At 39.3% G+C, this 122,021-nt stretch overlaps 7 protein-coding genes across 13 annotated transcripts in view; 3 read left to right on the top strand and 4 right to left on the bottom strand.

Moving 5' to 3' along the window:
- Positions 1-2,858: 2,858 nt before the first annotated feature.
- Positions 2,859-18,127, bottom strand: LOC111341897 (lethal(3)malignant brain tumor-like protein 4). Of its 2 annotated transcripts, XM_022948943.2 has the most exons (18): positions 18,052-18,126; positions 14,959-15,138; positions 13,378-13,704; positions 10,694-10,870; positions 10,061-10,344; positions 9,739-9,874; positions 9,508-9,596; positions 9,023-9,275; positions 8,652-8,734; positions 8,273-8,504; positions 7,801-7,883; positions 6,770-6,995; positions 5,988-6,224; positions 5,811-5,907; positions 4,925-5,107; positions 4,570-4,616; positions 3,964-4,190; positions 2,859-3,754 (listed from the first exon to the last, which is right to left on the bottom strand). In XM_022948943.2, exons 2-18 carry the CDS (start codon positions 15,101-15,103, stop codon positions 3,644-3,646), a joined length of 2,937 nt encoding a protein of 978 aa, XP_022804678.2. In that variant the 5' UTR covers positions 15,104-15,138; positions 18,052-18,126; the 3' UTR covers positions 2,859-3,643. The 2 variants fall into 2 exon arrangements, with proteins under 2 accessions (XP_022804678.2, XP_022804679.1); XM_022948944.2 differs by lacking the exons at positions 2,859-3,754; positions 3,964-4,190; positions 4,570-4,616 and having other exon boundaries at positions 4,968-5,107; positions 5,761-5,907; positions 18,052-18,127.
- Positions 18,128-25,964: 7,837 nt separating this feature from the next.
- Positions 25,965-44,882, bottom strand: LOC111341900 (ribosomal protein S6 kinase-related protein). The gene is made up of 15 exons (XM_022948947.2): positions 44,616-44,882; positions 41,180-41,215; positions 40,382-40,429; positions 40,122-40,190; positions 33,578-33,650; positions 33,181-33,288; positions 32,286-32,326; positions 31,554-31,581; positions 31,192-31,281; positions 30,966-31,054; positions 28,861-28,971; positions 28,680-28,781; positions 28,077-28,138; positions 27,940-27,982; positions 25,965-27,551 (listed from the first exon to the last, which is right to left on the bottom strand). The coding sequence occupies exons 1-15, from the start codon at positions 44,880-44,882 to the stop codon at positions 27,396-27,398; spliced, it is 1,323 nt and encodes a 440-aa protein (XP_022804682.2). The 3' UTR covers positions 25,965-27,395.
- A 286-nt stretch (positions 44,883-45,168) lies between these two features.
- On the top strand, positions 45,169-68,842 carry LOC111341891 (uncharacterized). Of its 6 annotated transcripts, XM_022948937.2 has the most exons (9): positions 45,229-45,344; positions 45,954-46,063; positions 46,684-46,721; positions 46,835-47,123; positions 50,129-50,223; positions 64,078-64,432; positions 64,716-64,928; positions 65,539-65,795; positions 66,697-68,842. In XM_022948937.2, the coding sequence occupies exons 4-9, from the start codon at positions 46,883-46,885 to the stop codon at positions 66,970-66,972; spliced, it is 1,437 nt and encodes a 478-aa protein (XP_022804672.1). In that variant the 5' UTR covers positions 45,229-45,344; positions 45,954-46,063; positions 46,684-46,721; positions 46,835-46,882; the 3' UTR covers positions 66,973-68,842. The 6 variants fall into 6 exon arrangements, with proteins under 6 accessions (XP_022804674.2, XP_022804671.1, XP_022804669.1 ...); XM_022948936.2 differs by lacking the exon at positions 45,954-46,063 and having other exon boundaries at positions 45,211-45,344; XM_088742262.1 differs by lacking the exons at positions 45,229-45,344; positions 45,954-46,063 and adding an exon at positions 46,076-46,358.
- Positions 68,843-68,962: 120 nt separating this feature from the next.
- LOC148717724 (uncharacterized protein CXorf65 homolog) lies at positions 68,963-74,128 on the bottom strand. The gene is made up of 5 exons (XM_088742405.1): positions 74,101-74,128; positions 73,845-73,931; positions 72,715-72,831; positions 69,853-69,927; positions 68,963-68,991 (listed from the first exon to the last, which is right to left on the bottom strand). The coding sequence occupies exons 1-5, from the start codon at positions 74,126-74,128 to the stop codon at positions 68,963-68,965; spliced, it is 336 nt and encodes a 111-aa protein (XP_088598531.1).
- An 837-nt stretch (positions 74,129-74,965) lies between these two features.
- On the bottom strand, positions 74,966-89,326 carry LOC111341901 (uncharacterized). Its single transcript, XM_022948948.2, has 3 exons — positions 89,163-89,326; positions 78,658-80,353; positions 74,966-76,903 (listed from the first exon to the last, which is right to left on the bottom strand). Exons 1-3 carry the CDS (start codon positions 89,184-89,186, stop codon positions 75,321-75,323), a joined length of 3,303 nt encoding a protein of 1,100 aa, XP_022804683.2. The 5' UTR covers positions 89,187-89,326; the 3' UTR covers positions 74,966-75,320.
- Positions 89,327-113,666: 24,340 nt separating this feature from the next.
- Positions 113,667-117,093, top strand: LOC148717723 (uncharacterized). Its single transcript, XM_088742403.1, has 3 exons — positions 113,667-115,310; positions 115,977-116,165; positions 116,920-117,093. The coding sequence occupies exons 1-3, from the start codon at positions 114,444-114,446 to the stop codon at positions 117,091-117,093; spliced, it is 1,230 nt and encodes a 409-aa protein (XP_088598529.1). The 5' UTR covers positions 113,667-114,443.
- Positions 117,094-118,767: 1,674 nt separating this feature from the next.
- LOC148717722 (cyclic nucleotide-binding domain-containing protein 2-like) overlaps positions 118,768-122,021 on the top strand; it is a 12,900-nt gene continuing 9,646 nt past the window's right edge. The window contains exons 1-2 of the mRNA XM_088742402.1: positions 118,768-118,984; positions 120,232-120,380. Coding sequence (XP_088598528.1) covers positions 118,940-118,984; positions 120,232-120,380 — 194 coding nt within the window. The 5' untranslated portion in view covers positions 118,768-118,939. The remainder of the gene's footprint in view (positions 118,985-120,231; positions 120,381-122,021) is intronic.

The following is a 122,021-nucleotide window of genomic DNA, read 5'->3' as shown; positions in this document are numbered from 1 at the left end:
GTATGGCCGTGAGCCCCGCTTGCCTGTGGATGTCAAGTATTTACCGTCAGTCGATGATGACGTTACTGCTTCAGTTTTTGAACATCGTAAACGAATTGTTGAGAACATTGAATTAGCACAAAATATGGCTAGAGAAAATTTGCAGCGTGCTCAAGGGTTTATCTAGGAAGCTTTTACACAATTGGTTAGGACCGTACAGAATAGTCGAGCAATCATCTCCTGTTCATTTTCGTTTGCGTACTGATACTAATAAGAAAGTTACCTTTGCCGTGCATGCGAATCGATTGAAGCCATTTATCGATCCATCTTTACGACCAATTGAACCTCCACTAGTGGACGACCCGAGTGAGCCTTACCTGGATGAGTCCGATACTCCAGATGATAATTTTGAGTCAGAGCTTCCTGTCGATAAAAAGGTCAACTCTAGACCGCCAGTTTCAGATACTACTGATTCAAGTTCACAATCAGACAATCAGGTCCGGCCTTGTTCGGATTCCTCAGAGAAAGACGACGATAGAATTTTTCAAGCTGATCGAATTCTTAAATCTCGTAAAAAGAAAGGCAAAATTGAATATCTCGTCAAGTGGCATAACCTTCCGAGAAGTCAGTCAACTTGGGAACCTGAACAAAACATCTTAGATAAACGACTTATTGATAACTTTAACAACTCAAGGAAGTAACGAACTCTCGTATAGTCAATTCATTTCCGCAAGCGACGTTCGAATTGGCTGTGTCCGTCAATTTGCCACTTTTGTGGAGATTAGTTAAGAATCAAGTTAGAAACTGGGTTCAAAAGCTTTATTAATATCTTTAAAGCAAGTCAGAGAGAAGAATTACAATATGTTATCGCGGACCGCCTTCGAGATCTTGGATTTTACCTCGCAAAACAGCCAAATCCCTCCCAAATTGTTTGCCTTACCTGTGCCCAAAAAGTGAACACTTTTTGCAAGTTTTATGAACTCTTGGAAAAGGCTTCATGTCCATCTTCGGTTGAGAACTCGAGCTCTAATTCAATATATTGGTCATAAGTGTTATTATGTAAACAGAACACAAAAGTTGCTTCGCGAGCGGCTCGGAATTCCGCTCGTATTGATCATATCATGCACATCAAGTATTCGAATTTTACTTTTTCTTACCTCAGGCCAGTCCAAGTTTGAATCGTGTGTGATTCATCAACTATCAGAGCAACTGTTCTGGATACAAATCCCTTATCCTTATCTTTAAAGGAGCACTCTTACGAAACCGCCCTATAATTTGAAAACCCGAAAAATTCAGTTATTACATTATAATATGAATTTTTAGCAATTAATAAAATCTTTTTAATAATAATTTTAGTTGAAAGTCAATTCTAGGGCGAGAAATTACGGTTTGAAAACCGTTCCGCCATTAATTTGCGTAATCACGGTCAGCGGTCACTCCCATTTTGACGTAATTACTCAAAACACTGTTGGCGTCATTTTATATTTATACGGAAACCTCATATAAATTTAGTGAAATAGTCTTAAAGGTAAAAGGTAAAGACTGTTTACGAGCCTAGTGGCCATCAGGTTGGTGCTTAACTCCGGTTTCTGTAGCATGAAGCGACCAGGAGTACTTCTACTCCCCTTGGATGGGATGCCAGTCCATCGCAGGGTTACCCCCAGCATTAAATTGACTGTACCCATTTAAACACCTGGGTGGAGAGAGTCACTGTGAGAGTAAAGTGTCTTGCCTAAGAACACAACACAATGTTCCGGCCGAGGCTCGAACCCGGACCACTCGATCCGGAGTCGAGCGCACCAAAAGCCTCGTGAAATTCAGTGAAATAGTCTTAGTCTTATAAAAGCAATATATATGATCAAAATACTGTTTTTGAAAATTAGCCACGGGCACGGCGCGTCAAATGAGTAATCTACGTCACGCTCCAAACTCGCGCCAGTCTTCTTGAGCCTGGCAAGTGATCACGAAAATTAGTGGCGGAACGGTTTTCAAATCGTAATTTCTCGCCCTAGAATTGACTTTCAACTAAAATTATTATTGAAAAGGCTTTATTAATCGCTAAAAATTCATATTATAATGAAATAACTGAATTTTTCGGGTTTTCAAATTATAGGGCGGTTTCGTAAGAGTGCTCCTTTAAGGAAGTTTGTGAAACGTTCATCGATTGCACTCTCGGCCGAAGTGTATACCAGATCAACTTGTCATAATGAATCCAAATTATCGAGAACTTCGGTTAGATTACACCCAGTTAAACCAAGAGATTCAAGCTCGAGTATTTGATCCTGTATGATGCTTGTAAGTGGAGTTATAACAAACACAACGTGCCGTTTATCGTCGTTGGCCTCGAAGCGTGCAAGCAACACTAGAGCTTGGAAAATTAAACTTTTTCCAAACCCAGTCGGCAAAATAGCTACAAGATCCTTCTTTTTGACGTAGAGCTGTTCCAAAGCTTGGCGCTGTTCGTTTTTCAGATTGATTCCGCGTTGTTCTAGGATGCCTGTTTTTTATCACTTTCACGGCTGAGTGACAGTTATTTGATCTCGACCAATGAGAATTCTTCGTCCATGAGAGATGGGATATTTCGAAGAATCCACGGGGTCGCTTGCAGGCCCTTCTATCCTCTCCCCAAGCCTCGCTCCGCTCGCCCTCCTATCCCTTCTCCAAGCCTCCCTCCGCTCGGCTTCCCACCCCCTTCCCCCCTCCCTCTAGGGCTGCTACGCAGGCTACTGCTAATTATATCTGTCGCCCCCATCAACCCATAAGTATATTATCAAATTCAAATTATAACAAATGTGTTCTCGAAAGGAAAAATAAACAAGCGACGAGATTAATGTAGTGAACAAGATTGACGAACTTCAGTGTAGTCGGTAAAGCAGATCTCGGTCAATAATCTTTTTTATTTATATTAAAATTGGTTTATATAAAAAATAAATTTACATACTCATTGTAGCGATACAATTAGGTTACTCTTTCTATGTGTGACTACTATTGAATAAAAACCTTACAATGAATAATGGAAGTTACCCAATCCATTAGATAAATTAACTGCAGTGCAGTCAAACTTCCTTGTTTTTTGTTTTAGTGCGTTAGTAATCGGTGTGCAAAGCTGACAAATCTGGTAATAGGAATCCGAATAATCTAAAACTACTTCCAAGCAATGAAATTAAACCACGAACTTCCGTGAAGTGGGAGCTTCGTTTCTTACATGCTGCCGGATTATCTTAGTAGAACACAGTTCTAGTTAACATTACTTGTACCTCAGTAGTAAATTTGGAGCACGTCAAAATGAAAACTGAATGTGGCGTTAGTATTTCTTGCTCCAATTTCGTTAGAGAAAAATGTAAAATCGGTTCTCTGAGGTGTTTCATGCCAAAAATGGCGTCAGAATATGAGGTTCACCCGAGCAATTACTCTTCAGCAACACAAACTCTGTGGGAAGTGTCCTCGTAATGGCTCTAAGGTCCTCGGTGCCTTGAACCCTTTTGCTTTCCGTTGTTATTTATTCGCGGGCTACCTGGAAAACATTTCTATTTTTTCATAGACCTGTCTCTCTTCTCCATGGATGACGATGGATATACCTTTTCAACCTTTTGCGTACGTACGGCGTTTAGCAAGGATAAAAAAATGTTTGATAATTTTTTATGGAGAGGAACTAGAAACGTTATCAATGCTTTGGTATGGTGTTAAAAATTTTGAGCGCTGGTCCAAGCTTGATCTTGAGAATATTGACGATATCGTTCTGGGTCATTAACAAGAACGCCTCTCCGTCAATTAGCTGGAAGATAACAAATTAAGGTACTCGTTTAGGTAAGAAAAGACGTTTAAAAAAAATAACACCTGCCGTGTACTTCATCGTTATAAAGTCCCTAGCTCGTAAGACTACATCCAACCACCTCACTAAATTCTGTGAGGGACCCAGAATAAAGGCCACAAAAAAACACTAAAAATGCACGCTTACTGGGTGATGACTACATATATCTTTACCTCGTCTCCAAATATCTTAGCCTGTTCCAAGCAGCCGAGCGAGCGCACGTGACTCATAACGTCATCCACAGTCCATTTAATGATACGTTGCCTTTCGTTGGAAGCCACCGATTCATTTTCTAAACTGATGGCGGCCTTCAGCTCGCTAAGACCCATCATGGAGAACTGGCTTCCCAAAGGCCACGGAAACGAAAACGGTGTGACATGTTGAACAGCCTTGTCTGCATCTAAGAAGACAAAAGAAAAAAAAATTAAAGTCATTAGCGATTTTTAAAGTCATTGGGCAATCTTCTTCCATTGTGTGACGGACCAGAGAAACAGAATGGTAGAGGCTACATTAAGGACTGAATAAAACAATTTCTATGAAAGCGAGAGTACACTGAGGCAGCAGATAAATTCTTGATGCATTTGAAAAATTTGGTTCAACCGTTCGATGATTCGTTTATCAACTATGCCAGTTATCACCTGGAGCTCATTCCATTTACCGACTATGAAAAGGATTTAATTAGCTGGCGTCTCTCCACCTACAGCGCTATACACTCTTGAATACAAATAACAGCAGTGCTTCAAGAAGAGACTAACTAGTAAGCAATAAGAGCGACTTACACTTCTGGCGAATTCCTTGATGTTTCTCTTCTTTGACAAAAACTTTCCTGTGTTAACAAAGGACGCATTTAAACTTTGATTTGAACTTGTAATCATTCACTGGCGACTCGAAACAATTTGTTTGTCTGACTCAATATCACATGTCTTCGAGATCTCTGTTTCATAACAGTTTCACGAGAGAACACTTCCGTCGACCATTTAAGTACACCTTATCACCAAAAGAAGTGCCAGTGATTCACCGGTTAACATACAGTAAGACAGGTTCTACTCCTAATGAAACAGTGCTATTCCACTAAATCCTTATCTAGACGGCTCCTGGTCACACAGGAGATTTTAAAATGACACAAAGCAATACCTGGCAGAGCTTCGGGTAGATATGATACTTCCACCAACCGGTGCTTTGGTACCTGAGATGACAGGGGGAGGACTGTTGGACGTGGGAGAGAGGTGTGGATTTTTCTTGTTGACTGGAGACTTGCTGGTATGCTTCGAAAAGATCTTGCCTTGGTTTGCTTCATTGTTTGGGCAGCCTGACAGACTACGAAAACAAAATAGGATACTACCAACAGCTTACAAAACAGAACAAGTGTACTCTGAATGGTTAAAAATTAAAAAAGAATTGTCGGGAGACTTGGAAAGAGTCACCTGATCGGCTCTAGGCGAAGCAAATTATTGTACTATTCTATTTGATAGATATGGATATTAGTAACAAGTTTAAACACTGTGTTTTCTATTATATCAATCCTAGCAAAAGTTCGAGATGAACTGTCCATGTCTATAACGAAATTCACAACAAATTTACCATTGCTTTAGTTTGAGAGGAAATTGAGAGCAAAGGAAGCGAAAAAATTTTGACAGAACACAAGATTTAAGTATGTTATGCAAACCGAAACTGTATGACGACAATGCTCTCGATTTGAGAGAGAACACCACCACTTGTTAACTTAACGACCTGGACTGGCCTCATATTCAGAGGAAGCGGTGAATTGTTTACCGTATGCCATTCTACAAAGCTATTCATAAGAATCAGTTAAGTCACAAGGCCCAGTTGTCAGGCAAGACTAAGAATAAATAGTTTTAACCAGCTTATCGTTTCATCTATTAATTAAGAATGTCTTCAGAAGGTTTAAACACATAAGTAACGGTTAGAATCACCCGTCTCCTATTTCTAAGTTTGTCAGTAATACGTACTACATTTTGCAATACTTCCTCCACCCCTCCTTCATACAGATGTAGCTTACGTGTAATGAGTCTTCCAATGTCCGGTGACGTGACCCAGGCCATCGCATCCTGGTGTGGGGCACACCCCTTCTACGATTGGACTTGAAGGAATCTCAGCTGAGAATTAATGGACAAAACAATTCCTCATTGGATAAATTAACCTTGTCATGACTTGTCAGTTATTGCTTCAGCCTTACGTTTTACTTCTTTGAATCCAGTAGTTTTCTGTTTAGAAGCGTACGACCAGTCGGATTCTTCAGTCATGGAGTTGTTGGAGAGCCGATCCACCAAGCACGAGTCTTTGTTCAGGTTCTGCAATGAATACGGGCAGCCAAATGTGCTGTGATGAGTGGAATACTTAGCGCCCTTTACATGACCAATGCCCTTACATCCTGGAGTCGGACAGGCAGCACTTGAGATCTTCTCCCGGGTAGCTGTAAAGAAAAAACAATTATTGTAATGAGATTGGCGGTAGGACTGATCTGAGATAAAGGTCTCTACTCGAGATCTGTAAATTCTTCTATGGAATAACAGCTGAATATTGCGTTATGTAGGGCTGATTAAAAAACGGGTAATGATAATTCAAGCATACGCCGCTGACTACAACTGAAGTCTACAAAGAAAAAGGGGTACACGACTACCGACCTGGATGCGAGCTTGGTTTAATTTTGGTACCGTCTGTTAACCCTTTCTACCTATCATTTGGTAGAGTCATTGACGCTTATTTTTGCATCTTTTTTCGGCTACCTTTAAGTGACTACAGGAAAAGGGGTTACAATGTGCAGCCTTCTCTCCCCCCTTAATGATGGTAATGTAATATTGTACCTGGTGAATTTTTTTACCGTGTATAAATAAAATAAAATGATAAAAATTAAAATAAATGAATAAAATCAAAGAGTGGATACTATCGTCTTAATATATACAGGAGAATTTAATAAAGCATTATTATTATCATTATTATTATTATCATTATCATTACTTAGGGGTGTTTCCAGAGGATGTCCCGTTTTTTCGCACCACCCCACTGGGTGTAGGTCGGTGGAATCAGCATCAAACCAGTCATCATAGATATCATCCCAGCCATCAAAATGCACCTTTACTCTGTACTCTTCCAATGCAGCTACTCTGGCTGCACGAACTAACGATGGATTCCGTTTATCAACCGCTTCCATTCTCTCCCCGGGCTTAAAACTTGGCTTCGGGCGCTACAGAGAAAACAGTGTATCAAGATGAAGCTCGATGGAACAGTACTTCATTGCATACACTTTTAAATCACGGTAATCCCAGAATTTGATAGGCTCTTAGCAGAACGATTTGTATAGGTGATCACACGAATTCGAGTACAATTTGGGATAAATCAGGAGAAGTATATTTTTCGAAGGCTAACCACACTACACAAGCAAGTAGGGCGAATGGAATTTGTAGTCTATGAAACATTTGCGAGCGCAAAGCTATCCCAAGTTGCTCGAGAAAAAAACCTTGTGATTACTTGTTAATAAACTACATGTAAATACTCGACTCTGATTTTTATTGCGCGTTATGACTAACTGGTTGGTCCATTTGCCTTTGTGTTGTTGCCGGAGTAGTCGGGGAAAGAACTTGGTTCTAGCTTTTAAACTTTCTTTCACTAACAATCAAGTGTTTGGACTCTTTCTCAGTGAGGTATCGCTTAATAGCAACCAGTTCACGAAAGCTATCACGTACGTTGATTCAAATACACAAGTTTTCAGAGAAAAAAAAACTGAAAAACTTTTTATGTAGTGGTTATAAAAAGACACGAAGCAGATACTATAACCCCCCCCCCCCCTTTTATCCCAAAACTAAAGGCCTCCAAGGGTGTGTATTTGAATCATCTTTAACGATGATTTTAATACACACGTCTTCAGAAAAATAAAAACTCTGAAAAACTTTTTATCTAGTGGTTATAAAAAGAAACCAAGCAGATAATATAATACGCCCCCTTTGATCCCAAATGTGAAGGCCCTCAAGGATTTAAGTATCAAATCTAACCTTTTTGAAGAGATCTGGAGGCGCAGCAACAGTACGAGTCTCCCTCAGGTACTCCTCCCACTGGAATGTGTACACTTCGTCATCTGAAATGCACGATATTTTGAGACATGTTAGCTTTAAAGATAGTTGCCTTGAAATTTAGTAAAAAATTTGAGACAGCAGACACCAAAGGGGTAAGAATGGAACAAAAATGCTGGAGGATCATAGACTACAAATGATAAACTTGAAACGAAAACTACGGTATTAATATTATTTAATCAAGCCTGAAAACGAACGCTCCGACATTCCCAACTTTTTCTAGGCTGAATGGGTTTCCAAATTTGAAGGCAGTAAGAAATGCAGTCGGTCAGCTTCCAAGTCAATATTGAATAAACGATTAGTCCATTCACCCTTGTTGAATAAGAGATTGGCTGTCGGGGGTACTTTAACGAAAATCGTACAACGTCTTGTGTCTTACTTTACTGCTACTCACCATTGGGAGGGTTAAGTTTCTTGCCATTCTCTGCACACCACCCTACAGGATGAATATATGGACAATCGTCTTGACACCAGTAGTCATAGGAGTCGTCCCACTCGTCGAAATGAACCAAGAAATAGTTGCCGATCACGTTGGTTACCGTGGCAACACAGATCAGATCCGGGTTCTTGCGATCAACAGCTTCTAGTTTCATGCCGATTTTAAATCCGTGTAATGTTGGTTGGACCTGACGTGTTAGGATGAGAAATTACCTTTTTAGAAGCTAATATGCCGTTTTTCATTAATTTTAGTTTTATCAACATCCATAGTAAACTCAACTATCCATTACGCTAACAATGTTTCGGTAGTTTAAAGTGCTTTTGTTTAAACTTGCCTCTCTGAACAGATTTTCTGGAGCCGCCCTAGCTCCACACTTCTTCAAGTACTTTTCCCACTTGAACTCCTGTTTTGTGAAACCTGAAATGGAAAACGAATTAAGGGAGAACATTCATCATATGCCACGCACGCGTGACCATGGCATAGCAGTTTATGTGATGTTATCTTAGTTCTACCTGCCTTTTATCTTTTTATAACTTTCCACTATTCTATTCGATGTCCATGGGCTGAATCTAAGTAAATAAGCCACTATTTTCCGGAAGCTTCAGTTGAAGTGCTCGAATTCTCTCGATTGGACAAAATGAAATCGGAAAATATTCGTGTTCTTCAATGAAGACCTCGATAACTGAGTTTATTTCAGTGACTCACTTCTTGGTGGGTGCAGAACCTGGCCGATCCTCTCACACCAGTGCATGGGATAGATAAACGGTGAATCCACGTTAGTCCAGAAGTCGTAACTCTCGGACCAGCCGTCGAAATGGAGCCTGAGGCGTGCTCCTTTGACTTTGACAATGGTACACACACAGACGTAAGACGGGTGTTTAGGGTCAATACACTCCAACTTGTAATCCTTCTTGAAAGAATGATTTGGCTTTGGAAACACATCCAGAGAGGGGTTCTCCTGTAATGTACCGTTGTGAGGTACTAGTCAAAATTGTACTTCGTACGAAGAAGTGTATTTGCTTTTTATTCATATACTAGGAGTTGTTTTACATTCCTATCAAAAACTATGGGAAAACACAGGGCTCCAAATCCGATCACTAGGGATAAACGAAAAAAAAAACTCAACAAAGTACAAAAACGTGAAGAAAAAATATACTAGTAACTGAAGAAAACATTTACCGACAACATACCTGTTTAAAAACAATATTAGGAACTGCTTTGGCACCACAAGCTGCTAAGTACTCTGACCATACGAACGGTTTGGTGGAGTCATATGGAACTAACAAAAATAACCATGCTTTAAAAGATAAATTAACTGAATCTCGGAGGGTAAGACATCCAGGCCGTGGTATGAAAGGTAATCAGCTTTAGACGTTCAAGAGAAAACGAAGTGAGGATCTTGCAATATCATATGTATTTACCGTCTTCTCCGTTCGTCAGATTAGAGGGTTCCAACGAGATTGGCTGTTTGGCCGCTTTCATTTTGTGTTTTTCTCCTTTACCTTTTAGTTTAAACTTGCCCATGAGCGGAGCATCCTGAACTGACGTTATAGAGTCCTGTAAAAAGAGAACATAAGTGAACCATAACAGACAAACGGAGCGTATCTCTGACTGACCAAGCTAAGAAATCTCCTTCACACGTCAGACTTTGAGAAGGAGTGACCATATTGGCAGTGTGGTTCTAATTCCTCAAAAAATCCCACACAGGCTGAGAACAGAATATCGTTGAAGTTTTCTACATACATGCGCACCAGCTGCCACCGGTGGTTTCTCCGCAGTTCCAATTTTCTTTCCTTTTCCCTTCTTTTTTTTCTTCACAATCTTTCCGTCTGCAGTTTTGACTTTGCGCACAAACTCCCTGCCCTTGTTTCTTCTGCCAGTGTATACTCCCACACAAGACAAACCACAAAACCTTCCTGATGCTGAGAATTCCTGAAGCAATCCATGCTTTCCGCACACTTCACAGCACAGGACGTCAGTAGCATTAGGAGAACTGTTTTTTGCCGTTTTAGCTTTTTTCGGAATACCTGAGAGAATGCCGAAATGTTTGATAAACGGATTTAAAAACAAAAAACTCCAAATAATCCTCTAAGGAAGATTAACAAGAATGGAATGTTATTCAGAGCAGTCATCAATTGATAGAAGATAGTAATCTGGAACTGCGTGAGCAGCTTAACTGCTACAGATCTGAAGTTTTTTTCATGTGTTAACTTGGTAACGTCATCCAACATTACGAATATCAAATGGAGAGTTCTATCATTCCGGTTGTTTCACACTGAGAAAATAGAGATATTGTTAACAGTCTTAACTTAAAATAAGTACATAATTACATGGTGGCAGTATCATTTAAAAAGCCATTTGTCTTAAAACGCCTACCGCTGTCTTTCTCGTCATCTGGTCTAGTTCCGTCTCTTAATTTTTCATTTGTTTTCTCACTCCCTGTCTTTCGAAGTTCTGTTGGTGTGCTCCATTGTATTTCACCCTTCTCTGTTTCCACTGTACTTATTATCTCTAGAGTCCCAAACTCAGTCAGTTTAAACTTAAGATTGCTCCCTATTGAAAAACACACACAAAATGAAACAAATTAAAAGTAATAACTACGTGCTACTTGTGGATACGTCACGTTCGTTTTCCCCTCGGCTGGAAAATTGACACTTACTAAAATGTAATTGATAATCATCTCTTTTTTCCTCTTTATTGAAATAATTTTAATGCTTTTTATCCGCTAATCCACTGCTAACGATTTCATATGATTGTGCATCAGTACACTTCTAACAATAAAAGTAAACTAAGTCATGTCAGTTGCAGATCCATTCATATGCTCTTGATAAGAGTGGGAATTAAAGAATAAACGTTAGAGTTCCAGGGAATCTCTCACGTGGCATGAGAGTTAAAGAGTAGATGCGAAGTGTTAGTACCTTAAAGTGATTCAGACATCTTTCTAATTTTTGGCAGAACACCTACCCAAGCAAGGTTTATCAATGTTTTAAAAAAAAAGGTAACATGTTGCTCTGTAAGACTCAACAGACACTAGGTGATTATTACTTGGAGCCAACTTTATGACCAAAGCACATGTTCAAAAAGAAAATTCAAGCATTACTATTTGAAACTCTAGAAACTCTGGACTGAGTTATGCTGACACTAGCACTCTTATTTCTGACATAAAAAGGCATCTTAATTACAATTCAGTCATAAATTATAATATTTTTCTTCATGTTTTTTTTCCTCTTTTGACAAATAATGACTTTGTATTCAAAATCGACTTTTTTAATGCCTTCAGTTGGTAATTCGTGTTTGTTTGTCCTTAACATCGCCCGCCTCGATTAGCTCGCTATTTGCAGGCGGTTTTTATCATTAGTAATTGTTTTGGAAGACCATTAAACTTGAAAACTTAAAAAAAAAAAAGGTATTATTGTGAAAGAGGTTTTACACGGTTATTATTCAAACAACAATTATATATGAAATACATATATATGAACTGCGGTTATGAAAGGTATATGTGCACGATCCTTCGCAGTAAAGCACTATTTAAGCAATAGTGAAAATCAGACCTGAAAAAAATTCAGGCCTGTACGGGATTCGAACCACTGACCTCTGCGATACTAGTGCAGCGCTCTACCAATTGAGCTAACAAGCCAACTGGGAGCAGGCCATCAAATTAATTCGACATAAACCCGTAGATGATAAATCAAACAACAATTATATATGAAATACATATATATGAACTGCGGTTATGAAAGGTATATGAAAATCAGACCTGAAAAAAATTCAGGCCTGTACGGGATTCGAACCACTGACCTCTGCGATACTAGTGCAGCGCTCTACCAATTGAGCTAACAAGCCAACTGGGAGCAGGCCATCAAATATACCTTTCATAACCGCAGTTCATATATATGTATTTCATATATAATTGTTGTTTGATTTATCATCTACGGGTTTATGTCGAATTAATTTGATGGCCTGCTCCCAGTTGGCTTGTTAGCTCAATTGGTAGAGCGCTGCACTAGTATCGCAGAGGTCAGTGGTTCGAATCCCGTACAGGCCTGAATTTTTTTCAGGTCTGATTTTCACTATTGCTTAAATAGTGCTTTACTGCGAAGGATCGTGCACATATACGGTTATTATTCATTGTGAATACACTAGAAATGGAGTATTATTTTGTGCCTCATGGTTTAGCTACTTTTAGAATGGATGGTGACATCTCAACTGTATATTGCTGATCTTCACCAGGTGATGAAGTCAGTAGAATACATACAACCTAAATCAGGATCTTCCACTGTGGTAAGCTGGTTTTCCATAGTTATAACTGGAACAATTCAGAGATGTGGTCTCTCAGTCATCTGAGGTAATGTTCTCCTGCCATTGTGCTTCTTGATCATGGGCATCCATGCTTCTGGGATATGTATTCCACAGTCCCTGTTGATGTTGCTGGGGTAAATAACCTAGCTCTTTTACCATGTTTTTGCAAGAAAAAATTGCTATTCACATAAGCTCAAACAAACACACCAGCTTCTTTGGAATACATATCCCAGAGGCATGGATACTCGCAGTCATGAAACACAATAACAAGAGAGTCTATTGGAAGGACAATCTTCAAAATGCACAGATTGCAGCCATGGAAAACCAGCCAATCATAGCAAGAGCATACTGCTTTGTTAGGCATACATATATAGTTGACCTCATCTCATGAAAAAGACTGACAGTTTGTGGTGGAAATGTCCCATTCCACATGGGAATTGACTTCATGGTGAGACAAACAACAATATAATGACAGCAAGTGCCTCAAAGGCTTTCAGCCATTTCACATCAGGTGAGCACTGTTAAATGTTTTACAATCTAAGCTAGTGTTTTTGAAAATGATTTACAATGCTTTCTCGTTCTGAGCAAAATGACTGTAATTCCATCACTTTCAAAGGTAAATTTAAAAAATGTTGTGATGTATCCTTTCTGCCAAATCCCTGCTCTTTCCCTAAAATAGCAATAGGAAACTTAAGTTTCCACACTATGGCAAATGATTTGAGTGATACAAGTAAATATCATTATGATGTGTATAACAATACCTGGAAGGGTAGCAATTCCATCTTTCCAGTCCAGTGCTGAAAATGGATCATCTTCCTCAAAACTTGGTTTTTCCTTTTTCATGGTGGGCATATCTTTTGAATCACTAAAAACTTGAGTCTTTCTGTCTCCCATGTTGTTACTTAGCTGTTGCTTGCCATTGACAATACTTTTATTTCCCTCTGAAATCGACTCCTCCATAATTTTTATTAGACTTTTCTTCTCACTGCCTGCAATTGCTGTGCTTTCATTGCTGGGTTCAATCTGGTCATGAGTGACAGCTGTGACTTGCTCTTTTCCATCACAGAGGTTTGAGATTTCATTTTGGTCTGTTAAGTGGACAAGATATAAAATGGGAGACTTTGGCTTTTCAATACTAGTCATAATAAATTCAGAGTAAGTATTGGGGGGTATATTTTTTCTTCAAGATCTGATTTCCTTTGGATTTGATCCTATTTTTCTAGTCATTTATTATCAGGTGACTTGAACTTGGTTACCTTAAACTTCACATAAACTCAACCAAATTTTACTCCCTCTGTTAAAATTTACACTAAAAACAAAAAACAAAAAATCAAAATAGACTTAAAAGGCTATCACAATTACTGGAGGACCCAGTGGTTTATCTTGTGCACCAGAATTAATATAAATGAACAAATATTTCAAATTAACACAGTGTTTGAAAATCTCAACTGACAGAAGGCAGACAAATTGGCTCTTTACACAACGTAGCCAAAGAGTTAAACTGGGGGCGACCAAGAACAAAATCCAGTGAGTAGTGGGGAGGAGGGCTTGAACCCAGGAACATCAGATTACAAGTTCTGTGCCCCAACCACTTGGCCACGTTGCCTCCAAAGCAAAGCAAATACTGAATTTGATGTACACATTTTAATTAAAAACATTGGTTCATAAATATCAGTATCAAAACATAGCTGACTGACACCTCCCAACCTGTAATCACCACTAATGTGAACGTAATAACATTTATAAAAACCTCACACATTTAGCCTAATTTCCAAAATTAAAAGTTCTTATAAGGGAGCTCTTATAAAATAAGCTAAATGTATAAAAATGACTGTTTATTGTGCAAGAATGTTGAAAACATGATTCCTCTATCAATTTTTAACAGGATAAGTGAAATTCAACACCAATCCAGGAATCCCATTATAAACTTGAACCACTTATAATTAATAACAAGTTAAAGGCAGTTATTATTTTTATCAGAGGTGGACCAGCTTTCATAATTGCTATACCCTTACTTAAGATCAGCTTACTAGTAATTACAAGATGAAAGACTAGCAACAAAATGCAGACCCTTTGAAATGTGTTCAAGACATTCTTGCTTTTGTTAGGCTCAGTTACATTACAAATAATTAAAAACACCCTTTTTTTAAATGTGAACACGATTTTTCATTTCCCTTGTTTTTTTTTTCCTTGAAATGGTATTTTCCAATTACCATTTCAAGAAAAAAAAAACAAGGGAAATGAAAAATCGTGTTCACATTTAAAACAAACAAACAACACAATATGCCAAAGTTTTACCATTTTAGACAAACAACTTCACTCCACTAATGACTGTTGATTACCTCTCAGGCTTTTGGAAGCCAGTGAAGTTTCAAAATCTATTTCCTGTTCTCCATCATTATCCAGTCTCTGTTTTTTTGCTTGTGGCTCAAAGTTTTCACTTTTTGCATAAGTGACTCCAACTGCAACTGCCTCTGGCCCATTCATGCTGATTACCTAGTACTGTAACACATTGCTCCTTTCTGTCAAAAAGGAAACTTATTTTGTCAACCTCTTTTCATAGTAAAATATCACAACTGAAGATATTTCGCCATGAGCCAACTGAATGAAAATGGTGAATGTAGTTTACTACAGGTATTTTTACTGGGTGACACAACAAGCTGAGAATGTAACAGATTAACACAAGTCTAATGAACAGTATATGTTGAAGTTATTGGGCCAAATATTGAGAATATTTTGTAGCATGCAGGCATGTATCCAAAGGTTATTTAACTATTTATTCATTTATTTATTTCTTTTTTGTCATCATAATTATTTTTTCACATATAATTACATGTTTAGTAAAAAAGAGACATCAGATTAGGATTAATTATTGACTTAAATAAAAGAAATGATAAAAAAAAAAATGTTACAAAATGATAAAACATATGACTTAGACTGCAATTGGTTTGAGCGTTGCTTCCTTGACTGGTGCCCTACTAAAAAAGCATTGATGTAGAACTGGCTTTGATTTTTTTTTTGAACACTTTCAGTCTTTTGATTGAAATTCAAACCTAAAATATTTGTTAGTAGGAGTAGCAATCATCACCTTTGTACATTTAAAGAGTTTCAATTCCCTGTAAATACCATAAATCATGAAATTACACAAATATTCAAAGAGGACATCCAACCAAAGATGAATGATTTGTAAGCTATAAATAATAACTCCCTGGCTGTCATTATAAAATACAACATGTCTTCTAAAATGTCTCTGAAAAACTGACAGAGATTGATAGAGAATGAAGGCTCCCTTCAAACGTCAGATTTCATGAAAAGTTTATCAGATCCATGACATAGTTAAAGCCCAAAAAGATACTTAACAACTGAAAAGGAGACATGACTGCTGATATCGATAACATCAAGTTGCTAAACGAAAAAAATGTAACCAAACCCTGCTGTTGAAAGCTTATTATAATTACCATGCACTTCTATGTTTCAAAAGTTTGGAAACAACTCTTTTTCCTCAATGGGAACGTCAGATTGGTTTGAGGAAGTATCTATTTGCACACTGTAGTGGTCCATCGCCACTATCACTAATCTGAAGTAAACACCCACAGCCAGGTGCCACTGATAGTCTTTTGTTTGAACCTCACGTGACTTGAAGCATGTGTGTATTTCTTGTTTTCTTAAAAAAATTAAACAGTCTTCGACTTATTTCCAAAGGAAGCGCTTGAAAAAGAAACCTTATTGAAAACCATCACTGAAAAAAAGAAAAAAAGGAAAACAACAACAAATTTAAAGCAAAGTAAAAAAAAAATATGCGAGGCCGTTAATTGCGAATTCCATGTGATATCTCTGGTGTAAGAGAGCGAAACAGCCATTCAGTATTTAGAAAAGGGTTTGATGTTCGTGAGTTCCAGAAGACACGAGGTTTTTGAGTGTGAGTTATGTCATTAAACACGCGGCCTCGGTATTTTAAACAAATCGCCGGCCACATTAAAGACTTAAAAAACACGGCTTCCGAACAACAATCATGCTTCTTCGAAGACAATTAATTTGCTTGGTGTTATGAGATCACCCAGGTAGTCAGGGAAACTCGAGAAAAAAGTGTTCTCCTTTTTTTCCTTTCGTTCTTCACAGTGAAAAAGTGTTTAAGGTCGCGTGAAACATGCGTCAGCGTGTTTCAAATTTGCTCGCAGGCAGACCATTCATGAATTTAAAGAAGGCAACTCTGGAATTTTAAAAATAACACTTGAAAACATAACCTTGGATAGTATGCTTCCGAACAAACGTCATTCTTTTAAAATGATTGCAAGACATTGGCAAACTCTATCCGAAAGCCGGCCTTTCGCGATCTGACACTTTTTTTTCGACACGGCTGATGGCGAAAACAAGCTGGCCACCCGATATGAAAGAGAAAGTTTTTTTAATACAATCGAAAACGGCCCTTATAGCGTATGTGCTCCGGCAAGTCCCATCCTGTAGACCAACACAACACTTAAGAGTCACATTTAAAAATGGGAAACGTTAGTTCGTGAGCATCGCTTAATGCAATCTGCCAAATAAGAGTAGACAAACTGCGAGTCAACGTGGAGAAATCAATTTACACTCTATTTTTGTAACAACCCGCGCGCGGTACCAAAAAGCGCCTAGTGTTAATTCTAATTCGTAAAAGAAACGCGATGCTTTAACACTATTTCTTCGAATTGAGGACAGAAAATTATTTTCATATGAAGAATTGTTCTCCCCACATAAGCTGAGAGCGCGATGTGTTAACTAGTTCACTGTAAAGCCTATAGGTTTAACAGCAATCGTAAACCCTCCACGCTTGAACTGTTTTCGGTTCTTTGAATATTCAATAACCTTTTATTTTCAGTCGTGTTTCTCACTCGAAATATTCTTTCTCTCTGTTTTGTTCGAACAGAACACTTTCAAAAGTAAAATATAAACTCTTTGTCTTAGTCTGACTGAGCTTTTTATCGCTTTTGGCGTGTTATTCGCGGAGACAAAAACTGAAACCGTACTCTTCCCGTGTGTAAAATACTTGACCTCGCTTCCATGTAAATTCTTGTTTTGTTGGCTTCCTTGTACTCCATCTTGGTTTACATCAAGTTTTAAACGCTTTCTCTCGCTGTTGTTACCTTAAAAATAATCTTCAACGACGCCAAAAATCCTGGAGAAGCTATTTCTGTAGTTTTTAAAAAGACGTAGTTCTAAACAAGGTCGTTTTAACAGGATTAACTTGTGACACCCTACAACCAGAAATGGCTTTACCTGAGAAGAGTTATAACATATAACTGCCACTGAACTTACTATTAAAATCATCTAAAAATCCCAAAAAGACCACAAAATTCGTTTGAAAACAGTAGGAAAATCCATTAACCTTCAACCAATGTTATTTTGATCCCTTTTTAAGAACAAAAACGGGCAATAAAGAACAGCTTTTATAACCTTACCACTTGGCCAGACTGATCTCCCTGCAGTAGTGAAATGACGGCGAACAATAGTATATCTCGCCTTTCGCTTGAGCTGCCAATCAAATGACAGGGAACAATCGAAACACGTGATTGAAGTTTTTATTATGCAAAACCACCGGAACTTTCCGCAGTGCCAGAATTTCAATTTCGTGCGAAAAACAAGGAAAATAATTTTTTTTGGCGATTCAGGAAAGCAAACAAAACACGAGCTGTTAAGCATGCCCTGTGAACTGTTTCAGGGGAATTGTGCGTTCATTTCATTTGAGATGTTTATTTCTAAAAGTATGCAGGATTTGAAGACACCCTTCAATTACTCCGTTTACGTCACAAAGAACAAATAATAGTTCTGATTAGAATAGACAACCACAGCATTTCTTCAATACACGCTCTGCTCCGTTTTCGTGGAACTATTCCAACACTGCATAATCTATCTCACTTAAATAACGCTTTCAACCGGCAAGACAAATCAGACAACATCTAATGGTGACTGTATTTTTCGTTCAGCGCCAAACGCGTTTTGTGAAAGATACCCCCGGCGGTGACTATTGAGTTGACTCAGAAAAGGTAGACTTGTTAATGGATATAAACCAAAGAAAAATAAACTGAAAACAGTCGCTTGATCCAGTTATCAGTACAGCGCTGAATTTACTGAAGTTTTCGACACTTTCGTGAGGAATATTTGAGTTATCAATATATAAAACTTCTTCGAGTTGTTTATGATATTCTGTTTAACGTAGTTAAAAAACGCATCGCTTAGTTACGAGTCATGATGTTATGAAAAAATCTCGCAGGACTTTCAATCTGTGTACCATTTTCCGGCTTGAGGTTTTCCGACTTCCGTCGGTCATTTTCGATTTCGGAGACATTCCCCATAGCCGCTGATATTCAAGCCAGAGTGTTTACCTAAGTGCTCAAGGTTAACCAGCTGTAAAGGAAATATTCAATTTGAGATCGTTTCAGTGATCACCGATATCCCATTTTTTAACATTTGAGAGCGAAGACAATTAAAAATTGACGGAATTTCCCACGTTATGTTTCATGCATTTACACAACAGGCCATAAATGCGATAAGACTCGCCGTCGAAATTCGAGCGCTGTTACATAGAAAATGAAGGCATTTCGCAATATACTTTTCTGGGCCGTCTACAGAGGAAGTAAATATATGAAAAATTTCAAACATTCCACTCTAAACCAGATAGGAGTGACCTGATTATTACACAGCATAGTTGATGAAGCGGTTGTTTTTGTTGTTGGTTTGGTTGTTTCAGTTGCTTTCGTCTTTTCCTTATAGGAACAATCATAGTGCTCAAAAGTAAAACAAAACACAACAAAACAAAAAAAAAAAAAAAACGGTATTCACTTTTGAATGCTGTAAAGTGGCTGTGTCATGTCACGTTACCATAAGTTAAAATATATTGTTGATGGGAATTTCTATATTAATGACTCGATATTGTTATATGTTATGTCCTTTTCATGACTCATAAATAATTCGACCCTAATTACGCGAGTCCGACAAGAACCAACGTTAGAAGTTTACGTTGACTTTCTCTTCTGCCAACACCACAACAAGAGCAACAAAACGTTTATAAATCCTCATTTTCAAAATGGAACACGTCTTCATCAAGAGTTTTAAATTTTCTGGTTTATTCATTTGATTATTTGTTTCTTTTTACTGGATTATTCTGGCACTCTCAGAATATAACAATGAAAAGAATACTTACATAAATGTATAGAAGTTAGCAGTGAAGTATCCACGGTAATGTTTTTGTTCAACTGAGTTTCTAGATTGATTTCTGATGTTTGCAGAATGTGTTAAATTGGTGAAACCGGAGGAAGCCCCTCAAGTTTCAGTAATTTTGTTCACCGCATTTTCCAAGATGGATCCGATAGAATGAATAGAGTTGCCTGCAGATAGTGCCTGTATGATAGGGACGTTTTATCAGGGTTTTATCTTTTTGTCGCCGAGGCGCTTCGTTTTACGGAGCCCAACATCAAAAGATCCAAAGAGAGCTCTCTCGCCCAATTTTATTTGAACACCACAAAAAGAACTCTACTTACACACAATACACGATCACGGGTAGCCAGTAAAAAAAATTACCTGCTTTAGACTTTCCTCCACCCAAGTAAATTAAAAAAGAATTCAGATAATGTCGAAGTAGTAATTGGTCCTAATGTAGAAAGGAAGGAGGAAAAAATGAAGACGACGAGACAGAAACTGGGCGAGGGAAGTTTGAACCCCCCTATCCGCGATCTGAACTAGGGTCTAAACAAGGGTTTACAGGCAAGAGTGGATGATCTGACATTTGACCGCTAAAGGATTACCACGGTCTTACTACGCGATGATTCAGCCCAGGTGGAAAATTAAACGTAACCGGGGTCGCATGAAGAGTCCTCAAGAGGTCTAAACATATATATAACGCACATTGAAATATTTCTTCGTTCTGATTGGCTAAGAAAAATGCATTTTTTGGCAACAAAAGGCAGAAGGGAAGTGCTAAATCAGAGCAAAAGAAGGTAATAGTAGCCAGGCAATGAACTCTTTTGCGGCTAAAAAGTCGCAAGAAAAGAAAAGAAAAAGAATAAAATAAGAGAATGTTGGTTTGATTGAACCCGGTTGTTTTGACCGAACACGCACTGGACATTGCAGGGTTAGCAAACATTAATTTTGCACGCCATTCACGCGCTTTATTTCTACATGATTATTAAAAGCTATCTCAAATTGTGTCTTTAGACATACCATCAATAAGTTACCACATGATTTTTCTCGCACAGTTTGGAATTACGAAACACTCGTAAATTTTTTCATAGACAACAAATTGCACTTACCCTACGGGCTTGTGTAATTTTGTAGGTCTTTTAGAAAGAAATCACTCCTGCCTGTTTCTTCCAAATAGTACCGGAAATCGTATCATTACCTGTACGTATCTTACGAAGATGATAAAACATCCTCTTTCTACTCTAAAACATATAAGAATGGGAACAAGAGAAAAAAAGGAGAATTTCCGTCAACAACTTTTCCTTTCTGAGTAACCTCTCCAGTGAGATCTTGAACATTCAACTGAACCAAACACATACTGGCCATAAGTTCGATGCAGGTGGGCATGTTAAAGATATCACCAATTGTTATTGAGACTTTATGACATCTTATTTAAACCAAAATATCGAAACAAGCACCTTGGCCAGGGGGAATTTTTTGACTTTCCTGTAGGCAGATTTGGGTGACGTGAATTTAACTAACTCCGAGGCGGCTGTATACACTAGCTAGAGTTTAACACAAGAGACAAGAGTCATGCCTGCGTGTAACTGAATTCATACAGCACGAGTTGACATAAGCAAACAATTCACTTAGTCGAAAAACTTATCAGTTAAATGGAGGAGAAAGACTTGTAGGGGAAAAAGGTGATAAAAGACGCTTACACTGTTGTTTCATTTTCAGTAAAATTATTCCGGCGACAATTCTTTTTCCTGGCACTAGCCCGACTCTTGGAAGTGGCTTGCCAAGCTCGTATTTTACTAGACTTTCTGGTTCCGCTGTAGAGTGATTCTCTTTGGGGGTGGCAGATGTCAGATGCTAGGTGAGGTGCTCTGAGCCACACAACCCATGACCATTTCAAGGCACTGCCGTTCGTGCTTAAATCCGGGGGGCCTGGAAAATTTCAGAAGATGTCGCACCAATCGGAATACCACGATAAAGCGTCATAAAGTTCAGTCAGAGAGTTCACAAACAGATGACAATACAAAAAATATAATTTTTTCCATCATCATTTGCATCATTAAAGCTTTACTTTGCTTAAGATTCAAACCTAAAAATTACAATCACGTCGAATTTTTTTGCTTGCCTCAACTCACATACAAATCTACATTAATTTCTTTGGCCACGTGACTAATTTATCATTTTTTTTCGTATAGGCTCCTTCACTTGTTTGTCGTATTCACTTGTATGTCGACGTAAGAAAATATTTACTAAATTGAAAATCAATTGAGTTGAATTCATTTTCTTTCATTTAATCACTGGTTTTCGGCTACTCAGGCAATCCAAAGGTGCACTGTGTAACAAAAATAACATTATCAGTCATGTTGTACGCTTACAACGAAAGGGAATGAAATTTGCATGACCACCACAACAAGATTTCGTACAACCCCACACTTCATTATGCAGACAATAATTTGATAGACGAAAACAAGCTCTGCATACCGTTGGACCGATGGATAGTGCTTCTCCCGCCATGGCGGCAGAAAGTTTCTTATCTTTTTTTCATCCTTTGCCTTTTCTTTTTCCCTTTTTATTTGCCTTCTTCTTCAAAAGCTTAAGCTTTCTCATTTCGCTAGGTACGTCTTTATTTATTGTGCTAGATAGGCATCTCAATAAGAAGCACAGCGCAACGTTTGTCTTTCATTTTCCTCCTTTTACAAAAATTAGGGGGTTTAATCACTCCAGCATTCAGTTCATCAGTTTTGTTTCACGGTGAACGATTATTCGAATTTGGGATCAAAAAGGGCTATACAGAGGGCCTATGAAAAATACAATTTAAAAAGGTGCATCACCCTCAAAACAGTATATTTATCCAAGCGCCTCATGCGAGTAATTCGTGCGCAAACTTTATGCACGCAGTCTTAATGTCAGCTCATTTTTTCATCCATAAACAAACTTTGCAGACCTCAGATCTCTTCTTTCACATGACTACAGTCGAACCTGTCGCAAGCGTAACCCACGCGGATGGTGGGTCACTGCTTGATGCAGGTTGACCACTTAACACTTAAATTTCTTGTTGTTTTTGTAGTCTTTTGCCTTGACGTTATGTTTCTAGAATGTACTTAAACTGTTCTTAGTCCACAGATTTTTCTTGTTGCCTTGTTAGACTTGATAATCGCTTGTTATGGTTGTAAATGGCTAGTTTCATAGGTGGTCATGTTTGGGTTGATAAAACTGACGTTGAGTTTTACCCACGCTGAAGATTCTGTTTGTGTGCGTGATTTTCGTGCGCAGCTCGATCATTGGCGTTTAATTGGTTCCTTGGTGCTCGCCAAGTGCTTCAGAGTGAGCCACCCAATTTCCCCCTTTGCAAAACAACGAATGCACTATGGAAACTCACATGGTCAGCTAACTCAAACACGTCTGTGATTTTTTCATTTAATGCGTGGGCACTCCTTGCTAAAAGTAGAAGAAAAGTAGTAGCAGCAGTAGAGATAGAAGAGACTCGAAACGTTGTAGTAGGAAGGAATTAAAAAGAGAGAAGAGTCCAGAGTCTCAGTACTTCTCGTTAAAAGCCAAGCGAGTGGTATAGAACCCAGCAGTATTATAAAAAAGATAGAAAACCCCTGCCATTTTATGCCATAATTGATCACTCAATGTACAAAACCACAACTAAGATTGATTTCGAGAGAGAAACATGGATTAAAAGTTAGTTGAAATATTTCTTTTTTAGTTTTATTTGAGTGGTTCCGCTTTATGTGACCGTTCCATACAGAATGAAGCCGTTGGGACTTGATAAAGGGTGACAACGACCGCTACATAAAGGTTACCGCTTCAGTAATAGAGGTGAAAATTACATTGATTACGGGGAAACAAATTCGGGACTTTGACATCACGAGTGATCATCACAAAAGTGATGCTGGAGCAAGACCGAAACACTCTTCACAGCAAACTCTCACGACTCAATACACCCATGAATTACCGAATGAAAAGTTGCCCTAATACGAAAAAAAGGTGTCCATCTTACTGATACAAAAATAATATCTTGCATCTCCCAACGTCCCCCCACCCCACCAATCACGGTCATGACCTGTGACAGAAAGCCTCCAATGCTGGAGTTGCCTTCAAACTGACGAAAACGTTAGAAAGGTAAACAATACCTCTTTCGTTAGAAGGGAAACTTCAGATAAATAGTGGCAACTGTGAACGTTACGCCATCTCACATAGCGGCGCGCAGAAAATTTCAGTTTCAAGATAGCTCACATCACCTTCAAGTTTCTCATACACAAAGATTTAATTTCCGCTAGTACCACCAAAATCATATTTTACAATTTGGATCAACAGTTGATGTTTATGTCCAGATTTCCTTTCTATCTAAGCAAAAGAACACATTTTCCGGGCTCTGACGTGATAAAGCCACGCGGGATGTTGGGAGAAACTTGCAAACAAAGCTTATAAATCACGAGCTGGGGGAGAGTGATTTTTAAGTTTTCCGAGCGTTCTCGCAACATCCCAAGCGGCTCATCACGTCATAGAGCCCGGAAAATGCGTTCTATTACTTTTATGACATAAACAGTTACATGCGGGCTCCATAACCTGATAAAGCATCCGTTTGGAAACTGTATTGCCAATCAGGCAAAGTATATTATGTTCATTATGTTATAATTAACGCTGATAATTTTCGCAATATGTCATTTGAATGCCACCGTAATCGATTTTAGGGTGAAATCTTGAAACTGAAAGAAACATGTCACTCTCAGAATTAGAAGTGGGACGCTCATTTCAACTGAAGTACAAATATCATAAAGATTTAATTGAAAGAAAAACAAGTCGCGTTGCGCGCTCATCTGGTTTCGAAATCACATGAAAAGGATTTTAGACCAAACTGCATTCCATTCACATTAAAAACCGATAGAACAATAAAAAGAGGCAAACTTTCATAAACATGTGGCTTTCGTTATATTTTAACTAACACTACTGGTGTCTGGAAACAACTCTTCGCAGGGCGCTAGTTGAATACTGGCTACTATCTTCGCATTCTCGGGTAGACTATCTATGACATTTGGTATCATTTTCAACATGGCTTTGATGACCAGTAGTTAGCAGTTTTTTTTTTATTCAGCGATTTGTATTCGTGGCTTACCGATTACATGTCTGCACGTAAACAATTTGTCCAAATATCAGGATATCAGTCCGAGCCCAAAACCATCACACATGGAGTTCCCCAAGGCTCAATACTAGGGCCAAAATTATTTTCAATATTTGTAAACGATCTTCCAGAATCAATAACTAGTGGTGAATTACTTATGTTTGCCGATGATACCACTATTTCTACAATTGGAAACAACATCGACGATATCATCTTAACACTCCAGTCTGTACTAGACCAGCTGTAAACCTGGTGTCAATCAAACAGATTAATCGCCAACGAATCGAAATCTGAAGCCCTGATAATTTCTAGTCAGAACTTTATTGGCCCCCTGCCACGCTTGGCCTTTGGTAATAGCTTTATTGAGTACAAATCATCATCTAAATGTCTTGGGGTGACAATTGACAGCAAGCTATCATGGCAGGAGCACATAAAGAACGTTTGTAAGTCATTCAGCAACAAAGTCGCAGTACTGAATCGGATAAAGTTTTTACCGATACCAACCTTAGAAGACATTTATTATAAAACTATTATCCCTAGCGTTTTGTATGGCATTGTAGTCTGGGGGTCTTGTTCTTCAACCTTGACGGATGATATTGATCGAATTCATTTAAGAGCTACTAGAATTATTTACAACCTACCCCATAGCATCCACAGTGATGACATCATGAACGCTCCACACTGGAACTCTATTGTTTCCTTTTACATCAGGAGACTTTTAGTTATTACGTACAATATCTATCATGGAAATAGCATCGAGCCTCTAAATGACTTAATAGTGAAATCCGAGACTCCTTATGACTTAAGAAAATCCCTAAAAGTTAAGGTTCATAGACCAAGAACAGAAATGGGAAGATCTTCGTTTAAGCACAGAGCTCCACTATCCTGGAACCTCCTTCCCGAAGACATGAAGAACAGTTCAAACTTAACTTCCTTCAAGAGAAAACTCAGGGAAAATAAGAGAATTCTGAAATCTATCCGTTTTGCTAAAGCTTCCTGCAGCATTTCCTACAAATCTGTTGACTTTAAATACTTTTAACATTTACTCCGTATTGTTATTAATATTTATTTCTTTTAATTGTCATTATTTACATACCATTTTCGGTCTATTCACTAATTAGGTATTTATTGATTGATAGTTTAATTGATGCAGGTCCAAATCAGGACGTAATGTCTTGCCTATCCCTCAACCTGCTTTATTAAATAAACTATGATGATGATGATGATGATGATGACTATCTTCGCATTCTCGGGTAGACTATCTATGACATTTGGTATCATTTTCAACATGGCTTTGATGACCAGTAGTTAGCAGTTTTTTTTTTCTTCACGTGCAGTGTATTCATTAGGCCCTTAGGGTTGACAGTATCACCAACCATTGGCGTGCCACTTATGCGACAGTTTTTTTTATACTTTTTATTAATTTGCTATTAGGTCAAAGGTACAGTCTACTATCGATAATTAAACCCTTCCGCTAATTCAAAGCAATTTTCGTTTCCCGTCGCGACATTTCCAACATAACTTAACCCCAGATCACTTTAACCAGGAAACAACACCCAGTTCTCGAGTCCAGCCATTGAATTATCTCGAGACAGTCGAGTTTTTTTGCTATCTACCTTTTTGCAAATAACAAAAACAGTCCAGTCACGCTTTGCCCCTTGGGTACACTTCATTTCAGTGTAATATATCTTGCCAACACTGATTTAGGCCTTTTTTTTCAAAATGGTCCATTTTAACTTCACGAGTCTACGTTGTGATTTAAATTTGATCAGAATTTACACTATAAGAACAGAGGGATAGTTAACATCCTTTAGCTACTATTTTCTTTAGTTTGTTATAGACGCCCGATAACTTGTACTTTTTTGCAGTTTCCCTGGAGGTTCCAGTCATCAAGAGTCAACAGTATTTGCATCAGTTGAACATCACAATCGTCGCGAAGGAATAGGTTTCACAATTTGACAGTCTACTGTTACAGCATAACTTTATAACGTAATGTAAGAACGTCTAGGATCTCTCTTGTAAGCGCTTAATGTGTACATTAGTATGGAACATTTGCCAAAGTTATACATTATAATAACATAAAACAATTATAACAAAAATTTCGAATTTTTCTTATACACTGTATATATTAATTGAACTCTTCTCAGAAATGCATGCAGAAACGTGAATCAGCTCGATATGTTAAGAATAAATAATGTGCGGGGAGGAATGGTGGGTGAAAGAGATCACATGTGCAAGGGAAAATTGTTCACAACTCAAATCTTATGGGGCTCAAATCACTTTAAGCTACGGCTGTCCTGACCTGCATGTCACAAAGCGGCTTAATTCACGCCATTATTTGCGCCACTATAATGGGGCGGCCCCGACCAGCATCCTCACCCCACGCACATAAGGTCTCCTAGGGAAGATATTATTGCTGCCCCGGTCGCCAGAATGTGGTCCACGGCTTTTCAGCTTTTTCAAACTTAACCTTCACCATTTTCACGAAGCCAGTAGGCACTCAGTTCTGGCGCCCTCCTGTGCGTTACTGCTGAGCGTTATTGTGCGTGAACTTCTCAAGTCAGCTACAAGCCAGTCCATATGGGTTTTATCTTGAACGATGAATTGTCCTGGATTCGCCCACGACAACGGGCGAGGCTACAAGCGTAAAACAAGAAAAGAGATTTCTTTGAGAATAACGAGTTTCATGAAAAACTCAGGGGGGAGGGGGAGTGCCTGAGTAACTGTTGCTTGGTATGTGTGTAGATTGGCAGTCTACTCTACTCGGTGACCAGTTATGAGGCCTCTGCCTCCGTCCAAGAGTAGATGTCGCTGCAATCAGAGGTCACTTGATGATTGATAAATCAACTACAAAAACTGCTGGGTGTTTTACTACGGGGAACAAGCATCCAATCAAAGGAATGGGAGTAATACTGGTAGTCGCTTCATATGAATGAAACTTCAGATGTGCGACCAGTCATCGCATGCAGACCCGTCGGCAGTATGGGTGTTGCTGCCTGCAGCATTATTCATCTTTAAGACCCACCTCCTTCTCTCGACGATCCCTTTCAACTCTTCTGGGGAACAACCTTTTAAAGAAAACAAATACATGTTAGGTTTCTTCACAGACGTCTGACACTGCAACTAACCATAGCATCAACAACACGAACACTGACTACTCACGTTCTAGATCCAATACTTCTCCGCCTTAATGTCTTGAGCGTTTCCATGGTAATGGGTTCTCGCTACAAGCAATAAGCAGATTGAATGTACTCGTAAACGGCGTAACAAATGTCGACACACAGGGGAGGATGATGTGAGAATATGTAACGAAGAAAAGGCCTTTTTCGCGTTTGATGCAAAGAACACAAGTCACAAGAACAGTGTACAAACTGTTGTGTACGCAACTGGGAGCAGATAAGCAAAAGAAACAAACAGATATAGAAAAACAACCGAGGCACCTAAAAGTAAGCTTCACAAACGATTTTTCAACAACTCTGTTTAAGTCATAGAAGGAACACTTTTTCAAAAGAAGTGCGTTTGATTCGAGTGGTACTATAGTGGTAACCAAGTATGCTTAACGTTACACCGAGACACACGTAAGAAATACTGGGCCGTCACATTTCCTTTAGTGACCCCAGGGCTTTTACCGGCTTGATGTGCCATTATGTAGGGTGTGAGATCCTTTAGAAACAATCTTTAATGTTCAATGTCAAGAGTTTCTTCTATATGTGCTAATGTACTCCCTCATTACCGCGAGGAGTTGAAACCAGTCTATAAACTCACCTTTTTTTCCAGTACTTCTTTGAAAGACAGATCACTAAAATACGCGTGTGTCTTCAACGATTCAACACCAGACATCCTATAAGCGGGGTTCTTTTGCAAGAGCTATAAAAGATTACGTAAAGAATTCATCCGTTGAAAACACTTCTTCTCAAACTGGAGATGTAACGAAAAAAGTCCATACCCCCTGAAGAACGCTGACTGCATTAGATGAAAGGTCTGGTGGAAATTCAACCTCGACACCGCTGACCACTTTGAGTTGGGTGGCATGCTCTTGTGTGACTGGGTATGGATACTGTGGGATAATATCGACGGGAAGATGTAAATTCTTTACAAAGTAACTACTGATTTACTGAGATGACTTCACTGTCGTTGGCAATCGTTTTGGCTAACATCTTTTCGACATCGTTACAACTAAGGAATTTGAAAATATGAAAACTCGCAGTAATGAACACTACTTAAGTAGTAGTGAAAATAAGGCCTTACAAAAAAAGTACAGACCTATTTCGACATGCAGGTTTTGTATGGGTATTCAGGGTTACCTGGCAGAGAATAGTTCTGCAAACATAAGCTAAAGGTACCATCACATTAGAGAATTGAAGCTTCCATAAATTTCGGGCTTGGCAATTGTCAGTGGGAAGAAATAAAAAAAAAAAATTCCCACTCCGGCGATGCGTTTTAAGGCTCCAACGAGTCCTTGACAAGCAACCACGGGACGAAAACGGTTCATGAGAACCTGTTTTCCAATATTTTTACTCCATATGTTAGCGTGCTTATTAAGGAAGGAGATATCGTTAACATCTTAGGCTGCAAATCCTCAATACTTGAATTCAATTTTCTGCCCGATCTACTGCGGCACCGGAACTGGCACCTAAGGCCATAACAGATAACCTGATCTTTTTTTGATCCCAAAAAATTACACATGGAACTTTAGCCACCTTAACTGATAGGTGATCCTGATCCCCTGCACGCCACCGTCAAAATGCGTGTGTTGGAGTACTTACCCCGACATAATTTTAAAAGCAATATAGATGCGTTATTGACCGTGCGTAAGGTCAATATGGCTGGATATTGACCGAGTTCTTTTTCTTTTTTTTTTTTTTACGTTTTTGTGGAACGAGACGAAGTCGAGGTCCATAAAAACGCAAACGAAAAAAAAAATATGAGTAAAGAACGATGCTAATAACTAGCCATCTTTACCGAACAGGCCTGGTCAATGATTGAATTATAAAATAGCAAAAAAAAATTTTTCCATATAAAAGAAGTTTTTTTTAGCGCCTTTTAATGTTTTGTTTGTTCGCTTTTATGTGACTCCATCGCCGTCAGTCCAAGATTACGAACTTTGTAAGTCCACTCTGCACACATTTTTGCCTGCGCGGGATCAAGGCGATTCCGAGCGGGCAAGACGGGCCCATCTTGCCCGCTCGGGTAGCCAATCAAAACACAGGATTCGCTTATTACTGCCCAAACGCTCTACGAGCTGTATAATAAAAATAATTTTAAGGAGAACTAGTAGAAGAACTTGCAAACTACTTGTAAACTAAACACTCCTCCATAAGTGTATAAGCACCACACAGGTCACTAGAACTTTTCTGTTCAGTGATCGCTTCAAGTTTATGAACAGTATTTTCTCGACTAATCGCCAGAGCCCTATTAAACGCATACCTCGTCGAATTAACGCCTGGAGAATGCTTTCTTTTAACAGTAAAGGCCTGGCGTATTGCGCACTGCTCTCCAATGTTTCTTTAGAGTTCTCTCAATCTTGACAGACCATTGGCATGAGTTGTTTTTTTTTGGTCCAAAATCGTAAATTTGAAAATAAAAAGACTTTAAGAACGCCTTATTGCAAAGTGGTTGCCCCATTCCAGATCTAACTATGACGTGAAGATGGAATGAGGGCTTCGTATGGATGTGCCCTACGTTGGCTTTATTGGCCGTGACCTCAAAATATCTCATATTTTAAGCTCTATAGTTTCTTACTAATCCGGGTTAAGTAACATACGATTCGCATGCCCCTTGTAATAGCTGTATTGTTGCCGATAAAGAAGACCCAGCGGTTGTTTGTTACGACTGAACGAGGGGAAAAGTGGCACCCTCTTGACCAAACACCATAGGCTGTTAGGGTGTTTATTCGAGAAAATACGGTAACTGCTTTCATCATAAGACGCACTGCCTTGGATACCAAGGTATCAGGTTCAGGTATCTATCGCGTAACAATAAAAACGGGGTAAAATTCGTAGTACCTACAACACTGACAACTCTGTGTTAACAAAGCATGTACTTACACACCTTCCCGGCGAGAAGAATGTACATGACCACGCCTAAACTCCACCAGTCTACAACATGGCAGTATTCATCACCGTTCAAGATTTCAGGGGCTGCGGAATACGCAAAAATCAACGCTGCAGTTAGATCACTTGTGTTTCACCTAAGTGTTTCTTATTGTTGTAATTCGTGACCAACTTTTAATATTTAGATTTCTTTTGATTTGAGGGGAAGCCTTTGACCATCTCACCCATGTATTGCAGGGTCCCACAAATAGTCGCAGCGCGCTCTCCAAGTTTCACTAATTTTGACAGACCAAAGTCGATGAGTTTGATGTGACCTATATTAACAGGAAAAGCAACAGGATTAAACCTCCACTCATCCTGAACTCGCACAGCAGCTAAAGATTCGTGGAGAAAGTGGTATAACTGTTATGGAATCAACTATGGGGCGAATTGAGAGACGATGACGACACGTATTTGCTCGCATAATGAGTGAAGTATCGGAAACAGAAGTCTTCACGAAGGTTTGTATGCATGGTAAATACAACCATAAAAAGTAGTGTTTCCCTGAGATAACATATATAGAGAAAAGAGTGACCAAATTCCCTACCTTCATTGTCTATGAGGATATTCTCAAGCTACATTTTCAATCAAAAAAAAAAAAATTACACGCGTATAAGTAAAAAAGTAAAGGCAATGTTCCCTGACTTGATTAACATGGAGTGCAGATTTGCAAGCCGAGAAATAATTTTTTCTTAAAATGGCAAGGTGGTCCTGAGGTCAATGCGAGCGTTCTGACTGGTTTTACTCGGTTCGGATATTGCCCTACAGACCGTTTCCACGGAAACGGTTGTAAGCTGTGTATTTTGGGTCGCGAAAGCCGGCAAATTGAAAAAAATATATAGTCAAAGACTGCATGTGGTTGCTGGTAAAGCACAATTTTTATGGCATTAAAAAGAACTGGAGGTTGTTTAATAACGCTAGAGGGAAGTGTTACAAATATATGTCTCACATGCAAAACAAAAACCTGCCGCATCCCACTTATTTAAGAATACCTTGTTTTAAAAGAGAAAGATGATTCGAGAATATTGTCCAATTAACATTCAATAACCAATAGTTTAATGGTAAGAACACACTCACTCGCACACGTCGACCACACATGTGGCTTCGCCTCCTATAGGAGGCAGTAGGCGGAACAAACAAGACTGGTTCGAAAGCCATGAAACAAACTACTTACTAATATCGCTTGCTCGAGCCGTACCGGGAATATTGGCCCTCGACAGGGGCCCAGTAATGGGCTCCTGCCCTCAGTCCAATATTCCCCACTGCGGCCGTAAGTTACCTTTAAATCCCTGTAGATGATCCCTGATTTGTGCAGATAATCTGCAACACATGAAACACTAGAACTGTACAAACGACAACACAACTGTATAAAGGGTGAAAGTTTCTAAGAAACCGAATGATTCGCTCTGCTGAAGAGCTAACGCTCGAAACGTCAGCTTTTAAACTCGTTATGGTGGCCAATTTACAATTTCAACTTAGTTGATATAACCAAATTACCAAACTACAACTGTACTTTGCCAGCACCATCTCTCTATTCTTCAGTAGTACAAAAGAGCATGCCAGAAATAAATAATTATTAAGGGTTACGTCAGATTTTAGCCATGTAGCAACTAGAATTGGCATTTTTACTTATTGTCAAGCAAATGTGAAATAATATCATATTATGTTGTTTGTCTTCTACTTTACTACTATTGTGATATTCTGTGTTCGCGTTTTTACGTGAGGTTACGTAAGAATGACGTAACGCCGGTAGCTACATGTATTTATTTACGCCAGTATGCACGTTGTTTTCGTAGGATACTTTTCATTCCTAGTCGATTCCGATCGATTTCAATTAGTCAGTTGTCGCGTTAGCTTTTGCTGGCGCGGTATTGCTTTATTCAAGAGTTTACGGCTGCCGAACCTGGTTGCGCCACAAATTTCGAATCACGCACATGCATCATGTATCTACGTGACTACCAAAACAGTGGGTGGGGAATATAGGTAGAGTCATGCTACTAGAAACAACTGCAAGATAGCTTCTACCTAGGGTATGCTCAATTTAACAAATGCTTCTTGCCATGGTTAAGTATTGAGGGGCGACAGATCTTAAATACAAGACTGGGTGCACATCTGTTTAGTTGAGGCTATTGGCAAAGTGACATTTTAAAGAACTCTCAGCTTTGAGCTCTTACCTAATGTAATGGCTAGTTCAGCAGAATACAACTTGACAGTTGTCTCATTCAACCTCTTTTCTTGACGCCACAACGTGTACAGATCACTGCCATCAACAAAATCTGAAACTAAATTGATTAAAGTTCACTTAATAGTTATCATGCATAACATTTGTTACCATGCATAACATTTGTTAACAAGCTACACTGTACATTGTTTATTAATGTCTGTTTGTAAAGGGAAATGCAAAATACTGTGGTTCAAGTTTTTCTTTGATTTTAAAGTTGCATGCCAGTTCAATTAATGCTTTCCTTTATCCCAATTTATTGGGTTTGAAAACTTAAAAAAAATGCCAACAGACATGTACACTAGCTAACTGCTTCTTGCTGTAAAAGAAAAAAAGTAGGAAACACATACCAATGAAAAGATTGTGTTTTGTTTGCCATGTATACCAAGTTTTCACGAGAAAAGGAAACTCACCAAGTTGTACCTGAAAGGTAAGATAAGATAGCTTAATAAATATAATGCTTAAAAAAATTAATGAGCTATGACAGTATGTTTCCCAGTTTCTAACAGGTACCAGTTTCTAGCAAAAACAATTCATCTTGCATTTCCTTCTGTCTTTCTAATATCAGTCAATCAAGGTATTTTCACTAAAAAATATGCATATCTCTGCTATTGACTGATACTTTCCACAAGCCTTTTGGTCAAGAAATTGGAGAGTAGCGAGTGGTTTAAGTGAGGTGTATAAAAGTTTACTTGATTAATTTCAATGCCTTTCACTGCACACCAAAGCTACCACATCTGAAAAAAAAATTGCTCATTCAGATTCCAAGGATTTTACTGCGCAAGGCAAGATTAGTTTAAAGTGATTAGCAAATCTGTCATCATTAATTAAAAGTTGTGTTGTTATCCAATCTTAGAAGTAAATACTTTGCTATTTATAACAGTTTACTCTCCAAAAGGTACAATTGCTCAAAACCCAACTGATTTAAAGATTTCAAAGAACTGAATGAGATAACTTGGGAATAAACATTATCTGAACTGATAAGCAAAATGATGTGGTTAACAAGAGAAATAATGCAAAAATACTGCTATCTAAAATGGGATACCTACTGGCTGAATAATTTTACTGAAAATCAGAACTACTTCCACCAACAAACAAGGTTTCACAATGTTTTCCATAATTAACATTTACAATGAATTTCATAAATACTTAATTTCTTTTGCAGCAAGATGACTAATTTATCTGTAAAGAGTGAAGGAGAAATTAAGAACCTGAGTCTTCTGTGAGGACAAAAATGTCAGCTTGTTGTTATTAGAAAAGGGGAAGTTTGATGTGCTGGGTATTACAGAAAGCAAGCTGACGAGCAAAATTCGGGATCAAGATATTATGATTCCGGGGTATAAATTCTTTTGAAAGGACAGACCAGTAGAGGATGGAGGAGGAGGCCGTATGCTATACTATGCCGAAAGTTTAGACATTGTTGAGATTCAGAACTGTTTCCCTGCAAATCTAGATACACTTGAGGTAATTTGGGCTGAGCTAAAATTCCGTTCACAAAACCTGGCATTGTCAATTATGTACACACCTCTGAAAGACACAAACTTCTTCAGTATGCTGGAAAGGCAACTTGACTGTGTTTGCAAGAAAAAGAAAAACATTCTTATTATGAGTGACTTTAATTCAAATGTTATGTAACACGAGACATGATGCGGTCACTAATGTAAATGACTCTGATCAAGGAAGAAAGCTCACAAATATGCTGAGGAAGTTTGCATTGATAAATGTCATCAAAGAACCTACAAGGATTACGGAAAATACAAAGACACTGATTGACCTCTCAATCATAAGCAACAGAACCAAAGTTGCTAAGGCAGGGGTATTTAACACTTGCATTGCAAATTGATATACACAGTATTGAAACTATCTACAACAAGAGTTCTGCTGGTAATCAGGATAGTGATTGACTGGAAAAACTGCTATCAAGGTATCTACATGGCATGCCTGTAGTATTTTCGACAACATCAATGACAATTACTGGATGGCAAATGCACTGTATCAGGACATCAAATTAGAGTTTTTACCCAAAAGAAAGGTAAAGATCCGCTCCAAGTTTCTACCTTGGATGAATGGCAGCATAAGAAAACTTATAAACCAAAGGTATTGACAACTTTTGAAAGCACAAAGGACAGGAAACCCGGAGGATAAGTTGAAGTACAAAGAACTGAAGAATAAGTAAAACAAAGCTCTCAGAAGTGCTGAGGCTGAGTACTGGAAAAAATATGCCAATCACCACCAGTAAAGGATTGAGGGACTTTTGGAAGATTATAAACCAGCTAACAAGAACAGGAAAAGGTAGCAAGAGAATTGGCCCAGTCAGGGACAACAAGGATGTCTTAGTTTATAATGATCATGAAAAATCAGCCACCATGAATTCCCTTTTTGCAACAGTGGGTGGCGAGAAATTAGCTTCTAATTTTCCAACCACCACTGTGGATGGTTTATCACTCATCTCAAGAATAACACCAACAATTTCTGATATCTCATTTGGTCATGAGGTTTTTTTGCAGTAAACTGGCAAAACTTAACATTTGGAAATCCCATGGGAGTGATGGCACGGGCAACCTTAAAAGGAGGAACGATGGAATGCCAGAATGATGGAATGACGGAATATGACCCCAAATCCTAAAACCCGGAACAGATGTCAGGACATGTTGACAAAGGCGATAATGCACGTGACTAAAACTAAGTGTTGATTTTTTTTCCTTCTTTCGTTCTGCTAAATTTGCGATGAGTTTTAGTCGTGGCATAGGTAGTCGCACAGTTTGTGAAAACTAACTTGACCTACCACATTGCAATAAACAATTGGAACATACTTTTCGTGGTCACGTCTGCATGTATTTAATGAAACATATGCTTGTAAGTGTGAGAAAATCATGGGAACCTTTCCACACTTCTCAAAATAAAACGTTCAGCCTCAGCTCCAAACTTAGACTAGCGTAATAGTAAGCCCTAGTTGCGAGCCCTTTAATAAGAGCTTTCTTTCGTCCACGAATACATTTTAGACCTCGAATAACACTAGCCGAAAAGAGGTTGCATGGGGTCATCACGTGGGAATTTCTCGTGGCATAAAAGATAAAAGAAAAAATTTCCCCTGGAAGGCCAATTTTTAAAATGCCAGAGAGTTGAAGACTTTCAATTTGCTGAAGAAAAGAATAAACCCACTAAACGAATTGGTGACATGGACTCTTTTTGTTCGCAAAGTCTATTTCGCTGATCTGTGAGCCATGCATTTCATAGGAGAATGGTGGTGTTTTGGACACCAGGTCAAAAAAAAATTATTGAAATTCTTCTGGACGGCTTCCTTCTGCCAACTTCCTTTTGTTTTTTAACGCCACGAATAAATTCCCATGCGATGACCCCATGCAACCTCTCTTCAGCTTGCAACTAGGGCTTGCTGTTATGCTATTCTAAGTTTGGAGCTGTGGCTGAATGTCGTTATATTTTGAGAAGCATGGAAAGGTTCCCATGATTTTCTCATGCTTACAAGCATATGTTTCATTAAATACATGCAGACGTGACCAGAAAAAGTATGTTCCAATTGTTTATTGCAATGTGGTAGGTCAAGTTAGTTTTCACAAGCTGACTGTGGCTTCCTATGCCGCGACTAAAACTCATCACAAATTTAGCAGAGCAAAAGATAAATGAACAGGTTTACAACACAGCTACCTTTCATGTGTAATGGTTCATAATTATTCATAATACTCAGTAAAGGAAAAAATATCAACACTTAGTTTTAGTCACATGCGTTATCGTATTTGTCAACATGTTCTGACATCCGGCCGTTCCGGGTTTTAGGATTTGGGATCATATTCCGTCATTCCGGGTTTTAGGATTTGGGGTCATATTCCGTCATTCCATCATTCCGGCTTTTAGGGTCACCCGATGGCATAACATCAAAAGAAATGAAAATTGTTTCTAAGGAAATTGCTTATGGCATCTCAAACTTAAGCAAAATGAGCTACGAGCAAGCAAATATCCAAGTCAGTGGAAGACTGGTAAAGTTAAAGTACTTAGACAAAAGTGGAAACAGCGCAGACTGTGGGAATTATAGGCCCTTGATTATGTTGAGTATACCCAGTAAAGTAGCAGAATCAGACCTCTGTGATACCATTGATCCGCACCTGAATGAGGTACTGCATGACAACCAGTGGGGCTACAGGAAAGGTATATCATCAGAGTCACTCCCACTGTACCTTACCGAAACCTGAAATCATCACACTGATCAAGGAAAAGTTATTGGTTCTATATTCATTGACTTTCAAGAAAAATTACAGACCCATAACTGTTCTTGACACCTTTAACAACATTATGGAGCGTATTCTATCACAACAACTCTATAAATTTTTTGAGGATAAATTATCGCCATATCTGTGTGCTTATCATCAGAATTACAGTTGTCAGACTGCCCTGTTGCATATTTTGGAAGAATTGAGAATTGCTTGTGACAACAAGTTCATCGCTGCCATTGTGGGTATTGACTTGACAAAGGCTTTTGACTGTCTTCCACATGAACTTCTATTAGCCAAGCTTAAGTCTTATGGTTTATCTAATGATAGCTTACTACTGTTGAGAAGCTATCTCACCAAACGATTTCAGAGAATCAAAATTGGGGATACGTTTTCCGACTGGACAAGGATTAATAAAGGTGTTCCACAAGGGTCTGTACTTGGGCCACTACTATTTAACATTTTTATAAACGACCTTATGTACATCTCACGCAGTTCTGAAATCAACACTTATGCTGATGATACACAATTTACACATTTTGATACACATTTACATTTTGACACACATTTTGATACACATGATACACATTTTACTCGCAGCCAAGATCCTGTCACAATTCAACATTCAAAGCAGGCTGATCTTCAATCTGCCTCTGAGTGGTTTCAGTCTAATGGCATGAGTCTTAGTGTCAACAAATCTCTCTCGATGTGGGTTGGATCCAATAGTGAAGATCTTCCATTACAACTTAATAGCAGGAACCTGCAGTTATGTTCCTCCATGAAACTCCTGGGTGTAATGATTGACAATGCACTTAATTTTCATGAGCATGTATCGGAATTAGTTTGTGAAGTCAGTATTCAACTCCAAGTGCTTAAACGACATAACATCTAATACCAACTGGTGCTAAGAAATGTCTCTATCAAGCATTACTATTATCACATCTTAATTATTGTTCTATCATCTGGAATCATTGTGACAAAAAGAATTCTGATAAACTGGAGAAAATTAATGAGAGGTGTCACCGTTTTGTCTTCAATGACTTTCACAACACTTATGATAGATTATTGGATTACATTAATCAGCCCTGTTTACAAGACCGCAAAATACATGATATGTTGACTCTTACTTATCGAGCCCTTAATGGTAACACCCCTGTAAATATTAAGAATCTACTCAATGAAACAGATATTTCTTACAACCTACATGGCCAATGTCTTTTTAATGTCCCCAGGGTTAATACTACAAACTATGGCTTACATTCTTTCTGTTATTCAGCCTGTAAACTCTGGAACTCGTTACCAAACTCACTTAGAACTGCTCCTACGACGAAGGCATTTAAACTAGCTGTAAATCGAATTGAATTTAATCGTGATTGTTGTTCTTTCTGTAATCTAGCTTAAAAATTCTAATATCTTATTTCTACACATAATTGTTTGGTCTATTTAAATTTTATTTCTTATCTTCGAAGATATTAGCATAGTTGTTTGCTATCTGGAATTCGAAGTTAAATGAAGGTTTTCACTTCACTTCACTTTCATAAAGCTTTTGACTTGGTCTTTCCAGTAATCTAGTCTCATAAATTGCAGAACAGTGGAATAAGTGGCAATCTTTTCCAATGGCTGAATAGCTATCTATCTTATTGACACCCATTTGTTGAACTAAATGGAGTGAAATCACACCTTAAATATGGCATCCCACAAGGTTCATTACTTGGACCTAGGTTGTTCTCAATCTATGAGATAATAATATTATCTCTGTGTTACATAAAAGGTGAGCAACATACATATGCATGCAGACAACACCACTGCCTTTGTAATTGGAGATAATCCTGATGATGTCATAATTAAACTGAATTGTCTCTTTAAAGGGATCTGCACTTTTTACAGACTAAATAAGTTGACTGGGAAGTCTGAAGTAATGATTATGTAATGTGATCAGTTTGTGGGCCCACTGTTGCCTGTGAAGTGGGAGGATATACAAATGTGGCAAGATCTAGGATACTTATATAAACATAGGCTTGCTATTGAAGTTTTTAAAGTTAAGAAGGGCTCATGGCTTATATAAACCATACGTTATTGCCATTCTTCAATTTTACTGAATCAAAGCGCAGAGGTGTATTACTTGAGGCGAAACAGAAGAAAACAGAGCTTGGAAGAAATAGCTTCTCATATAGAGGGACTGTGGTAAGGAGAACACTGGCCAGAGTGACAAGGAACTTGGAAAAGCTAGATGCTTTGAAAGCAGCACTGAACCATAACAAAACTTACCTCAGCAAAATCACTTTTGACAAAGGGAACGCAACAATTCTTAATAAGGACATTAATTAACTTTTTGTATCATTAAATGTAAATATTAACACCTCTTAAATTTTTGAATCTATCTAAAATTAGTTGGTTATTTTTTTTTAATGTCAACAGGTTTCTTCATTTTATTGTAAATACTGTAGTATTGTTATGCTCTGTAAGTTTTAAAATTATAGTAGATTCTAGTATTTCCTAGGTAGGTCCACATCAGCTGTAAAAGTTGCCACAACTGACTTTTTTTTTTGCATTACTAAATAAAACTATATGTATGTATGTATGCTGTCAGTTCCAATTTTCCAGTGCAATAGCATATTCATAACTACATGTATATGACCTCCACAACAGGAAATAAACTTTGAATTACCTGAATATTTACTTCATCTTTGCACTGCTGAACAGCATTTCCCTTGATGATTTCCGCTTTGTTTAGAGTCTAGCAAAAAATGAACAAAGAAGCAAAGTGCTTCAAATAACCATGCTTATACAGCTTTAAATAGGGCACATCAAAAGTTACAAAGCACACCCAGACATTTGACCCCTTGGCATCCTCTCGTCTTCCCTTAAACTTCTGTTAGGAAGAACATTAGTTTTCTGCCGTGACATAAGAACTGCTCAAACAATTACCTTTATGGCGAGCAATTTTTTAGATTGTTTGTTTTGCACTTGAAGCACCTGGAGGAAACAGCAATAACAACTCAATAATATGAAAGATGGTAACTTTTGAGGTTGGAGACAAAATAGTTTTTTGTCTTCTCACAAGTGCGAGAGGAATCAAACCTCAGACCCTTGGAATCTACCACTGAGCCTCACATTTGCCATGTTCATTAGGAGGTTCACTTGTGAAACTGAATGCCTCCTGTATATCACTAGGATCACCAATGTCTGCAGTGTCATATTGTACACTTAAAGGATTAGGAAGATAACAAATTTTGATCTTAGAGATGAATCAGGGAAAGATGTTATCTTGCCTTGTCACAAGCATGGGACAAAGAAAGCCTGGTTCACTGTTGAGTCTCTGTTGGAGCTATTTATCTCATAAACTAATCCCTGTCTGTTTTTCAGTTTGTCCTTGTCTTTGACTTTGGTTGGTAGGTGACATATATAGTATAGTGGATATTGAAGGGTTGTAGGTTGCACAAGATGGTGACATACCCTTCATGCAGGGTATAGACACTGCAGGTTGTACTCTCACTATTTTGTTTTAGTGTTCAGATAAAGAGTTAACATTCATCCATAAAAGTCAAAGATGATAACAGCATGTAAGATACAAGCTCGATTAATCTTCATTTCTTCAGTTTCACCATGCTATGCACTCTGAAAGTTGCAGGTCAGAGCTAAGCCATATATAAACTTGTACATATCAGTAAGGCATTTTAAAACAAGAAATGGGCATTTAGCTAAACACTACATATAAATACTTACATGCCCAAATGCACCTTTACCAACCCTTGCCAGGATCTTATAGAAAAAAAGAAGTAACAAATATCTAGGAGTCCACATACAGTATCAAAAAACACAAATTTTGTAATATATTTGAAAATAACCATAAGTTAAGAATCAGTAAGGAGCACATCTTATCACTGCTGCAAAAAAAAAAAACACTCATCATCTACAAGAGGTTTCCACAGGTCACTAATGGAGCTTTAAAAAAAGTTTCTACACATACACACTTCATTTCCATTTTTTTGCATGGTGTTTATGGTATGAAATGGCTTCAAAGTTGTTATCAATATATTGAGTAATAAAAAATCTTCAAAAGGGCATGCCCTGTAGTTTATATTAGATTTAATAGGTAGTTTATTTTAGATTTAAACCACTAGTGTATTTGATTTTCAATATTATCTCCTGTGTGGAAATTGACACACCATAAAATATACTGAGATCAAGAGAAGCACCAAGGTAACCACATCTCACCATCATCGACTGACTATTTCACAAACACACTGCCTCTTTGTTTGTTATGTCAAATAGGCACATGTACATCAAATGGCAATAATGTTGTCATAAAAAAAGCAAAAAGAAAAGGCAAAATGCAAATGACAAAATAAGATATTATTAGCATGTACCTGTAAAACTACCCTCTGGCTAGCAGCCAAAAAATTTTCAGAGAATTTTCACTTGAAAATGATTTTAAATTTCTGCTTGCAAGTATTAGATGTTGTTGTTAGTTTTCAGGTGATTCCAAAATATAAAAGGAATACATATGCTATGAAAATTTATTCAATTCTTTCTATGACAACATCACTGCAATAATTTAAGTGTATGTCTTTTCAACCGAGGAAATGAACCATGGCACTAACAGTATCTCAATTATGGCAAACGCATTCTTATTACTGAAGGAGGAAATTCTTTGCTGCTTTGAAGCAGGGAGATGAAAACATTTTTTAATTTACATAAAATATTTCATGTTGGTGGTTCTCTGAAAATCATGAACTCCTCTTCCTTGCAGGAAATTAGAATGCTCTGACCTTCAATTCTCGAGGTTAAAAATTACATAATTTACATTGATAATTATTTCTTAATTATCTCTTAATTTACATGAAAATATTTCATGTCAGTGCATGGTTCTCTGAAAATCATGAACTCCTCTTCCTTGCAGGAAATTAGAATGCTCTGACTTTCTTGAGGTTAAAAATTACATAATTTGCATACTTTTGAAAGCTTCCATTGATACAAAAATTATTCGAAATACAAAAAACCAAAAAGCTCTCAGAGATACCAAACTAGTGTGGAGATCTAAAATCTGGAAATTTCCTCTTATTCCACCACCATCAACTTCTCCAATTAGAACAGATCAAGTAAATCAAATCGATCTCCATTCCCAAAAATGAAGAACACATTTGTTTGGTTCCTATCAAGATGTGGTTGCACAAAAAATGCTTTGAGAAACGACGAGACAAGTTTGAAAATCCAAAATCCTATTGATTTGGGGGTAAATCTGGGGATACGATGTTACACTACAGAGGAGCAAAGCCTTTGAAAGCCGATTCATCGCTTTTATGCGGGAGATTTGGTAAAGAAAATGAAGGACTGGGATACACATCCTGTATTCGGGAGACTCCCGCATAATCCGGGAGAGTTGGTATGTATGTGGATCCCACTTCCAAAAACTGAAGAACGCAAACTGTGCTCAACGGAATCAACCCTAAAAGCAGGCCTACGGCATAGCGGCCCATGGCCCAGCGGCCTGCAACAGCTTGCGACCCGTAGGCCCAGTCCTGATTTTCCAGTTTTTTTGTCCAGCAGTAAATCCAGGCCCACGTACAGATCTGCATCGGGTTTGGGCGTGCAAAATGGACAGCAGTGAGTTTGATCATTGACCATTTAATCATTTGAATCCTTGCTTCTATTTGTTACATGTCATTCAGATAAGAACGTTTTGATTCTCTGTTCATTAGTCTCTTAACAGAAACCAATAGAACAATAGAGGACTTTCATTATCGAACAATTTAAGTTATTTTTAAACCAAACTTTGAAAGTGAAAATATCATAACAACAGAGGAAAAGAAAATATGAACCAATTAAGGGTAAAATTGAAGCACAACACAAACAACAAATTTGAATTTCGTGATGGTGGGCTTTGATTTTTTTAACTTTTCGCCGAGATCGAAAAGTACTCCTTTTTACACCCGAAATAATGTACCGTATTTCTTCGCCCAACCTCATATAAGGAGCTGCCTCCTAGATGTCCGACAGCGTAACATTGGCAAATCGATCACTTGCCTGACTGAGAAGCAGAGTTCACTTGTTCACCTTGGTGATAATGAGATTCAAATCGAGTAAGTACCACTAAGAGACTTACCCGAACACCGAATTTCTTTAGTAATTTACAAAAACTTTCAATGAACAGGTAAAACTCCGCTACTTGCTGAAAATGGTGCAAATTTAAGAAGTGCCCAGTCTCGAATAAGGGTCCACTGCCCTTGAGGACCAAAAATTTAATAAGCGCCCAGGGCGCTTACTCTACTCGAATAAATACGGTACTTACATTGCCAGAAAGCAATGTTTGAGAACATGCTTTCCTTTTGGGGTGGAGTTCCTGCAAAGAGATCGCCATGTCTCTGTATAGAAAAGATTTGAAGTTCACATATCACATCACTCATGGCATTAAATGTCAAGTGAAAATTTTTCACTTTCAACGTATGGTTTGAAAATAACTTTCATCGTTCAATATCAATAATGAAAGTCCTCTATAATTGTGCTATCGGTTTCTGTAAAGAGATTAATGAACAGAGAATCAAAACGTTTTTATCTGAACAACATGCAAAAAACAGAAACACGGATTCAAATGATTAAATGGTCAACGAATTCAAACTCACTGTCGTCCATTTTGCACACCCAAACCCGATGCAGATCTGTGCATGGGCCTGGATTTACTGCTGGACAAAAAAAATGTGGAGAATCAGGACTAGGCTACCGGGCCTCCAGGTTGCAGGCCATTGCAGGCCGCTGGGCCGTCCCGGGCTGTGGGCCACGGGTTGTGGACCATGGGCCGCAGGCAGTGGGCCACAGGCAGTGGGCCACAGGCAGTGGGCCACAGGCAGTGGGCCACAGGCAGTGGGCCTGCTTTTAGCAAAACCCCAATCTCATGCTATGTTTACCCGTAAAAACTCTATGTGGCAAAATGTAGGACGAATTTTCAATGGGTGATGGAAATTATCTGGACAAGATCCAAAGTGTTTTTCATTTTACAGCAGAGCCAGCAAACCACCACAGCTTGATAAGTAATTTATCAAGCTTATCCATTTTTCATCCAGACACGCAACATGCAGAATTTTTTTTTTGCTTGCATTAATTCGTTTCTTTTCAGCAGGATTAAGCGTGGCAGTTTTTAATTGCTTTGGTTAGGTACACCAACCTCAAAGTCGTTGATCTTGACTAGCTGCTTAGAATCATACTCAGGCAAGAAGACAGTTTCACTCAACGGAACAGGCCAAGGTGTTTTGTAGGAATAATTTCCAGATTCTGAGTATCGCCTCCGCAAAGATCCTTGACCACTTCGCTGTAGTTGCGATGGTCTAGACGCTTCGGGCCGACTAAGTTCTGTTTTTTCCACTGCTTTACTGTACCGTCGATTTTTAGCTTCCCGTTTCTGTAATGAACGCTTACTTTGAAAATTCCCCATAACCACACAAAATCATCAGAGCTCTGCTGTTTCCTCTGAAACTCCTCTGGAATACTCTTTCTTGTTTTTATTTCTGTTATGAGTGATGGGTATCGAATTTCGTGAAATGTTTTGGGCGAAGTTTAGGTGACATAGCCTTCGGTCCCTGAATAAAACAATTTCGAAGGATGGCCGATATATCACAATTTTGAAAAAAATCGGCGATGTCAGGACACCAACTCATACTTTGGCTTACAAATATGAGGAGACGCCGATCGAGACACCGTAGACAAGAAATTAAAGTTTGTTTTGCATCTTTCGAACAGAGAGACTGGACTCTAGGCCCAAATATGGCAAAACACCTTTGTCCATCCGGGAACGTTGCCTGGCTTTGATCGAAACGATCGAAACATGGAGGATTCTACTGGTTACGGTTCTTCTGAAGAAAACGGTAAAACGCAGCAAAACTCAGCATTAAAACTGGTGAGAAATGATATAGAAGGATTACTCATCGAATCAGAAGTGTTTAAGCCTCATCAAGCTGCTTTCATCTTTTCAGAGAAGGCTTAGATTTGAAGTTCTCGTTCTTTGATGAATTAGATGACTTTGCATCTGGTGCTCACATGTCATCATTACATACTTCGCTTTAGACAGCAGTATGCGAAACTTAGTCTCGTAGACAATTAACAGGTCAACTGTGTGCCACTTATGCTTTTTACCTCTAACTGGGCCTTGATTTTTATCGTGAGTTAATTAATTCCCCTCTGTTTTCTTGGGTCATGTATGTAACTGGTTTCTTCACGGAAAATATTCATTTTCTTGGAAGAAAAATTTTAACTTTCTGAGCTACATGGTAAAACTATGAAGTTTTCTTTTATATCCTTACAACAGGAGTTAGTTTCACTGGTTACAATAAAGTTGGAAATTATAACTTAAACACCACAATTAATTCGAACTCTTTTAAAGTGCTACTGCGACCAAAAATGCACCTTTTCTTTTTTCCTCAGAGGTTGAAAGGACTGACCCTAAGTAACAAATTTTCCAAATCTTAAGGCAAAACTCCATCGAGAAGTAATATTATTTTCCCTGTAGATTCGCGATCCAAATGACTGCCATTCGAACTACAGAACTCCGCGCAAAGAAGAAGACACTGGGTCAAGAACAGAAGTGACGTCAACGACTCAACAAACATGGCTAATTTGGTATGCCGAGAGAGTTGTTTTTCTGGTTCCGCAGGAAAGAAGGAATAAAATTCGAAAGAATTGTTCCCCAGCTTTCTTTTGCGTATTTCGTGTAAAGGCATGCCTCCGCAATGTTGTTGAAGTGAGTCGATGACGTCACAACTAAAATTGCTGTAGTTATTTTCATGGGCTCTCCAGTGTGTTATTCGAGCAATGGCAGAAGAATTTTTGATGTCTTCGTGGCGCTGTTTTTAAGGAATAATGTTGTCAAATTTGAGAAACTTACGCTTAAGATTTGGAAAATTTGTTACTTAGGGTAAGTACAGTATAGTTTAGGGTCTAAATATGAAGTTAACACCAGAAAATTGGGAAAATAAAATGCAAAAATTTCATCGCAGTAGCAGTTTAAGGACCTGTTTGAAATTTGGTGAAGCTATGAAAAATAGTTTAGTGAAACTGCAATAGACATATATATGCGGTTGAATGTATTCAAAGGTGGCTTATATGTTTCATTTCTGTTTTTTTTTTTTAATCAGAGAAAGTAATTTTTATAAGAAAGTTTGAAATTCAAACAAAATTTAAGTTTTTTTAATTATTTATAGAAAATAATTGACAATATTTGATGATTTATTTCAATCTAGCATTACTTTCAGTGAATCATCAAACTTTCAGGAAACAGGTAGGGAATTCCCTTGGTTTACATCATTGAACTTTCATCTGGTCCTTAATAAGGGAATAAAGAAAAACCAAATATTTGTTTTATATTTGATTGATTGTTATGATTGTTTTCAGTTTGGTAAAGCAGAGGAAAGGGATAGACAGCTTGAAATTTCTATCAAAATGGAGAGTTATCCTGGGAATCAGAGTGACAGTCAGGCACCAGAGAGTGGTGAGCCACAGGAGGCAACAGAAAATAGAAAGGAGATGTTGCACCATTCTTCCAAAAGAAAAAGTTCTCCCAGGAATCACCAGCGCAACTATCGTAGGAGGTCATTTTCAGAATCACCTGAAAAATCCCCAGAAAGATCAAAGGAGCAGTGTCCTGTTTCACAAAGGCAAAGTAGACATTCAGATCAAGGTGGTAAGTTACTTCAAATCAGTGGTTGGGGATTAATAAGTGGAGGACTTATGGTTACCCTGGTGAAAATCCTGTCTAGGATCCTGTAGGATCATGCAGGATCCTATAGGATCTTGAGAAGGAACAGGATCCTAACTAGGATCCTGTATAGGATCTGAATCCTGACTAGGATCCTAGAATGATAACAAATCCTGAATAGGATTCGAAGTAGGATCTTAGAGATATATAGGATCCTACACAGGATCACTGTTCTGATCAGGATCCTGGGCAAGAAGAATATCCTGAATATATAGAGGATCCTATGTAGGATCACTGTCCTGATCTGGATCCTGGACAAGACTAGGATCCTGGATTATATATAGGATCCTATGTTGGATCACTATATCTTGATCAGGATCCTGGGGAAGAATAGGATCCTGGACTTCTATAGGATCCTATGTAGGATCACTATCCTGATCAGGATCCTGGGCAATACTAGGATCCTGGATTATATATAGGATCCTATGTAGGATCACTATATCCTGATCAGGATCCTGGGCAAGAATAGGATCCTGGACAAGAATAGGATCCTGGATATATATATAGGATCCTATGTAGGAAGCTTTTTTTGGTACTTGTAAAATATTATTACAAGAACTCTTTAGAGCCTAATCCGTGTGATTGTGACGATTGTTGAAAATGGAAGGAGAAATTACAAGAATCCGACAACAGGAACAGTCAAGACTAAAGTCACAGAAGATAAAGTTTCTTTTGTTTTTTTTTCTATTAACCTTAATTGTAATTTATATCATTTGTTGTGTATTCTAGTGGAGTGAATTTGTTATAAATAAAGTTCCTATTTTTAAACATATTTGGCATTTTTTGTAACTATTACACCACGCTTTTATCATACACTCCAAATGCGCATGCACAAAGGTTAATCAACATTACTGAGCATGTTTTTTGATAACCACTAAAACTCTCCCACATGGATTGCATTTACACTACCATTTCATATATAAATTCGACTGACTCTAAATTCTAATGAGATCTAGATGCAAGGTGAGTAAACAATGATAAGATTAAATTAACCCATTGACACCTGGCACCTCATGTGTGACAATGCCAATCATCCTCAGCGATTTCCCCACTTGTGATTGTGTTACAAGAGCATTAAATTAAACATATGTGCGCAGTAAAGATCAATGGGAGATCAGATTTCAAAGTTGTGGCCAACGAAAGGGAATATAATTTATTGTCAGGAATCTACCGAAATATTCGGGAAAAGAGCTACTAAAGTGCCCTCTAATTCATGGAGAAATTAATCTTTCAAACTATCCCTTCGCCACGCAACAATTTTTGAAAATGAGATTTTTTTAACGCGTTGCAAAAGCGAGTTGTCAAAAGATAAGAGGTCGAGAATGCATAGTTCGGTCGGATTTAATCATTTTTATTATAATTTGATAACCATTCCAGTTTCTTTCAGGTTAGAATGTCTGAAAGCTGTTAAAGGCAGGAGAAGCGAAAAATACATCCCTGCGAAATACAAAATTGTAAACGGCAAAGAAAACCCAGTGGGGCGTACTAACACTTACTAATACAGAAAAACAAAACATCAGACAACAGCGATCGGGTTTCCAATCAAGATTTATTTAATTAAAATTCAGCAGCCAAACTTTGTAAAACATCTGCCAATGGAGACCAAACCAATTGAATAGCCAAAACAGAAAAAAAAATCCAAACTCACAGCGACACGAAAATTTAGCGAAAATTTAAAGTACACTCCGCAATAAACATGAAAGCCATAAAAAGATCAAGGCAAAATTGGAACCAATCAAACGGCCAATCAAGGATAAAAAAGGCCAAAAAAAAAACCATCACCCTAAAAATGCCTCATATATAATAATAATGATAATAATAATATATCTATACAATATATAACTAATTTTATTTTACCCTAACCTTTTGCCCCCATCTTGAATTTTAACTATTACTGTCACTCAAACTCAGGCCCTGCGGTTATTGCTTGTTAGATCTTAGAGGATCTTATACAGGATCCTATTAAATCCTTAGGATCTTGTACAGGATTCTGTAATATTTCACAGGATCCTGTTTCATCAAAATAGGATCTTGTACTCCTATAGGATCTTGTACAAGATCCTGAATAGGATTTCAGGTAGGATCCTAGTAAGGATCCTATCAAGATCTTGGACAGGATCCTGAACAGGATTTTCACCAGGGTAGTGCTCTAGGCTGGGTTGTTCAAAGCTTGCTAAGGATAACTCAGGGTTAGGGTGAATTCTGATTTCATACCCAAAAGCTTTAAAGGAAAATGCATGTCTATAATTTGCATGTCTATAAAGGAAAATGCATGTCTATAATTTGGTGATTGTATGCCCCAGAAAGAGTAGGAAAATTATCCAAAAAAGGCTTTTTAAGATATGAATAAGGAAACCTGCATTAAATTTTAACCTCGAGTTGGCATGAATTGGCCTTTGAACAACTGAGCCCTGAACTCAAGTTTTAAAGATTTGGGTTTGAAACCTAGCAAAAGTTTTTTTTTCCTTTTTCTCCTTTTTTCCCTTCACAATACCCCTCTTAACTGAGTAGTATAATTGGATCCCAGCATGCAGCAAGGGAATTTAAAGAAAAGCTGGGAATAACCTGGGTGGAAGAAGTGTCATCAGGGCTTTATGTAAATTCACATCTTGAATCTGAAATATGAAGTAGCTGCCAGAACTAAATGCATGCATAATATGTTATACCTACATGAACAGAACTGCTCAAAGAAAGCTGACTATCCCTAGAAACTGTGATGATTGATTCAGTGATCAAGGGAGAGTGGACAGGTCTCAAGAGCAGCACATGCCTTGGATTGTAGATCATGCAAAGACTATCTTGCATCATTCAGCTCTTTTTCCATTTTTCTCAGCTGTTCATTTGATGAGGTGCATGAAAGGACCCAAATCTTGAATTTGTGCTTTAAATAACAAGTGGACTTATGTAAAATTCATGTTTTTCCATGTAAGATCATCACAGGCATAGAAAGAGTCGAAGCCGAAGCCAAAGCCAAAGCCGAAGTAGGAGCCCTAGGAGAAGAAGGAGAAGTCATAGTCCAAGGAATGTAAGTGATGTTGTAGAGCACCGAGCACATAATTCTTAATAGAATTTACCCTTGAAAAGTCATTTCTGGTTTGTGGGTAGAAAGTATGGAGTACTAAGATTTGTAAATGCATAGTGATCTCTGTATAGTTTGGTTAGCAAGCTTAATGTTGATGTACAAACAAGCTATTCTCCAGACAGGGCTTTGGTTGACATTGTAAAAAGTAACAGTTGGCTCTTTTAAAATTGAACAGAGGCTACAAATAGATCTGACCCTTTCTCTTCAAGTATACCTTCAGTCCAGTGCAGCCCAATTTTTCCAAACTTCTGCTATTATTATGCTCTCATTTAAACACCTGATGTGAATTTACAATTCTTGTACACTTACATGTGTCTGTACTTATGATGCAATATTAAGTGAGAATGTTGATCTCTTTGTGTAGTTGACACAATGTATGCATGTTCAGTCATCTCTATTGTAAGGCTCTGTGAAGAGTTTGTAACTTTAGAAAACAAACTTAAACTCTTCATTATCAGCTATAAATACAGAATTTGTAATTAGCATTCATGGGTCTAATTAGGAATTGCATCAAGGAGTTGAGAAAAAGCAGTAATCAAGGTAAATCACTGAACAGCTCAGAAATATGCTTTTTGTCTTGTCACTTTTTAGATTACTTTTGCTGGTTTCATTAGCAAAGCAAAAGAGTAGTCAACTTAAAATGTGTAAAAGTGTTCCTCACAGTAATAAACCCTACTTATCTTAATCTAGTAGTTGGGAATAAGGCCTGAAAAAAGTTCAGGCCTGTACAGGATTTGAATGCATGACCTCTGCAATACTGTTGCATGGCTCTACTAACTGAGCTAACAAGCCAGCTGTCAAGTCAAGTCATTGTGTTATTCAAATAGACAACTTGCAGAGTTCAGTATGTGGCCTTTGAAAAGATGTTGCTTTGAAAATAATTTCTGGATGATAGTAATTCCCTTTATGAAGAAATTTAATGAAGTCAAGTTATACAATTGCACCCAGGAGATTCATAAAAGCCAACAACAAGTTATAGGCACTGAGCAACTAAGAAGTATGTTTTTGGTCTTATCACTTTTGGGGTATTTTCTTGCTGGTTTCTCCTGCATGGCAAAAGCTTAGTCAGCTTGTAACTGGAATAAACAGTTTGTAGAGTTCAATGTGTGGCTGTAAGAAGGTGATGCTCAGAAATTAATCTGTGGTTGTCTTCACATCCCCACAGAGGAATACAATCTTTTTGAAACCATGGTTCGTACAATCTTGAAAAGGTCTTGAATTTTAATGGTCGTCTTGAAAAGTCCTTGAAAAGTACTTGATTTCTTCAGTATGTCATGAAAAGTCCTTGAAGTTTAGCAACTTCTGTGTGCCTTATCGCTTTTCTGATAAATTAAACGATTTTTTTATGGAAAATTTGTCCACTAGTAAGTACCAAAAAGCGGAAATGGTCGGTATAAAAGGTGATTGGTAGATGAAGCAAAGTTGGATCTGTACCTCGATTTCATGCGCAAGGCCTCCAATATGGGGTAGTCCGCCGTGTGCTTTTGTTTTAAAGGGCAACGTAAACATGTAGAGGTTTGGCTATGTTTTGGTCAATGAATTTTTCATTTCCCTTTGTTTTCGATTTAATTGAGCGATGGGCAAATGTGTATTCAATTGTAAATGGTTTAGATAAATGAATAAAACTTAGTCCTTGAAAACCATTTTTTGTCCTTGAAAAGTCCTTGAATTCTTTTTGTCTGAAGTTGTACGAACCATGTGAAACAAACTTTTAAATCTATTTTTGTCCTATTCTCTCTCTCCTAAACTTTGGGAAAGTTCCTCTGAATGCATGGGGCAACAAGACATTCTATTTGATTGGTTGAAAGTTGAATAAACAAATCATGTAGGAAAGTGTCCAGTGAACTCAATGAAAAGTATTTTGTTTGAATTCAGATCTGTTTATACATGTTAATCAATTTAACAAAAGCCTGAAACAAAAATAAACCTCCATTAAGTAGCCCTTTAGTGAGTAGACCTCTGTCTAATGTGGACCTCTAACCCCTTAACTTCCAGAAGTGATCAACGTGTTACTTTTGATTGTGGTTACTGCAAACAAGGTATGAGAGCGTAAGAAGCTTGTTGGCTAGAGGGTGTTATCCTGAATTCAAATGGCTCCACCAGCTAATTTGATCTTTAGGGTTAAAGGGGTAAACAGACGCAGTCACACTTTTGGCTTCTTAATTGGCTAATTCTTTTGAAATCCACCTCTATTTGATAGTCGCTTTGTTAATTTAACACAACTTATGCTTATGAACAAATTGGCTCTTTTGAAGCCAGCAAACTTGCAAAACCAATTGTAAATTTCTATCCTTGTGTATTTTTGGAAAAGCGAATTATCCAAATGGTAAAATAATAGAAAGGTTTTTATGTCCAAGTTTCTTTGATTAGCTATTTGTCTAAAGTTCAGTTTTGGCTGGGAAGAATGCTTCTTTGGAAGGTATTAGCAAGTTACTTGAGGACTTTGTGATGACCACCATTCTCTTAGCCTTTTGTTGCAATAAACTAGTTTGACTAAAGGCCAAGTGCAATTATATTGGCATAGAATCAGTCTAAAGGCGAGCTTCATGTTTGGTTAGCACTCGGGATTTTTTCCTTTGTGGTCCCATATTTCTGAGCTGTTCTGTAGCTTTGCAGAAATTAAATTTGTATAGAAAAGATATGTAGTTATGGCAAAGTTTAGCCTGACACTGCTAATCTTTCTTTGAAGTTATATCACATGATGGACTTAGGGCCTGAGGTGAATGGGCAACTAGCTACACTGTTATGGAAAGTGGAAAAGCTACTGGAAAACCAGGAAAGAGTTCTGAAAAATCAAGAGAAGTTAGTGAAGCTCATGGAGCATCAGCAGGAAGCAGTTCTTCCTAGAAAACTTGTTCCTTCTGGAAGGAATGTATTAAATGGGGTGCGAACTGCAAATCACAAGCATTCAAGACCTGAAAAGCACATCAAAGAAAGTGCTGGTGAATTACAGCTTTCAGCAAGTGTCCTTGGAGCTGTGGCACATTTGAAAAACTTGGCACTCCCCACCACTAGTCATACAGGAGAAGTGCCCAGTCTAATTGAAAAGCCATCAAGAGGTGAAAAAAGGGTACAAACTGCTTCATCTGACACTAAAGAGTTTAATGGCACTACACAGAGTGATTCAGGTTCTGGTGATGGCATTGCAGGCCTTCAAAGTCCAGTTTTACCATTTTATCCTCTCAATGGTGCTTGTGTTGATTGTGATAGTACTAACAATGCCGAAAATCAGGTTGAACTTCTTACTGATAGTGATCAAATGAAAGAGCTGTTGTCATGGGCAGAAAGGATACAAAAAACTAGTTGCTCTGTGGGAAATTTTAGTGTAAATTTGGTGAAAGTTCTGTTCACTAAAGATGAGATCTTGAACAGAAATTGTTCAGGCACCAGGGGAAAGGAGGCACTTGACAGTGATAAACTTAACCTTGTTAGATATTGTGCATTTAAATTGTACTCTATCCCTCCTGAGGAGCAAGATAAAGTGTGGAAACAGAGGTGTGTCATATCAATTGATGAGTTTTTGAGAAGGGGAAATAGGTCACGTGTTCAAAAAACCAAAAGTGCTCCTGTGGACTTCTCAGTAGTAGTTGAATGTGAAAGTGATGATGTTAAAGATAGCAACATGAATGAGAGTAAACCACTTTGAGAAAATTGACAGTGATACCCTTCTTCTGTGGAAAGATTTGGCTAATCCAAAGCAGTAGCAGAGTGTTTTGTTAAAGTATGTGTATTACACTTGTTTGCTTAGGGCTTGTTTGGTTAGAAAGTGAAGGTTTGCTGATTTTTATTGAATTAGATGAGAGAACAGCTCATCTACATAGAGCCTTATTTTAGAAATGGCAAAAGCCAAGGTAATGCAGATTTTCAACACAGTTTCCAGAAAAAATAATTCAACTGTTTCCAGACATTGATATCCCTAACAATTGTTCTTTTTTAAAACACATGCAAATTATGTAATAGTTGTATTTCAAAAAAGAAAAGTAGCCATTAAGGAAAAATTTCAAAAGAAGGTTTAAATACAGTTATGATGGTATACATACCAAGTTCCAGCGTGCCTTTAGGATGAGAATGCATAAATCATTATTGGTGCATAACAGTTAAGAAAGTTTGAAGTTGATTACGAAAATTGGCCATGAGAAAAAGTAATATCTCAAAATAATATCATGCCTATTGATTCCAAATTGAATGAAAAATATTTTGTTGGCATATACTTATCTAGGGTTGATGAATCCCTTTTTTAAAACTGGTAGCATTTATTGAAAAAAGTGCTTGGTAATCGCTATTTTCTTCTTATCCATATATTTTAAGATTGTTTGGTTGATCCATTAAATTGTAGGTTGTTAGCATGCATCAGACTATCTTATAATTTCAGATGAATAAGTTACACTGTAAGTAAACCAATTTTGGCATATTTTTTATGATTTTTAATAATTATTCAATTTATTTTGGACTGTTTTATACATAAACAGTAAGAACATTTTACCTTTAACTCATGGCAAGATCGAGGGGCTGCACTGGACCCAAATGGTATCAATTCAAATGTAGATTGACATAACAACCAATTACAGCATATGCTAATGAGTGGAGGTCTCATTTCTATTTCCAGCTTTTGCAAAGGGTTAAGGTGTCAAAAACCAATCATGAGTTTTTTTGAGATTCTATGTAGATCTATCGATTATTTCTCAGGAAGATGTTTTACTCTTCTCTATACATTGAGAGAAGCTACCAAGGGTTGAGTCCAGTGACCCATTTTGTGGGTATTGGTCTGAGCAGTGCCAAACCCACTGACATATGTGTAAGAGTGTGGGAGTGAGTTTCTGTTGACCATCAGGTCCAAAGCTCATACATGTACACAGTCATTGTGGAAACTAGGAAAGAGGAATACAATGAGGAGAGGGAAATGAATAATGAGTAATAGGTATCATTACTGGTATTTATGGGATCAGGGTGGGGGAGTGGAAAATGACACTTTTTAGTGAGGTGTGACTATTTTTAGTACCTTCTCCATCAAAAGACTGTCAGAAAAGTTGACTTTTCACCTAACATGCCCTCTTCCCCATCCTCCACCCCCCTCCCTAAACTAGTGGTACAATTTTTTAGTATGTAAAGCATGCTTACTGAACCAACCCTCAATTTTCAGTAAGTCTGAATTGTTTTGCCTGGTCACAGTTGTTCAAACTAACCAACAGAGAATTTGCTATCCTGTAGATACTAAGGGCCGACCATTTAACTCTTGAGGGGGGGTGGGTGATTTTGAAAAATAAAATTTCCTGCAAGCGCTTGTTGGAAGAAAAAAATTGCACGTAGCCCAAATGTAACAGAAAAAAAAGTTTTTAGAACGGAAAAAATATCCTGCACAGCAGATTGCTAGAAAAAAATTTTCTTGATGACCAGAAATCACCCACCCCCCCCCCCCGTCAAAAGTTGAATGGTCGGCCCCTAAGCCAGAAGGATAGAACGCGTACATGTATATATTCTTTGTTCTATTGTCATTTTGGTAAAATTATTAACACTAAACCAATACCATTCAATTGACACTTGCCTCATCCTCGGAGACCCAGGAGCTGTGAGTCGATTTCAAGTTAAGAGCAGAAGAGCCCCTGGGGACATTGTCTTACAAGACTAGTTCTAATCGGTCGCAGTCGTTCTGGCATCTGATTGGTGCCAAAAAATCTTTGTGTTTTTGTGCCCAATCAGAGTGAAGTGCGCTTTGGAGTCCTTTCGTGTGTTTTACAGTCAAACTAAGTGAGGCGTACCCCTCAGGATTACATTAATGATTTGATTATTTTAATATTGAACCCGCTAATCGTTTCAGGGGCGCAATAACGAATTGATTATTTGAACGTGGAACCCGCTAACCGTTTCAAGAATGCAATAATGCATTGATTATTTGAATATTGAACTCGATAGCCGTATTCATTTTGAAAAGGCGCGGATCATTGTTCAAATCAGAAGTCCATTTCTGATTGGATTGTGCGAACACGTGATGATGGATCAGAACTATTTCAACATGGCGTCAGACATTGTGGGAAAGGTGACTTGATTGTTGTGTAGAACTTCTTGTAAATGTTGTAAATGGAATGTTATCGAGAGATTTTTTCGCATATTTACATCTTGACGAACTTGTAGAAATTCTTGTGTGTATTCATGGTCATAAAAAAATAGTTTACGGGCGAAGCCATCGCAAGAATTTTTATTTCGTTAATGTTTGCGATCGACTGTTTTCGCAGTGTTTTTACAGTGCAGTTTGTTCAACTTCAGGATTCCTCGTCAAATAGAACAACCTAATTGGACTTCAGAAATGGACTTCTAATTTGAACAATGATCCCCGCCTTTTCAAAACGGATACGGCTATCGGGTTCAATATTCAAATAATCAATCCATTATTGCATTCGTGAAACGGCTAGAGGGTTCAATAATCAATTCATGATTGCATTCTTGAAACGACTGGCGGGTTCAATATCCAATTGATCAATTCATTAATGTAATCTTGAGGGGTACGCTTCACTTAGTTTGACTGTAATACAGACGTATAACAAGAAGATCTTTTGCTCGCTATGTTTTTCAGGGCCGTGCGACGAAGCTTTGCCCTGGGTGAAAAGTTTCAGTCTCTGCACACAATGTAGAGAAATCATCAGATTGTCCCCAAAAATCTCACCGGAAATTATGCTGAATACTTTCGCAGGTATCACAAGAGAACGTGTTTAAAAGTGTGCGAGGTTCGTATAAAACACGATGATTGCAGGCGTTGATATGTCGCTTTAAACGTTAAAACGAGATGCGAAAATCTTTCTAGATTTTTTGTACAATTTGCTCTAACTAAAACTTTGCCAATCTCATGAAGTTATTTCGTCGCACGGGCCATGTAGGTATGTCGAGCAACTGGCGCTTATGCTTACGTAGCTTTCTTTGCGCGACAAAATCTAACCTTAGCTTTGTCAGCTGTAAAGTCTTTCACAGTATGGCCAAGGTTGCAGAGAACGTTAAGTTCGTGGACGACCTCCAGCAAGCGCTTACAGAAAGCTTAGCTGTGTTTTCGGTTAGCTAATTGAAATCTGAACAAAAATAATTATCGAGAACATCGTGGGAAGGAGAGATGTTTTCGAACAGTTAACGAAGGGGTTTGGAAAGAGTTTAATCTTTCAACTGCTGCCTAGAGTGTTCAAATTCTTGAGCTCGAAAGGCCACTGATTCTCTTCTAGTCTCTTGGTCATTGTCATTTCACCTCTTGTCGATTGTTGAAGACCAAGTTAATTAACTCCCTCTGATCATTGGGAATAGATGCTGCTTTCATTGGGGAAAACAAAAACAAAAGACAAGGAAATATTGGATGGAAAGGGCGGGCTTGCTTTGTTGTAAATGTCAGCTTAGTATAGGGTTATCTACCCACATCTAATAAACAAAAGTTTCCACGCTTAGCTTTCCTTTTATTTCAGGCGAAGATTAGATTTGATATTGGCGTGTACAGAAAGCTGTATAAGCGCCAGTTGCTCGACATACCTGCGTGGCCCGTGCGACAAAATATCTTCACGGGATTGGAAAAGTTTCAGTTACAGCAAATTAGACAAAAAATCTAGAGAGATTTAAGCTTACATCTCATCTAACGTTTAAAGCGACATATCAATGCCTGTAACATTATGTTTTACACGAACCTCGCAAATCTTTTAGCACGTTCTCTTGTGATACCTGCGAAAGTATTCAGTATAATTACCGGTAAGACTTTCGCGGACAATCTGATCGATTTCTTTTACATTGTGTGCTGACACTGAAACTTTTTACCTCGGGCAAAGCTTCGTCGCACGGTCCAAACAAACATAGCGAGCAACAGAGCTTCTTGTTATATGTCCGTATTAAAACACACGAAAGGACTCCAAAGCACACTTCACTCTGATTGGGCAGAAAAACACAAAGATTTTCTGGCACCAATCAGATACCAGAACGACTGCGACCGTTTGGAACTAGTCTTGTAAGGCAATGTCCCCAAGGGCTCTTCTATGGTGAGCCAAATGTTGCAAAATTCAACAACTTGCATATTTTTATTCAACAACTAATATTTATGCTCAACAAAATATACTTTTATTCAACAGTTTACAGTTTTATTCAAAATTTTATATTTATGTTCAACGACACGCACTTTCTTTTCATATTCAACCAAAATTATTTTCATTCAACAACAATATTTATTCAACTTCAATAGCTATCAACAACAAACATATGAAACATATGTATGAACTGCGGTTATGAGACGTATATGTGAACGATCCTTCGCAGTAAAGCACTATTTGAGCAATAGTGAAAATCAGACCTGAAAAAAATTTCAGGCCTGTACGGGATTCGAACCACTGACCTCTGCGATACTAGTGCAGCGCTCTACCAATTGAGCTAACAAGCCAACTGGGAGCAGGCCATCAAATTAATTCGACATAAACCCGTAGATGATAATCAAACAACAACAAACATATGAAACATATGTATGAACTGCGGTTATGAGACGTATATGTGAACGATCCTTCGCAGTAAAGCACTATTTGAGCAATAGTGAAAATCAGACCTGAAAAAAATCGAATCCCGTACAGGCCTGAAATTTTTTTCAGGTCTGATTTTCACTATTGCTCAAATAGTGCTTTACTGCGAAGGATCGTTCACACATACGTCTCATAACCGCAGTTCATACATATGTTTCATATGTTTGTTGTTGTTTGATTATCATCTACGGGTTTATGTCGAATTAATTTGATGGCCTGCTCCCAGTTGGCTTGTTAGCTCAATTGGTAGAGCGCTGCACTAGTATCGCAGAGGTCAGTGGTTCGAATCCCGTACAGGCCTGAAATTTTTTTCAGGTCTGATTTTCACTATTGCTCAAATAGTGCTTTACTGCGAAGGATCGTTCACATATACGTTTCAATAGCTATATTTATTTTACTCAACAAAATTAATTGTTCAACTTCAGTCCAAACTTTTTACTCAACAAAAACAATTATTCAACTTCTACCATGCATAGTTATTTAATGACATACCTTCTATTATGACTAAGTGTTCGAAAGTTCCCGGACATTCAAAATATCGTCATTCAACAAAGTCCCCGTCCAGTCCCCAGTTAAATACGCTGTATTGCGGACCCAGTGCCCCGATCATTAACGCCCATGAATAGAGATGGCGTCGGAAGACGGATCAGGGCGTGATGTTAGGGAAGAACTGACACAAATTGTGAGAGAATGTGTTCGAAATGAGATCGCTCTTCAACGATCTGGAAGTAATACCTCGTTGTTAACGAGAACGCGCGACCTTATAGCAAGTTCAGCAAGATATGCGAGCCGAGAGATGACGAATTCTATCGCCCTGGGCATCGTTCCATCTTTTCCCGCAACAGCCACCCCGGTTCCTTCTTCTTCGTCTTCTTTTCACAAAGGAAAAAAGAGGCCCGCAGTTGCAACAAATCATCTATGGCGCCTCAAAGGTAAACAGGAGAAACAAATGAACCATAATCTTCGTATCGGAAGGAATGGGTTTCATGTTTGGGGGTAGTTCGGCGGTAGGGGCGGGGAATTTTGTTGAATGACGATATTTTGAATGCCCGGGAACTTTCGAACACTTAGTCATAATTAAAGGTATGTCATTAAATAACTATGCATGGTAGAAGTTGAGTAAAAAGTTTGGATTGAAGTTGAACAATTAATTTTGTTGAGTAAAATAAATATAGCTATTGAAGTTGAATAAATATTGTTGTTGAATGAAAATAATTTTGGTTGAATATGAAAAGAAAATGCGTGCCGTTGAACATAAATATAAAATGTTGAATATAACTGTAAACTGTAGAATAAAAATATATATTGTTGGGTATAAATATTAGTTGTTGAATAAAAATATGCAAGTTGTTGAATTTTGCAACATTTGGCTAACCATACTTTTCTGCCCTTAACTTGATATCGACTCAGCCCCTGGGTCTCCGAGGATGCACTTGCCTTGGTCCTTAGCTTTTTTATGTTTTGATTAGTTTTGTTTAATTTGTCTCTGTTAAGTTACGGTGACTCTGAGTCATGTACATACTTTGCTTAACCGTGGTGATATGATGAATATTGATATGATGATTACAACTCATTGATAGAAAATGGGGATCACCAAATTGGTTTTTGAGTTTAGTACGGGTACATAGAGTTTAAAAATTAAGAGTGGTTCAAAGAGGCTGTAATGTCTCTATGGTAGCGTTTATCATGACAATGATCGAAACGTATTGAGAAATAATACGATGTTGTTTCGACACCATTTTCAAGGTGACAAACGGCTAACGGTCAAGTTGCCCGAAAATTAAGTCGCCAGAAATCCAGTGCTTTGTCGCCCGAATTTTTTGTCACGTGTAAAATATTAAAATGGCATTATTTTAAAAAGTGCTGAAGGTACAGATAGATCGAACAAACGTTTGGTGTATTTACATAGATACCGAACCTTCGTTAATGAAATGTCAGTACAGATAGATACCGAAATTTCATTACAACAACTTCATTTTTGCACCCTGAATTAAATTAAATCTACATTACAAAAAAGTAATAAAACAAATAAAATAAAGTGCATGGCTGCCCAAAATAACCACCAGGCTAATAGAACTGAGCAGCCATCCTTAGGATTTTAAATACTGTAATGACTAACGGTGTCAGGTACTTAAGACTTCTTAAAGTAACACAACAAACACAGAAACGCACAAACAATAACTAGTTACAAGCTAAAAATACAAATTAGCGAAAATAAGCAAGAAAATACAGTATGTATAGGCAGATTAACTAACGGAAGAAAGAAAATGTATGGTATAATTAAGTCAGTTAGCAACTTGCAAGAATACTTGATTTTAACTTTTCTTAAATTGTTTAAGTGATAGAAGCTTAACGCCATCACTGATTGCATTCCAAACCTTAGCGCCTTGATATCTAATATTAAAAATACCATAGTTTGTTCTTGTCTGTGGCAGAGCATAAGTCATTCTAGAGGGAAGCCTTGTGTTATAATTATGAGTTTCTTTTACTGAAGTGAAAAAAACATTAAAATTAGTAGAAAGAAGTTGGTTTTTACATTACAGATACGACCTGACACCCAAACCGAAGCGAGACATAAACATCCAACATAAACGATGTTTACTGAATTTAATTCAAAGCGTGTAAAATGATAAATCGTTCCCTTTCCGATAATTAAAAATTTCCTCAGTGGTTACCTTAGGTTTAGTTCGTAAGGCAAGAACTAGAGATTGCGTTTGGTAAGAAAACTCCTTTTTGGTTCACAGGAACGAACAGTTACCGGTCGTTTCGTTCCCAGTCCGTTCAAACGTTTTCCACCCATACTTATAAAGTATGTTTACAATGTCTAAAGTAGGGTCGGTTTTTTCTTACCACTGATAACAAAGGGACAAAAACCACACCGTATGCGAGCTTCTAATTAACTATTATTGGTACCTGGCGCTTGGCAAAAACCTCTTAGTTATCAAAAAGGTCACGAAGAGAAACAACAGAGTTCTGTTTGTATCTTACTCGCTTGACTTATTACTTACTTGCCATACGCGACGATCTGTATCTGCTCACTGTTGGTTTGACTATCACCAAATTGGACGAGTGTGAACCTAACAGCGGTTTGGGAACCCACCGCTTAAGACCAGGTACGAATCGAGTGAGAATGAAACGTCCGTGGGTACGAAACGACTGCATAGCAAACGAACAACGTTACACTTTGTTGTTAGAAACGAACAACGTTCTTGAAATCCTTACTCCTGTATTTCAGCTATGACGATCTGATCCTTTTTCTGTGCGGTCAAAGTCTTCATGATGTACTCAGAAACGAACACCGCTTAAAGTGCTACTGAAATGTAATTTTCATATCCGAGATTTTTGCAACATAATAGAGTTTGAACGTTATTTGCAAACGCTGTGTACTTTTTTTGGGCCAACGCATAGCGGAAAGTACATTTTTAACCATTCGAAGTTGACCGGCTGAGATCAAAATTGGCGGCCATCTTGGCGCGGCCAAAACAGCCCTGTGACGTCACTGGTTGTGTACTCCTGTGAAAGAAGGGTAAAAAGCATGGAGTGTGGCTTGCATGTTGGGAGGCCGATAAAGAGGATTTCGGGAAAAATGCCATCCTCGTCTTATTCATCGGCGGCCACATCGGCATCTTGGCTATCTGCGAGAGGTTCGCCCGGATAGGGAGCAAAATTCCCGACTGATACCGAGAACGAATCTCTACCAGTCTATTTAGTTAATCGGAAACTGAGGAGATCCACAAGATTAGGATCGAAACCGTGGTCTTGCTTGACCATCTACAGAAAATGTGGAAAGACATTATAACGGTAGATGGGCTACTAAACGCCCCGAGCCAAAGCAATGGCATTCAGAGAATGAAGAAAACATGGAAGCCTCATACGACACCGCCACTGAAGATGATCTACTCGGCAAGTCTGAGGATAACGAACAAATCCCGGTTCTGTCCTCGTGTACCGGTTCACAAGAGCCGATACAAAAGACCTAACAATACACAACAGCTAACCAATGACTCCTAAACAAAGAAAGAACAATGGTAATTCCCTTGTGAACCGGTACACCAGGACAGAACCCAAATCCCTCTGTACCAAATGCCTCGCAGAACATGCCCAGAATCCCTACAATATAGGGCGAGGGCTAAAATAAGAGCAGACGAGGATTTCAAAAATGAGATAAAGCAAATCCTTAACAACGCGGAGCAAGAAACACTAAAGGCGATCATGTGCTTCTATGAACGTGAAATCGGTCGTTTTAATACCGAAATAAAGAAAAAAAAAACCAACCAAAACGCCTGGAACACTGAACACTAAGAACTGTAGTACGATCGAATCAGCGCGCGTGACGCAAGCTGAAAGCAATCAAGACAACTTAACGATCGAGACAGTCAAAAAAATAGCTGTACATCTACTAAGGCGAACGATTCGAAAAAGACGCAATCCCTGATGTGCGTACTCAGTGCCACACATAAAGCAAATTCTCATAAAAAACTGGCATTTAATAGAAACACAACCACTACTGAGCGAACTATACAAAAATCCGCCGCTCGTATCTTACAAAAGAGGGCGGTCGCTCAAAGACATACTCGTGAGGGCTAAACTTTGAATAGGCTACTCTAAACACACGCTTGGGAGTCGTGTAAGCCTGTCAACCCCATTTTACGCCACCATCTTCGTCTTCGCTACTGGAGACAACTTCGCTTCGTTCAGAAGAAGATTCACTTGACAAAACTTCAATATCTGCCATCTCCTTCGCCCACGAATACAAACAAACAGTGAGTGAAATAAACCACGCTATCGGAGTGAACACAACCAGTGACGTCATCAATCCATTTCGCTCGGTACCAGGGCCCGGACATGGTTTTGTGTAAAATTTTTGATTTGAACGGTTAAAAAAGATATCTTTCGCTTCTTTTTGGCCAAAGCAATTTATCTCATGATGATCAGCATATTCAAAACTACAGGTTAGAACAAATATTTCAGATACGAAAATTTCGTTTCAGTAGCACTTTAAGGGATAAAGAATTCTTTATTACCTTATCTTACAAGTAATTATTTCTTCGGGCAACATAGCTCGGGATTTCGGGCGACATAACTCTGATTTCGGGCTACTTGACCTGGGGCGATATTACTTTCGGGCAGTGGTTACCAAATAATCCAAAAAGTGTAATGCCACTAATCCATCAAAGAACTGGTGTTAAAAATTAACAAGACAATTTTTAGCCTCTCTATAAAAGCAAAACACTAACTTTTTGTTCTAAAGGGTATGATTGTCTCCTGTTAGGAGAAGGATGGAACAAGTTTTCAAGCTAAGGAAGAGAAACAGAGCCCATCTCAAGGGAAAAGTCCCAGTGAGAGAGAAAAGGTACAACAGTTATTAGCTAGGCGTGGCACCAACTCTCGGGATGGAGAAGACATGGGAACGAACCCTTCTAGAGAAAAGACCAGACAGAGCGAGTCTTCAGATAGGGATAGCTCGTCTCCTCAGCGGAGGAATTCACCTAAAAGACGAAGTAAAACACCTGATCTGAGGAGAAGGCGGAGTCCATCTCGAGAGAGGCGAGGTTCTGGTGAAAGGAAATCTTCAGAAAGGCACAGAAGAAGAGATAACAAGAGGAGCCCACAGAGAGATTCAAAAGGTAAGATACCATGGGGTGTCTTCATGTTTAGCTTCTTTGATCCCAAATGTAAAGTGTTTTAAGAAATTCAAGAGCTTTCATGAATATAAGAGGATCTATAAGACAACAAAATGAACATGCTGAAAAAATTCCCAGAAGAGTGAATAGAACTTTACCTCTGAGAGAAATAGTGAGTCGTTTAACTCATTCACTTCCGGATCAATCTATGATTCTGTTTCAAGTACGGAGTCTGCTTTACAACATTGAACTGAAGCAATTTCAAATCTTATCTTTGATCTCCAAGATCGGCGAAGTAGCGGTGATTACAGCAGGCGGTACGAGAGAGAGCGGGACCGAGCAAGAAACCGGGAAAGGGAAGGCAGAGACGGTAGGGACCGGGGCAGAGACTGGCGCTATGAGAGAGACCGTGATAGAAACAGAGAACGAGATCGTGACCGGAGTAGAGAAGAAGAAAAAGTGGCTTCTCCGGGACATGATAAAAAAACATTCGTTAAAGGTAACACTTCCTAACTGTTTCCCTCAGTGCTCCTCTTGCTCCTCACCAAACACGCGCGAGTAACAGTATTTGTTGGACTATGAGCACAGATATTTACTTGTATGGGTTGCGCAGTATGAGTAATATATGTTCTCGTCTATAGTAAGAAGCTATCGAATTAGGGAGTTGTTATTCCACTTTAATTTATTTTTTCAGTATCTAGGCTTCTATCTCTCGGAAACATGATAAGCAAAGACATTCGTATTTATTGCACTCAAAAGACGAAAAGCAACACTTAAAAAAAACCATTAAAAGTCTCTTATGCCAATCAAAACAATCTTAATGGTTCGTCGCTTACAAAGTCCGGCCCAAATGACTTAAAAATCAAACTTTAGATTTCCTTAGTGCGGGAATTTTGTTGCTGCGCTTTCCCTCCGTATTTGTGCCATGTAATACTGTCGGATGACCTTCGCAGATTTTGCGGGTAACATAGAAAAATGGTGTTATAGGGAAGTAATCATTTACAAAATATTTGCAGTAACTACATCTTAATCATGGTAAATTAACACAAAACGTTACTTTTGTTGTATCAGACGGCCCTTACATAACATATCAACATTTTATTCTTCAGCATCTGTTAACTGTTCATTTACAGCAACTTCGACTGGCCAGCTGGAGACGTTACCACGCCCTGCGCGTCCGCTTACCTCAGAAGAGGTACAAGCCAAGCTGGCGGCCCATGCAGAGTCGCTCAGAAAGCAAGCACAAGATGCAGCCTCCATGCTAAACTTACCCAGCTATCTGAACCCTTCTGTTGTGAATCCGCACCAATACGCCGTACAGGCACAGAAAAGAAAGCTACTGTGGAGTGGCAAGAAAACTGCTGAGGTAATTCTGTTTGTGTCGACTTTAACTAATTAGAGGTTTTAGGTTATGATATAGGGCTTTGTTTTCTGTGCTCAGGAAAACTTTTATTAAATTGAAGGAAACCCTCAAATAAGTCACACCAGAAGATCGAAAATTCCGCAGAAGTAAAAGTAGACATGAACGAACTGGAAATAGGAAAGGACGAGTTTCAAAACAGATTTCAGGCAACACAGTTGAAACGCTTAGGTAAAGGATTTCAAGGTGCATACCGTCAACAGCATACGGTGAACCTTTAACAGCATACGGTGAACCTTTAACAGCATACGGTGAACCTTCCTCTTTAACAGTTTAGTGTCCTAGCCTATCTTACGTTTTTGTAGATATAAGGCGTTAGAACGTAGTGTAATACGGAGTTGTACCTCAAAGCTGAAAGTCCTGGTCAGCCCGAAAATTCTGTTGCTCTTGATAGGCATTATTTTCTAAAAAAAAAACATAAGCCAAAAAAGAGTGCTAATATAGTGGATAAGAAAACTGCCTTAGAGGCGCAACCTTGTAAAACTGCGAATCTTAAAGAATTATTTTACTGAACACAACTCGTAGACCGGCCACTCTCTTCAAAGGAGTTGTGTCGTCACATCGTGCTGGGAAAAATGGGAAAGTTAACCATAAACTTTCGCTAAAAAAAGCTATTTAAATTAACATTAGCGAAAGCATCGTGCTCGTTGGAAATACAATGACCTCTGCAGATGTTGCAGTTAAGAATTTGACAGGCAAGTTGAGTATAACTTGGCCAGGCTTTTCAAAATATATACTTGCCTAAATTGCTATTTTTAAGTGCTCTATAGCCTCGTGACGTGATGGAACTAAATACAGAAGTAACGTAGTTTACCGGATTTTCCTTTGCTTATTTTCTCTGTAAAAGGCTACAGCGAGTACCAGCAGCAGTGCCCCAAAATCCACCATGTGGAACAGCACGACGTTCAGTAATGACCAAGGAGGAGAGATGCAAGCGAAATTCCGGCGCTTGATGGGTATTAAAGAAGAAGGGAATGCTACTACGATGGGAGAGGTCACACAACCGCAGAACCAGAAGCTAATGGATGACCTGGAGAAGGAGTTCGAACGATCGCGTGCATTCCAGTTATCAAGGGGGGCTGGTGGTAAGAGTGGAATCGGGCTTGGTTATTCAGGCACGTGATGTGGGTTCAATTTTAGCGGTGTACAATTCAGCCATTTTCCATTACTCAAAGGAAAATTCCCAGCTCACTTGCAATGAAGTTGAATCTCCGTAATAATGGGTAAAATACGAGTAGTTTTGTTACGAAGAAAATCTTCACATATTCTAATTCTTCTTAAGAGTCTTTTTTTACATTGTTTTTCTAGTTTCCTGCAGCCGTAGTGGTCAAATTATATAACTTATAAGATAAATTTTAAAGCAAATATCCCTCAGGACCGGGTTGTTCAAAGGTGGGTTAAGATAACCCAGGGTAAGTGTGTAATTTGATTACAATTTGAGGATTGAATGCTCTAAAAAGAATTGGGAAAATTATCCCAAAACAACACTTGAACAGAGACCCTGAGTTAGCGCTAACCGGCCCTCGTGTGACGGGGCCTAGTTGAATAACTGCAACCTAGTTGAATAACTGCACCATCCTTGATTAAAATTTCAGAAAGTGAAAAAACCGCTCGTTACATACTATTTGTATTTAGATGCAATCCTCTGATGAGGAATATAGCAGGCATCAATCCAGTTTGGGGCCGTTGAATTCAAAGCTTCTGAGCATCTATCCTGTCTATTATGCGATAACCTGTGGATCTGTCATGAGGATTTTCCCTTTTTTTTACAGATAATAAGGTAGGACCGCAGTGCGTACACGTGTGGGACTTAGAGTAAAAAAATTTGGAAATACAGAGGAATTTTCACATAATTTCGCGAAAGCAATCAATTTAAAGAAATTTCTCAAACCTGAATTTGAATTCTTCCTGTAAGGACTTCATTTCAGACGCCCTTGTTAAAGACAAAGGTCAGTCTCATGTATCCTACATGATCTAGATGGAGGAGCCTGTTTAGGGGGCAAGCTCGACATGTTTTGTGCTACTACTTCGTCGCTTTTTTATGCATTTGCTCTGGCCGGGGAAATTTGTCGCAATTCGAGTTTCGAATTGCGACAAAGTTAAGCAGCTATTTTTATTCTTAACAAAGTTAAGCAGCTATTTTTGCGGATTTTGATTGTTGACGATTGCCTGTACCTTCCACTCACCAGATTACTGCTGTTTCCGCCTTTTCACTTTTTTTGGTCAACATCGACCCGACTCGCTTGGTGTGATTATTTAAACCTTGTATATTGTTCTGGACATTTTTTGCCTCGCTGGGAAATCTTTGCCTTTTGAGAAAGGCTAGATCACGTTAGAAAAGGGTTGGAATAAACGCGCCAGGTCATAGATCAACTGCCCCTTCGTACCCCAACTCATCACGAATATGATATTGCATCTATTGCTATATTATATGTACTTGCCTACAGATTAAAAAGACTTTCCAATAAAAATGCTATGAGAGGTTAACCGCACCGAAAACACTTGTCCTATACGGTCTGCCGAATGAGGATACCAGACTATTTTTTAGAGCTTTCCGGGTTAGTTAACAGGCATTTAGCTCGTAGTTAGTCCATTTGCTTTGCCCTTTGTATAATCCTTACATAGAGGGTAAAGCTGTTTGAACATAGAAGAGCGCCCGGTTCGTCAAAAGTCAACAACAGCAAGAAAAGAGACAGCACCGTGGAGATTTCACTATTTGCGAACTGTTGGGCCGTATTTTGATGTTACTGAACGTAATGCTGTGCAAGGACATTTAGCGTTTCTTGCTTAAAGTAAAACTGCGTAAAGTAAAGCTAGAGCAACGCCTTTTGAACTAGTACCGTACGACTACTGACAGATGTTAACATCGGGATTGAAAACAATGGGTTTTTTTTAATCGCTTTTAGAAATCGTCAAATATTGCCTTGATCCAACTATGTTGACTTAAATCAATCCTTTCAAATATCTGATGAAATAAATTGGTTTACACCTAACACACGTACACGATATATTGTATAAAGAAATTTCATGATTAACAACAAGTTTTCGTTTCACAAACTCGTATTCAGTTTTCAAAATGAAGCCCTGGTAAAGCTTCAATTCTTGGAAACTTTCTATTGACGTAGTTTTCCAGGTGGAGAAGCTGTGGAGAGGAAAATCAATTAACATTATAACCCAACCATTTATCTTCGTACGATTTTACATTGGCTACTTTATTACATAATTACAGGACGGCGATATTTGTCCTCCGGTTACTTTCGTCGAAAAGAAGCAAAACGGAAAAAATCCAGCTCAAGAATTTCACTTTTCATCTTTATTATTTTACAAGGAAGAAAAACAAACTTGTTTCATAGGGTCCCATTGATAGTGAATCAAATTTGAATTTGACTTTCGAAATCAGCTTTCAAACTTGAACCGCTTATAAAACGGAAAATTAATTAACTGCGTTTACTAACTATGAAATAAACCAACCATTCTTGTCGAAATATGGTAGAAAGGCGATATAAAAATTAATGGAAGGGGTTTAAAATAAATCAACTCATTTCTAGCTTACTTGCTAGGTCGACTGATAATGTCCGCGGCTGAGAGATTTCACAGTTTGCCTCGAGCTTCGCTTTTCGGCCAAATATTTTTCAGACAATCTTTCAGCCACGGACACTGTCCGCCGACCAAGCCAAGCCCTTCATAGCCAGGCTTTGAATAAAACAAGCAGAATAACAAGAAGTTTCCTGTTTAGGAAAATTAGTCCGGCTGGGGTTGGTTTGCGTCCTTTCATTCAAACATAAAGGGAATCTGAAATAAGATCTTTCCGGTGATCAAGCTGCCCCAGTGCTGATTTTCTGAAGACTAGCCAACACCTCCCTTTGACGCTATATTCTCACAGTTCGTTTATACTTTGAGGTGGAGAGAGGTGAGAAGAAAAGAAGAACAAAACAAGTCTGACCCCAATTGGGGCCCTTAGTTCCGACCAGGGCACTTGTTCCGTCAACTCAGTGTTGCTTACCAAGCAGTTTAGGGTTTGATCTTTCCAGATCATTCAACAGTGCTGTGTACGTCGTAGGCTGATCACCCTGACCCTCTGTACCAAGATTACAAAAAGAAAAAAAAACCAATAAGTAATGAAAACAGGATTATTTAGTTGTGTTAATAAATTATATTAGAAATTATAAGCGTATCCTTATTATGAGTGGAATTCCCCTTATGTCGAAATCCATGATACTTGTGAACTCCACGTTGTTTCAACTATGGCTCATCCTCTTGACAGTAGACTTTTGTCTTTGTGCCCCAGCCCCCACCCCACCCCTACCTTATCCTTAATCATAACCCGGTATCTAGAAGCACCAGAACACCCAGGATCTCTGGCACACCAGGATCTTGAACTTTGCGGTAACCTATATTAACGACGCAATCCTAACGCGCAGCACAGAAAGGAAAATTATGATGCGCACATTCAATAACGATAATTTGCAAAAATTCAACGAGAACCTTTCAAACGTAAAATGGTCCTCATTTCGCAACATGGAAGATCCCAATGAGGCCTATAGTGATTTTATTGAAGAATACTCCAGCGTCTTCAATGCCTGTTTTCCCTTAAAGGTTCTCAAAGGTAAACAGATGAACACGTTCTTTTCCCCATGGCTTAGCCCTGGACTTCTGAAATCAGTTAACAAGAAGAACAGACTCTACAAAAAGCTCGTCACATCGCCCTCCACATCTTCTGAAACGAAGTGTAAAGCCTACAAAAACAAACTCGCCCATCTCATTCGCATTGCCAAAAAAAAATACTATGACTCCAAATTTGAGAATGCCAGAAATGACCTCAAAACAACTTGGAAATTGTTAAACGAGGTTATGAACAAGCGTAAAAGTAAGTCATCTCTTCCCACGTCATTTAAATCTGAAGGCAGAACATTAACGGATCCAATGGAGATCGCTGACAGATTCTGCAAATACTTTGCAAACATTGGTCCCAACCTAGCTAGATGTATACCCAGTGTGAATCCTTCTTTTCGTTCTTATCTCGGTTACAACAAACATCCCTCCATTAACTTAAAGCCCACCACAACTAGTGAACTGGAGAGTATTTGTAGCATGTTCGCTTCAAAGAAACCTCCTGGCTCTGACAGTATCCCGGTGCATGTCATTAAATATTCATTTCACCTTATTTCTGCTCCTTTGGCAGATATCAATATATCTTTACTAAAAGGCATTTTCCCGGACAAACTTAAAATCATTCCCATCTTCAAGGCAGAGGATCCTAGCTTTTTTGTAAACTACAGACCTATTTCTTTGTTGTCTAATTTTTCCAAATTTTTCGAAAAAGTCATATACCATCGCTTAGTAGAATTTGCCGAAAAACACGATTTACTTTACCGCTGTCAGTTCGGATTTCGGAGAAATCACTCAACATCGCACGCGCTAATTCATTTGGTAAATAAACTGGATTGCATCTGCAATCGACCAACACCAAACAACGGTGGGTGTTTTCCTAGATCTTTCCAAACCATTCGACACTCTCGACCACCAAATCTTGTTTGCCAAATTGGAGCACCATGGTATCCGTGACGTGGCTCTGCAGTGGTTTAAAAGCTACTTTTCTTTCCGCCAGCAATTTGTCCAATTCAATCAAGCTTGCTCTCCGATGCAAACCATCAAGTGTGGTGTCCCTCAAGGTTCGATTTTAGGCCCACTATTGTTTATTCTATACATTAATAACCTTCCTAATGCCTCTGAATTATCAGACCCTCTACTTTTCGCTGATGACACCAGTATCTTTTATTCTCACTCAAATCTAAATTGCATAGATTCCATACTTAATGATGAACTCCAAAACATTGACGTTTGGCTAAAATGCAACAAGCTTTCAGTTAAAACTGAAAGAAAACCAACTATATAATTTTTAAACCCAGACAGAAGAAATTTAACTCCAGCATTTCTCTCTCCTTTGGAGGTAAACCCCTACAACAAGCTAATGTAACTAAACTCCTTGGGGTCTATATTGACAATCATCTCACCTGGAAATACCATATCAGCTATGTATGTAAACAAATCGCTAAATCAATAGGTCTTATATTTAGGTCTCGCTTTTCCCTATCCTTTGCAACCAAACTCACTTTGTATTACACCTTAGTTTATCCTTATATCGCCTATTGTAACTCCGTCTGGTCGTCCACATACGTATCTAACTTAAATAGAATTTATTATTTGCAAAAGCGAGCTGTGCGGGGCTATCACCAACTCAGACTATCGAGACCACTCTGCCCCTTTATTCTCCAAACTAGGAATTTTTAGATATTTTCCAAGTCAATACGTTTGAAATCGCCAAATTTATGTTTTATTTCAAAAATAACTTATTGCCCCCATTGCTTCTCGATCTTTTTGTAAGGAATAGCCAAATTCACAACTATGGTACCAGAACAGCCAGTAATTATCGAACGCATTTGTGCCGTACAAATGTCAAGCAATTTACAATTCTCTACCAAGGTCCTAAAATTTGGAACTCTCTCCCTATTTCAGTCACTCGTTCGTCAAACTTTCTCAGCTTTAAAACGAAATTTCAAGAGTTTTTACTTAAATAATCACTGAATTGGCCAAGCCGCACATTCGCAGCACTTTTTCTTTACTTAATTCATTATTGTAAGTGAGATGGCTCTCCCATAAGCCTGGTGGCTTCTTGGGTCTCCTCGCCTTCTAACTGTTATTGCTGTAATTATATATTTTTGTTGTTAAAATAAGGCAAATAAAGATGATGATGATGATGATGATGATAGCTGCGGAAGCTCATACTATTTTCCTGCTCTTCAGTATGTCACTCCAATTTTTTTTTTTTAAGGTTTTAGTTATTCAAGTCAGTCTCACAACTTACTTTCGACTTTGATGAGTACAAACACCTCCCTTCCTTTCAGGAATCTGTGAGCATACTGAGTTGGGAAGTCGTTTAGATTTTTTGTTTCACCATCTTCATCGGACAAGTCCAACGTTAATGCCAAAGGGGACAAAAGTAAAGAACGAACTGATCGTGAAGTTTATAAAAAGTACTCCCCTCTCCTAGGAAACGACTGCTTAACAGCGAACTCTTGCATTTCAGCTTGTAAATTAAAAAAAAAAAAAAAAAAAACAGCTTTCTTCATAATTCCACAGACTGCTTCTTTATGAATCCCCTTACTTAACCCCACAATTTAATTCCTATGATTCACAAACAGGCGGTCTTGTGAAAGGAACATTCAGATAATTTGTCCAAGCCACTTGGTCGCTAACTTGTTTCAAACCACGAAAATCATTCTTTTTCTTTGAATTCTTACTCGTTAAAAAAACTCATTTCAGCAAGCCTACAATTAGTTTAGGTAGTTGAAATGTGTAAGAGAAGTAAGGGCGGTATGGAAAGAAAAAAGATTCTTAACTTTCTAGAGAATGATGATGAAGACTTTATAAGAGTTGAATGAATAAAACACAAGACATCAAACAAAGATCTCAGCACGCAAAGAGTCATTTTGCACTTTTAAAATTCGGGATTAGCCAGCGTATAAAATGCTTAAAGCGTTTACAAACTACAGACACCAAGAGAAAAGGCATCTACATGAATGGCCTAATTCCTGCGAGCGTTTTAAAAATAAGTTTTACGCCGTGCTTGCCGAGTGTACGAATAAGTTTAATTGCTTCGCTAACAAAGCCGGCTACGGTCCCTATTTAAACCAGTAATCTGACTCTATTTGCGCTGAAGTCTTTGTTTGATGGCTCATGTTAATTAATTCGAATCTGTTTAGTTTTCCCGTCATTTTAGAATAGGTATTTGCATGTCTTTGCTAACGCATATATCTGCGGCTGATCAAGAATCTCCAGCTGACAGATCATAATTCTCCAAATTCTCTTTTCTTAGCACAATTTTGGATTTCCGTCGGTAAGTTGCGAGGTGTAGCGCTGGCCACTGTTTGTATATGACACGATCTAAAAACAAATTTACAATTTACCCAAATAAATATATAATAGTTCACTTACTTCCTTTTTGACAACCGCATCTCCTCCGCAGGTTATCCAGTAAATTAACGGTCACACAATTTGGATTAAACAACTCTTCCTCATTATCTACCAGAAAAGATCGGAAACCGGCGACAAGCAGTCCAGAACGACATCACAAAGCGCTTTCACCTCAAGCTCAACTTTTCAGAACGACGCGACCAAGCGCGTTCACCAAAAGCTCAACTTGAAAAAAAAAATACTCAATATTAAATACTCATTACAATTGAGAGTCTACCTCCAAATTTAACGGTTATAAATGACATGGGAGATGGTAGTTCTGCTAGTTTCTTAGTCACTCAATCCTTTCCTTTGTTTTTAGCAACGGAGCAAGGTTCTCTTTGCCCTTTGATAACAATTCCCACAGGAATAAATCACATAATCTACTTGCTCGACCACGAAAGTAAGAGAAAGGACCCCGCGGCAAAAAGCATCTTTACTAGTTCTGTTTTAAATTTAAAGGATGATGAGGCCCTTTTCTGTCACTTTTCAAAGAAACATCTCCTAACTTAAAAATCTATAGTTGCAGCGCAATTGTCAGATCACACCAGCATAAAATGGTTAATGCACCGTACATGGGCACAGACTTCGCTAAAAATATGAAAGGCTAAGACGAGTACGAGGAACAACATGAGTTAAACGCTTCAAAAATAGAGCTGAGTTATACAAAGCTTAACAGGACTTTTCCGTGGCTTCGTCCTCAGCACCAGGAGCCCATGGGCTCCTGCCTCAGCTTAGCTGTGGAGTTTGCCTATTTTGGGGCTAAGCAGTAGCTTTCCTTTTAGGGTCACTTCTATGAGAAATCTGCACAATTTAAGGCGGACTAGTCTGTAGCTCGAGATGTCTAGGTTAAACCCCCCTTCCCTAGGCGACGAACTTTTGTATAATGAGTAGACGGGCACGCTCCGTCAAGAAGGGTCAGTCCAACTTCATAGCTTTAGCGTGACTTTCCTCAATGAAGAAAAGGGAGACCCCTAACGCAAACATCGGAGACTGAAGACCCAATTATCTCCGTGTTAACTTCCTCTTCTTGAAAGTGTTGTTAATTAACAAATATAAAAAATATCCTTATTTGATACGAACCCATAACTTTGCAAAAAACATTGTAGATTCTTTCAATTTTAATTCTAAATCTCACAATCTTCAAATACAAACAAAAATTACCAAAAATTATCTTAATCTGGTCTCTCTAAATTTACATTTTAACTGGTTCTTTCGTTAATTTACTATGATAAACTAAACTACTTGGCTTGCAATCAGTAAACAGCCCGAACAGAGGAAAATTGCTTTTCGCCGAGAGGCAAACTTCAAACTTTGTGGTTAAAATCTTAAAACTCAACTAGTCCCGTTCCAAGTTTCCCCGCTCACACACCTTAGAGACCTCTAAGGAATTTCTACTCCACTCCCGGGATAAAAGCTTCCTCGTGTTAAATAGAAGCGTAATAACACTCATTTACATCATTGTCTTTTGGACTCGTACTTCGTCAACTCGACTTTGAATGCCTCTATATCTTTTTTCCTCGCAGCAATTTCGGCCTGCAACACACCTTCTTCTTGAGCAGCAGCATTGACTTCTTTCCAAGTTTCCTCGAGTTCTTTCAAGAGCTTTTGTTTACGTTTCTCCAAATCGCTTTTTCGCTGATGCACTTGAGCCAAAGAGTACTCTTTATCTGCTAATTCTCTCTGAGACTGGGTCAACTTCGTTTGTACAGAGTCGCGCAAGGATTTCACTACGCCTGGCATCCTCATGATTACTGACAAAATAGAGGAATCCATGTTGTTGTTCTTAGGCTGACTGTTTGCGTCGGAGTCGGAAGCCACTGTAACAATGTTTTCCGTTCTACCATTGACTGACGAGGAAGCCCTAGTATCCACGTCTTGTTTTGCGGGCGAACAGAAAGAAGGGATCGTACTCTTTACTGTTCCAGGCAAACATTTGACGGCAGTGAGTGAAGGGACATCGGCCTGCACTTCAGAAGGACCAGAAGAGTCATTAACGTTATTGGAGCTTTTTTCTGAAGGTTCCACCAAAAAGCCGTCTTCTATAAGCTCCTCCTTTACTGGAACTTGAACACTGATGCTCAAAGAGTTCTCCGTGGAATGAAAAAGGGCAGCTGGTGGTGAGTTCATGGCTGATAATTCTGGTAGGGCATTTCTTTCTGGTGTCGGTGGTAACTCCTGCACGGGGTGGGCCTCCTTAGTGGACGTCTCCTGGTCAAGAGGGCGGAGTATTTCTGCCATTTCGTAAGAGCAAAGATCCTCAGCGAGATCCGAAGGAGTTTTGCCATCTGCATTTACAGCTGCCTGTAGGGCGGCCATAATGTCTGGTTCGATGTTCCTCAATACGCTCTTTATAACACGATGACCAACTCCGTGTCGACAGGCTAAAATATGCAGGAAGTTTTCTCGACTATTGTTAGTTTTCAAAAGAAGCTCTCGCACATCCTCTGACGCCAACTTCTCAGATCTCCTCAAACGGTTTAACTCTTTCACTAAATGTTCAAAATAACCTTCGAATGTGTTCATTCTCTCCAGCTCTCCCACACTATCGAGTATCACCTTCGCCAAGCAGTGAAACGGTGAATCTCCCTCTTTGTTACAAACAGTTATTATACCAGGCAGATTGTCGGTTAATACTCTCAACGTCTTGGAAAACACTTCTAGTACTGCCTTAGTTGGGCTTTTCCTTCGAACTATGGCTTGCTGAAGAGAGAGAAGCATTCGATGCAATCCTGTTTCCCCAGTGCGTGTAGATTGAACACCTAGATCAAATTCCTTCATGGCTGCTAGCTTCTCTAACACTTTAAATTTGCCCAATACGCAGACCCAGTGCACCAAGGGGTACTTGAAGGAATTTACCGGGTCGGGTAGGTCAGCATTGGCCCAGACGTCCGAAAACTTTCCCAATTGATTAACGTATTCTTTGACTTGTGTTATGAAGGAGTCGACGGGACGGTGATTAGAGGATTTCAAGAGAGCAAGAAGGAGCCTATCGTGCTGTACATCACAGTTCTTCCCGCAAAACGGCGTATGCTTCAGCACTGTAACAAAAAAGATAAATGTTAATGTAGAGCAATTTTCAAGCCTACTAGAGAACGCAAAGAAAATGGGGTTCGAGTTATACAGTGGTTTCCAAAATCAATCGACCACTTATATCAACGCGACAAAAACATAGGCAATTTTTTGGTCAGAAGTTCTTTTCAGACTAATGACCAACCAGGCACTTTTAACTGCGCTCGTGCACGATGCAAAACGTGTCCTTTCATTCACAACCCTGATAAAATATCGGGACCTAAACGATCCATTAAGATCACTGATCACTTCACGCGCACCTCCGCCAATGTAATCTATTGCATAACTTGCACTTACTGCAAAAAGACATACATCGGCGAAACAGGCAGAAGACTAGGTGACCGATTCCGAGAACACCTGGAACACGATTCCGAGACGTGGAAAGGAATGACAAGGGCACATCGAAACCAATCGCTAGACATTTTAATTTACCTAATCGTTCTACGCAACATATGGCAATCTGCGGTCTTTCCTTACACTTAGGTAGCACGGAAAGCCGTAAAAATCTTGAACAAAAGCTCATCTTTCAAACCGGCAGTCTAAATCCCACAGGGATCAACGAACACCTTTCATTCCACTAATTTATTCTTGTTTTTCTCTTTGCCATGTTCCCACCAATAACGTAGCTCCATTCTCTGCCTTTAAAAGCACACACAACCCACAACTCCTCTACTCGCTCCGACAAAGGGCTAACGCTCGAAACGTCAGCTTTTGTAATCGTTACGGTGGCCAATTTACCACTTCAACTTTGTTGATATATCCAAATTATTTCGTTATTCCCACCGACGCAGCCCCAAACAGTTTCTTTCGAAACTATCAGCCTTTATTCACTTATATCATTTGTTCTCGCTGTAACCACTACTTTCACTTCTTTATGGATAGCATGTTACAAGCATTCAGTAAGTAAAACAGAGCGCGTTAGTAAACACCGAGATAGCACCGACAGAGCGAAAAAAAAATGGGGAGGTTTGGCTCAGGTCTTGTTGTCAGGTGGCTCGATCCAAACCGACCTTGTTTTTTCTGTCAGCCCCTAATATCGCCCCGTTGACTATCGCGCTCTGTTTTACTAACTGAATACAAGGAACAGGCTACTGATCAAAGAGGAGAAATTAATCATCTCACAAGCCACTGGTATCTTATCTACTGCTAGGTTAACAACAGAACAACAAAAAAAAGAAACAAATGATTTTAACTCAAACCACCACCATCGAAGAATTTGCTCACAATAAGTCTTTGTAGTAAGAATATTTCTTCTTTGCTGTTACAGTAAATTTACAAAACACTTGAAGTGCACTTTTCTTTGTTATTTACTAAGTTCTTTTTTCATTGTGAGCAACAACACAGCCAAACATGTACCAAGCAGAACCGCACAAAGTCATTTTCGCTTTCGTTTACGCGATGCTTTGGGGGATCCAAAGAGTGGCGTCGACTTGCTTTGATAACTATACACGAAGCGATTTATATCTTTCCCAAAACAAAGTATCGGGAGCCCTGTCTATCATAACAATTAGGGCGGAAGAAAAATGAAAGGAGAATAAATTTTTGAAGTAAACAACAATAACACAAAAACCTCAAGTATCGAAACGACTCTTAATAGGAATATCACTCCGACATCATTGTTCAGATCAAGTTGTTTGGTCCGCACAAGAACAAGGCGAAAGTCAAAAGAGCAAGGAAAAAAAAACAAAGAAAAAAGAAAGAAAAACGAACATAAAGCACTTACCTGCATCCTCCAAATCTAAATCAGTTTCCACTGGGCTTTTCCCTTCCTTTTCTCCCCGTTTAACGTCATCACCTTCAATGATTTTCACCTCCATATCTTCTTCATCCTCGTCTTCGTCGTCTTCTTCGCCAGCAGACTCCACGTCATCATCTGAGTCATCGTCAAGGGCTACCCAGCCTGCACCTTCCTCATCATCGCTGTTTGAATCTGACGACAAATCAGTACGCACTTTCTTCCTTTTGGGACCCTTTGCCCTGCTGGATCCTGGAGCTGTTCTCTTTTGGGCGCAATTTCTTATGCTGTTTGAAAGACTGACAAACACGCTGTACTCGTCACGAGTGGGATCGGCTTCTTGTACATCAGATACACAAGACAAATCAACAACAGTGACAGCATCAACCATATCTATCGACTCGGTAGAGGGTAACACGATGTTCTTAGGAACATCAAAGGGCTTTTGTGGTGTTGTACTTTTTCCATTTGGAACAGGATAACGCTGAGGAAATGGCTTGAGTGGCCTTCTGGTTGGCGTACTGCAATCGTTCTCCACAGAAGATGGCACAGGTTCACATGAACACATTTTGAAATCTGCAACCTGTAATTGTGCATCAGTAATGATTGGCACTTCGGGTTGTTCTGCAAATGACACTCCTGTTGCACCTTTAACAGCTGAACCCAAATGATTGAGAGCTGATTTAGAGTTTCGATTCTCTCTATCGCTAGATGTGCCATTTGAACTCGAGGAGGGTTTAGCCACAGTTTTTGGAGTTTCCTTAGCTACGGCAAGAGAGTTCTTTGGTTTACTGGGGACAATCAAGGCCTTTTTTAAACTGTTCATCACCACATCCGGTGCCCCAAGAGTCTTTAGTACTTTAACAGACCTTTTCTCTACAGCAATCTGACGAGGGCACTTACCAAGACTGTTTCTGGCTATAGAAATCTTCTCACTAACTTTACTAAAATTCGCAAAAAAGTTAGTCAAAATGTCAGTGGACATTTCATCTGATACCATAAGATGAAGGAAAGTATCACCTTTCTTGTTTACTGCTGACAATAATTCTTCTTCTTTCTCAGGTGGAAACTTGTCACTCTCCTTGATCTTTACCAAGAGGACTTCCAAATATTTTCTAGAAGGCGGATCTTCACAACACCGTTCGGCACAGAAATGCAATATGGTATTGTCGTTACTGGATTCTCTCTCAAACAAGCCTTCTGGGCTGTACTTCATGAAGATATCTATAACGCTTCCAAACATATTTCCGAGCTTTTCTTTGGAGCTCTTAGGAGGCATACCATTACTTAGATGCCGAACCATCGAAAACAGTGGCCCCTCCTTATTCCTTCCGACGGTAACCGTGAGCTTAAAGCCTTTCTCTCTAATGAGATACTCCAAGAGTTTGTATCGTCCAAAAATGCATGCCCAGTGTACTAATGGAAAATGGAGTTCTTCACTTTTATCTGGGATGCAATCATCACGAATCCACCTTGTTTTAATAAACTTATCCAGAACGTTTTTGAAGTCAGATTTTTCAATGCCATTGCCCTGATTTGAACATTTGAAAAGTGATAAGATCAACTCATGATGCTTGCCAGAGTATGAGCATCCTGCTGACCCAGGGCACAGTGGTGTACAATTGTTGGGTGGCCAAACATTTTCCGTAAAAGACTGTGTTTTTCTGGTCAGAGTGCTTGATATCTAGGCAAAGAAAAAGAAATCAATAACATATAAAAACAATTCTCTTATAGATATGCACGCAACCCCTTTGGCAAATTATTCTTCCATTTACCCCTATAATCACCATTTATGTGACACTCATCAAAAATTATCAAAAACGGAATATGATGATTGCAAGAGTACTAATTGTGTCAATAATAGAATGCTTGAATATGATTGGTTCTTAACAGCCCTTATTTGTGACTCATTTGTCTTATCTGTGGCTCATTTGGGTTACTCAGTCCAAACTGTGAAATTTCATCCACTTGATTGCACACTTATAATAAAACAGGCCAAATCCAACAGCTAAGAGGCCAATAACAATTAAGAAACCTAGGCAATACTACCCTTACACAATGGAGAGCCTCTTAAGAAAGCAGGTTGAAAGGTCCACATCGAAAACAAACATGGACAAAATACAGTGGTCCGATGACTATTTAATGACGGTATGTGCTTATGCTACATTTTTCACTCCTGAGTTTCTGGCATTTTGTTAGTGACACAATAAATTGGTAATCCAACTTCATGTAGTAAATTCAAGGGTGATCATACTTGTGATTTCAAATTACACCTGCAGGATGCACTCAGCAAATTTGAAATCACTCACCCAATAACCTCCTCAATTGTACTTCACTCAATCCTATTACCTCTACTAATACAATTTCAAGAGAAATGTCAAGCCAAGTTTAAAACTCCTGCGAGGAAACTAAGCAAAATATCAAGCCTTTGATGTGGCACAAGGGAGATGGTAACTTATGACAATACAATACATGCTTAAGTGTAAAAGAATCTTGATCCATGCACATAACCACAAATACTAAATCCAGGCAGCCTTCTCCCCCACCAAAACAGCTCTAACTTGTAAAACTATTAGATGAACTTCTTTTTACTATGGACAACAACAACGTTACTGGTCTGATCTCCACTGACTTTAAAAAGGCATTTGACATTATAAACCACAACATTTTAATAACAATAATAATAACCAGTATTTATATAGCACACATATCAAAAAACTCTCATGGCACTTTACAATAAGTATAAGAAGTTAATTAAAATTAATTTAAAAGTGAACAAAATAACTGTCGATAAATACAGAAAATAAATATGAAACTGAAGATCTATGGATTTAGCAACCCAAGGCTTCAATGGGTTCACTCTTACTTATCAGATAATAATAATAAAAATGGAAAAACAACCGAATACCATCTTTGTTCCTTCATTAGTTGAAACAATTCATTGATTTACTTTTAGAGAAACACTTGATAGTATTGTATATTATGTATTTAGTTATTGATATATATTTAACAATTATTCACCAAAGGCGAGGTGAATATTGTCGAATAATCCCCTCGACTTCGTCTCAGGGATTATTCGACAAAATTCACCGAACCTGAGGCGAATAATAATTGTTTTAGTACAATTTCAGAGCTGAACAACAGAAAAATGTCTAAAATCATAACACTTTAGTAACATTCATTAACACTTAATTTTAACATTTTATATAAACTGTGTGGAGCGGTTTATATAGAGTCACATAAGGAACCGCTTGACCAATCAGATTGCTGGAAACTCTTTGCTCAGCTCTGAAATTATACTAAATATATATATATATATATATATAAATATTATGAGAGGAAAAAAGGACGTAACTACATTTCCCGACAAGCCTGTTTCGTGAATCGCTTCACTCTTCAGGGGTTTAATGAAAGAATATTCATGTGACTATCGTTTATATACTAGGAAGATTTGCATAATGCGCGGTAAACTTAAAAACTTTAAAGTTCAGTTGTTGCGTAGCAACGCTTTGTTTCTGTGTCGTCAACAACTGAACTTTAAAGTTTTTAAGTTTACCGCGCATTATGCAAATCTTCCTAGTATATAAACGATAGTCACATGAATATTCTTTCATTAAACCCCTGAAGAGTGAAGCGATTCACGAAACAGGCTTGTCGGGAAATGTAGTTACGTCCTTTTTTCCTCTCATAATATTTATTCTGCTCTGCTTCAATGTATTGAGCACTGTTCCACGTGAAAATCGACTTGCAGACTTCCTATATATATATATATATATATATATATATATATATATATATATAATTATACCTCAAGATTTAGGTTACTTGAACTTTTACTGCAACTCTGAATTTCATGCCTCTTGCGAAGCAATCGTGGCAAGAATCGTTGCCTGATGATTGCTTCGCAAGAGGCATGAAACTCAGAGTTGCAGTAAAAGTTCAAGTAACCTAAATCTTGAGGTATAATTATCCATAGCTCTAGCCCTGCTATTGAGCACTTTTTAGTAGATGATGATCTCATTCCACTATTTTGGTTATATATATATATATATATATATATATATATATACATATAACTGCAGACAGGGTGCACACTGTTTCGACCTATGTGGGTCTCGTCAGTGCAGTGCAGACACTGGGCCAAGCTATATACCTATATACATATATGTATATAGGGATTAAACTTGGTGTCCGTGAAACAGTGCTTGATACAAATAGTAGAGCAGGTATAATGTGTGGTAGGTGGAAAAAAACAACTACATATACATCCCTACAGAAGCATAGGTTGCATCTGTAGGGATGTATATGTAGTTGTTTTTTTTCCGCCTATCACACATTATTTTTATGTATAGATATATATATATATATATATATATATATATAATGTGTGGTAGTCGGAAAAAAACAACTACAGATACATCCCTACAGACCTGTTTCGTGGTTGCCCACTCATCAGGGGATTTTAATGGCAGAATAATGCAATACCATCGCTTATGTATTACACTAAATGTTAATTAACATGGTTTATGCAGTGTGAAAAGTGTCAAGTCAGCTGTTGCGTAGGAGTGCTTTGTTTCTGTGTCGGCAGGAAGAGACGAGTTCGTTACGCTTGTTGAGTGTTGATAGGTCTGGGTGGCAGATGATTAGGAATTTCTCTTTAAGGCATAGGTTGCATCGTTTGCTTGAGCTGTTGTAGGGCAGATGGGAAGATAGGATGCGCCAGGTGATGGAATAATTGATGTTGTTGTCTTTAAGTGTCCAGATGTGTTTGCTGAGTTCTGTGGAGTTGTGGTATTTTGCGTGTCGGAATGATGAGGTGTGGTTGTTGTAGCGCGACTTAAAGTCATTTGCAGTGAGCCCGATGTATGTGTCTGTCATGCTGTTGTCTTTACGTGTAATGGTAGCTTGGTATATGACAGATTGTTGGAGGCAGTTTCCGTCTAGAGGGCATGAGTTTTTCCGTCGGCAGTTGCATTTCTTGTTGTTGTTTGCGGTAGAGGTGTCGGTTGTGGCGGTGGCATTAGTCTTTACGTGGGGGGTGAGGATTCTTTTGTTGTGGTTGTCGATGATTTGTTTTGCATTGTCCATGCAGCTGTAACTAATTTTGATTGTGTTTCTGTTGAAAATTCTGCGGAGCTTATGATCTTTGGGGAGTGTTTGTCAATCAGCGCGAGGAACTTATGTCCGATGTTAGGCGTTCTTGGTGAAGGGCGGGTTGTACCAGAGGATGTTGTTGCGTTGGCGGTTCTTGCGACTTTGTGTGTGCGTTGGTTCGTAGTGGAGTGTGTAGCTGTAACCACTGGTGTTTAATGCTTTCTGGTAGGCGGGAGCGGCTTGGTCGAATGGGGTTTTGTCAGATGAGAGGGATGATAAGCGTCTGTTGATGCCAGCGGGGATGTTTTTCGTGGTGGTCGGTGGATGGTTGCTTTCGCGGTGGACGTGTTGTAGTGTGGTATTGGGTTTGGTATATGGCTGGTAGGTGTTTTGGCTGAGGTTAAATGTGACGTCCAGGAAGTTGATTACTTGTTTGTTAGCTTCTATGGTGATGCGGAGTCCGTTAGCGTTAAAAATGTGGCATATCTCTTTTTTGATATTTTCAGTGTCCCTGGGTGTGGCATCGGTTGTGGCAAGTCCGTCGTCTCGGTATAGACCAATGTTTATGTTGAGATTCTGTAGCTGGGACAGGAGGAGGTTTCCGACAAGTTCACAGGTTTCGGCGCCGTCGAAGCTGCCCATGGTTACGTCAAATGTAGTGTTGCCTTTTTTTTGCCAGGGTTGCTGTTTGTGGATTAAAATCGAGCTTTTGGCATGAATAATAATGTTCCTTTCGTATATGAGCACGATCCTTCGCAGTAAAGCACTATTTGAGCAATAGTGAAAATCAGACCTGAAAAAAAAATTTCAGGCCTGTACGGGATTCGAACCACTGACCTCTGCGATACTAGTGCAGCGCTCTACCAATTGAGCTAATTAACAAGCCAACTGGGAGCAGGCCATCAAATTAATTCGATATAAACCCGTAGATGATAAATCAAACAACAACAAACATATGAAACATATGTGTGAACTGCGGTTATGAGACGTATAAATAGTGCTTTACTCAAATAGTGCTTTACTGCGAAGGATCGTGCTCATATACGTCTCATAACCGCAGTTCACACATATGTTTCATATGTTTGTTGTTGTTTAATGTTCCTTTCGTCGGCGGTGATGTTGTCAAAATCAGATGCGAAGTTGAGTGCTTTGTTTAGGAGGTCTAGGCTCATGGATGGGTAGAATTCTTCTATGTCGAAGCAGATGAAGTTAGAGTTGTATTTGTTGTCTATAGATCGAAACCAGTTGATAGACAGACACATACATCGGGCTCACTGCAAATGACTTTAAGTCGCACTACAACAACCACACCTCATCATTCCGACACGCAAAACACCGCAACTCCACAGAACTCAGCAAACACATCTGGACACTTAAAGACAACAACATCAATTATTCCATCACCTGGCGCATCCTATCTTCCCATCTGCCCTACAACAGCTCAAGCAAACGATGCAACCTATGCCTTAAAGAGAAATTCCTAATCATCTGCCACCCAGACCTATCAACACTCAACAAGCGTAACGAACTCGTCTCTTCCTGCCGACACAGAAACAAAGCACTCCTATGCAACAGCTGACTTGACACTTTTCACACTGCATAAACCATGTTAATTAACATTTAGTGTAATACATAAGCGATGGTATCGCATTATTCTGCCATTAAAATCCCCTGATGAGTGGGCAACCACGAAACAGGTCTGTAGGGATGTATCTGTAGTTGTTTTTTTCTGACTACCACACATTATACCCGCTCTACTATTTGTATCGAGCAGTGTTTCACGGACACCAAGCTTAATCCCCCTATATATATATATATCTATATATATATAGATAGCTCTCGCTTGGCTTTGCCTTTTGGCTACCTTGCGATTGAGCACTCTACACTGGGGTTGCCATGCACTTAGCCTTCGGGCGAAGCTCATCACCTTAGTTGTGATTTGAGCACTCTCGCATGGCAACATGTCTGCACTTGGTCCCACAAGTGTAGCGCCCAGGCAATGGTTTATTCCAGAGCTTGGCCCAGTGTCTGCACTGCACTGATGAGACCCACATAGGTCGAAACAGTGTGCACTGTCTGCAGTTATATATCTATATATATATATATATATATATATATATTGTGGGAGAAAAAAGACAAGTAAACTACAAGTTCATCCCTACAAGCCTGTTTCGTGGTCGCCCACTCATCAGGGGATTTAATGAGAATAAACTTTACCATTGCTTATATACAATATAATTTGCATGATCTAACTAGTCTAATTTATGCAGCGCAAAATTGACGGTTTAGTTGTTGCGTAGGAGGGCTTTGCTTCTGTGGCGGCATGAAGACACGAGTTCATTACGTTTGTTTAGTGTTGATAGTTTGGGCCGGCAGATGATTAGGAATTTTTCTTTGAGGCAGAGGTTACATCTTTTAGTTGAGCTGTTATACAGTGAGTGCGATGAGAGAATGCGCCAGGAAATAAAGTGATCGATGTTGTTGTCTTTGAGGGTCCAGATGTGCTTGCTGAGTTCGGTAGAGTTTCTGTGTTTAGCGTGGCGGAATGATGTAGTGTGGTTTCTGTATCTTGTTTTGAAGTCATTCCCTGTGAGTCCAATGTACGTTTCTGTCGTGTTGTTGTCTTTGCGTGTAACGGAGGCTTGGTAGACTAGTTAGATCATGCAAATTATACAGTATATAAGCAATGGTAAAGTTTGTTCTCATTAAATCCCCTGATGAGTGGGCGACCACAAAACAGGCTTGTAGGGATGAACTTGTAGTTTACTTGTCTTTTTCCTCCCACAATATATACTTCGCTCTACTTCTATGTATTGAGCACTGTTCTGCAAAAATCAAGCCACACTTTATATATATATATATTTATATATTATGTAACATTTCTAGACGTATTTTCAGTTTTATCTTACAGAGAGCCAAAAGAGTCATCAGTTCTACTACTGTCACATGCTCCCCTATTAAAATAAAATCTATTGATTGACTGAGTTGTTTGAAGGAGAGGTGTGCTTCAAAAAACAAAACTATTTAACCTCCACAATTGAAAATTATGGATAATGTTGTGACACTTGTCACACTACAAGATTTCAAAGAAAACTCAATTTTTTTTTAAATTGTCTTCAAAACTCTTATGATTTATGTCTGCATTTTGAATCTTGCCTAGCAATCTGCTTGCTATCCTATAAAGAAATAAAGTATATCATTTCTATCTTACTCATCTCTTGCTGATTGAATTCAACCAGTAGGAGGAACAAAAGAAGGAAATCTAGGTTCAAATAATGATTTTTTTATGAGTACCAAAGCAGCAGCTGTTTGTGAACCAATTTTCAGAGGTCCTGCAAGTTTAGCCTGGGTGGTGCATTAAAAGACTGGTAAGATTATAATGCCTCAAAATGGGGAAAGAAGTAAGAACTTTCACATATGTTCTAATGGTAGGAATAAAAAGCAATTGGTTTGTGGAGAATTCTTCTGATGAACATTATGAGCAATCTGAAGGAGCCAGCTTAAAGGAAATACAATGATTCCTATTGCACATTAACTAATTAACCAAGACAGACCATGAGTTTTTGGTTGATCAAAACTTTCCTGCAAGATCAGACATGTGCCCTAAAAATTAAGGACAACCACTATATTGTTTCCTGCTATTAAGGGCTGAAACATCACAGAACCAAAATACTCCAAAAAAGGGCATGGAAATGAATGTTCAAATAAGCTTCAAAATTACCATCTGAGACACTGATTCACTGTGGAGTGAAGAGTCAGTGTTATTGTTCCAGTTTACTTTCTCTATAACACATATTAAGGAGTAATAATTAAGTTATAAATCAGTGCTTCAAGCTGTGACAATTCTGATTGCCATGGCAGGTAGAGAAAAATTTTGGCACAAGACTTTAGATAAATAAAGATAGATATACTGAGATAAACATATCCAAAAAAATAGTACTTAATATATTCCATCATTTTCTTCTTAAAATTTGCTTCTGTCTCCTTGGTTTCCTAGTTAGTAATTAAATACATGAATTTCAAAAATGAAGAAAGGCCACTTTGCTTATAGTAAAGAGAAATGGTTTGGTCAGCCATGTACGATGCCCAAAACTTCATTTCTGGCCACTATGCATGTATTATGATCTAACAAAAGTGTAACCTTGAACCTTGAAATCATGATAAGTTACATATATGTAAAGGAACTCTGAGAATTAAGTTTCCTTGTCAGTACCTTCCCACTTAAGATTCATATCCACAACCATGTTTATTATATTGGAATTTAATTCCAACACTTCTGGGGACCATTTTAAGGCAAATCATGGTGCATTTCAAAAGATGTTGTTCCACGATGAGATAATTTGATAGCAATTTTATTTCAAACTTTTTCAGACATGCTTTGATCAAGTGGTCAACAAAAAGTTGACATTTAAATTTTTGGAAAACTTGACTTCAGAAATGAAGATCAAAATTGGAGCAGGATTAACACCTAAGGCTCAAGTGCCTACTCCCGTCGGCATATTTATAGTGTAATTACAAAAGGACAATGTTGTGTTAAGTTCAACAGTGTTTGAACAAATGTAATTTCACATTTATGAAGCTTTAGATTGAGGTAAATTGCATAGGATTGCATCATGTGGCATCGTGTTCTGCCAGATTCTGATTTTTGTTTAACAGTAAGATCCTGTTACTTTCAGATTGTGTATTAAGACGTCAATCCGCGTGTTTGTCGGTTGAAAGGGGTCAAAAGGAATTAGAAACCAAAGGGACCACCGCACTAACTGCCTCTGTAATGTTTACGCTTCAAAATACATAGCTCTTTAATTGTTTCAATACTTTTTGATTGAAATCTATTTAATCAATGAAATCAATAGAAACTGAACATAACTCGATGAAAATCAATGATCGCACGAAAGAGTGTAAATTATCGCCTTTTTGTTGATTTTCAATATTTGTCGATTAATTAATATACAAATTGCATCGTTACTATATAGTAACGATGCAATTTGTATATTGAGTATCGAAATTATCGATTTCTTACGCCCTGTAGTAAGACGCCTGTACTGTAGGCTAATTGAAGCGGTAAAATAAATACAATTCTCCTTCATAGTTTCCAAGATATGCAGTGTTTTACTGTAAAAGCTTTGTTTTTACATGCACCATTGATTGCATCGTCTTCTGCAGAAGTACTCCGAAACAAGCTGTATGAAGCACCGGGAAGTATGGGGTCAAAATTGGGTCAAGATCGAAATTCTATCGCAACCATCACTCGCTCTTACGATGACATATGTGGCTTCACCTCCTGTGGGAGACAATAGCGACAAAAACTTCTGCACTGTCGTTCTTTTGTCAGAGGCCCATAAGAACCCGATGATCTAAGTGCCTTGAAGTGGCAATTGGCCGATCAAATAAGTCCTTACCTTTGTTGCATTCCTGGACGCCATTCACAATGACTGAAGATCGTAAATAAAACAGACAGAGATTTCAAAAGATACTTCCAGAAATCTTGATAGTCAGGGAAAACGCCGACACCACTAGAATACTCACATGGCAGAAAATGGGCAAGTAATTCATGGCAGTCTCCATATAGACTCCCTGTTACCCAGTCTCCTTATAGACTCCCTCTTACCCATTCTCCCTGTGTACCCTGTGTACCCTGTGTACCCTGTGTCCCCTGTGTACCCTGTGTACCCTGTGTACCCTGTGTACACTGTGTACCCGTGTGTACCCTGTGTACCCTGTGTACCCTGTGTACCCTGTGTACCCGTGTGTACACTGTGTACCCTGTGTACCCTGTGTACCCTGTGTACCCTGTGTACCCTGTGTACCCTGTGTACCCTGTGTACCCCTGTGTACCCTGTGTTCCCGTGTGTACCCTGTTTACCCTGTGTACCCATGTGTACCCTGTTTACCCTGTGTACCCTGTGTACCCTGTGTACCCTGTGTACCCTGTGTACCCTGTGTACCCTGTGTACCCTGTGTACCCGTGTGTACCCTGTGTACCCTGTGCACCCTGTGTACCCGTGTGTACCCTGTGTACCCATGTGTACCCGTGTGTACCCTGTGTACCCGTGTGTACCCTGTGTACGCTGTGTACACTGTGTACCCTGTGTACCCTGTGTACCCTCTGTACCCTGTGTACCCGTGTGTACCCTGTGTACCCTATGTACCCTGTGTACCCTGTGTACCCGTGTGTACCCTGTGTACCCTGTGTACCCGTGTGTACCCTGTGTACCCTGTGTACCCTGTGCACCCTGTGTACCCGTGTGTACCCTGTGTACCCATGTGTACCCGTGTGTACCCTGTGTACCCGTGTGTACCCTGTGTACGCTGTGTACACTGTGTACCCTGTGTACCCTGTGTACCCTCTGTACCCTGTGTACCCGTGTGTACCCTGTGTACCCTATGTACCCTGTGTACCCTGTGTACCCGTGTGTACCCTGTGTACCCTGTGTACCCGTGTGTACCCTGTGTACCCTGTGTACCCTGTGTACCCTGTGTACCCTGTGTACCCTGTGTACCCGTGTGTAGCCTGTGTACCCTATGTACCCTGTGTACCCTGTGTACCCGTGTGTACCCTGTGTACCCTGTGTACCCGTGTGTACCCTGTGTACCCTGTGTACCCTGTGTACCCTGTGTACCCTGTGTACCCGTGTGTACCCTGTGTACCCTGTGTACCCTGTGTACCCTGTGTACCCATGTGTACCCTGTGTACCCGTGTGTACCCTGTGTACCCTGTGTACCCTGTGTACCCGTGTGTACCCTGTGTACCCTGTGTACCCTGTGTATCCTGTGTACCCTGTGTACCCTGTGTACCCTGTGTACCCTGTGTACCCGTGTGTACCCTATGTACCCTGTGTACCCTGTGTACCCGTGTGTACCCTGTGTACCCTGTGTACCCGTGTGTACCCTGTGTACCCTGTGTACCCTGTGTACCCTGTGTACCCGTGTGTACCCTGTGTACCCTGTGTACCCTGTGTACCCGTGTGTACCCTGTGTACCCTGTGTACCCAATGTACCCTGTGTACCCGTGTGTACCCGTGTGTACCCTGTGTACCCTGTGTACCCTGTGTACCCTGTGCACCCTGTGTACCCGTGTGTACCCTGTGTACCCTGTGTACCCGTGTGTACCCTGTGTACCCTGTGTACCCTGTGTACCCTGTGTACCCTGTGTACCCGTGTGTACCCTGTGTACCCTGTGTACCCGTGTGTACCCTGTGTACCCTGTGTACCCTGTGTACCCTGTGTACCCTGTGTACCCGTGTGTACCCTGTGTACCCTGTGTACCCTGTGTACCCTGTGTACCCATGTGTACCCTGTGTACCCGTGTGTACCCTGTGTACCCTGTGTACCCTGTGTACCCGTGTGTACCCTGTGTACCCTGTGTACCCTGTGTACCCTGTGTACCCTGTGTACCCTGTGTACCCTGTGTACCTGTGTACCCTTTGTACCCGTGTGTACCCTGTGTACCCTGTGTACCCGTGTGTACCCTGTGTACCCTGTGTACCCTGTGTACCCTGTTTACCCTGTGTACCCTGTATACCCGTGTGTACCCTGTGTACCCTGTGTACCCGTGTGTACCCTGTGTACCCTGTGTACCCTGTGTACCCTGTGTACCCGTGTGTACCCAGTGTACCCTGTGTACCCTGTGTACCCGGTGTACCCTGTGTACCCTGTGTACCCTGTGTACCCTATGTACCCTGTGTACCCTGTGCACCCTGTGTACCCTGTTTACCCGTGTGTACACTTTGTACCCATGTATATCATGTATATCCTTGTATACCTCGTACACCCTGTCTACCTTGTGTACCCTCTGCACCCTGTATATTCATGTATACCCAAGTATATTCATGTATAGCCAAGTGTAGCCTGTATACCATATATACAGGAAACCTGGCAAACATCAGTTGGAATGAATAATAGCTCTCTGGCCGAACACAATCCCGTTTTGTACGTTTTGTACAAATGAATTATGAATAACTTATTATGATTTTATTAGCCCGGGGGGAAATCCCATATAAAATGGACTGGGATGCTCGTCTGGAATTTTGAAATAAAATCCTAAAGAAGGAAAATGTATGCGTGGCCCAACCGTTTTGGACCCCTAAATGAGACCATTTCAATCTTTAATGATATGAATCGAGTAAATAAAGCCTGGAGTACACAGAGTACACAGGGTACACATAGGTACACAGGGTACACAGGGTACACAGGGTACACACGGGTACACAAGGTACACACGGGTACACCGGGTACACAGGGTACACAGGGTACACAGGGTACACAGGGTACACAGGGTACACAGGGTACACACGGGTACACAGGGTACACAGGGTACACAGGGTACACACGGGTACACAGGGTACACACGGGTACACAGGGTACACAGGGTACACAAGGTACACACTGGTACACAGGGTACACAGGGTACACACGGGTACACAGGGTACACAGGGTACACAGGGTACACACGCGTACACAGGGTACACAGGGTACACAGGGAACACAGGGTACACAGGGTACACATAGGTACACAGGGTACACAGGGTACACAGGGTACACAGGGTACACACGGGTACACAAGGTACACACGGGTACACAGGGTACACAGGGTACACAGGGTACACAGGGTACACAGGGTACACAGGGTACACACGGGTACACAGGGTACACAGGGTACACAGGGAACACAGGGTACACACAGGTACACACGGGTACACAGGGTACACAGGGTACACAGGGTACACACGGGTACACAGGGTACACAGGGTACACAGAGTACACATGGGTACACAGGGTACACAGGGTACACAGGGTACACAGGGTACAAATGGGTACACATGGGTACACAGGGTACACAGGGTACACAGGGTACACAGGGTACACAGAGTACACAGGGTACACATAGGTACACAGGGTACACAGGGTACACAGGGTACACAGGGTACACACGGGTACACAAGGTACACACGGGTACACAGGGTACACAGGGTACACAGGGTACACAGGGTACACAGGGTACACACGGGTACACAGGGTACACAGGGTACACAGGGTACACAGGGTACACACGGGTACACAGGGTACACAGGGTACACAAGGTACACACTGGTACACAGGGTACACAGGGTACACACGGGTACACAGGGTACACAGGGTACACACGGGTACACAGGGTACACAGGGTACACAGGGAACACAGGGTACACAGGGTACACATAGGTACACAGGGTACACAGGGTACACAGGGTACACAGGGTACACACGGGTACACAAGGTACACACGGGTACACAGGGTACACAGGGTACACAGGGTACACAGGGTACACAGGGTACACAGGGTACACAGGGTACACAGGGTACACACGGGTACACAGGGTACACAGGGTACACAGGGTACACACGGGTACACAGGGTACACAGGGTACACACGGGTACACAGGGTACACAGGGTACACAGGGAACACAGGGTACACAGGGTACACACAGGTACACACGGGTACACAGGGTACACAGGGTACACAGGGTACACAGGGTACACAGGGTACACACGGGTACACAGGGTACACAGGGTACACAGGGTACACAGGGTACACAGGGTACACAGGGTACACAGGGTACACAGGGTACACAGGGTACACACGGGTACACAGGGTACACAGGGTACACAGGGTACACACGGGTACACAGGGTACACATGGGTACACAGATTACACAGGGTACACAAGGTACACACGGGTACACAGGGTACACAGGGTACACACGGGTACACAGGGTACACAGGGTACACAGGGTACACAGGGTACACAGGGTACACAGGGTACACAGGGTACACAGGGTACACACGGGTACACAGGGTACACAGGGTACACAGGGTACACACGGGTACACAGGGTACACAGGGTACACAGGGTACACAGGGTACACAGGGAGAATGGGTAACAGGGAGTCTATATGGAGACTGCCATGAATTACTTGCCAGAAAATGTAGTAGCAGTCCGTTAACAAACATGGTTCCCAGGCTACTCTCTCTTCTTCCTTTGAGTGGTTACCAGATCAAAACAATGATTTCGCTTCGCATCTCTAATAGACAATAAAAACTTTCATTTAAAAAGCCTTTACTGTCTCAATAGTGGTTTGCAACCAGTCTCTAGAGACACAGGTAACAATTGTGAAAGGAACCTATGCTGGTGGACGAACAAAAGAAGCTAATGAGATAACCATCGTTTACGTCCACCTACAAAGAGGCCATGACGTAACGTGCAAACCACCTTAATTAAAAAAATTGAGAAGAGATCCAAACTATTTCAATTTGAGTACACACAAAGATTTGTAGTGCCCACTTCCGATCGGAATATTTTGTCGATCCGGCTGCTAAAAAGCGTCGACTGAAAAAGGACCTCCTTCTATCTTATTTATTTATTATTTATTTATTACAATTTAATGGCTCAGATAAAACAAAAACAAAAAGAAAAGAAATGCCATATGGATAATCCGTAAAGGAGTCCAGGACCCCATATGAAAACTACGTAGTTAAAGCTGGAAAATTCTTGAACAAAAGCTCATCTTTCAAACTGGCAGTCTAAATCCCACAGGTATCAACGAACGCTTTTCATTCCACTAATTTATTCGTGTTTTTCTCGTTGCCATGTTCCCACCAATCACGTAGCTCCTTTTTCTGCCTTTAAAAGCACACACAGCCCACAATTCCCCTATTCGCTCCGGCGAAGGGCTAACGCTCGAAACGTCAGCTTTTATAATCGTAACGGTGGCCAATTTATCACTTCAACTTTGTTGATATATTCAAATTATTTCGTTACTCCCACCGACGCAGCCCCAAACAGTTTCTTTAGAAACTATCAGCCTTTATTCATTTGTTGAAAATAGATTTAGTTACTATAGATTTCGTTTCTTATAGATTTCGTGCGTGATTAGGCCTTTCCCGATTGCGCTGAGCACCTTTTGAGCACTTTTTTGAGTTTGGGGCACTATTTTGCACTTTGAGCACCCTTAAGCACTTTTTCGCACTTTGGGCAACATTTGAGAAATATTTCACATTTCGAGCAAATTTCGAGCAACATATGTCTTCTAAAACATTTTAAAGCAAAAACTGCGTACCGCTCGCAACGAGAATCGTGTTCCAGATCATAAATTTGAATAACTAATGATGTACTGGTCAAGAATAAGAGACCGTTGTCATCGAAAGGCACGTGGACTTATCCCAACTGAGCATGAAAACAGAAGTTTCTGATTGACTGATGTATCAAGTGTGTGTCATCTCAAAATTTCTAAATCATCTGATGTCTAGGCTTTACACTAGTAGTGCTGAATTCATTTACAATTTGCAACGGGCTTTAGTTTTTTAAAAGCAGAAATGGAAGCACTAAATCAGTCGGAAAACAATAGCACTGAAGACAAAGAATTGATTGATACAATTACAATAACAGTAAATGCTGGAGCATCCCTCAGTGCTCCAGAAAGTGCTTCGATAGCACGAAAGCGAAAAGTTCCGATCAACAAAGGGAAGAACAAGCAAAGAGGAAGCGTCAAAACCACCAATGTGAGTACACGGGATCGTATCAAAGAGTACCCAAACCAACACTTTGCCGTGGTAAAAGGAAAGCTTAGATGTAACGCCTGCAGCGAAGTTTTCAGTGATAAGAAAAGTTCTATTGAAAGACACACGAAATCAAAGAAACATGAGAAGGGCCTGGCTGATATTGAGAGAAATAAATCAGAACAGCATTCCATCAAAGAATGCCTGCAAGAGAGGGCATTAATAGCCCATTTCCGAATTACCCTTGGCCTCTTTTTCAAAACGAGGCCTGGTGCTCAACCATTCTTGTGAAAATGAGTTTAATTTGCATGTGAATGAAAACTTATTATCATATGAAGTATGAGCACCAGGACTCGTTTTGAAAATGAGGCCAAGGGTAATTCGGAAATGGGCTATTGACATATTTACAAAAAATTTAGAGGTAACTGTTCACAACTTTTAGCACTTTTTGAGCACTATTTTGAGATTATGAGCACTTTTTTAGCACTTTTTAGCCATTTTTGCCAGCACTTTTTTAGGATTTTACGAGCGCAATCGGGAAAGGCCTATACGTGATTTGTACTGTTGTCTAGTTATCCAATCGGAACACGATACTTGATTGACAATTCACCTAGGATTTTTACTTCGCACATGTTGTGGTAGACTCGAAGGAAAATAACTCAATAAAAGAAGGAAAATACAGTTGGAAATCTGTTGGAAACTAGGATGGAAAGTCTTGAATTTGTATGGAGATTATCAAGAATAAAGCCTTGTGGAAATCTAGAGGAGTTATTCTTTCCTTTTCTACACAGATCACCAAAGTTAATACGCCATTAATATCACGTATATTTTAAACTAGAAAGATAGATATCCTATCCACTAAATACTTCTTAACTCCTGCCTTAAAAATATTTACACTTGCTGCTCTACGAGTATCAAAAAGTAAAAGATGCCAAGAATCAACTATCCTGTGAAAAAAAACTATATTTCAGAGGATTTGTTCTTGCGTATTTCTTCTTTAAAGATAAATTATCATTTTACCTTCTTTAAAGATATCATATTATTATTACATTTCCTTCTTAAGAGATATCATATTTCCTTCTTTAAAGATAAATTATCATATTTCAGTTTGCTTCGACAAAAGCAGAGACAGGAGAGAATTTCGCCAGCAGTAAGCTAGAAGAATCACGATTATAATAAAAAGACGCACAAATACCGCGTCCAAACTTGAAGGCGACTTAATGATACAAGATTTCTGCCGCTTTCTAACGGGGTGTCACGAAAACTCAGATCCGAAAACTCAGACCTCAGACCTTAGACCTCAGACCCCGAAAACTCAGATCCCGGAAACTCAGACCCCTCGAAATTTATTTATTTTATTTACCAAAGAGATAAACTCGACTCGTGATCAATTCTTAACATGTCACGGATTTTTTTTTATGTCACACATTCAATCCACGAGTGTAGTGGGTGGTTCTTAGCCGAAAACTAAGACCTAAGACCTAAGACCTAAGACCTAACACCCCGAAAACTAAGACCCCGAAAACTGAGACCCCGAAAACTGACCCCGAAACTAAGACCCCGAAAACTAAGATCCCGAAAACTAAGACCCCCCGTCTTTTCATTGATTTTCACTTCTCCGGTGGTTCTTAGCTGAAAACTAAGACCTAAGACCTAAGACCTAAGACCTAAGACCTAACACCCCGAAAACTAAGACCCCGAAAACTAAGACCCCTCGTCTTTTCATTGATTTTCACTTTTCCGATGGTTCTTAGTTTTCGTAATTACGAAAGGTCATCACGAAAACTAAGACGCAATATTATTTTTCTTGTTTATCAATTTCTCTTTTTTTTTATTAAATAGAATATGTTGAAGCGAATAATAGAAAGCAATTAACACCCCGTCTTTTCAATGATTCATGACTTCTCCGGTGGGTCTTAGTATTCGTAATTACGAAACCTCATTACGAAAACTGAGACCCCATCTCATTTTTCGTATTTGTTAAATTCGAATCGGGGAATCCCGTCATTTTCAGCCGATTTCCCTTTTCGTATAAGCTGGGGAAGCTCGAATTTACGAAAATTCGACATAGCTCTAGCCGCGTGGCATTTTGGCCAACAAACGTCCAATAATTGGAATTTATTTATTTATTTATTTATTTAATCACTTTCACCAGAGTATGGTGAGGGTCGCACAACAGAGCGAGGCTCCAAATTAAGTGCGCCCAATATCCCACCCATCCCACCCCAGGGGAGGACATCCATCACACAGTAATCTCGTGTGTGGGAAATTAACGTCTCCTACCCCAACCCTGCAGGAGACGGGACCTCCATTTATTCGTCCCTATCCGAGAAGACTAGAATATCTAACCATTTCTTGATGTTATAGAAAGGTAGCAAATTCTTCTCAATTATTTTAAGACCCTGAGTGTTGGTCCGGCCGGGGCTCAAACCCTCGACCTCCCGCACAACAGTCCAGCGCTCTATCCATTAAGCTAACCGGGAGGCGGAATTTGAACACCTTGAACTACGTGCTCGTTGCCCAGGAATGTATGTGTCTACCACCCCGCCGGGCCCATTCTAAAAATAGCTCAGTGGCTGCGATGAATTTTAAGAATCGCCTGTCACTGAGTGAGTACTACTAAAACAAAAGACATTTGCTTTTAGATATAAATATAGAGGCAAGACCGATACAACGTAGATAAATTTTAAGACAAAGCACTATATCTAGGCTGGCCAAACCAGCCTTCTTCAGGTGCAGTGGGAATTGACATAGAATTAAGGTGGTACTTAGAAAGCTGTATGATGTAATAGCGGAATACGTAAAACTAATTTGATTGACCATGAGATAACAATTAAAAATAGAAATAGTAAATAAAAATCGAAGTAATGAAGGGTAAATTGAATAAAATTAAATAACTAAAAGTAAGAATAGTAGAAGGAAAAACACTAATACATTCCTTCGCGAGCGTTAAGGTCATCGTAATGAGGTTTCGTAATTAAGAAAACTACGACCCACTGTCTATTATTCGCTTTTTACATTTCAACATATTCTATTTATTAAAAAAGAATAACATTGATAAACAAGAAAAATAATATGGGGTCTTAGTTTTCGTAATGAGCTTTCGTCATTACGAAAACTAAGACCCACCGGAAAAGTGAAAATCAATGAAAAGACGGGGGGTCTTGGTTTTCGGGGCCCTAGTTTTCGGGGTCTTAGGTCTTAGGTCTTAATTTTCGGGGTATTAAGACCTAAGACCCCGAAAACTAAGACCCCCGTCTTTTCATGTAAGTGTTAAATGGGGTTGACAGGAGACCTACACGACTCCCCAGGGCGTGTTTAGAGTAGCCTATTCAAAGTTTAGCCCTCATGAGTATGTCTTTGAGCGACCGCCCTCTTATGTAAGATACGAGCGGCGGATTTTTGTATAGTTCGGCACTGATGGTTGGTATTGTGTAACAAAAGGCAAGATTTGTTGCAAGTTGCACGTACCATGTTACACGTTACAAATACCATGCAACTTGTCTCGCGACAAAAATTGCGTAAGTTGAAAATGACGCATATGTCGACTACAGAGTGCGGCGAAACAAGTCGCAAGAGCCATGCTACAAGCATTTTGTTGTGTAGCTTGAAAAAAAATTGTTGCAGAAAGTAGAAAACGACTCAAATCTTCGTGCAACTTAAAAAAAAATTCATTTCCATGAAGGGACGTTACACGTAAAAGTCGTGCATACAACTTGCAACAATATTTATTTCGAAAACTAAAATCCCACCTAAAATGTGATAAAAAACGTTTTCCGTTTTACAACTAACGACACTACTCATAAAGTGGGCAAACCCTGATTAAGTCTGAACTGTTCCATTTAAAAACATTTCCTTAAGTTCCATTATTTTTGCATCTTGTAGAACGATTCAAAAATAGCTCAGCCTCTTAAAGGAAATGTAAGAATCGCCCGTCGCGCGTGAAAATACTTCGAAACGCAAGGAAAGGTTACAGGAAATCTCACTTAATCTTAAAGTAACCAGGCTCTTCGATCCAACCGAAAAAGCAAGAAATCAAGATGATGTATGAACTCTCCTGCTCACCTTCAAAAATTGATAAATATAGAGAAAAATGAGACGGGGTCTTAGTTTTCGTAATGAGGTTTCGTAATTACGAAAACCAAGACCCACCGGAGAAGTGATAAATCATTGAAAAGACGGGGTGTTAGTTGCTGTCTATTATTCGCTTTTTATATTTCAACATATTCTATTTATTAAAATAAAATTGATTAACAAGAAAAATAAGATGGGGTCTTAGTTTTCGTAATGAGCTTTCGTAATTACGAAAACTAAGACCCACCGGAAAAATGAAAATCAATAAAAAGACGAGGGGTCTTAGTTTTCGGGGTCTTAGGTCTTAGGTCTTAGTTTTCGGGGTCTTAGTTTTCGGGGTCTTAGTTTTCGGGGTCTTAGTTTTCGTAACAACCACATTGTCCCAGATATAAGTGACCACTACTCTCAATTTTGCATCATCCATTCTCCATCTTTAAAATCTCGGGAAAGAGTACCATATAACCCCATACCTTAAACTATGGTTTTTTTTTTAAGTTTTGTCGTGAAAGACAAAGAAGTGGAATGCATAATTAATGTATGGGGTTATATGGTACTCTTTCCAAATCTCGCTATCAGGGGACTAAAATCCGTGACTATTCGAGATTCTCGGAAGAAAACTTTATTAATGATATTTCTCAAACTGACTGGACTGGTTTGATCTCTAATGGCTCTATTGACAAAAGCTTTTCTTCGTTTTACAACAAATTGAATAAATATTGTAAGAAATAGACAACTTTTTTGAGAGACATGTTTCGGCATGCTTATGCCATCTTCAATCAATGAGTAACTGAACGTGAATAATTATATAGCATACAAGTAGATGAATAAAATACTTACAGTATGATGTAATACAAAAGCGGGTACTAATTACAACGTAACACCAAACATCAAAGGTGTGAACTAAAACGCTAGAAAAGTGTTATAATAACGCTATCTACTGCGAAGGATCGTGCATCATACGTAATGCTGTAATTGTTTGTTAAGTTTAGGTTTGGTCTTATTTATATAAAAAGCTTCTTTGAGTTTTAAATCAATTGAGTTGTTAGTAGAATCCAGAATACTAAAGCAAGAAAGGGAGTAGTTGTTCTTACAAGAAGGAGATGTGTTGAAATGCTTAAAAGTATGCGAGTTTTTTATCGTTTTCCGTGTGCTCCTTTATCCTAGTAGAGAAGTGGCGACTAGTTTCGCCAATATAACGGGAATGACAACCCGCACAAGAAAATTGGTAAACTACCATGGATTTTAGAGCATCAGGAGTACGATCTTTAATACTGAACATGTTTTTAATTTTAAAAGAAGTGAAAACTAGTTTGATATTAAGGTCCGATTTGCAAGTGCTTAGTGAGCTGTCGGAGTTTAAGGTGTACTATTTTAGAATAATATCCGACAAAAGGGAGTTTAAAGTAACGTGTATTATTGTCATCAATGTTCCTGCTATTTTGAGAGGAGGACCCGTCTATGGGCGGCCGTCACCACCAAAAATACAAGGATGTCAAATAGATCAGTAAATACATAGATGGTTTAAGGATCAGTTGCAGGATAGCATAGCTAATAAAGAAATGGCATGGCCAAATTATAGACAGTCTAGGTTTCCTTCATGAAACAGAACACCCTAAACATAAATAGTTTAGCCAAATGATAATCGGTGTAGTTGCCCATGTCGAGTTGGAACATGAAATTGTGAAATGGACCAGCTAAATAGCGAATAGTCTAGCACTCATTTGCAATACAGTACACAGACGGTGTAGCGTTGCGACAGATAGGGAGTTTAAGCAAATCACTCCGGCTGGCGCTGCTACGGCTACCGGAAGTAAAATTGTCCAGAAACGAGTCATTGCGCATGTCAATGGTTCCCATCCAGCCGTAGCGGGAAATCCTTCTACGCGAGTGGGACTATGTTTCGGCGTAGTCTGTGGTACGTGAACTTATCTCGCTTCTTTCTTAGCTTTATACATTCTCCTGAGCAATTTTAACAATTGAAATACACTTAACGTCTTTAAAAATAGCTTATCAGGAATATTTGTCAAGCTTGCTGTCCCTTACTGAGTAAATCTGCCTTTATTTTTGCCGCCGGGTTTGTCGAAGGATCGAAGCAGTGTGCACATGGAGAACGTAGCGAACGCAAGGAGAAATGCGTAGGTAGAAAGGCTAACTTTTCCTTTTCAAACCTCAAGACTACTTTAAATTCAAATGGCTGAAGCCGAGGAATGACGAGGGTTATGAGGGACCGTGTAGAACATGACTTTGCTTTGTTGTTTATAAGCTCCAAACTGGCAATTTTACAACACGTAAGCTTAAATATTTTAATTCACTCATTCACTGTGCACAGGATCGCTTACAAATTTTTTTCCAAACGTTAGAATCCTTCGTCCCTTTGAACGAAGTCATTTTGAGTTTTTAGACGTGCAAAAACTACCGCGAAGACGCTTAATTTATTAGTTTGAAACTTCTCAGCCGTACTAGGTTTGAAGTTCGCGTTGTTTAAAATTGAATTTTGGCGTGCTACAGCGACGTACTCTCCCCAAGCCTCGTCAACCCCGATAGCCGTAGCAGCGCCAGCCGTAGTGATTTGCTTAAACTCCCCAATGACTCAGGGTAATACGGAGTAGCAATAGTTTTTATGCAATAGTTTTTGTACAGCAAGTTGCGACCGTAAAAGATCGAAAGGTAAAACTCGACCTATAGCTGGACAACTACGTTTGATCGAGAAAAAAAAAATAGAATTGACTTTTACTATCACTGCACCCAGGGAAAAATAAATAAACAAAGTAATATAATGTACGCCTCTTTAAAATAATAAATGTAAGCAGTTTTCCCTAAAGGTCGGCACACACGAGTTGACTAGTCCCTGCGACTAGTCCCACCGACCAGTTTCATGCGACTAGTCCCTTCGTGTAAACTACACATTTCTGTGGTCGCAGGGACCAAAATTTGGTCCCTGTGACTTGTCGCACGAATTCAAACTGGTTTGAATTCGTGCGACCAGTCGCAAGGACTTGTCGCATGAAACAAATGTTTGTCCCTTCGTGTGAACTGTTTGTGCGACCAGTCCCCGCGACTAAACGGTAAATAAGCCAATCACGGGTCAGTATGATGCGCGACTTCCGGTATTTGTAAACATTGCAGTTTCTATGAATTTTCACAGACTTCTAGATTTCTACAACTGAAGAATAAAAAACTATTTCTACTTTTGTAAACATATAGAGATGTCTTGGAGCCGTTTTGATGGAATTTTTACCCTATTTGACTCGGTGTCTGTTAAAAATAAAATAAAAAAAACAAAAACGGAACACGTAAAAGCATGAATAATCCGACTGAATAAGTGTAGTTCGTTTGCGTTGATGTTTAATAGTGCTACAATGAAAAGTTACCAAATTTTAATTGTTTTCGTGTAACGCCCCAGACTAAGAAACATCTTTTGCCTCTTAATTTTTCTATGTTCTTGTGCAATTGAGTGCCCTCGTGTGAACGCCTTAAAGGACTAGTCCCTGCTACCGGTCCCCTCGTGTAAACCCTTCAAAAGACTTGTCCCCGGGACTAGTCGCACGGACTAGTCGCGGGGACTAGTCTCCTCGTATGTGCCGACCTTACACCAATTAAAGCATTCCGATACCACCTTGATTGAAAAATGTCAAAAAAAAATCAATGCTATCAGTTTTCTTACCATGTCGTCAATAATGGCAAACACAAAATCCAACTTCTCACATACTTTTGAAATGTTCAAAGAGCCTTTGCAGTTAAACTCTCAATGAAAAGTAAGCGCGAGTCAGAAAAGAAAAGAGAGCTCGGCATTCGACATTTCTCGCACGTCATAACACTACTTAACACTATAAACATTCAGGCACACCAACGCGTGCAAACTGTGGGAAACCGGGACCGAAGCCGGCAAACCGTGGTAGAATCCGGTCTTGTTGCTATTTTAATTAAAGTTTTCATGAAGGACAACGAATAAAAGCAATATCGGCTGGGGAAAAAAGATGAGAAACTTACTGAATTGACTCTGCTTTATCGGGGGTGGAAGCAGAGCAATGAATAATGAATAACGGCTTGAAAAAGAAAATGAATAAGGAGTAACGGCTTAAAAAGGAAATGAATAATGAATAACTGGGGTTTAATCGGGAATAAAGAATTATACCAAAAAAGAATCGCGTAAAGAAGCGATAGAGATCAAGCGCTCGAAACTTGCAATCTTCGTCAAATCTTTGATGTCTTTGATGGTTTTTATGGCTTTTTGGTGCCTTCCAGTCTCGGATTCTAGTCGCGGTATTCAATTATAGATCCTCCTTTGCCAGCCGATTGCGTAACTTTTTCCCGATTTCGGTCCTGATTGGTGCGTGCTTTTTATGTTCGTTATGTCATCACTGTCTGGTTCGTCTCTTTCTGACTGTGTGCCTCGAGTGACGTGTCGGTGTGTTTTTAGAGTGTCGAGGAGTAATCGAACAGTAATCTGCAAATGGGAAAAAAAAGTTTAGAGATCGCGACAGACGGTAGGTTAAATTTAAGTTTGATATCGTAATCGACATTCGGTTCATGTTTAATTGTCTGTTGTTCACCACAGTTCATACGCTATCAAAATTGCATTATTATTTCCAGATAATTTGGATATATCAACAAAGTTGAAGTGGTAAATTGGCCACTGTAACGATTACAAAAGCTGACGTTTCGAGCGTTAGCCCTTCGCTCCGACGAAGGGCTAACGTTCGAAACGTCAGCTTTTGTAATCGTTACGGTGGCCAATTTACCACTTCAACTTTGTTGATATATCCAAATTATTTCGTTACTCCCGCGGACGCAGCCCCAAACAGTTTCTTTCGAAACTATCAGCCTTTATTATTTCCAGGTCATGTTCCCAATCCTGGTCGCCTAAAAGGTCAGAGCGAAGCTCAAAACGGTGGAAAAGATCGGAAAGGTGGGTCAATTTTAAGTGCTTAAATGTTGATTTATTGTAGTTTTCTGTTTAGTGAATTATTTTCACACGCTGCAGCCAATCTTAAAACGCGAAATGACTGACGTCCACCGTAGAACAAAACTGAGCTTCCTTCGTCTTTTATTTAATAACTAACTGAGCTTCCTTCGTCTTTTATTTAATAACTTCCCGCAAAATACCGTTTCGCAAATTACGATTTCGTTTCGAAAAATAGCTAGAATTATTAATATGAAAAATTTCCCAATAAAATACACCAAAACATATACCATTAATCAGCGCATCGAGGAACTGTCTCGAAACTGTCTTCTTAATCAAAATTGGCAAAGCAGGTGGCGAATTTCAAGATGTCAGTCCCACATTTCCGACCGAATTACTAACTACTTTCTTCCAACTTTCTTTTCTACCGGCGAAACATACGCTATCGAATATATGTGACCCAGTAACTGCTGTAATTTACAAAATATTGTAGAATATTACACTGCTAACAATAAGCAACTATTCCCCATTGAAAAACATTTTCCCTAACCGAGACTCAATACCTAAAGTTAAAGACGCTTTCTTAATTTCAAAAGGCAGGACACTTGTTTTAGTTTTATTAGTTTTAACGACTTTACCGGGTGTGACTAGACCCAGAAGGGTTAGTGCGAACGGAACACAAGGTCCATGCGAGGCACCACCCCTCCCCCCAATTCACCCTGGATAGACACTGCACAAAGATAGACCACAACACCGGGCAGTACGTGCCCTACTCTTTTCGAGGAGTGTGTGGGTTCTTTAACGTCCCACAAATTTAAATCACATATAAGGGCTTGTGAGACGGGACCTCCATTTATCGTCCTTATCCGAGAAGACTAGAAAGTCTAACCGTTTGCAGAGATTATTACAAAGGCAGCACTTTCTACTCAGTTATTTAAAGACCCTGAGTGATGGTCCGGCCGGATTTGAACTCTCGATCTCCCGCACAACAGTCCGGCGCTATACCAATTGAGCTAACCGGGAGGCGGTTAGCTCAATTGGTATAGCAGAAACATATTAATTATTCATTTTCACTTACGTTCAAGCCGGTTTGATACAATATTGAAATAAAAAACAGACGATTACAGCTAAATGGATCATGAAAGAGCAAATCGGTGCTGGTTTACGCCTGCCACACTACTAGTATCAGTGTAGCAGCTATAAAAATAGACCCTTTACTCTCAGTGATTAGTAAAGGATTAAAATCCTTTATTAAAAAAAATGTTAACCAGAACTTTGGCATGGGTTTAAGTAATGATCCGCATAACAAGGATAGCGCTGAAAGGCAATGCACGATGGAATGTCAACTTTTTTCATTTTAACAACTAGTGATCTCATTGGCCTAGACTCAAAAACCGCTAAAAAGTTAAGGTTCAAGTTGCATTTTGTCTAATTTCTTTTAAGGTTTCAAGTATATTTGAGATCCAATCGCATAACATTTAAAAGATATCGTATTTGGGGAACCTCATCAAAGAAGTAAATTAATATCTATTGTCTTCTGCTATTCTGATTGGTTAAGCACGAGCATTACCTAAAATCTATTTGATGCAAAAGGTTTTATTTTTGTAACGAGCTCCTTCCCTATTCTTGAAATCAAAGATATTCTGTGTGGGAAAGAGCCAATGCCACGGAACAATGAAGTTTGCTATCGTTCTTATGTGGAACATTACTTAATATGGGTACCACATTTATTTCTTTCATTTCTTGTGATTGTCTTGGTTGATTCTAAGGTCGCTAAATTTTTGTTGTTATTGTTATTATCTTTTTCGGAACTGGCCATTTTGTCTTATCCATCATAGCGATGGACTCATTTTGTGAAAAAAAAAACATTTTGATGTCTTTTATTATCGATTTGTTCGCAGCAATTCCAAAATCCTTGTACACTTCGAATCAACTTTGAAGGATTTGTACTTGTCTATCGATATAATTTGACTTTTTTGAACCATGTGCGTATGTAAATCAGTGCCTAAACTGAAAATTGGTGTTTTATTCCTAGATTTAAGCGCTCTAGGTTTCAGTCAAAGTCCAGATCACGTTCATCGGAAAGGCATCATTTTGAGATTACCGAATCGAGCCGGGATTCCTATAATAAACCAAGGTCAGTATAAATGTTGTGGTCTGTTTAATTTCGATTAATTTGTGTCCATCAAGCTCTCGATACCTTCTCCAGTATTTTAAAGTAAAGGAGAATCTAGCGAAAAGTACATTTTCAAGAAAACAGTGCTTAAATTTTTTTTAAGAAAATAGCATCCGTCCGCCCCTTCAACGCCCTTCCCTTTCAACTTTGCGCAATACAATGGACTCGAACTGGACAAAACAATTCAGGATCGGTTCATATAATAACTTTTGAAAGTAAGCACCGATTATGCGTGGAACTAGCTTACAGTCGAGGCTCATGCGGGGGAGTCTCATTAAAAATGTTTGCATGTAAAAAGATTTTCCCGCATGAGCCTCGACTGCAGGCTAGTTCCAGTTCAATACCATGAATGTGAATATTGTGGAACATTAACAGTCCTTGAACTATTGACATATATTCTAGGAAGTAATCGGTAATCGATCGGCAAGCAAAGAATTCGGCCTCGGCATATGACAAATTCATCGGGAAATACGCTTTTCAAAGGTTCGTCCCTTAACTGTACATGTCGTAAAAAAATGAGCCTTTTCGATCCTTTGGTGGTACTTTGACTGTTTCTAGCAAATGCACCGCTTACAGCTCAACTAACTTTAACGTGTTAAAGAACCTTTTTTTCTTGTCGCGGATAATGTTTTCTATATGCTTTTTCCTCTGTGTATGGGACAAATCCATTAGACCTGCCCTTCTGTTTGTAGAAGCTTTCCAAGAAAGCAGAAAGTTTAAAGGCCCAGATTGAAGTAACTGCCATACAGACTTCATCTACAAAGGCATTGTCCGAAGTTTACATGCTGACTCTTCTCATACAGGAAAGTCAAAAACAAAGAACACTCTAACTGAAGAACAGCGTTTAAAAACGTTTCGAGCACGTGTCCTTAATAAACATGGCACCAATGCCGACGTGTTTAACAAAACAACAATCACTTGCAAGTATGATCACTGTAGAAAGGTAATTTCATGTAAAGAACTTTGACACACACGTGAAATTCTGTCATGCATCAAAGAAAAATCCTGCATCGGACATAAGGCTACTTCTGACGCTGAGTAGTCAGAGTGAAAAAGAAGAAAGCGATGGAGAACAATCAGATGAAGCAAGTTCTGAGCGACAGAATCTGCAGGATTGATTAGTGCGATATGATATTAATTTACTTGATGTTGATAAAACAGTGTCAATGTTTTCGTCTCTAACTAGATCTGGACTTCTGCCGAGGACGCATATCTTTTACGAGGAGGTGAATGCATTTTGTTCTAGAGCATTAAGCTGTTACTCTACCGTTTCGCAAGCTTTTCCCCAGGAGTTTCCCGCTTTAACGTCCTGGTTGCAATCTAATCAGTTTTTACACGGCAAGGGAGCGACCCACTCTTTCAATGGTATCGGTCGTCATGGGCTGGGCCATCTCGGAGAAGTCAGCATGTCACCGGCTGAGTGGATTCAAAGACATAATTTTGCGGGTCTTTCTCCGCGAACTCCTTCAAAAATGAACTCGATGTCACATATAACGTATGGCGTTCGAATTGATGGTGAGTGTCAAATGTTCTTCTCGTTGAAAGGAACGAACGCAATATGTCTAAAAAGGCAGGGCGTCGTTGGTTACCTGATTCCTACAACAAGTGATGCGATGGCTATTAAACCATGCCTTCAGTTTTCTCCGCAAGTTAATGGCATTATTAGGCTCTCGATCCACTTGTGATGATGTCAGAGGAAGTCAAAGAATTATTGGGCAAGTCCGACACGGAAATAACAACATACATGAAGACGTGTAAATTTAGTACCCAGGCCCTGGAAATCCACCTAACCTCAATGGATGACAGAGTTTCTCGGCCAGTTGCGGTGTTTTATGGATGCTCGCATGGCGGATGGCAAGTTGTGGAGGAATTGCATCAAAGGCTACGTGTCATTGACGTATGCGAAGGATGTCTTCTTGAAAAGAAGGTTAATGGCTGCTCATACAAATGCCATGACTGCTGGAGCAGTAAAGGCCTTTGTTAAAAATGTCTTAAAGCAAGATTTAAAGAATGGCATCCAGCCGCAAGACCATGCACAGATTGCCATAAGAAAAAACAAACCTGTTTCAGACTTTTGCAACTTGGTTGGTGCTCAGATTGCGAGTCGAGTCAAAAAGCTTTTATGGAAAGGTTGTTCAACCTTTTCCTAGAGACCTTTCAGTTACCACTGCCAGATCCCCCACGCAATGTAAAATCTGTACGCTCCTCGGTCTTTTGGTATTGGCTATTCATGGATAATAGACTAGTTAATCTGAGGATCATCTTAGCAATTAGAAGAGACAGCAACGCCCGCGTGTCTTCCCCAGTGAAAAAGGCAGTAATTCTGAAGGCACTAAAGAATAAGGACAGAATGTCAGTGGAAACAGCCTTCGAGGTCTTTTCACCTGAAGTTCAGAAAGCGCTGCCAAAGGAAGACGTAGTTGTAACGATTGTCCCAGAAATTTACACCTTTTGGAGACAAAACAGGCCGGCTACTGTGGTCTGCCCTGTGGACGCAGCTATACACCATGAAACAGGGACTGACTTCTTTAGTGACCATCAAAGCTAACCAGATAATGATGTGTGACCTTCATTGTCCTGCTACGCTGACATCAATTGCAGGAGTGAGCCAGCCAGGGTGGCGCGACGGAAAAAAGAGCCTGGTCACCCTTATGGTTGAAAATTGTTTTTCGCTCATGAGACAAGTGGATCCCATGCCTACTCAACTCGAGTACGGAATTAGACGCACAGCCTGTTTAAGGGAACTGGAGAAGAGAATGTATCGTGGACATTTCCACTACTTCACCGGGCCCAAAAGCTATTATCTGGACAAAGCATTGGATTCTCCTCCTCCTCCCAAGCCATCCATATCCCTAATCGAAGATCAAATGGAGAAACTATCCCTTAGCGACACAAACGAGTTAAGGGAATTCGCTTCATCTCTCGAGAAGAGTTTTCGGCAACATACTGTCAGAGACAAAAGCAAAGATACTGGTCAATTGCCGTATGCAATATCGTTCTCGTTGCAACAGCGTGAGCCACGTTCAAATGTTGCAACAACTACTCTGCTATAGGGTGACTCTCAACAAGTACTTTGTCAGCAGTCCGTCCTTCATTGTGAAATTTTGTTCAAAGCAGGAGAAGTTGTCGCTGTGAAACACGGTCGACGAAGGGAGAAATGGGTTTTTTTCTTGGCTCTCCTTATAAAGGATCTCTTAGTCGAGGACAGAACTGCAAATGAACTGCAGTTTACCGAAAATGTAATGCATATTATGTGGCTGGACAATAGCGAGACTGAGGACATGTTCCTATTCAAAGAAGCGTACGAAGACCACAAAAATTCGCCCTATTCTATTGTGGACCGTGTTTGTATCGCTATCACCTCTAACGAAAATGATTCAAAATGCTATCAACTTTCGCAAGAAGAAGTTGATAGAATTGAAAGGATTCTTAAAGGTGGAAACAACAGTGACATCGAGTCCGACGAGGAAACTAGAGAAAGCGAAGTTGCTTCCGCATCCTGGGATGACCATCCCAGACGTGTAGCTTGTAATACGAGATCTGGACGCACTGCAACGCGTTTGAACATAAATTAAGTTAACACTTTGCTTAACGCAACACACGTATTCATTGGTAGAAGTATTCTAGGATCTCAAAGTTATTTCTTTCGTTGTGTTATTTTTGAAAGCTTAATGTAATTTTGAGAAAGTTGAGTGACAATATTTCCACATCAGAAAGAATCAGTAAAATGCGGTTCTCGGGTATTTACCACCAAATCTACCAAGAATTCGCGCTATTATATTGTTGAATAGGGCATGGTTCGCACTTGGCAAAGTTTGGGGTGAATGTGGTCACTTTGGTATAAAAATCTGTCATCGGAGTACATTGTCCAATGCGACCCTAACTTTTCCAGTTCGCAAAAACTTTGAAAACCGGCCAAAACATCAAAGACGCCGTAGTGCTTGGGTGTGGCAGGTAGATTTCGGAAAACTCGGGCTAAACAATAGCTATCACAGCGGTAACTGTCATCGCTTATCAGTAAACAGCAAACGACTCGACTGGTCGCGGAACTGACCAGGCATACGGCGCTCGAAGTAATCTTCACTGACGTCGATTTATCGCTCTCATCATAGCGGCAGTCAAAACAGTTAAACAGGCGTTAACCCATCTTTCATAGATCATACGAAAGACAAAAAAGTGCTCGTGATTTAACTGAATAAGAAGAATAAGCATCACCTTGATCGTTATTAACAATGCTTCAACGGGACGCATTTTTTTAACGTTTGTTTTCCTTTTTCAGCTCACTGTTCTCTCCCCATAGCCCGTCGATAAACGTGTGTATGGTTTATCAAAGTGTCATCACTGACATTTTTTTCAGCAAGTGCGACCCTGATATTTGAAACCAAAAGTTTGCTTTCCGGTTGCGGTTTCAAATTTTCTGTGGTTTTTTTGCCGGCAAAGTTGAAAACTTTGCCCAAGTGCGACCCATACCTAACTATGTTGTTTTGATCTTAAATACGTTATCAATTAAAATTCCAGTGTTTTTTTTTAAGTTACGTTATAGAGACGAAAGACTCAATCCGATGATCGAAAATAAGAATATCAAACATTATGATGCTTAGATATCTACCAATAATTTGCGGAAAGTAAATAAGACTATGGAAAAAGGTAAGTGTCGAACGCCATCGTAAGAGCTTTCCGTCGTCACTGCTTAAAGTCCCTATAGTGTAGATGTTTAGTGTACATTTTTGTTCAGTGTACAGTATGTAAAAATAAATGCCACGCCTATAAGGCTGATATCTAAATAAACCTCAGGCTGGAGTTAAGTAAATAGATACGGTAATTAGATTGAACATGACGCTGTCGGTTTTAAATCATGTTTTAATTGAAGTGAAATCATCTATTTCACAATAAGGCGAATTAGAAACTGCCTAAAAAACTCGAATACGGAATAATGAATAACGAGAAAAATTTAAAAATGAATAATGAATAACCTCGAAAAAAATGAAAGGAATAATGAATAAGTGAGATCCAATTATTCCGCTTCCACCCCCGATGCTTTACGGCAAGGCGAAGTGAAGGCTCTTCAGTCTTCACAATCGATGACGTCATGCCCCCAGCAGATCGCTGTTTCATTTGCGGTTTGTATTTTTGGTGGTTTCGACGAGATAGCTTAATGTAGAATGGTGCATCGTACATACAAACAGTGTAGCGTTGCGTGGAATGGCTCAGCGTGATGTCGCATGGCACAGCGTACACACGAATGGTGTAGCGTTACGTCGAATAGCTTTGAAGAACATCAGACGCTCTCGCTGAACATTAAATTGCTCAGCATTGCATGAAATATTTCGATGTTGTGGCAAATCGTCGAGCTTGTGACGTGACGTGACGTGAAGGCTGAGCTATTTCACGCAACGCTACACCGTTTGTGTGTACGCTGTACCATTTGACCTTACGCTGAGCTATTTCACGGAACGCTACGCTGTTTGTATGTACGCTGTGCCATTTGACATTACGCCGTGAATGAATGAATGAATGAAAGCCTTTATTTAAAGAGGGTAGCACTTAATAACCAGAGGCTTATAAACTTGTGGCCCTCACAAATTACACAACTATATACAATCAGATAAATATGTAAGCTAAAATATGTAAACATTTAAAATAAGCGTTTAAAATAAGACAAGATTCAATTAAGAAGATATTATTAAATAGTAAAATGATGCAAACATTGTTGTTCCTTAAAAATCTTGGCAAACATGTTCTTTTTAAAACATGCTATAGAATCTAGTTTCCTAATTTCAATAGGTATACTATTCCACAGTCTTGTAGCCGAAACAGCGAAAGAGCGTCCTCCCTCTGATTCTCTTTTGTATTTAGGACAAACAGCATTAATACTTGAATATCTAGTGTTGCGGGAGTGCCGCTTATCATTCAAAATTAAGTGTTCATTTAGACAATTCGGCAAACGCCCATTAATTCGCTTACACATTATTATGCATTTAGCTATCTTGTGTTGCTCATAAAACGGAATCCAACCTAGCTTGTTAAACAAAGCAACTGATGGTGTCGTGCGATCGGCATAAGAAATAACTCGTGCCGCACGTTTTTGCAATCTTAAAACCCTATAAACCGACTCCTTGTCGCAATTTGCCCAAACCACGTTAGCGTAAGACATAACAGGGCGAATAATGCTATTATAAAACTGAAGTCGCTGTTTAAGAGGTAAACAGGCTCGAATCTTACGCAGTATTGCGATTCCAGAGGCTATCTTTTTACATACTTTCTCAATATGTTCATTAAAATGACAATTTGCTGTCAATTTCTACTCCTAATAAGGTAGCACAATCCACATTATTGAGCTGTTTTCCGTTTACAGTAACAACTATGTCACTTCCCATTTATGTCAGCCACACATCTTTCCCAGTGATCATGAGTACTTTAGTCGTCTTCATTTAATGGGAGCTTATTTGCTGAAGCCCATAATTGAATTTCAGAGACAGACTCATTTAGGGATGAACTTAAGTTGGCTAAGTTTTTCACATCCGCAAAAGCGTTGACAGTCGTATCGTCTGCGTAAAGGTCCAACTTGTATACAAGGGCAAAACGTTAATAAACAAAATGAAAAATAAAGGACCTAAAATACTGCCCTGAGGGACTCATGCAACATCAAAGCTTCGCTTGACTTACTCCCATTTACACGGACAATTTGCTTCCGATCCGACAAATAAGAGTGACACCAGGCAAGCTCCCGGTTGACTATACCGTACAGCTCCAACTTGCGCAACAATAGCTTATGGTCCACCATGTCGAAAGCCTTTCGATAATCGACCAGGACCATGCCGCATACATGATTGTTATCTAAGCCGAACAAAAGCTCGTCAACTAACTTAATTAGAGCAGTCTCGGTACTGTACATCCCACGAAACCCAGACTGTCTAGAATACAACAAGTTATTATCCATAAAAAAAGCATATAAAGAATTGTGCATATGACGTTCGATTACTTTTGAGACCACTGGTAGCACAGAAATCGGGCGATAATTGGACGGATCACTGGCCGCACCCTAATTGAACAGTGGTGTCACGTTAGCGGTTTTCCAATGAGTAGGAAACGTTCCTGTGGAAAACGACATGTTGATAATTTGGATAATTTTTTAATTAGCACTTCTGCGAACGGTAGTTGTAAAACTTCTTGTATTTCCTACGCGTTTCGTCTAACTGTCGTAGACTTCTTCAGGGAGTTTTACAAGTGTGACTAAACGCCTGTATTTATAAGCCAAAGTTACAGGGGCCGATGACCGTAAAGGATTGGCCGGACTTACGAACAGGAACAGGCGAAGTTGTGAAAAATTTGCGAAAAATTTAACACGTGTAAGGCAAGGTAAGAAAAATATTTTGGGGGCCACGGTTTTAAACGTCAGAACTGGTTTCAAAAGAAAAATAATCATTTGGAAGGCTGACACCTATTTAAGATGCTGTTTAAAATGCGCATTTATCAGTATCTTTGCTTATTTAGAGTAAAATAAATCTCCTGGGTATCAATTACGTCTATATGCAAAAGAACCACTTTTGTGACAAAATCCCTCTTCAGCGACCGGCTTTTTGTTTGGTTGTTGGCATGCAAAAGTGTTTATATCAAATACAGGTCAGTGCGTTTCATGCTTGAGATACACAGGAAGCCATTCAGGGGCACTTTAATGGAAATGTCACGTACAAGAGGGCCAGAGGGTTTCTTTCAAAGCATTATGATTTTCGACATCTTATTGAAACATCTTTCTTGTGCGAATCTTTCTGTTGAATGCCTGGCGAGCCTGGTTTTTACGGGACTAAATACGTTTCGGTTAAAACTTTCAAAGAATTGAAGTTCGACAAAGAGAAGAATGAACACGTACTAACTGGAATACAAAAAGTATCACTTTACATCAAGTGATACCACGGGTTCAATATACCACATTTGTACTTGCCACTATCAATTACGAAGCTAATGGTTGCCCACATTTCAATCTATATGTGATGGAGACGAAAAATCTGGCTGATAGTAAAAGGTTTTCAGCTGCGCCATGTTTGAAAGTTTCGCACCCACACGAAGGAGTTGCAAAGGGTTCAGTGCGAACACACTCAAATAGCCGCGTGATTTTTTTAGATGAAGATGGAAATAAACTCACAGAGGGGGACAAAGAAGAACCTTCTTTCGAGGAACAAGTCCAGAGGACCCCAAAAGAAGGGAAGGCAAGAAGAGGTAGTGCTTTGTTGGTTAAAAGACGAAGTTCATTGCTTGACGCAGTGAATTTCAAGGCATATTATGTGAACAGGAGAAACAGTAGCTTACGTAGAGACCACTTCTTAAGATCGTTCGGTAAAGCCACTCTCAGGTATCCAAACTTAAACGACGAAGATATCGAGGGAGATGTTGTCAACGTAAAACCTGCTCCACCGTACATAGAAGATAGAGAAGTGCCTCTAAACGAGTTCCTAAAGTCTTCCTTAAGAAGAACTGCATCTGCCGGTCCTGTCTTAGTTCGTCCAGCTTCAAGCAAGAAACCCTGTTCTTTTACCCCGCCAAAAAATTTGCTCGAGCTCAGAGGTTCTGCATATGATGGGGAACCCTTTGAAACTGATTTAACGGCAAATATACGAAAGCAGTCGGCTAGGAGACGAATTAAACGCATTATGGAAGCAGAGAAAGAAAAAGCCAAGAAAGATAAAATAGAAGAGGAATTGAGATTGAAAGAGGAGGAGAAGAAGAAGAAAAAGAAGACTTTTCGAGGCGCAGCCCTTGCCCTCGTGGCAACGAACGTTTCTGCTGCAGGATTTAACTTTAAATCTTTCTCCGAAAAGAAAAAATGGCTTGCAGAGAAGAGGTTGTGGACCAGACAAATAGTAAGTGCATTTCATCTGCCCCTCAACCCCCCCCCCCCCCACATATCTTACATTGTAACATAGCTTAAATTAAATGCCAGTTAAAGTTAAAACAATATGCTGAAAAAAGTTGAAAAAAGTTAGAGTTGAAAAAGGATAACAAATAGAAAACAGGACAGGTTAACTGAATTCTTTAAAAGTTGTCCACCCATCGTAATGGTATGAACAACATTTATCCTTTGATATATTTAAGATAATAACGAGAGCTAAGATATCGAGGACTGTTACAAGAAATTGTCAGCCTGAAAACTATTTTGAGATCGCTGATAAATTATAGTTTTCCAAGTGGGAAAAGCGTGAAAGAGGTAGGAATAAACTACAAATTTGTAAGGATGCTTTACAAGGGAGAAGACTGAAACGGATTGCAAGTGTGGAACGGTGTTCTACATTTGCAATCCGGGGGAAAATATTTGTTGTATCTGTTGCCATTAATTCGCTGTAAAAAAATGTGTCAACTGGAGATTGGTACAATTGTGGCGAAATCGTGTCCGGCGAAATTAGAGTAAATTTCAGTTTCTTGAAAAAATTTCCTTTCTTATGATGAAATGCTTTTATGAAGTAAGTTATTGTTTAATCAGTCATTTATCTACTTATTATTTCTAATCATTATTATCTATTTCTATATAGGCGAGTACCAAATTCCGTTGGGCCGTTCGTGTGGTTGTGGTTCTGGGCCGTGTATTAAAGGCCCTTGTGTCCTATTCCACCGTGATGGCACCAGAGACCGCTGCTCAAAGGTCCTTTCGTACCCTTCGTGACAATTCAGGAGGAAAGGAAATGCTATTTAACAAATCACTGTATCAAAGAGGAAAATCGGTAAGGTGACTCCCTGATTTATCTATCAACAAGATCGTGTGAATTATTTCAGTAGTTGGATGTTTAATTTTTCTAATATCGCAATGTTCAAATAAAGGCTATGTTCACCTTGCAAAGATGGAGGGTAGAAAATTAGTTGGCTCAAATTTACGAGTCAATAAGTACATAATATGTAATTAAATAAAAATAAAAGGAAAGAGATAAATATCAGTCTTTACTATTGGTAAAATAGAATAATGATGTCGAAATGCGTCTGTTCTGTAATAGATATAATGCCGAGATGACATCAAAATGTGGAAAGAACAAATAAGTGGTACAAGAGGTACACCTGAGTATGTCACTGATTTTCTCACCACATTTTGACGTCTTCTGTGATCTATTTAAGAAATAAATTTCATGTTCTCGTGCATCTGTTTAGTAATAGATCACAAACGACATGCATCAGAATTCAGTAAGAACAAAAAAGCGGTATACGAAGCGCAGCCGAGTGTATCACTGATGTTCCTACACACTGTGGCGTTTTTTGGGATTAATTACAGTACAGACCCACGGCAACATAGAACCTATTTGCTTTGTATGATAGCAAAGCAAAGTATTGTTAATGGTGGCGTCATCTATGCGTCTGTTCTCTAAGTTGGAAAAAATGGACTGAACTCAATTGTCAGTTTGATAATTTTCCAACACATCAATTGAGATTTCGGAGAAATCTGACTGTATTCTTGAACTATTTACATTCCGGACGTCTTTCTTACAGCAATATGCTTATGTACCTGAGTGGGCAAAGAGAATATTGACAAAATCTGCCATGGAAAGATCTGAGACCGAACTGGATCAACTCCATTCTATGCTCAAGGGTCTCGCATCGTATAACAAGTTCACCTACCGCATCCAGCTCGCCATGTGCAGGGCTATGACATACCTTAAGTAAGTCAGAAGAACTCGACGGGTAATCCTAAATACTTTTGACACTTTTTGAGCCATATATACTGTCAAAGTGCACAGTTTCCACTCGAAAAAAGATAAAAGTGAATTTTCACCAGAGAAACCAAAGAACAAAACGAAGACAGGTAGTAGAGCGATGATAACCAGGAAAAAGAACAAAGTGAAAGTGCAGTGTGATCGTCCGGGCGAGTGTAGTCCTGAGAAAGAATGTTTTCGGTGGTGGTGACTGACGTTTACGACAACCTGTGCAGAAGTCATCATCAGAGTCAAGTGAATAGTTGTTGTCAGTAGAATGTTCTTAGTCCAGTTCTTGTAAAATCATGATGATTGGTCAGTTTTTCATGATTTTCAGTTTTTAAGCCGTGACGACAACTCACTACAGACGACAGTTTACAGGAGACCGACACACACCGACAGATTACTAGACGAATCGTCCTGCAACTCTACATCACAATAAGCCACAACTATCAGAACTGTAACACAACGCGCGCAACTAGTATGCAACACGACAGACAGCTTATCCGACGAGAACAAATACCTTTACCGTGTTTTTTCAAAGAACAACTACAACGACGACTTCATCCGACGAAACGCTCACCGACCCAACTCCTACTACCGAAACAAGCGACACCGCAACTCCTTCGACTACAGCAACCATACCGTACATAAAAGGTATGTCTGAGAACAATGATCTCGCGCACCTTGCAACCCTTCAGTATCCGCGTCGCCCACAAACCCATCACCACACTACGTCAGTTACTAACCAACGTTAAGGACAAGGACGAACCGAGGAACGGACAGGGAGCGATTTAGAAGATCAATTGCTCCGACTGCCAAGCCTCCTACATTAGAGAGACTGGCAGAAACCTCTCAACAAGACTAACTGAACACAGACGGGCGACGAGGAAAGGGGATGTCAACAATCACATTGCTGAACATCATCGACTTACGAGCCACAATATTGACTGGGACTCTGCGCAATGCCTAACCTACAGCACTAACTACTTTCAACGACTGACTCTGGAAAGCTGGTTTACTAACTTAGAACAGACTCCCCTAAACAGGTGTCAAACACTACCGGCTCCGAACAAACGACTCTTCCACGACATTAACATTACAAACGAACCGCACAGAACGACCTGGCTTTACCAACGGATCGAAATAGACCAATCACGACCGACTTTCACCACTTGAGTCTTACAACCAATAACATCACGGCGAAAACTGACCAATCATTTTACACGAACTGGACTAAGAACATTCTACGGACAATGACTATTCACTTGACTCTGATGACTTCCGCACAGGTTGTCGAAACGTCCGACAACAGTCCTTCTCTGGACTACACTCACCCGGACGGTCACACTACACTTTCACATGTTACCCCCGGTTTCAAACCATTTACTGCAAAAAGAACAAAATAAAACAGAGCAAAACCAAAACATGAAGTGCAGTGATAGAGCAGTATTCTGTAATGGCTTGTGGCTCAATGAGCTATGATAGTTGTGAATCATGAGGCTTATTATAATTTACTTTTTGTTTTCAAATTTCAATATTACTTATCGGCGTAATGGTAAGGTGACGAAATGATGTTTTACCTTTTCAGCCACTGTTAAAATTCATTTGATAAGTCGGCGAGAACAATTGAGAGGACAAATTTTTGATTAATTATTTACGTAGCATTGTTTAGCGGCAATTGATATTTCTCTTACAGAGTGGAGCATCCGCGGGTGGTGCTGCGCAAAGGACATGTCGGAGTCTGTTTTTACTTCATCTTTTCTGGTTCCGTGTTTGTAAACGTCGAGGAACTGCTTACGAAGACTGGTCACGTAATGTGGCATACAGCGATTACGTTGCATCGTGGAGACAGCTTTGGGGTAGACGGACAACAGACACCATGTGGCGCTAAAATGTGCTCAGAAATACTTCAACGAACATCATCTGTTCTGAGAAACAAAATGAATCTAGTTTCCCCCCACAATTAAATGTCTGAGCATATTTGTACCACAAGGAATCTGTTACACTCATTATTCTTTAACTATTTTATGCAACGCGCGGGGCAATATTGTTTGGACGACTTATTGCCAAAACTCATTTTTAAAAAGGCACTTCTTTATCAACAATATAAACAACTACAAAAATAAGTATCGAGTAGGGAGGTGGAGGATAAATACTTGACTTGACTTGGTTTCAAGACTATTCATTCACCATATTTAGGGACAGAAGCAGGATTTTTCTACAGAAAGACATACCTGACGGGTGGCACAAACAAATTTTAAAAGCGAACAACGAAAAAGTAGGCTTATGACTAGTTAATGACATAATGTGAACAGCTGAGAATACAAATTAGCAAGAAAACCCTAAAAGTGCACGAGATACTAACGTAACAATTCAATGAAAGAGAATCCTAAAAGTGCACTAAATACTAACATAGCAATTGAAAGAGTTAGCGTGATGTCAACGTAACAATCAAATGAAAGAAATCCTAAAAGGGGGTGTGATACTAACGTAACACCCAAATGATAGAGAATCGTTAAAGTGTGCGAAATACTAAGGTAACAATGAAATGAAAGAAAACCCTAAAAGTGCATTAGCCACTAAGATTATAATGGCAACTGATAAATGAGAATTTGTAGAACCATGAGGTTATAAGAAAAAGCCGAGGGTCATCTGGGGGAGAGGGGGTACATGCCTCCTGCACCCCTCCCCTGGTCCTTCCCTAATATTCATAATTTATCTCCTTACCCCCTTCATAAAATATCTTTTACAAGCGATTTGATTGAACTACTTTTCAATATTAATTTACAAACGTGTACGGTTTTGATGTCTCTGTTAGGATGTTCTCTCTCGTACAATCAAACTGTATGTATATCTATATGTATGTATATATAGTTACTTTGTGTAACTGGAATGTAGCCTTTCATCACCTTACTATAGAGGATCTGGAACACTTAGTCAAATTGATTTTATTGTACATCTTATCTTCATGCCTAGCTTTATGATTGCACTTTAAATTACATCTACCACGTGACACGTGAATTTTGTGCGTTTGACTTGTTCATAGATCGAGTTTACTCAGCTTGGAAAACGGCTTGGACTCATACAATTTTGCTTCATCTTACAGGAACTTGCTCTCCTAAGAAACATCAAAAGAACTGCATCTGTGGTGGTGAGAGATGACACGGAACTCTTGGTGGTGGAAAAAAACGTGTTCTCCAAAACGTGCCCAAGAATCTACGACAAAGAACTCTTTAATAAGATTGAATTTTGCAAGTATGTGACTAACGTGAAAGAAACTCATTGTCAACTTGTTTATGACCTGTTTGGGCTCCCTGAGATAATTCCGTTACGATTCATTAATAACTCATGCTGACTCCTTTTTAAAAAAGTAAAGGGAGTACCCTTTGTTTACAAAATTGAAAAGATCACCCACGTAGTCGGGGGTCAAACCATTTCTAATTTTGTACATTAATATTACAATCTCTTAAAGCTTCGTATTGTGGATAGAAGCAAAATTTGCACTGCGTAGAATATCTTCGTAAGTGTCTGTCCTACAGTTTAAAATTTCTCTTAAAGTGTATCCTTGGAGTCTCTTCAGCTTTAGTCTCTCAAACTACTTACAAAAATGCAATACAGTAAGGCAATACGTCAGGTGAGGAAGAATTTGCTGTTAGGTACAGTTGAAGCTTGGTCTTGGTCTTTCAGTGTGTAGTCTTGCTGGGACCCCTATTTTCCTACTCGCTTTTTTACAGATGTCAATAATGTTTTCAGTGTTCCTGGGCTGATCATTTATGTTTACTCCAAGAATTCTTAGATAAGCCGTTGGTTTGAGTTTTTGACACTCATTCTTTGCTTCGTTGTCAATGTTTTAAGTTTTTATTATCGATGATGAGGGTACACTCATCCTTTCCTTCATTGTCAATGTTTCGAGGCGTCATTGCTAAAACTTGGTACATCTGAATTAGCATGGAGAAGATTTTCAATGTGTAACATTATCAATCAAGATTATCAATGTGTAACATTTTCCGCTTCTTTTGCGAGTTTGGACGGATAAACCTGATGGTCATCGGCGTATATGAATTCGAAAAAGCTACTGGTGTGTACGCTCAGAGACGAAATCAGTCGATTGAGGCATTCATTTATTGCATTCTTGGTGCACAAGTCAAGATCATCCATCTTGGGTTCATCAGGAAGCACAAAAACCGGAGGCTCAGCGTGAGCTATTTATGTTAGTTGAAGATGCGATCAGAATGACAGACATCTCAAGGAGCGTTCAGAAATTTCAGCTCGCCGTTAATGAGGCAAACATGAGGCTTGATCTTGCATCCTCACCAGGCAATTGGCTCATGTCCTCAAATGTTCTTCTTTATACGCAAAGCACGGTTGGGTATAATAACAGCCTGAGGAAGGCATGAAGCTCGGGGTCTACATATCAGTCAGTTTAGAGATGAAATCAGTCGGAGGTAAGCAAATGAATGGAGGCCTATCCAAGATCCACAGACAGACTCCTCACCTTTCAAATCCAATTGACAAGATTTTAACTGACGTTCTGGTGAAGACAAAAGATGAAGTACGAAGCTTGCACGAGAGCGAGACAAATCAGGATTTGGTTTGGGAGTTTTGGATTCAACGTCTTCTTATTCGTACCCTTTCTTCAGCATTCAGGGAATATGCCTTCTTTGACTGACCAAAAATCTTCATTCGCAAGCAACATTCCTCTTTCACTACAAGAAACCTCGAGTTCTGAAGACTTTGCTTCAGGAAAAATTCCGGTAAGCGATTCCCATGCATTTTCATTTGAAGTTAAGACTTGCGAATTAGTGGTACCACCTTCAATCAAATATTTTTAAGCATTTTTTTACCCTTTCTCTTCCCCCATGTCCATTGTCTCCATTATTGGAATTTCTTCACCTG

This window comes from Stylophora pistillata, chromosome 13 (assembly GCF_964205215.1).
Source record: "Stylophora pistillata chromosome 13, jaStyPist1.2, whole genome shotgun sequence".
Taxonomy (NCBI): domain Eukaryota; kingdom Metazoa; phylum Cnidaria; class Anthozoa; order Scleractinia; family Pocilloporidae; genus Stylophora; species Stylophora pistillata.
The sequence above is the reverse complement of the archived record's forward strand: the minus strand, read 5'-3'. Positions and strand labels throughout refer to the sequence as shown.

What these genes read in the sequence shown, in the direction of transcription:
- LOC111341897 (XM_022948943.2), bottom strand. Translation starts at nt 15,103, where the DNA reads ATGAATGGGCCAGAGGCAGTTGCAGTTGGAGTCACTTATGCAAAAAGT. An exon ending in CTAATATTGTTTTTAAACAG is followed by an intron (nt 9,276 to 9,507) that starts GTATGTTGTCGG and finishes GGTACATTACAG; the next exon opens with GAGAACCCCTCTCTGGATGT. An exon ending in TGGATTCAAAGAAGTAAAAC is followed by an intron (nt 5,908 to 5,987) that starts GTAAGGCTGAAG and finishes ATTAATTCTCAG; the next exon opens with CTGAGATTCCTTCAAGTCCA.
- LOC111341900 (XM_022948947.2), bottom strand. Translation starts at nt 44,882, where the DNA reads ATGGGGAATTTTCAAAGTAAGCGTTCATTACAGAAACGGGAAGCTAAA. An exon ending in TGAACTAGCCATTACATTAG is followed by an intron (nt 32,327 to 33,180) that starts GTAAGAGCTCAA and finishes CATGTGTTGCAG; the next exon opens with ATTATCTGCACAAATCAGGG. An exon ending in TGGGACCCTGCAATACATGG is followed by an intron (nt 31,055 to 31,191) that starts GTGAGATGGTCA and finishes CGTATTCCGCAG; the next exon opens with CCCCTGAAATCTTGAACGGT.
- LOC111341891 (XM_022948934.2), top strand. Translation starts at nt 45,273, where the DNA reads ATGGAGGATTCTACTGGTTACGGTTCTTCTGAAGAAAACGGTAAAACG. An exon ending in TAGACATTCAGATCAAGGTG is followed by an intron (nt 47,124 to 50,128) that starts GTAAGTTACTTC and finishes TTTCCATGTAAG; the next exon opens with ATCATCACAGGCATAGAAAG. An exon ending in GAAGTCATAGTCCAAGGAAT is followed by an intron (nt 50,224 to 64,077) that starts GTAAGTGATGTT and finishes GTCTCCTGTTAG; the next exon opens with GAGAAGGATGGAACAAGTTT.
- LOC148717724 (XM_088742405.1), bottom strand. Translation starts at nt 74,128, where the DNA reads ATGTCATTTATAACCGTTAAATTTGGAG. An exon ending in TGTACTCATCAAAGTCGAAA is followed by an intron (nt 69,928 to 72,714) that starts GTAAGTTGTGAG and finishes ATCTTGGTACAG; the next exon opens with AGGGTCAGGGTGATCAGCCT. An exon ending in ATCAAACCCTAAACTGCTTG is followed by an intron (nt 68,992 to 69,852) that starts GTAAGCAACACT and finishes TCCTCTCCACAG; the next exon opens with CTTCTCCACCTGGAAAACTA.
- LOC111341901 (XM_022948948.2), bottom strand. Translation starts at nt 89,186, where the DNA reads ATGGCGTCCAGGAATGCAACAAAG. An exon ending in CGTCCAGGAATGCAACAAAG is followed by an intron (nt 80,354 to 89,162) that starts GTAAGGACTTAT and finishes TTCTTTGCCTAG; the next exon opens with ATATCAAGCACTCTGACCAG. An exon ending in TTTAGATTTGGAGGATGCAG is followed by an intron (nt 76,904 to 78,657) that starts GTAAGTGCTTTA and finishes TTTTTGTTACAG; the next exon opens with TGCTGAAGCATACGCCGTTT.
- LOC148717723 (XM_088742403.1), top strand. Translation starts at nt 114,444, where the DNA reads ATGGAGACGAAAAATCTGGCTGATAGTAAAAGGTTTTCAGCTGCGCCA. An exon ending in GGTTGTGGACCAGACAAATA is followed by an intron (nt 115,311 to 115,976) that starts GTAAGTGCATTT and finishes ATTTCTATATAG; the next exon opens with GCGAGTACCAAATTCCGTTG. An exon ending in TGTATCAAAGAGGAAAATCG is followed by an intron (nt 116,166 to 116,919) that starts GTAAGGTGACTC and finishes TCTTTCTTACAG; the next exon opens with CAATATGCTTATGTACCTGA.